The sequence below is a fragment of the Haemaphysalis longicornis genome, unplaced genomic scaffold, assembly GCF_048455015.1.
Source record: "Haemaphysalis longicornis isolate Haplotype H1 unplaced genomic scaffold, Haemaphysalis longicornis Haplotype H1 scaffold_7, whole genome shotgun sequence".
In the NCBI taxonomy this organism is placed as follows: Eukaryota; Metazoa; Arthropoda; class Arachnida; order Ixodida; family Ixodidae; genus Haemaphysalis; species Haemaphysalis longicornis.
In genome coordinates this window covers 148,413,715-148,557,893 of record NW_027526422.1, presented here as the reverse complement: position 1 = coordinate 148,557,893, position 144,179 = coordinate 148,413,715, and the positions used below count along the sequence as shown (strand labels likewise).

The 144,179-nt window shown below is 48.5% G+C and overlaps 2 protein-coding genes and 1 pseudogene across 3 annotated transcripts; all 3 read left to right on the top strand.

Moving 5' to 3' along the window:
• Positions 1-32,946: 32,946 nt before the first annotated feature.
• Positions 32,947-86,040, top strand: LOC144145289 (endothelin-converting enzyme 2-like). 2 transcript variants are annotated; one of them, XM_077676839.1, is made up of 9 exons: positions 32,947-33,148; positions 56,861-56,993; positions 61,074-61,408; positions 63,578-63,686; positions 69,019-69,231; positions 73,267-73,416; positions 79,077-79,247; positions 80,429-80,793; positions 84,460-86,040. In XM_077676839.1, exons 2-9 carry the CDS (start codon positions 56,946-56,948, stop codon positions 85,901-85,903), a joined length of 2,835 nt encoding a protein of 944 aa, XP_077532965.1. In that variant the 5' UTR covers positions 32,947-33,148; positions 56,861-56,945; the 3' UTR covers positions 85,904-86,040. The 2 variants fall into 2 exon arrangements, with proteins under 2 accessions (XP_077532965.1, XP_077532966.1); XM_077676840.1 differs by lacking the exon at positions 69,019-69,231.
• A 26,452-nt stretch (positions 86,041-112,492) lies between these two features.
• LOC144146595 (phosphatidylcholine:ceramide cholinephosphotransferase 2 pseudogene) lies at positions 112,493-122,637 on the top strand (annotated as a pseudogene).
• Positions 122,638-135,209: 12,572 nt separating this feature from the next.
• Positions 135,210-138,000, top strand: LOC144146594 (uncharacterized). Its single transcript, XM_077678534.1, has 6 exons — positions 135,210-136,739; positions 136,848-137,009; positions 137,076-137,192; positions 137,253-137,381; positions 137,436-137,823; positions 137,936-138,000. The coding sequence occupies exons 1-6, from the start codon at positions 135,210-135,212 to the stop codon at positions 137,998-138,000; spliced, it is 2,391 nt and encodes a 796-aa protein (XP_077534660.1).
• Positions 138,001-144,179: the final 6,179 nt, after the last annotated feature.

Genomic DNA, 144,179 nt, shown 5'->3' with positions numbered 1-144,179 from the left:
GCCTGACACATGCGTTCGGTGTCTTGGGCGGGAACTGCAGGGTCCGGCCTGGGTTTTTTTTTTTTTTTTGTTTACGACACAAAATTTTTCGATCGGCAAGAGGCTAACAGTTTCACTGCAAAAAAAAAAAAAAAAACAGGCCTAAACAAATTCCATACTTTCCAAGTATAAAACATGCTAACTAAATACAAAACTGAGAATAGACAGGACGAATTATTTACGGGAAACAACGATATCAAAACATGCAACGCGGGTAGGGACGTCTATTTTATCATCATCATCATCATCACCAGCCTGTCTACGCCCACTGCAGGGCAAAGGCCTCTCCCATTATTCTCCAATTACCTCGGTCCTGTGCCAACTGTGACCAATTTATCCCCGCAAACTTTATTTAGTTTTATAGGAGGGTTTCATTTGAAGGTTTCGTTTTTAAGAATTGTAACGCAGCAGGCAACCTCGTTGGACAATTGTGCCATATTTAAAGGACGTTGCAAGAATGATTGTACCGAGAGTATGACAGCGGCTGAATGTAAGAAGTCACGTAAATGTCCAGGGCGATAATTTGTGAAACAGCGAGAAACAAGCAAAGGGGTAATTAGCCGTCTCAGAACAATTTTTTTACACTTGAGACGCATTATTAGGGTCGTCAGCAAAAAATCAAATCATTACCACAACCTTCAAATGAAGGCGCTTCTTTTAGGTTGTTCTTATACCAAGTGAGCGGTTAGATGGTGCAAGGTTCTCATCAATTTGGTGATGCCAAGTTAACCAGACTCAATATGAAACCCAAAGCACTCGCAAAAAGAAAAAAAAGACCACTGAATTGTTGTCAGCGCAGCATACTGTACTCGAAATTGTATTGTAGGGTAAACTGCTGCGTCTCCAACCGGCTGCCTGCTGTCAGCAAATACTATGTATGCACAGCTTCTAAGAACCACTGCTATCTTTATTGACCATAATTTCTAATCCACCGCGGGGAGCGAAACTATGCCTGCTCACTAGAATAACACAGCTACGCCTGCTTGTACGTCTAAACTATGTGCAGCGAAAATGCCAAAAGTAGCCGTAGCGCCCTCATACCTCATATAAAATACCATGGAAGTGCACTCCTGGCGCTCGGCCACAAAAGGAGAGGTGGACAACTTTTTTCCACCAGAAATTTGGGATAAAGTAACTTTCGAATGTTTTCCAGCGTGTAAAATGTGGAGAGGGCTTCATTGGACCCTACACAACTGTCCCTCGATGCTTTCCCTCTTTCCTTCAGGCCTTAAAGGAGCCATTCAGAGAAAACACAAGTTTGGTTCATTCGAAAGATTGCCTCGTTAGAACCATAACGACACCACTTATAACGCAAACTTCGCTCAAATAAGCTACTAAATTAGAAAAAAAGGAAATGACCATGCGACCCACCAGCTCATTTTCCGCAACAGAACCTGTGATGTCACTTGGGAATGCTCTGCGATTGGCGGAGGCCCGCAAAAGCAAACGCATGTTAGGCAGGGCATACAGTTTGCATAGCGAGCTAAATGCCCGTGAAACATACCGCACATTCTTTTTATGACAAAGAACGGTGGAGTAAACGGTTGAAGGTCCGAACGAACTCGCAAGCGTGTGCGCCAATGCGTACGCAACTAGCGCCGGCCGAGCTCGACATCTCGCCGTCGCGCAGACGAATTTTGGGGTTCGAGGCTCTTCGGGGCCAACGAACCGTTCCAGCACGCACAGCCGCGACCTTGCTTCGTATCGTAATCCCTTCACAGGAGGTTGGTCGTCATATCGCCAACCAGCAAAGGTAAAAATAGAAACGAGGGGAGTAAGGAACAGCAAGAAGCGACGAGATAGTGCCAGTCGTCGCGTAAGTTTCGAATGGTGTTGGCTTGCTGCTGTCGTTACGAGCTCGTTTCCAGTTTGCAACCACTGAAAACTGCAGTTTGTTCGAGTACTTTACAATGAAATTTCGTTGCTGCGTTTTGAAATGCCCATGTAGTACGGGCAAATCGTCGAGGGAGTGCGACATCCCCGCCGGTGAGGAGATCTCCTTTTATGTGCTGCCCAACGACGAGCCTAGGCGAAGCAAGTGGCTACGTTTTGTGAACTTTGCAAACGAAGGAGAAAGAGAGCTAAAGGAAGTACGAGTGTGCTCGCTTCATTTCTGAGGAAGTGATTACGGCAGGGACCCTTACGTTAGCTTACTCCTGGGACATGCTGGCGCTCGTCGCCGACTTCGGTAAATCGCTCTGACCTTGGGGAAAAAAATGCCGTAAACACCGCGCATTGACGCTCGTATCTTTCTGGTCGAAGCAGAGAGCTCGCGCGAACGGCTTTCCATACACGACACCGTCCAACTGGCATAAGTGATACTGCTACTGAAATTGAACTATTATTAACCGTAATCAAAATACGGCACATACGTACCAGTCTATATTCGTACGTCGCGACGGGGCTGACGAGGCAGCGGTGCCGACGGCTGGGCGTTCGTCTGTTGTGGCTATCGCGGAATGGTCGCTTTTCCGTCCACCGCGTATCCCACAACTCTTGCCGCTCGTGCACTTAGAAGCATTGAGCGTTTTTGTGGTGGGAGGTTGTTAAATGCAAGCCCGAGCTCCTCGGCGAGAGTTTTGTTCTCCGGATCAGGCGATTCCATGACTAGGGCTGCGGGTGCACTAGGTTTTACTAGTATTTTTAAAATGGCCGCCGTCTCGATCGACTCCCGCGTGTGGGTGCTATATGGAGTCGACATACTAAGTATCTGTTTCATGGACCGGCTCTATGACGCCATTGTACACGTCACGGAATGTGCAATTTTAGCGGGAGATTTAAAATTTTGGCTTAAATTGCCTTATTTCTCAGTGAATAAAGCATCATTTGCTTCCGGGAAAGCGCTTGGGGTACTATGAAACACCTAATCTTTCGAATAAAACAAACTTTTGTTTTCTCTTCATGGCTCCTTTAAAGAACTGCGAACGCTATATAGTTACCCGAAGCACAAAGCGGCCCTGCGTGAGTAGCTCGTCGCAGCAGGTGCGCCTTCTAGTTTCTGCACTAATTTATGTTTTGTGGTTCTCGTTAAAGGTGCTATCGAATACGTTTATTGCTTGCTAAAACTCAAATGAATCCGGCCAATAGCCGCAAATATAGCTCGAGTGAGGTCACTCATGCCCGCAAGCCAGGCCTAGACCGTGAAAGAAAAAAAAATGTTTCGAGCAATTCTCTGCGTTTTCTGGTGGGCGTAGAGCCACAGTGTTTGTAGTTCTTGATGAACCCGTAATCTGTGTACTGGATGCGCTTGTTGACACGCTTTCGCAACATTTAAGATTTTGAAAATAAAACGAGTAGAAAAAACTGTCGCAATGTTACTTCTAAGTCGGTATGCGACCAGGTACGGGCGAAGCATGCCAAGCGACGAATGAATATGGTGGTGGCATAGAATAGACAGCAGATTTCTTTCACAGAAAGAAGAATGCGTAACCCAGAATAGACGACGTGAGGGGGCAAAAGAAATGAAGAGCCTCTGACTTCGGCACCTCCTCCTGTATATAAACACTGTATGTTGTTTCTTCTGTGAATAATAAAGCACCATCGAATCGAATCGGAAAGCACCCATCCAAATTTTGAATGCCACCCTGAGCGTTCACCATATTGACCGGAGCAAGTCGGTGGGATCCATAAAAGCCATCTGCCCTCCTCCTCATTCTCCTGCGGTAGTAAAATACTGACAGGAAAATCGCTTGGACTGTCGGTTTGTCTGCCCAGTCACGCTTTTACGCCTATTTCGCTCGTGTAAACCCCAGCAAAATACCGCGAATACTAACAGAGTCTCACGCAAACACAGTCGGCAAAACGCGTATCCGGGAGAGTAGGAAAATATCCGCCTGCAACGCCCGCTCGAAAATGTCCCTTATTGAAGCGAGACGCTCTCAGAATGAACGCAGACCAACACTGTTTCCTCGACACCTCCTCTAGCATAGCGCGGCTTTCTACTTCTCTAGATGCAGCGCGTCCAGAACGAGCCAGGCCCAGGTTTACCAGCACAGTGGATTAACGGTGGCACGGTGCAGGACATTAGCACAAAGTGAAAGCTATGGCCCACTCTGATTTCCCCTGATGTGGCGATGTGGCCATAATCATCGCAATTGTCGCAGGCACCTGCCGAGCACCCGCTTAAAAGGGATCACCGAAGCGTGGCTAACATTAATCAAATTTGATGCTTGATATAGTTGATTGAATACGAGTGATAGAACTTATACTGGCAAATAACGTTGACAGCGCTTGTATGCCAATACTATGTAACTCTGCGTCTCGGTTCTGGTCTTGTGGCAATGCAGGTTACTGATATTTGTGTCAACCACGTGGGAAAATAATTTAGCCCATTCAAAGCAACTCTATTCCACACGGCGCACCGATCTGTTATTGAGCGTGTCGGCTGACAACCGTGAATTACGATTTCACTCGGCCAACTATCAAGACGAACGCTTTAATTCTGCGCTTAGCTGCTGCGGAAACACGTTCTGTGAAGAATGGACAGACCCAATAAGAACGAGATCACCGACTTCGCAAAGCGGACCACCCCAGGAGGTCCAAGGAGCCTGCATTCCCGTCATTTCTTCTTCGCGCATCCCGGCATTAGGTGAAAGCAACGAGAAAGAAATAAAGTCGTTAACGATGCTGGCACGCGCGATTTTTCACAATTGCGGAAGCGCCGTCTAATATATACGCACGGTTCGCATCCAGTCCGACCGCACGCTGGCAACGTATTCTACCCATTCCGCTAGAATTCACTCAAATCTTGCTTTCATCTCTTTTCTCTCCTGCTTTCTTTCCTTTTCGCTTTCTCTGTCAGCGCAAGTCGTGGCGGATGCATTTTACGAATGCGCATCGTGATGAGCGAGGTGCCGGCGGCGGCCAAGACATCTCTTCCGGCTGGGGTTCCGCACGTGAGAAGCCCGTACGTCACGGTCGAGCCGAGCGAAAGCGAGCGAAACTACGCAAACAACGAGCCAACGACCGTGTCGAATGAAATAAGCGAAAACGAACATCACCAAAGTTAACGACGAAAAAAAAAAAGAAAAAACACCAGTGAGCGTGAGGGACAAAATTAAAAAGGACAAGTAGTGACAAAGACGAAAAAAAAAAAAGAGCCCTGAAAGAAGCGCCACAGCCTCTCTGATCGCGCCCTCCCGCTGCCTGCCGATGACCCTGCGGTCAAGTGGAATGCCGGCCTTAGCGAGGGAGTCCCCTGGAAAGCGATTTGCGCCCTCCTCTCCCGCACGCCGCATAAATCACGACGCGACATATTTGGGCGCCTCGGCTGGGAGGACGATGCCGGGGCTCTCACGCTCCGCGCGGAAAAACACCAAGCGAGGCAGCTGACCGCTGAATCTTCCCGCGCGTACATCATGTAGGCCGGCTGGACTTCTTTGCGAGGCCAAGATTAACGCGCTGAAGACACTGTGTGACCATTATGTTACTGTTTAACGGGTTCCTTTGTAGCACTCCCTTCGATTCATAGCTGCAATGGGCTGCTGTTTAAATAAGTTATCGACCCCATAGATAGCTAAATATCAATCCTTTGGGGTCAGTGCTCAAGCTCTGCCTTAGAATAACTGCCTTAGAAAACTCTGTCTTAGAAGCCCTGCCATAGATACTGATATAACATAGGGCAGCATAAAATGCCTTAGAAAACTCTGTCTTAGAAGCCCTGCCATAGATACTGATATAACATAGGGCAGCATAAAATTAAGCGAAGTTTTGTGGTTAGTTTGAAAGATTGTGCCTCTTATGGATTAATGAATTCAATCTTTGACCCGCAGCAAATAGTATTACAACGGTGTCTCCGCTGGTGTATATTTGCCTAAGCTGGGGTGTATTGGTTGATTGATTGATTAATTAATTAATTAATTGATTGATTGATTGATTGATTGATTGATTGATTGATTGATTGATTGATTGATTGATTGATTGATTGATTGATTGATTGATTGATTGATTGATTGATTGATATAAGTTCCTTGGTGGCTGTGATTACTGGGATGATTTCATTCCCATGAATTCTATTTACTGTTATAAACTTTGCCGATGTTACAAACAAGCAGTAGTAAATGACGGTTCGCTAGTAATCTAGCTGGTTTAGAAAAGCTCTCTTCTATATATTCTACCCGCAATACTCAAAACTGCAAATTAAAAAGAAATGCCGAAAGAATTATGGAGAACAAATGCTGCGATACAGATTGCCGTCTTTTCAAAACAATTTTGAAGACATTACTACTATTCCTTTTAACTATATACGCAGCATCTTTATACTGAACTAATCATATTATTACAAGCATAAATATTTTCTGGTTTCTCGCTACTGTATCTCTGGGTTCATATTTTTCAAAACCCTGTTTACTGTGTGTTTCAGCACTGTTTATAGTCTCACTGTACATATTATATGAACCTTGCGTTTTTTTGTTTCCGTTGACTTTTGTTAATACTGGCCAATGCCGCTTGTCACCTGTCGCACCGGCGGGCTAAGGCTCGTAAGCTGTTCTACGGCTTTTTTTCCGGCTGCCTTTGCGTTAACGCGTTTTTTTTTTGTGCAATAATAAGTAAGTCAAATCAAATGAATAATTCGCCCTTTTAGAAAGTTTTCTCCAATACACCTCGGCGGGTATCTCCTATTGGGAGACAGGGCACGCAACACTGTATTATGCCTCAAAGTGCGCGCAAGCAGCAGAGTTGGCGCACAGATCATTCGGGATTCACCCACATAGTGCTTGCACATAACAGGCACACCATCTCATTTTGCAACAGGTTCCCTGTGAACAGTGGAACATACTGAAATAGCGTGACAAGGACAAGACTAAAGGAAGGGGACACAGAGCACCAGCGCTCATTCTACTTCTAGTCCTTACGGCGCTGTTTTAGGATGTTCTTACTGCTCCAGTATACAACGAGCCCACATTATAGTTCATTAAGTTTACGTGTGAATTTACCCTTGCCAATTCACAGTAACCTTGCCAGGTATCGCACTTGACCTAAACGCGTAGCGATCCGGCCAACAGTAAACGCAGAAGCTGCGTGCTAGGAGCTCAACTTCGAGCCATTGCAGTTGCAGGCATGGGGCCAAAGACACTGTACAGCCGCACATTTAAGCCGCGGGATATGTTCCCAGCAGTGCGGATTGCTTTATGATGGAGGCGAAACGTGTAAACGGCGTCATGTATATGCAAGCAGTGAGCATACGTCGAACACCTTAAAAATATTACCGCTGTACTTCAGGACGGTGCGCTTGAAGGCCCACGTATAGGCGAGGTGCCAAGCCAAAATTTGTTTCACTTAAGCGTCTCGTGATCTGACTGCGTTAACCTACTGCTCATGCGCAGTTCTGTCCCTGGTGCCGCTCCACAAATCACTCGACTTAACTTGGAGGACGCAGTTGCGTTGGGGTGACACCTGATGCATACTGTCGTGCTCAGCCTTACGCTCTGTCTGCAGCGGCGTGGGCGATGTGGCGCCTCAGCCCACGCAGCCGTGAGAGGCGCCCTTAATCCCCCCTGCTTGGCCGGATGGGCCTCGAGGCGCTGTCGTGGCCTGAATGCCTACCGAGGCACCATCCAGCTACTTCCTTCGTTCCGTTCACACGCCTCGTACCCGTACACCAATGCTCGGGAAAGGTGCGAATATATCAGCGTGAGCCGTTTTGTCTTACCACAATGGCGACGGGCGAAGCCATTCATTCACAAGCTCTAGTTTTGTAGCGTAAGCTACACTGGCCGAGGTTGAGCAGTTTCGTGTGGACCCTGAAGGGCCGTGCTTCAGAAGCGCGAGGAGCATTTGCGTGGTTTGGAGCATTTGCGTCGGTTGGATCGGATTGGGTTGGACATTGGATTGGATTGGATTGGATTGGATTGCTGAACCTTAGCTCACGCTACGTATACCCTGGCATAGAAGAGCTAAGCCAGTGCTAATTTTTATGGCTTACGCGTCACTTGTGACGTCATTTTTCTCTCGCGGGCCTGCAGCGTAGCAGCAAGGGTACGTTTATTTCCTCATCCGGGTCACAGCACATACTTAGTCGCAACCGTGTATTTTTTTATTCTCATTCGCTATGCTTAATACGGTAGCCTTCTCTTCACGGCGCAGACAGAACAGGGCTGGTACTTGACTGCACCCCAGGCGTTCCGAGACCAGACTAACCTCCTGGTAAAGTGTGTGTCTGTCCACACCACCCTTTGTTTACGCCTTCCGCTCGGTGCTCGGGTGTAAATCTCGTGCGATGCTGTGTGCGTCGCATGTGGTAGCGGCGGGGCGTCTGAACTGGGTCGAGACGACGTCGGTATCGAGGGAGTCTGAAGAGGGAGAACAAATCAGCGAACGGGGACAGACATTCTGCAGACTTATCTGCACGCTCGCTTGCGCAGCTCGGTCAGATTGCGCAGAGCGTCCTTTTAACTGCCCAGCGCAAAGAGGTTGTCGACAGCGCAGCACTCACCAGACTAAGCCTTGAGAGGTTTACAGATTCATTTCTTGCACAACCTAAGTGAAAGTAAAGCCTCAACGGCGTGTTTTTTCGTCGCAACCGTCGTCAAGTGTACAACTAGTGACCCATTTGAATAAAAAATTCTCGCGTTTTTTTTTATCCCGGCTTAATCGCCGAAGAAAACCCAGTATGCCTGAAAGCCAACGCTTCCATTTGCGGCAGATAGAATTTCGTACGTGGGCTGTTTTTTTACATTACTGTGCAAGCGCACGCACTTGATATGCGTCAGGGGTAGAGCTTTGCCACGTGTAAATCATGTGAGTGACACGCAGGTAGGGGTAGTGAATGTGAACACGTTGAAAAATTGTAAAAAGATCAAACCCGCCGGTTTGGGGCAAAACTCTCCAGAGTTCAGTGTTCCAATTTGGGCCTGATGTGCCGATTCCAACACTCCGTGCATGGGAGCGCCCTGGTAAACAGTACGTAGTAATGTAGCCCTCATACTGTTCTTTAGGCTGCGCCGAAATGTCGTACCCAAAAAAGTGTATTTGACATTTTGATCTTCCGACCGTCAGAGTTAGTGCCACCGCGCCTATGAGTGGCTTTCTACTCGCAAAGCCGCCTACGACAGCCAGAAGCTTGCTGCTGCTTCCGTTATTACTATTTCTGTAGTTTTTATTTAATTAACGCTGTAGCAGCCGACGGCAGTCAATCGGTAATACACACTGCTGGTCCCGTGTGCCTTCCAAGCCTTCGCCAAACTTGACGCTGTAATGTGTTCCATAGAAGATTGCCAACTTGTCCAAAAACATATCCCTCTGGGGTAAAACGCACCCGTTATTTTAGAAGATGCAGTTACGCTTAGACGTTTAGCAAACTGTAACTGTGTACGCCTACAAGCCGTTGAGGAAATAAAATTTGAAAAAAATCAAAATTAGAAATTCCCCGTCGTCCACCTGGAATTGCAAATACGATACTTTAGACTCCCCCTGAACCAGTTCAGTTGGTATCCGTAAGGTCATTCATCCCTTTGAATGTATTCTTTTTGGTTGGGTAATTTATATTAGCGGCGGTTGAATAATTCATCCTTTAAGACATTTCGCCTTTGTATTATTTCTATCAATTTGCTTTTAAATATGTGCATTTATTATTCCATTACAAGTGCCAGTTTTCCAATCTGCGTCGGTGGGGGACTAGAAAGTTATTGAGCGCTATTTTTTTGCCGTGAGTTACTAAAAACCGCAATTTGTCAAAACAATTGATTTATTTTTAGGTTTAACATGCCAACGGTACACAGGTGATGTGGCGGCCCGTAGTGGAGCGATGCGAACTAATTTTGACTACTTGTGTATCTTTAATGTGCGCCAAAATCTCGAACACACGTGCGTTTCCGCTTTTCAGCTCCACGAAAACTAAAGCGATCGCAGCATCCGGGAATTGGTCACAGTAGAAAACGTTAACACAATTCGATGATGTGATTGGTAAAGCGCTTAATATTTTTATATACGTTCTTGCTTCACTACTTCGACACGCAGTGTGAGGAAAAAGCCCATTTTGTCTCATAATTACGGAAAGGTACGCCATAAGACAGATATTGTAAATGGCGCAAGCGAAATTTCACCGTACGCCGTAACCCGCACCTTGCGACGGGTTCACGGTTCCGGCAGCCTTTGAAAGAAAGGAATCGATTTTTGTGGCAGCTCAGCCAGCGCGGCCATTGCTTGCGTCACTACGGCGCTGAAGAAACACCCCCTCTTCGTCGAATAGAGAGAGTGAGATAAAGGTGAGTGAGAGAGCGAGATGAGCGCCAATGAAGGAAAGCTAGGGGGTAGTCTGGCTAGTTGAGTGAAACAGTATTCCGCCTTCGTAGATCCATAAGCATCGAACAGGCATTCTCAGACAAGGGAAACAACTGCAGAGGTGCCTTGCGCAATTCAAACATGTCCTGGCGAAAGTATAGTACGTTGATGAAGTGACGTGCGCTGCCTCGCACTGATAGTACATATAAAACGTGCCCTCAACTCCCTTGTGAGAAGAGAGAGAGTGAAAACATTTATTACCAAGTCACCGACCTAATTTTAGTTCAGCTAAACAATGGAAGTTGAGGCATCACTGTCTTCATAGTAGACGAGAACAGATCGCGGCCACGACGATATTTCGCTCGACAAGCCAAGACGCGATAAAGATCATCGAATGATACTAAGTGCCGCGCGATGCATCTACAATAGAATCTCGATAAACGAAAATCTTTTAAACGGAATTGCCGCTTAAACGGAAACGTAGCTTGTGAGTTGGTTGCGCTTGTATTCACATAACGTTAAAAAACTTTCGGTAATCGGAACTAATATTTCCGCGTCACCATGTAAACGGAACCGAAAGTGGAACTTCTTCTCAGACCCACTGCTATGAGCATCAGCTTTTTCCGGTTCCGGCTAGTTCGTTTTTGTTTATTAGCCTCGTAAGCCCCGCCTCGTTAGTAGTAGTTAGTCTCGTTAGTTAGCACTGTTGCATCCAGTGGATCAGGGAATCATTCAAGCCCTCAAAGCCCGCTTCCGCAAGGGTCTCCTGCAGACGATGCAGGTGTGCATGAGCCAGAAGAAGGAGTACAGAAAAGACATTTTTGACGCCATTCACCTTACTGCCAAAGCCTGGAGGCCGCTGACTGCTAACACTATAGGAAATTGATTCGGGCAAGCAGGATTTTTTTCAAGTGACCAGACATCCGACTTGCAGGATTTGCGTGAATGTGACAGTGAAGATGTCATTGCGAGGCAGGAGGTACTAGTGCAGTGAGCTGTGAAAGAAAAACCACTGGGCTGTGATGCGTATGTGCTCGTCGACACGGATGTTGCGACTTGCCCTCAGAACACAGCGGAGACCATTGTTGCAATGCTGTTCGCTGAAGAGAAGGAAGACTAGGACGATCCGGAAGGTGAATCTAAAGATATACCTACCGTAGAAGATACAACACTTCAAGGAGCACAGTCAGCTGGGCACTATCTAAGAAATTGCTTTCAGAAGAAACCAGGATCTGAAAGTTTTCTCCAAAGCTTAAGTGCTATGAAATACACGATCCTGAAGATGCAGTTGCGAGGACCCAAACAAAAAAATTGATGAATTTTTTTGTACACAGTGACTAATGCTGCCAAATATACTTTGTGAATGCTGTGCCTAAACCTCTTGTAGTTCTCTGGCTTTCTGAAAAACAATCATGTACAATTACCTTCTAGTTCTTAAAGTATCGTGAAATGGTAGTAAGAATGTATACGCGCATAAATTTGCAGGACTGCACATCTCTACCAGTAAATGTCACTCCCTTTAAATGGAACTAATTTTTTCGGTCCCCTGATGTTCCGTTTATCGAGAGTCTACTGTAGCTAATTTTGCCTTACGTGAGGCATTCACCTATATAATCAGGGAATACTAGGACTCTCGCTAATAACAACGGCAACAAGGTTTACTCATATACTGGCCAGCAAACCTTGTTGCTGTCGCTTTAACCTGCGGCCGACTTCTTATTTTTATTTCCCGAGATCTTTGCTCTGGACTCCATACACACACGCACACATACAAAGAACGATGAGTCGTGGACGATCGTGGGCTGACAAACCTTTGGACTAAATAGCGGCCTCGGTCCGATGCCAACGTGCCAAACAAGACTTGCCTTCGTCAGGGCGCTTAGAAACATACATACATAATGAATGCATGCAAGCACGCATACATACATACATACATACATACATACATACATACATACATACATACATACATACATACATACATACATACATACATACATACATACAGTGTGTACGAGATTTCGGCGCACGTTAAATATCCCCAGTTGGCCAAAATTAATCCGGAGCCCTCCACTACGGCGCGCCTCATCGCCTGAGTTGCTTCGGCGCGTTAAACCCAACAATCAATCAAAATCAATCACATACATACATACATACATACATACATACATACATACATACACACACGCATACATACATACATACATACATACATACATACATACATACATACATACATACAAACCTCGGAAAGCACTGGGGAGCATGTGGTTGGTCATTGAAACAGATAAATCATTTGGAAAGAAAGAAAGTGGAGAAAAAATGCCCGCCAGGTGGGAACCGAACCAACAACCTCCAGAATACCGGTCTGGTGCGATAACCACTACGCTACCGGTGGTGCGATTTTCCCCTCCACTTTCTGGGGTATTTGTGTTTAGGTATTTTTGTTTCCTGTGCTTGGGGGTGGTAGCCAGCGCCACACGGACTACTCGGGGTGAAGGGGACCTTCTTTTTAATCCCCGGGCCGTGACTCGAGTGTCTACGACATGTCGAGAGTGGTCGACCAGCTTTGAACCCTCTTAAGCTTCCTATGGCACCAAGACTACCAGAACAGAGGCCCTCGCTATGCATGTAGCGAATCAGAATAGGAAATGAGGGGCTGGTTGAAATTTTCAACGAGCCCCTCATTACATACATACATACATACATACATACATACATACATACATACATACATACATACATACATACATACGTACAGGTCCGCGCAGAAGTAAGCGGAGCATGGGAGCGGTGGCCTGAACTGCATCGCTGCGCCGCGTATGGGCGCCGACGGGAAACATGGAGCGCCGGTCAAAGAGTGTGTTCGCACTGCCCCCGCCACCCTATCAGATATGTTTAATCGCCACTCTGCTAGCGTGTAATGTTCGGCGAGACGGTCTTCAAAAGGCAGCGCTGGGCTATAGAGGGGCGCTGGTTGCATTGGCGCTCGCACGTATCAGCGGCGACCGAATCCGCTGCTCATGAGCTGGACGAAGCTGCGCGCGCCCGCAAACTTGCCTTGTTGCGCACCGTAAAGGGCGGCATAAAATTGGAGGCGACTGCGGTTTGGCATAGCATGTCATTGTGATATAATTCATTGTAAGCCGGCAACAAAATTGCCATGTACAATATAGAAAGCCCATTAACAGACATTTTCCTTGTTTGGAAAAAAAATCTCGCTTACGAGATTTCTTCTTTAATTTTGATTTTGTCCCAAGTTATTGCAGCTGGTCAGTCCTGGTGGGTACTAAAGAAAGGAAAAGTAAGGTCCATGCGGTGGAAATTTTGTATTGGAGAACACCGTAAAGAATAGGTACAATCGTTGCCCGCTATTACAGCGGGCCCCATACGGCTGATATTTTGTTGTCGCATTAAAACCGAGGTTGTTATTTTTAACGAGCACGTTATATTATTTAAGAAAGTGCTGCAGGTTTAAATAAAACTCCGCATTGAATTGAAAGATGGCTTCACCGCATGGCCTCAATGTCTTGAAAAAAAGCGCCGTCAAGCCTCAAAATGACCGATGACGAGTTTCGTCGTCATGGCCGATGGCGACCATACCGTTAATCGGTTAATTTGGTACAAAATCTTATTATGGGTATCATCGTCAATGGGAGCGAAAGGGTTAATGCGACAATCAAATATGCGCCGTATGAGGCCCGCTGGAATAGCAGGCAACGATTGTACTTATTGTTTACGGTGTTCTCTGATACAGAATTTCTACCGCATGGACATTTTCTATTTTCCTTTCTTCAAAACATACCAGGACTGACCGGCAGCAACACCTTTGGACAAAGCCAAAATTAAAAAAGAAATCTCGTAAGCGAGATTTTTTTTCCGAATTTGGAAAATGTCTGTGAATGTGCTTTCTATATTGTACATGGCAATTTTGTTGCCGGCTTACAATTAATTATATCGCAATGACATGCTATGCCAAACCGGAGCGGCCTACAATTTTATGCCGCCCTTTACAGCGCGCAACAAGGCTTGTTTGCGGGCGGGCGCAGCTTCGGCCAGCTCATGAGCAGTGGATTCAGTCACCGCTGATGCCTGCGAGCGGAAATGCAACCAGCGCCCCTCTATAGCCCAGCGCTGCCTTTTGAAGACCGTCTCGCCGCCGAGCATGACACGCCAGCAGAGCGGCGATTAAACATATCAGATAGGGCGGTGGGGGCAGTGCGAACACACTCCTCGACCGGCGCTCCATGGTTCCCGCCTGCGCCCATACGCGGCGCGACGATGCAGTTCGGCCACCGCTCCCGTGCTCCGTTTACTTCTGCGCGGACCTGTACATGCATGCATGCATACGTACTGGTACATATGTATGTTTATATATGCATATTTTGTGTGTGTCTTGTTTGTGTGTGTCTTCTTTGTTCGTGTCTCGTGTAGAAGCATGATGGGTTACGGAGCTAAGCTCTACCTTTGTGACGAGGAGGTGTTTCCGCTCCGGCTAAGAAAACGCCGGAAGTGGGGTCACTGCCATCAAACAAACCTAACGTCATGTTAGAGCGCTTGTATTAGTTTTTTTCTTACTTCTAACATGACCCACCACCCTATTTTCCAGACACGAAGCCAAAGTTACAACAGCAGGCCTTTTGATTGACTCCACCGTGACCTCCTGCAGCCTTTAAAAGGTTAGAGGTGTGGGGGCGTGTGAGCAGTAACTTTGCGTGTGTAGACTTGCTTGTAGAACGCGGGCTTCTTCAAGAAAAAGAAAAATCTGCAAATCTGCGTTCCGGGTTGGGTCTGTGGCGCAGACGTGGAGCTAGTAGGAACGATGTATCCCGTTTGATTCCCGGGTGCGGCAACTGTTCTCATAATATAGGCGAAAAGAAAAAAACTCCGCTTCTGTACTTCTCTGCGCACGTTAGCTAAAGATGCCGAATAGTTTTATTTGACCATGAAAACATTCACTATTCAGCCCTAAACGTCCGGGTGCAGATGCGGTGGGAAAATATCAGGTTCGAATGCAATTAGAAAACGGCGCTAATTCCCCGTTATTTTGGTCCCGCCGGCAAGGATGTTATTTTAGGCACACAGATAGGTAGGAACTATTATACGTAGGTAGGTTCAACACTACTATATTTTTTTCTTCCGAGTGAAAGTATACCACACTGTGTTGAACACGGATCATAAAACACAGCCAATTTTCCTCTCAAATATTTGAGTTTAAACTATGCAAGGACAAATCCGAATATGTGCGACTGCGTAATGACAAGTGGAGAACACGCTTGTAAAGCGGTTTTGTAGTACAAAACTCAGCGAGCCAAACGCATCCTTCTGTACGTTCCCATTAGGCCAATAGAACCTGGACGCATATTTATTTTATTTATATGCGGATACCTTGCAGGCCGTTGTGTAGGGAATTGAGTAAGGGGACTAACGAAAACCTGAGTGCGCATTTTCGCGTGCAATACAAGTAACACGTTAAAGCATATAGAAATATCAGCAAAATTTAAGTTACAGGGAAGCAGGTTTACATATATATAAAAAATACGCGTTACAGATCACGAGAGAAAGAGGAAAAAAAAACAGCTCCAAGTACGCAGCAGTTTTAAAATTAAAGTATGAGGAACTAAAATGTCGCAGTAGTCATGCGGTGTAACGCTCGCAACACAAAGAAAGCTGCCATTATTTTAGTTTGTCCAACCCATTCGACGTTGGATGTACATTAGATTGGTCTGTTATTACTATCCTGTTACCACATAGGCAAATCCGTACATACGCCCGCAGAAATGACATCCGAAAGCAACTGAGTGATAGTCTCTCTGGTCACTGAGTGCCACTTTGAGAAAACCTAATGGAACGATTTTAAGAGAGGAATTTTATTGAAATGATAATGAAATTTTATTGAAACGTAAGCTGGAAGAAAGCAACGTGGCCAGACATATAATGCTGCAGCTGGAAATAACTAATGTCGATTTTGTATAGACAGGCAATTTTTCCATCTGACAAAGGCAAAATTGAGTGGCAGGGGCAGGACTGCAGTTAACCTTGACATGAGGATATTTTGAAAAGTGGTTCGACAGCATTTCATGTACCTTTCTGTCTCGCATTGTTTGAAACTGTGTATTGTTTGTTTGAATGTGTATTCTAAGAAGGATGAACATATCGAAAGGGTACGAGGCTGTCGGCCCGTATGGAGATAAGGGTAGTGGGGTGGAAGTGATACTCTGTGGGATATGTGTCTGCGAGGACTTTGGCACCCGTATTCGTGTCGCATGCTCAAATTCTTTCGCCGACTTCAGTGGATGTAAGTTATTGCATTTCCTTGTGTATTATATACGAAGGAGAGAAGAAACAAGCAGAATAGCGCCCCTGTGTGTGCCCTTAACCTCTCAAGCATGCTCGGACTAACCATAGGAAGAGTCCAGTGCTGTTTGCGCGTGAAAAAAAAACCAAGACTTCCTTCAAAGCAACGTAGTTGTGTCAGCCAGTGCGCATGGTTTTGCTTTTCAAATTTTGTGTCGCAGCTGCACAGCGGGCTGCCCTTTCGAGCTGGAGTAAAGCAACACCGGTTGTTTTCAGGTCGACGCGAACGTTTGCGTCCTTCGTGATATGTATCTTGAAGCATTTGGAGATTTTTGATACTGTCGTGTGGAAAATGTCGGAAAGACGCGCACTCACTATAAAAGCTAGCGGTTTAGTTGAGCAGTACTTTGCCACGTGAAGTTTTAAGTCACGACGCAGAAACTCTAAATAAGAACAGTTCTATGGGCGTGTGTCTGCAACAGTTCGATGGTGGTTTCGGGAGAAAAAAAACTTTTTTTTTTATATTTACGGCGGGTTGGTCCTACAGCTCGTTCTTCATGGGAGACAGGTGGGACAAAGATCGGTACTCCCGGACGAACCACAAGCTCTGAGCAAGTACAACTAGTGAACTTCTTGAAACGGGACTTCGGTTTAAAGAGGCCATGAAGACAAAATACAACATCGTTTATTCTGAAAGAGCCCAGCTTCGGTACCTTACGCAGCTCAATTCTATCCCCGAAAGAAGTATTTTAACTGAAATAACGCCAGAATTATTCAAACTTTTCAAATTTCGTGCTACAGTGACGTATTATGGGCGGACACTAAAAACATAATTTTAAGCGTGTTAACTGCACGTTAAAGTCATGCGATCAAACAGTCGTTCATGCATGCGTTTTAGCGATTCTTTAGATCGGAGGCCCCCAATGGCACAAAGATCCTTTGACGTCATAGAGAAGTTGCAGCAACATGGCCAGGGAGTCGCCACTCCTTCACATATTTTTTTTAAGATCTCTATTATTTGTTTGAAATTCGCGATGAAATTTACATCACTCTTACTGGGTTAAAAAGAAGTCTTTCTCATAAACCAAATTTGTATTTTGTATTTATGGTCCTTTACACGACTGCTTTCAGGTACCACTTTGGAAACCCGCGAAGCGCGCGCCGTCATTCAGTATAGCAGCAAGCCATACAGTTTCTTACAATATAACTTTTCCTCTTTTTTTTCCTTTCTCTTTTTTGCGCATTTCCCCTTTCCCACGTGCAGGATAGCAAACTAGGCTCTAGCCGGGTTAGCTTTCATGCATTTCTTCTACATTCTTCCTTCCTTCCTTACACTAGAGAGGTATATCGCGCTAGCATCTATGCGGCTCACATCAAGGCCGTCTGTGTCGTCATGGAACGCCATTATACATTGCGCTCGCCTTAGTTTCATCATTGGCTTGGATTGAAACGTTTTAGTGACCGCAAATTTCAACAAAGTGCCACAAAAACACGAGGAATAGTGTGCAATTATGTTAGTGGAAAATAAAAACAGGCTGTTTTAAAACTAAGTAAAAAAGAAGCAAAGCGTATTTTTGCCGGAATGGTAGCGCCTGCAATTCCGCAGGCCAAGGTTGTGGTTACGAACAAGGTTAATATTTGGGGGGGAAACTCATGAGATACTCTAACTTTATTATTTTACCATTATTGCAAATAGTAAGTTGCTTGAAGAGTTTGCAAAGTTTCTTTGGGCGCGCCTATTAAAACGTTGCCTTTGTGGTGAACCGGTGCACCGACCGCCAACTAGTTTAACAAGAAAAAAAAAACGTGGCGTTAAACAGTCGTGCACGATGACAACATAAAACGCATACAAGCGCCCGTATCTGTCGTATCCCCGTGGTCGTATCTTGTCTTCGCCGAAGTACGTTTTGTTTCTCCTTTTCGTCGGCTACAAATTTCACGGCGGCATATTACCCGCTCAGTCATGCGTCCTTCGGCTGCGGCATGAGCAACGTCAGGTGCGATCACGCACTGCCTGCTGTTTCGCCGAACATGGCAACCACAGAACAGGGAGTATTTCGGCTTTCTTGTAGCTCGTAAACGTGTTAATGCATAGTGAAGAAAGCAAACCCCCAAAACCGCTTAAGAATCCATTAGTCATGCCAAGCGAAAACCAAAAAGGGGGGTCTTCACACGAACCCCCACGACGACGTGGCTTACAAGGCGCAGTTTCCCCTGGATAGCATACTTGCTAAGAAACTCTATGGGAGCAAGCATCGCATACGCGCCTCCCGCCTGCCACAGTGGAACGAAGAAGCCCGACGCGGAAGAAGCGCCACTTTTTGCTCCTTTGTTTCGCGAGCTTCTCGCGTCTTCGCGCCGCGATGACCGCTCCGGAAAGGAGGAAACGGGGAGAGGGGGAGGCCGCCGAAGAGCGAGGCAGAATTTTCGTCATGCATCAAACCGGTGACAGGACAATACCGGAACAACGACGCATTGGTCGGGGCAGACTCGCGTTCGCCAGCTCAAGATCAACAACGAGCCGTCGCACTGCCCCGTAGCACCTGATCGCCGCAAGGAAAATTATAGACACGGTGCATCGGGACTGATGGCGAAACAAAGTGTCTGACTACGCGGCCGCGCTGAGCCCGTGTCAGTCGCATAGAACCGCCAATTACGAATCATCGAATGAGAACTGTCAGGGAGGCACCCGTCAGCGAGCGCATTACCAGTCGCGCAGCGTTACAGTATTAATGCATTATTAAGCGCCGCAGTCACCGCCTTTTGCCGATACACACGTGGTATCGGGCGCAATGTCTACACAAATATCGAGGCCGGACCGGCCGACCACTGCCACCAGAGAGAGAGAGAGAGAGAGAGAGAGAGAGAGAGAGAGAGAGGAGTGCATGTAGTCAAGAACGCGGAGGAGAGCATTGGGCGCAATGATTTGTAATTCTTTCGTGTGGAAAATTAAATATATATATTTTTAAATGAACGAATGTGCGCTAATATCTCGTCCAACGTGGGCCCCGGGATGTGGTGTTCCCTTTCACTTTCTAATGCATTGATATGATGCCGTAGCACAGCTGTGACAAGTGGGAATGGAGACGATATTCTTTTTAATACTCGGGTCATGAGTCCAGTGACGCCCATTTGTTAGGAGCTGTCGACTAGCGAGTAGCCCTCTTATGCTATACCTGTGTCACGAAGCGTGAAAGAACCGGGGCCCACTCCCGCTGTTTCGTTTAGGTATAATAGGTATTCTCGCCTTTCGTAGGCATATACGTGAGAAGAAGCTAACAGCGTATACAAGGCGAGCTTACCTTTTATAACCTCAGTGCCAGCAGTTAGTGTGTGAAGAAAAATATCTTAGAAAGAAAGCATAACCACTCTACGGAAAAAAAATTCCTCGCTGATAAATTTTTATAAACAGAATACCAGGAAGTGAGGAGAGTTTGCGCGGAAGTATACAAACCGATTAACCGCAGAAGGGTGTGTAACGACGTTACTGCCTGTACCATGCCGAAGGTAAAGCGAGCCGTAAAGAAAGCAGGGAATTCTGGGGGGGGGGGGGGGAGGAAGAAGAAAATATGAATCGCTAGACACAGCATGTGTGACCTCAGACGAGCAAGTTGGGACTGAAATGGACAACATGGAGCGAAGGATTGTGTGCCCATTTCCATGCCCGCAACACTGGACTAGGGAGTCTTGACAGGAGAAACTCGCTAGGCGAACTCGCAACGGTGACTGGATCAGGTGTGGAAGGCCGCTCAAAGAGGTAACAAGATCGGCAAATTGAAGAGGTTGTTGTTGTTGATGACGCTATTTTCCGCATTTTTATGCAATCTAAGGCTGCTGTAAAAGAATGTAAACAAGAACAACGGTAAAGATAAAAATACACAGAAGGCAAACGCTCTGTTTTTTGATCACCGGCTTCAGCTGTGACAGGTTGTAGCTCTGGCAGTGCGTTCGAGCCGGAAACCGCTGGAAGGAGCTTGCACGTCCTCCACAAACTGGTTTAACGACCTCCAAAGCTCGTTGGCGACCGCTGAAGTTGTACCCGGTTGTGGTGTAGTCCAGCTCTGAAGGGAGTTCGGTCTTATCTCACTCGGGAGTGAGGCCAGGGCCGAGCTCTGGGAGCCGAGTACAGCGGGCAGAACCACAGGAGGTGTTCCAGGTCAGCCCGGGTGCCGCATGGGCTGAACATTCCAGTGTTGGGCTGGTCCAGGGAACGGCTGCTTCCTTTGCTGCGGAAGCGCTGCAAAAGGTAGAGGGCAAGGAGGGTGACAGTCCGTACTCGCCGGAGCGTAACTTCCTGAAGCGGGTAGCAGCCTTGCGGGGAAGCAGATGGATGTGAAATGCACTCTCTGTGGATGTGCTGAAGGATGGAGGAGATAAGGCTTGCAAAGTTATTACTGCCTGCGAACTTTAAAGGTACCTCTCGCCGAGAAAAATGCAAGACTTATTAAAGTCCGCAAGAAGGCTACTGTGAATATTTTTTAAACAGTGAAGCTGTTGAGCTAACCCTAATTTTTCGTGTCCGCAGTAAAAAAATTCCAAGAAATTGTCGAGCGCCCTCATGTGAGCGCGGCGGGCCTCGCGGCGACGGCTCGGCAGTAAACAAAAATTTTAAAAATGCCGAGTGCTCAAGTGTGCGTGCCTCACTACTACCGCCGAGCGTCGTCGGCGCGTGTTTGTCGAGCCAAGCATACCCACGTCGGGAGATTGGCCAAGATTGGCAAAAAAAAGAACTACAGCGTTAACCGTAATCGGGGTAACACTTGCTCGCAACGAGAAAGACACGTAAAAGCGTACACCCCTCCAAGGTGATGTCCAATGACTATCACTTCCAAAAATATGAAGGAATCTCACACTTCTAGCAACAATGATGGAGTAAAGGTCGTTGCGGAAGCGAAGAAGGAGCAAATCGGCTGCAATCGTGGACTTAAACCATCCTGATTGTCGTGAAGGTTGCGTACAGCTTCGCTATTTTCACGTCTTACGCGTTAGTATGAGCTGCCTACGTTTTTTGAGCATTAGGGACATATCATACTTGCGTTCGGTTCAATACAAGTTGCTTAGCAAAGTAATAGTTAGCCACACAAGTGGAGCCCAAGATTTTTATCAACCGGGAGAATAATCGGGATTCGGAGAAGTTGCTGGATAACAAAACCCGTTCGTGTCATAGACGAAATAACTGAGAAATATGCGGGCCAGTACAAACCTCACTACAAAGCCTTTAGAAGTAACGATTGAGTAGAAATATAAGTCGTGGAACCTTGAGGACCTCAGGAGTTTGAGGACAAGTCGGTCCCAATTAGTTCGACGACGTGTAATTCGACTTTTGACTGCTTAACGGCCTCGCAGAAAGGTCTTTGCGACCACTGCAGAGGCAGGAACAAACGTTTCGTACAGCGTCAAAAATAATTAGTATAAATTTGCATAAATTAGCTATTAATACGACGAAAGTACTGAGTAAGTAAAGGTGGCGCCGCTTCCTGACCGTAATTAGCGCGCCGCGTACAATGAGTTCGGTCGCACCCGCCGTAATGGCACGATGACTAATTTTCCGGCTGCTACCCACGAGGTCGCTTGTACGGAACCAGGCCACTGCGGCCGGTTTTCGCACGGAGCTAAGAACAGAAGCAACAGCAAATCCTCGCGTACGCGAAGCCATGCGGACGCTGGAAAAATTCAATGCATTAGGTTAATTGGCAGCAGCCTTGCGGGTGCGGCATCGGGGCGCTAAAGAGCGCGAGTGATTTGCTTCCGTTCGCAGGAAATACTTCTTCGGTGAATAGTTAGGCGCTAGTGTTTAAGTATATCGTGACAAAAGACTGTTTAGGGTAATGCCTTTGTTATGGAGGTAGAATACCAGAGGGTCAGAAGAGAATAGGTCGGACTTCCGGTCAGAACGCAGTCCTCGGACTGCCCGCGGACTGTCCAGGAGTGGTAAATCAACGAGGTCTTGCATTGATGAGTTTCCACATACAAACCAAGCAGTGGCACTCACATTTCTCCGGAGTGATCAAACGCTATCAATGGAAACACTACAATCGGGCCGTCATCTTTATCGGCGGTAGCTTTTGCCGACGGGGGTTTCTCAGTCCATGGGATATCGCAGAGGCTGTGCGAGAAATTGCAAGTCGGCCTAGTTTCATCTGCTTTGCTTATTACATTGCCTAATACATTTACGTCAATAAAATGTCGGATTGGACTGTTATTTCTGCGCGGAAATTTTTTTGACGAGCGAAACGTATTTTTATGCTCTTTTCAAAACTGCAAGAAAGCGTGCCGTCCCTCGCAGCGAAATACGACATTCCTCCCCGAATAAAATATCGATACAACCTTCAGCAGCCCGTAGCCACATTTCTGAACGATACAGGAGTTGCAGATATTCTCATTCGTGCGTAATGTCCAAGAAATGAAGCCAAAAAGGGTCAGTTTTTAGCGTTGAAAGATGCGGCCTGACAGCCGCGACGGCTTAGACAAGACTCCTTCCTTTATCGAGCGCCTCGTCAACGTCCACCGATCGATGCGCTGGTCAGCGAGCATTCATCACTGCTCTGACAGGCATTCACGCACCCTTAAAGGTTCCCGCCCCACGACGCCGCTGTGCTGTAGTGTATATATTTGGCCTCGGACACGGCCACGCTTATAGAGGAGCCCCGGGAGCTTCCCCGTAAAGTAGCCGCCATGTACTTATCCCCACATAGGAGCAACCGGGGCAGTCTGGCCTCGCATGTAGAAGCCGGTGTTAGAAGCGTCGACAGCGACGCATCACACGCCGTGTATGGAAAGAGGTGAAGATGTAGCCGATATAGCCTAGCCAGTCAATAGCGCACACGTTCTAGAAATGAGGGCGGGTTAGAATCAGTACGCCGGGGGGCGTTGGGAATAAAGCGAAAAAGATAGTCTGTCAAGGTACGTCACGTTTGAAAGCAGATGGCGCGTGACATTTTGCTTTTATTAGCCTCTGGTCTGGTCGCGGTAGCAGCAGGGAGCAAGAATTAAACGCAACGCCAATAGAGATGTACTCAATATAAAAAATATTGACAACCTAGGAACACGCCAAACACGACTGGAGGCATAGGGCAGGATCGCCACGGCAGTTTCACTTGACGTGCTTACTACGGCGGCTGTCTGTTTCTGCTTCCCACATCCCCGAACATTCTGTCCGCACGTCGCGCCCAGTCGTCAGTAGAATAAACCGATCTACGCTTTGAAGGTACGCCGAGGGGAATCTCAATATGGGCACTTGGTTGACAGCGTAGCCTTAGATGTCATCGGAGAAATCTGTACGAGAAGCCTTGGTGGTTTCCGTCCTTCTGAGTTTCTTTCACTGCCGACTCGCTGGTGTCCGAAACTGTGATGCCTGTAAGGACTCGGTCCTTCAAAGGAAGACCACGTCGGGTTGGCTGCCTTGTTGGCCCCGAGGCTTTGACAGGCACGCCGCAATGTTCAAGGCTTTCTTCGGTTCTTTGCGGCGTGCGTCGCTTCTATTGAGAGATCACGCGCGCGGTGGACGGCCACCTCGACACAGGCTGGGAGAGCGTACGCATGTCAGTAACCTTGACAGCAGAATTGCACGAGATGCACCCGAGACTAAGTCTCTCCTGCTGCTGCTTTGATCACTTTGGCCGAGGCCTCTTTGCACCTGGTGCTGATTTAAGCAGGCGGTAATGCCCACTGATGGGGCCGAGCGCAGGTGGCTATCTTATTGACCTGCGTTCCCGCTGATGTGCGACCTCTTGGCAGCGCGAATCGTGGAAGCAGTTCTGTTATTGGCCCTCCTACGCAAGCAATGTATGCAGCTGGTCCCTCAATAAAGACGAAGATCAAATGGCTGAAACGATGACAGTTCGATCCGACAAGCTGCCACTAAAAGTTACAAAAAAAGTTTCTGTTTGTTTCTCCGCAGTGTATAAACGACAAAGCTTGAAATTCTTATAAGTGAGGAGGCTTAAACAGACGCCGTAAACCGTGTTTTCTGTCCTCCCCCCCCCCCCTCCCCCCTTCTGCCTTTGAAGCAATTCGTTGACGGTTGGGTGTGAAGGTCCTTTATAGGCGATTTGCAACAAGTTTCTGGTTTACCATTCAGCAGAACAAACATCGTGATCTTTTTGCTTGGCGGTTTATAGCTGGTCCAGGTGACTAAAATGGCTTACCTCCTAGGTCGCCCCAGTCAATTTAACTTATGTTCAGGTGGTGGTGGGGGCTAGTTGGTGCATACTAACGCCCCAAAACATGTACCTTGCTGTTCGTGAACCTGGTGGCCCACATAACTATAGCCGTGAATTTGCGGCCCCGAAATACCGCCGACTGAGGCGACATCGATCGGCCGCTTCAGTACCGTACCCCCTCAGTGGGCTCCCTCCAGTGCAGTGTACTAAATGATTACAAGGTAGGTGAGGTCCTACCGAGAAGCCTTAGGAATAACACAACCGATTAAAATAAATTCACAATGAAACGTTATTCGTAACGGTGTAAAAAAAGTGGTGTAAGGTGACCTACGGGATGCCAGTGTGCATATTGTCGCGATCCCCAGTGCCTTGCAATATTATCCATCTTGGGAATCGGCACCAGCGAGGGAGGAAGATGTCCTCCGCCAGTAGGTTGAAGCACATACGTTCGCTCGTAAAATGGGAACTCTTTATACGGATGTAGATGTGGGGAGCAGCAATCGAGGAAGGGAATAGTAGTGTCTTTTGGCTGTGCACAGAAGTAGACGATGCGCTTCGAACCCTGCCGTTTGTAGCGGATCAAACTGCTTTCCTAGGTGTTTCCTAGCAACGCGTTCTGTTGTTAGGGCGGGATTTATTCTTCCTGTGTGACCAGTCGAGAGGCTGTACACTCAGATCGAACGAGGTTGCCTAGCCCCGCCTTCCCGTCGTTTCCGCTCACGGCTTGTGTCTGTTGCTTTAATGAAAGAAACAAGAGCGAAAAGACCCAACCGATGACTGACTCTCGAACTGAAGGAACCTCAATCAACAAATACTGAGTCAGGAAGAAGATAGGCTTGAAACGCCGGCATATTCAGTTTCCAATGGTACTCGCAGTGCTGTCGCTGCTGCGCGCCTGATAATCGATCATCTTTCTACCTCTGTTTTTTATCCTCTGTTTTGTCTATCCTCTCCTCCGAGACTCAATCTTGATTCAGGTGCTCTCAACCCAAAAAGCCGTAATCGGCTCGGTCTTTCTCCTGTTTTCGTTTATTAAAACAACACACATCCACCGATAGCATGCGCTCTTCATTTACAGGCTTAATACATACGATACTCGAATCTTCAAAGCGAGGCTATATACGCTCGCAGGGAACAGTCCTCCGTGCACACAGTGTTTGCCCGATGGAGCGAATATATGCTCCGCGCCTCTTGAGCCACTGATAAAGAAGTCTTTTTTATTTTCGTAGCTTGCATATGCAAACAAAAAGGACAGGTAATTTGTGTGAAACAAGGGAAATTCATGGGTTTATGCTAATCGTGCGTATCATATACGCGTCCTCTTCTAAAAAAAGACCCTGGAGATAATTAGCGGCTCGTTTTCCGGGATGGCGAGCACATCTGTTACTGTGTTCTCCTCTATTGAGGGGGATTGAACATCCTCCAGCGACGCTTCACATACAGACGGATAAAAAAATGTGTCTCTGCAGCAAACCAGCTGTTCTCCTGCACATTTATTCGTTTCTTTTGGCGGTCTAGTAATCTGAGTTCAGTTACTACTGATTTTGTAGTGATCCCGATACCTAACCGGATGCGCCGACAGCCGAATCTGTCGTTGAGCCCACATTATAAAAAATTCCCCCGCATTTCCCCGAGGGGGAGAATGTGAAATTGCGAATGCACGGTTGTCGGCCCGCTTGCGGCGCTTGCGCTCGGCCCCCGCAGCCCACCGCCTCGCCGCCTTCTCTTCCATCTCTTCCATCGGGTTTGTAGTATCACGTGTACACCACGCAGTTATCAAGCCGCTATAACGCCGCTGAGTCGCCAACGCACGCCGCTGACGACGTAGTTTGAATGCGTTAAAGATATAAGGCGCGTTACTCACACTGGTATCAGCGTGGCGTCCGTGGCTTAGTCGGTGGAGCGTCGCGCTGCGGCCGCAAAGTCCTCGGATCGAAACCTGGCGCCGGATGCTGTTTCTTTTTTAAATATAGAGGAGCACTGCGGACGCCGACGCCGCCGCCGCCGCCACCGCCGCCGGCGGTGGATGGTTTGGGGTCGCTTATAAAGTGCATTCGCACTTAAAATCCATCTCTTACTCAAGCCTGCTTACTTACTTTGAAGGCGAATACGCCGCGATTATCAGAATTCATTGCTGCTGCATCGTGTTTCCGTCTCTTTCTTCCCTTTGGTTCCTTCTTATTTCCCCGCGAATCAATCGGGCAGTCAGACTGGGCGCAATTTCAGGCGACAGCTTCCCCACAGTAACAGCTCTCCTTCGAGTAAACCTGTTGTACACACGTGCCATCACGTTCACCTGTCACGGGGCACGCATCAGGCTAATACTTGTTCCATTCTGCCACGGTGCCGGGTTAGCGCGTGGCAACACGCTAGGCTCCGGCTCTGACACCCTGGGTTGCTGTCCCTTATGAACACTAACGGGGTTTAAGCGCGGAACCCTTTGGGGTCCTGGCTTATCGCCGCACACACAACTTTCTCGCAATCTTTTTGGCCGAAAAGGGTGTAAAAATGTTGTCCCATGGCGCACACCTTCAAAAGGTGTTTTGGTTAAAGAAGTGTCTAAGGGTAAAACAAGGTGTGCTTGTGAACACCCTAGAATGAGGGTGTGGGCACCGCAGCTTCGCGTGGCAATGTGGATCGGTTGAGCGCGCAGCATTAAAGACACATTCAACAGGCACAAGTGACACTTGGATTTCAAATGAATTGACCAAGAAAACCAACGGGATGCATTTGGAGAGCGAGTACATACCTACCTAGACATCCATCTACTCTTCCTGCTTTTATAGCCATCACAGGAAAGTCCTCTGATAGAGTCCGTGGGCTTCTCGAGAAAATTGGGTATTTTAGCGCGCTGTTTTGGTATAATGCATTTTAATGTGAACCTGTGCAAGTCAGCATGCTGATTGCACAAACTTTTGAATCGTGAGGGGGTTATTATGTCTAATGGATCATGTATTTTTTCATCATTAAATACTAAACACCTATTCCACACCTTTTCAACACCCACCAAGGAAAATGGGTGTTGTAAACACCCGCCCTCCTTGTTGGGTGTTGCAACACCCACATTTCAAGACCCTTTTTGCCACACGGGTCGGAATCTGCAAATTAGGGGGTTGGAAATTAAGAAAATGGGTGTGAAAGACATTCAACTTTCGAGGTATTTTCTGCTCTTTTAAGTGGGTGGACTTGAACATTTTCTACGAGCGGGGGGATACTTCGTATCTCACGATGTTTAAAACAATAAGAATTGAACTAATTTATTACCAGCGGAGCAGTTTACCCTTGAGCTTGGTTCGGTGGCGTCAGCAAAAAATACCAAGAAGAAAACTGCGCCCCTGTGAAGGGTGCACCCCCACAGATAGGTATTATAACAGTGAAGCCGGCTGCCGAGCCTGTTCGAGTGTGAGCACAAGGGGCGCATGCATATGCGCACCTCTTACTATAGCCTTTTTTGGCTACCAAAACGCAAAAAATGTGGTTGATCCCTCTTTTACAGGAATCAGCAAAACACGAAAGTGAAATGTGCCTTGACAGGAGCAGTTGGATGTTTATTGTGCATCGATATGAACTTGCACGTCGTTATTTATATTTCGTCTGTATGGCACCGTTGGACGCATCAACATTAGACACAGGCTTACACGCGCCGGAGCATTGCGTAAATCAGATTGAAACCCCAAGCGCTCCCAGACCGTGAGACAGTGGCGGTCCCAAGCGGGGGGGGGCGAAGGGGGTGATCGCCCTTCCCCCCCCCACAAAAAAGGTCCTCAGCTTCTTATTTTTTGTTTTTTTCGAAGCATTCCACTTGCGCGAGGTTATATCCCACTTGTGTGAGGTCGCAAGCGTGTTGCGAGCGTCAGAAATGCGGGCTCGAGTCAGCCGTAGCACCGCCTACGTGGAGTCAAAAACCACTGTGTCGCTAAGTGATTTGTGCGCAAGCGGGTTACACAACATACACGCACACGCCGGCATGGTTATCACCTCCTCCGCAGAACTGGCGCAAGGAGAGGAGCGGTTCTTATTCGCCCCACAAAAAAAAAAAAAAAAAAAATCGCCCCCCCCCCAAAAAAAAAAATTCGCCCCCCCTAAAACGAATCTCTGGGACTGCTACTGCCGTGAGAACGAAGCTGAACGGGTTGTCAGTCAATCGTTTGGTGAAGTAACGGTCCGCTACAGCAAAAGGAGCATGATGTGCGGTTCAGCAGCACTCTTGTGGGTGTGGTTGGCGAGCGACGTCCTGGTGGCGGGTAGCTTCGGCAAAGCTGCGACCACTTCGGTCCTGCTCCGTGGCGTGTACGGCAGACATTTGCTTTACGACGAGCTCAGCTTGCGGAACGCGAGATGCCACGTTCCTAGCTTGAAGAGTGAATCCGTGAACGCGTTCCGCTTCCCGCTGGCGTGAGTCTCGTCGCACCAAAGCAGTCAGGAAAGAGACATTTGCCGTTTGGCGTCGTAGCCTTTCTGCCTTAAAGCAAGAGTTTTCTTACACGTGGCCACAGTGTTATTATAACCCCGTGCACTGCCGGGGCCATCACACCCGCAGCATAGGCGGCTGATAAACACAGCAGCTTATCGAAGCACCAACAATCGGAGCTCATTAGCGTCACGACGCACTAATTCGCTTCTCGTCTCCTAGACGATAGCACCATCTGAATGCAGAGTGTTATAGGCAAGGATATAAGGCACGTTCGCAACGCTATACAGGCTTGAATTCATAGCCCAGTTATGGTGGCTAGAAGGGGCATAGCCCAGTTGGCAGAGCGTTTCACACCTCCCGTTGCAGCGAGAGTGATCGTGGGTCGAATCCTCGCGCTGCTGCGTCAATCGAACTTTTTCTGGCAATGTCATTTCCGTGATGGATATGGCGTCGGTGATGTCTTGCTTTACCCCGGCATAAAACACCTTCGAGTTAAAAGCCGGCGCAGCTTGCACTAGGGGTGCAAAGATGGAGAAAATGCGGAGCTAGGGGTCGACCGGGTTGACCTAGCTCGCTTCCCACTTCAATCCGCTGTTAGTGTGAGGGACACACTGGAACAGCCTTGTAAAATGCGGCTAAACTTGGCCTCATCCCTCAGCACTTAGCCTAGCCTAGCAAAAACATCGCAAAACCTAACAAAACTTAGCAAATTATATAGCAAAACCTAGGAAAACTTTAAAACATTGAAAAAAGTTAGGTCTACCGATGTGCCGAAACTCGCCGCCATTGCCCCCATTTTCAGAAAAACGAGGGTGTTGCAGTCGGTCAACACTTTTTTTTTTCCACACACAAAGGGGGTAAAGCTACAAGTTACGCCATTCGAACCTAAGAAAAGGAGCGCAATGGCTTCCCAGCAACCTTATTCCTCTTATACTACACATTGTTTACGCAATAAAGGTGTAAAAATCTATTGTGTAGCTCGTCCAGGGCCACCGCATCTAGCCACTGGAGTCACGACGTCACGCTCCCACACACATGATTCGAGACGACCACCGCTTCCCCTATTCGGGATCGAACCGGGGTCCCTCACGTTATGAAACCAATGTCAATCCCATTGCGCCACAGAAGCACATGTTGCTGGTATGCAGAGTGTGGGGGGTGATCTTCGCGATGTGCCGTTGCTAAGAGTCTGCCGTTGCTTGGGCGCAAATAAGTACACAGTAAGAAGATAAGGAATACATGATGAACTAACGCATTATATATTCTCACCCCAAATTAATGAAAACTCAATCCAGTGTCTCTTTATAGGCCTTTTCAGGGGCTTCGGTGTCCTCTCTTGACGACTTTCGGTATCAACGCCAGGCTGATACTAAAACTAGTCAAGAGAGCGTGCCACAGCCCCTATGGCGAAGCACTGCTCCACACTTCTAAAGCTTTCACATTGAGTTGAACTTCTTTAATTTTTTTATTTTTCTTATCTTTACAGTGATGTCCATTTTCGTACCATTCGTGTTGACGAATGACGACGGCGCATGTTTGCACATTTTTATTGGGTGACTCGGGCTTTCGCCACCAAGATGGACTACTTTGTCCTGGTACTACACAAAGCATTCATGGTTGCCTCCCAAAATCGCCGTTGACTGTACTGTTTCCGCCCTCTTTGCTATTGGTGCGTAAACAGTTTTTGGAGTAAGCGAGGTGAATAGAGCTCCACCACTTTCACGTGATTCTACGATTTTCTGTTAGATACAGGCGCTCTATGTTACCTTGCTTGAGCTTACTGGTACGTGCACCACGCCATAAATTAGTCACGACAACTACGTTTGCAATTAAAGATGGGTTTGGTCTATCACGGGTTCAGCGCACTACATTGAGTCTCCTGGGCCTTAATGTCATTTATAAGCGCTGGTTTTAAGCCGCTACACAGTCAGTGGTTGTCAGCAACGATATGACAGGCCACGCTGCCCGAGTACTGCTATTGAATAGTGCCTTCAGTCACACACAATACTGCACCAACCTAGTGCAATGCAGCGGGCGTCGCTGATTATACTCCGTAGTTCCTGGGTCTTCACTTCCACCACAAACTCATTTCGAATTTCTTCTTATCGCCGACAATTTCGCTACTTTTCGTGTGGCTGAGTGGCCTCTATGAGACCTTTTTTTATGTGATGGTCGTGGACTGCTTCCGTGGAATCCTGCTTCAGAATCATTAGCATTTTACGCACTTCACGCACGCAGACGCATCAGCTGCGGGCAGTCCAGTCCGTTTGCGGTTTCTTAAAGCAGACCTAAATTCTCATACAAGACAACTGAGGCTCTTGGTTTTCTTGAGACTAGCGGCCTGTGTAAGCCGTTGTATAACGCTTTTACGAGCAGTACATCTTAGGCCGCTTCCACTACTCCTGCCTTGCCTTTTCCCCCACTCTCTCTTTGCTACACCCATGTACTTTCTTTCCTGGTGTAAGCCAGTTGGACGCAGATTCCTCGAAAACTAGCACCTTCCCGTTAGCCTTCTTGCTTTTCATTTTCGAGCATTAACAGTGTGGTAAGCATGTGTGGTGCATACGCTCATTGATCAGCTAGCTATGGCTTCTCCACCTAGGCGTCTAAAATGCAGAATTCCACACGTATACAGTTGGAATGCTGCCTATACGGTTGGAAAAGATCGTATACGGTATCCAATGGCATACGGTTTGAAGAGATCCTATAGGCTCGCTTAGATTTCCGGCTAATAAATCTCACAGCTCGTTCCAGTGAATTGTGACAACGTTGCCAACGGTATGCCATTTACTTTTCTGTGAAAGCTGCTCTTGCGACTGTTCGCGTTGCGTAAGCGACTGGTCTGGAGGCGTTTATCTCAAGGACATTTTTCTGTCCTCTTAACGTTCAGCGTCCGGTTTCGCATGCGGCCAGTGGGCCAATGCAACGGCCGTTGCCAAAGCTGGCGTCCGTCTGCTTTAAATATTACCCACGTTCTCAGACAGCAAGCGTAGCCAGTGATCGCGGCTTGTTATGCGAAAGTGGGACTCGTGCGTGACCGTTTTCTTTTCACTTTCTTTGACGGCATCATGAGAAAGAAAAACAAGAAAAGAGACTCCTATAAGGCTCCAGAACCAGCCTGAAAGGCACACCGAGGAAAGAGAAAAAGAGACTTTCGTCTGCGCCACACGCTGCCAGACAACGGTGAAAGCAGCAGACGACGTGAAACAAAGCGGGACCTTTTCTTCTCCACAGAGCAGGGCCCGGTGCGTTGCGTAAAAGTGCGCGAAGCCGCTGCCTGGCTCGCGTGCCGAGAGTCTGGAGACACAGAGGCACACACAGAGAACCGCTGGTTGTGCGTTGCTCGCGCCAGCAGCGCACGTGGGGCGAGGGGGGCATAAATAAAAGGCGGTGGCTCGCCTCTCGCCACCTGCTCCTCGTAGCGGGGCCAGCGGCAGGCGCGAGAAGCTGTCGAAACGCGGCTGGCGAGGCAAACAAAGGCCTCCCGCGCACGCTCCGTGTCTGCCGCTCCGATCTGGAGCAGTGGAGTAGCGTGGCTGTAAGGCAAACGCCGATCGGGCTCACGATCCGCGCCCTCGGCGCCGGCAGCGGAAATCGTGACCGAACGATTGTGCTCCGATGCCACCGCGCGGCTGTTGTTTCTCTGCTGCCTCCGCTGTTGCTGGAGGGCGATAGACCGCCCTTTCCGACCGAAAGTCAATAGAAGTCGAGAGGGCCGATCAGAGGCTACGGGCCTTGGCTCTCTTCACCCGCCTCCGGCACGCCGTGGGCAGACGCCTGCAGACGATGCTGAAAGCAGACGACGCCGCTCGTCCCGATTGTTTGGCCCCGGCGGAAAACCACGCGAAAGAAAGGGAAAAGTGGAGGCCTTTTTGTTGAGCCTCTATCTTTCATCCTCGCTTTCTTCGTTTTCACCGCCGTTGTTCTGCGAACTGCCTTGAGTGACCTCGCCACGCACTGTTTACCTGACGTCGGCTGAATTGAGAGCGCACACGACGAAGAATTCAAACTGCTGGTAAGCAATGTAAAATGAAAAAAGTTGCCGCGGAGAGCGCTGAGATCTGCATTTCCGACCGGAATTACACGCTACGCGTGAACCGGATCTTGTGTTTTCGTGGAGCGTGAAGGGCCTCTCACCTGCTGCGATGTTTGCAAGAAGCTCGCTACAGGCGGACCTCACGATGTTCTTCGTAGCAGCTCTCGGTTTTTACAGCCGTTGCCGAGGCGGATCTTTGATGGTGGTTGCCGTTTAGAAGAGACATCATCCGCTTCGAACGGAAGTATATGTGAGGAGATATTTTTTCGCTGAATGTTTGGCTTTTCCTTGGCATTGATATCGTAATCCCTCACCAGTTCGTGGGGAAGGGACAAATCCTTCTGTTGATTGTGCGGTCATGATTCACGCTGTGGACGAAGGTCGGCTTCATGGACCGAAACAACATACTTCTATTTGTTCGGCGGACCATAGTCAAGCGTTTTATGGGCCCTAGTAGTTCGATTTTATGTGCGCTTTCTTTTCTGTGTCCATTTTTTCCCCTTTCATTTCTGTATTAGCACTTTAAATTTATTCAGTCCGCATATTTGGAAACTTCAAGAAGTGTCAAGTTCCGCGGGATGATGATAATATGCGCGATCTCGAAAAACCTGAAATCAGAATCCCCTAATTTTGACGTTGAGGATGCGTACTTCTGCGTTACTTTTATTTAGGGGATCATTAGGTGAAGCAGCGGCTCCGCATTGTTTCGTATGTTGGGAGCGGGCGACGCCTGCAGCGCGCCCGTGGTTGTCGATGTGTGCTACAGCAGGTACGATGTGTGCTACAGCAGGTACGCTAGTATAAAGTACAACGACCAGTGGTTAGAATACATACAGATATCAATCGCGGTTTTTCCCGTAACGTAAGCAGCTGAAATTATAAAGTAAAAAGCTGGAGAATTACGATAAATACCATTCCAGGCGGCACAGAAAGTGTGCCCCAAGACCGGCCCGTCTATGGCCGCTTTCTGGCATGTCCGGTCAGCATCCAGGTTCTGGCAGCCACTGATCATGCGTTGAACGGCCAACATTCGGCAACCAGCGCTTCGGTATTTTTCCGTCCGCCCGTGTCCGGACGCACAACGGCAGCTAACCGGCTGCCAGATACTCAGTTCTCTTACGGCTGCCGATGTTGAGAAAGAGAACGGCCGAAGTACGGCCTTAGGGCATCCGTTTTTTCTTCGGGAAGCGGTAATCGACCGAAGCACGGCAAGCGACCGGCCACAGAATATGCGTATTCTTGCGGCAGTTGGTGTTCGAAAGGAGACCGGTCGGAGCGCGGCTGCCGTACATTCGTTGTTTCAACGGTGAACGGCGCGTCCGGCGGTAGAATATTCGTTTTCTTCGGGCAACCAGTGTTATGAAGGATACCGGCCGACGTACGGCCCCAGAATATACGTTTTGCATTCGGTTAGCTGTCCTCGGCCGAATTACGGCAAGCGAATGGCCACCGAATAGTTGGCAACCGGTGTTCAAGAGGAGACAGGCCTACGTAAGGTATCTGGTTATACGTCATTTTTTCGGCAAACGGCATACAGCCGAACAACGGCACGCGCCTGCGCGCCGAGAATTCATGCACAGACGCGTTTTGAAGGAGACCGACCGGTTTTTTTCCTGGGGGCAGAAAAAGCCGTTAGGGAGCCGAACGACGGGGACGCGTTTTTCATCCGCTCCGTGTTTCTGCGTTTTAAATTAACGAACATCGTTTTTAAAACAGTAATGAGTGTTCTCGGTGAACGGGCAAGGTGCAAGGACTCACTGGACATTAGCAGCGAACCTTTTAGGCCATCGAAATGTCATTTATTGCCACAAGAAGACTGTGCCACACCGACGGGTGAGCTAAGCCTTGCCAGTCATCGCCGCTACGACGCCTCTGCCGCCGCCTTCCTCAACGCATCAGCTCGAGGCTATTCGCCCCCTCAAGAAATGGAGAGCATTGGAGACATCGACCCGGCAGAGATGTCCGATCCGAGATGGAGATGGTTCACCAGAATAACTGGCCTTCAAGGGCTTCGAGCAAGCGGCCACCACGCAGGAGCTAAAACGCCACCATGTTAAGGACTCCCCACCAAAGAAAGGCAAGTGCGAGCAAAAGCGCAAGTTATTCTGCGTACAATTAAACTGCGACAAGCAATGTTGCACTATGTTGTTGGTGATAAACGTAGAAGAGACTCGCTCGCGCATTGGTAGGATCAACGGCTCTCCAGGCGAAGCATGGCTCTCACGGAAGCACGGCTCTCCAGGAGCCACGCGAAACGGCTATCAAGCCCCTCCGGCACAGCGTCAGACTTGGCTACTGCGCAACGGACGCGACAGCTGGGCACGCGCCGGCTCCAGTGCGTCTGCCGCAGCTATGACGTCACTCCTCTGGAATGCGCAGACCGGCGAATGTGCAGACGCAATTCTCTACACACCCACCCGTACTTTAACTGGATTGGATTTACATCCCATCCAATACAATCCAAATCCAATCCAATCCAAACCAATCCAATTCAATGCAATACTCCTCGCGCTTGCGCAGGACGGCCCTTGAGGGTCCACGCGAAACTGCTCAACCTCGGCCAGTGTAGCTGACGCAACAAAATGCTCATGCGAATTGAGGAACGGAAGCTACAAATTTCAGATAACACGTTCTGTTTTAGCAATTTCTAGTGATTCCAAGAGTGATTTTTCGGTGCTTTGATGAAAGTGAGCCAGTGAATTGTTAGTGAACACGCGGATCGTTCCTTAATGAGTGGCGGCAATAGCTCCTGTCTAGCAATCGAAAACTATCTCTGCCCAATCACCACAAGTCCCATACGTTTGCGTCCGTCAAAAACTAGAGCACCAAGCACAAGGCGTCCCGCTCAGGGATCGAGTGCCTGTTTGAAGAAAATAACGTCTTCCAAAGAGGCTTGCGGGGCGGTTCTCCTTCGAAGTTCTTTAAAGGGACGGACAACCGATTTTTATCGCGAATATGTTCTCTGGCTCTTATGAGGGCCAGCGTTTTATATCGCCCGGTAAACACGAGCAATTTATGAACAAACTGGCGGAAGTAATTTTAATTGGGCAGCAAACTTTCTGAAATGAGAAGGGTGGTGGTTCGTAGTGCAGAAACTTGACACTGCAATATGTGTCCCGGCCACGTGACCTGCAACCTAGCAGGTACTGTAACCACTGGAACGTGTATTCACTGATTGAAAATCTTTACACAATTATTTGTATAAGTTTAAATTGTATATGTATTTTTAAACATCATTTTGAAAATTTTTAAGACACGCCGCCCGCCGCCGCCATGGGTTGTAAAATAGATTGGTGAATAAAAAAAGACATAAAGGAATAAAAACTTTTTCGATTTACATTTTTTAAAAATGGGGACAAGTTTTTAAATATCGCTTTTTATTTCGCATACAGGCAAAAGTAAGTTGCCGCGCTACTGTATGTTACGGCTGCCACCACTATTTTTGGGAGGACACATAGGGCTCGTAGATCGAAAAATGTCGGTTTAAAAAGTTCCGGGGTGTTATAAGCAAAACCGTTTCTCGCTAAGGAGCTTTAGGTGACGCCCTTTCGTTTAGGATAGAGGATATATACTCGACAAAAAACCCTTGTCTGTCCCTTTCAGCAAGAGTGAACGCTCCATCGCATTTTCCGGACAGTATATGAAATGATGTCTGATGTCACCTGACACACCATAGTTTGTACAGAGGGGCTAAGAGTTCAACTTCAGCTTGTGAAGCCACGAAGGAGTCTATGCTGAGTCCATCTTGATACGATACAGCAATGACGTCTCCACTCCTTCCCTTTCCTTTGGTAACGTTGGCAAGAACATCCCAAAACGCCTCGTGTGGCAACTCAAGAAAAGTGTCCTCACTGTTCACTTTCAGTGGCTACCTTCTCATTTAGGGTTTCCAGGGAACGAATCACGGCGTTCCGTCGTAGCGGCGTATCCCAGATGCATCGAAAGCCAAGCGGCCTAAATAGTCGTAAGCGCTCGAAACTCGTTAACCGCTGGCGCTTGTCATACATCTCCTCGTTGTTAAGCGCAAAGAAAACTGCGGGTACATTTTAGGCAAAATATGCGTGATTAACCGGTAGCGCCCGCGTTCGTTCAGTTAGGAACGACCGTTCGGTTGGTTTTTACGATAGTAAGCGAAAAAAGTGGCGATGCAAAGCCGGCAAGCGCGGGAGGAAAAGCGACACAAAAATAACAGTTCTCCCGCTGGCGCTGTTTAAGGCAGGGGGCGCGCGAGCACTGCGGAGACGGGAAACTTGAATTGCATTGGGTGTATAGCTGTGAACCGATAACGGCGCTACAGCCCATCATGGCGAATGACTGCTCTGCATTTACGGTAGCTTCTAAGTGGAATGGAACGGCTTTAATGTTTTTTTTTTCTATTTCCTTTCTTGATAACATTGGTAGCGTCGATCCCACCACTTATTTTCTTTTTCAGGTTCTCATTCCAGTATCGGTGCTTATGCGGCAGTCATATCGCAAGACAGACACATTACACGTAGCTGCAACTACACAACCAAACTGTTCCGCCGCAACTGCCCACACTGAGACAACGACAGCCCTCTAATCACGCGTGAGCAAGCTCGTTCACCGACGAGCAACAAGGAGTCCCGGGAAACTGACCGCGCCACGACGACGCCGCCCTGGTTCTCGATTTTATGACCGTCCACGAAGGCCGGATTGCTGGCGTCGCGTGCCTCCTACCGCTGTGAGAGAGGAATAAAAGCGCCGCTTGAAAAGGCTCGCACGTCCATAAAGGCCGGTCATTTCTTCCTCTGAGATGCTTTGAGGTCTGTTGCAGCGCGGGCACCGCGGGTAATTCCAGTGGTTAGTGGCGATGCATGCGTCGCGTGCGCTCACCTTTTATTAGCGGTCGTGGGTAGGCGTTAACGGTTTCGCAGGGTCTCGACCTGCATAGCTTGCCGCCGTTGTCCCAGAAAGGGTCTCACTGCCGGCTGTTCAACGCGAACGCCTTGGGCGTCCTCGCGCGTCTGATTCAGGTTTCCCCTGCAAGAAAGAAAATTAAGCCACTGAGTGGGTATACTTAGAAGATTGCTAAGACTTGCGTGTCTGGCGTCGAGTAATGAAGCGAAGGCCTAGACCAACGAAAAACGCAATCACAAAATTAGAGGGCCTTAGAGACAACCGGTTCATATTTTATCGTCCATTCCTTCTCAGCAGCGTTGTGGAAGACCCCGCTTTTCCCAGTTGTGGACTAGTTTACGTTCAGTTAGGCATTTCCTTGTTGCTTTCAGTTATTAATGAAGGGATGGTGGCGGCTTCTTCCGCACCAGCAGTGTTATGCCTTTTCCAACGAACGCCCTGGGCTCCACTGAAAGATATGTACCCCTCCGTACGAGTAATACCCTCTCGAGAGAATTGCTTGTGGCATCTGAACATCGCCATCACATAAATATGACTGGATACTGTGATTTTCTAGTGATGTATGTCGTGTTCCTTACACCTCGGGCCGCGGAGTCTGCATAATCTCATCCGTCACTTGACGCAGTTCATGTGTTCGATTGCACTTAACGCAGCTCTCACTTAGTTCAACCAGCAGATTTAGCTTCCTACAGCAGGCGCTTGATTCATAATAAGAGAGGCCGAACTAACGCCTTTTTTTTATTCGCGGTCTACGCCTGAAGAACAAGAAAAAAAAAACGCGTAAATGGATGCTTAAACCGCTGTGAATTCAATTCGTCGACACAAATCTCGCACGACCAGCATCGCACTGCTGGCAGATATTCCCCCCTCCCCCCCCCCCCCAAATCTCCAATCCCCAAGAAAAACCTTCTGAATGATCCCTGTAATTTTGCATTTGTTTCGTGCCTAATTACACAAATAACTTAAAGGGGTCCTGAAATACCTTCCGCCGATGCGTGGATGTACACGTAACCAAATAAAGCAATGTATTAGCTATCTCCTGCCGCAAGAATTTTGTTAAAGCGATGAGTATTAGCTGAGAAATCGTAAATCAAAAACCGCGCATTATCGTCGCGCCGCGTTTCCTCCTCCTTTCGCAATTGACGACGCGCGAGCCTTCCCTGCCATGATGCTGCGCTCTTCAGCGGTGACGTACTTCCGCTATGGCGCTCCTCAGACTGCCGTCTGCTACGGGCAAGCTTTGTTGACACCATGAATCCCGCACTCCGCTCAAGGCTCGAAAAGCGAACGAAAAATCTGGCCGCATTTGTGCGGTGGCCTGGCCTTGCCCTCTCGCGGTGTACGTTGCTGCAGTTGCTATACGTGACTTTTTATCGGCGGCGAACTCGCAGCCGCTCGGGGAGGATCGTGTGCTCGGTCCCTTTCATGCATCGCGCACTGTTTATCCCAAAAGCGCCCTATCAGATGTGGCCCCGCTGGTGCCGGGGCTTATTTTGCGGCGGTGGTAATTCCTGCCAGCGGTATCTGAAAAAGACATTTTAAACCGATACAGAACCCGTGCACAAAACTCTTCAATCATGTCACCAGTTCAGCTTGGGGCGACGCGTGGTGGAGAGCGGCAACGTTGGCAAAACATGCTCCGGCGCGGCTCTGAGCTTTCTAGCGCTGGAGCCAGCGCCATTTCTTTGACAATCCCAAACATCGGTTGCCTTGGCAACAAGGCACAAACCGCTCCAGAAGTCAGTTACGGTTGCTTGATCCCGGTTCAGCTCGGGGCCTCACCTCGCGACATGTGGGCACTGCAGGCGTACCACTCACTCCCATTGAGAAGTGCGAGATGCGTTTGGCATACAGGAGGCGTTGGTGTGTGTGTTGTGGACGCCTTTATTTCGCGATGAAATGCGACGTTGTGCTTCTGTGGGTGAATAGTGCTTCCCATGGTCTGGATTATCTTTCTCGAGCGAAGTACGACTGAACCTCGCATGGGGTATGCGCAGTGTGCTTGGCTAAAAGCCACCTCGGCTTGTGCGCCAGAGTTAAGTGACTTGCTGTTCGTCCTCGCAAACCGCGAGCGAGGTGAGTGCCGAATTTACGACGGGCTGGAGGAGGCAACCCATCGTCTGTCAATCGCGGTTCAGACTTGTAAAGCATGTTGTGACGTTGTGTTCGTTCGAAACGCATCTCTGGATTGTTTTGAAGTTTAATAAAATGTATGCGTCAAACCCGGGCATTCGGCTTAGGGCGTTCTCTGCGATTGCACGAAAGAAGTGCCACGAGGCTTCAACGCTTTCTTTATGGAACGTACTCAGGCAAGAGAATATCCATGTCGTGTTATGGCCGTGTTGCATTCAATACAAACGGTTAAGCGTTTCTTTACACTTGTTTCGTTTGTCGTAAAATGTCCAAGCACTCCGGCACTCCGCTGGCAGATCAGCCGGCGAGCCGACGCTGAGCAGACGACTCATCTCTTTGCCGGAAGTGCGTGAAAAAGCCGCCCAATAGCAGGATGTCTAGCTCATGACGAACATCTGGGAATCGATGACGTAGACATGTGAAGATGGCGGCGTCCAAAAACACGAAGGGAAGGGTGAGGAAAAAGGGACAAACTTTGCAACAAAAGTGTGAACTTTCCGCTGCGCGTAAAAGAGTAATACTTGGCACAGATGACGTTGACGACCCAATCTAACGATTGCGCTACTTCATTTAGTGAGCTCAAAACGCCTTTCAGGGCCCCTTTAATATTCCTTTCGTTATCCCTTCCTATTCATTTTGGCTCATGCTAGAACAAAAACTTTACCAAGCGACGTTTAAAACAGCCGATAAAGCTGTTTGAAAACGAATTAAATATTTACTGGTAACACGTCCGCACACAGCTGACATTACTACACAAGGAGCCTTGCATCCCTGCAATGCGTTGGCTCGGGTTGGTGGCTGAAGCGAAGAGGAAGCGATGTTTTTTTTACCAAATGATACATGTTTATTTTCTATAGAATTGTGGACAATACTGCTGTGATGAATTCTAGCGTTGGCATGAATTCGGTAGCAGTTAATACGATACACACAAGGCACAGCGGGTCGGCTTTAAAATTAGTGAAATAATGGTATCATCTTGTGTAGGGCAAGAAAAATAAAGATGGCCTAGTGTTCAAGAGCGTGTATGTCATGCGTATACCAGATGTAATTGTTTGTTTTCAGCAGTTTCTTCCAGTAACAGTATGCAAACTGAACTTCACTTCACACGACTCCAAGTCTGCTCGTTACGCGGAATCAAAATACTATTCTCCAGTGACCAGACGGTAAAAAATGATCCTGGCCTTTGGGGCAGCCCATACTGCGGATTGTGTAATACTCCTCTCCTCGGTAGGCGTGCATCACGGCCGCAAGTGCAAAACGTCCACCTAAAGCGAAACGGAAAGCTTGCCTAATAACCAGCAAAGAACGCTAGGGCTACACCTGGAGCTGCGGTATGTGTTCTTCCCCTCTTTCCTGCAAACCTTTTGTAGTCGTTTGCAACACAACCGTAGACGCCGCAGTTTCCGTAGCATCGAAGATGTCAGCGCATTCTAACAGGTTCAAGCAAACCAAAATACCACGCAACGTCCCCATTTTTTCGTTCTTGATTGTAAAACCGATGCAAAACTCTGTCTTCCATGAACCCATACACTCGGAACTGAGGTCTTTAAACCTCTGGACACCCGTGTTATGGCTAGCTGATTACACCACTGATAGATGGACGTCGTACACGTCAACACACAGCTTCCAAAACACCGCTACTCAGAATGACCCGAGGTGTTCCCCAGGGCGCTCTCTTAAGCCCGACACATTTAATGGGCAGCATTCTCGAGCTATTATTCATATTTGTGTCCATAGTCCATGTGATCTCTAATGCGAGCTCACCGCGCTACAGTACAAAGTAAAAAAAATAAAGATTAAGGGTCTTCGGTATTTCACATCTTGACATATTACTCCCTATGCATTCCCAGCAATGCACTTGAGCATTCGAGCGGCTTTGAAGGGGATCGGTATGTAGCAGAGAAGCCCCTATACGGTGACCTGATCTTCTAGTACTTGGCTCTCTTTATTGCTTTTTTGCACTGCCGTGAAGCTTACCTTACCATTACTTGCATTTCGGCGCGTTGGTTTGTTTTTTATAATGGACGGCAAAAGTGACAGAGACCACAAGCACACACAGAACTATTGATTTCTCGCAACTGTTTTTGCTTCTTCAGCAAACATCGAACTACATACAGGGTGATCAAAGTTAAGTCGACAGGTTTTTTAAAAAATAGGTGCTTAGATTTACGGGAAGACCACCTCTACAGTGAGGTTTAAGCGCCCAGGGGGACACCTCATTAGGAGGTAATTATTGATGTAGGTGGTTTAATTAACTAAAATTGATTAATTAACTTTTTAGTGGCTGCAGTAACCAGACATGTTTGTATTGAAAAGTTAGGCGCAATCATGTTTCTACGCAGTTTCAATTGACAGAATTCTTCTAGCGCATCCGTAGTCCGAGATATCAAATGGCGAAGTTTAATTGCCGTTCGCATGATTACGCATGCTAGAAGTCAAGACCAGCGCATAGCTCCTCCCTTTTGTTCTGTGGTTCGATAGCGGTTCCGAGTAGTGCAGATTGCGGTAACGCCAGCCGAGAATGAATGGGTGCCAGTTATCACTTTTTCCTGCGCCTCCACCCCTTTGTCGAACTGAACACCGCACACAGCAGGCACGTTACAGAAGGGAGGAGCTTTGCGCCGTTGCAGACTGTCTTGCATGCGTAATCATGCGAACGGCAATTACTCTTCACCGTTTTATATCTCGAACTACGGAAGCGCTAGAAGAATTCCGCCAATTGAAACTGCGTAGAAACATGATTGCGTCTAACTTTCTAATACAAACATGCCTGGTTAATGCAGCCACTAAAAAGTTAATTAATCAATTTTAGTTAATTAAGTCACCTACATCAATAATTACCTCCTATTTATATGTACCCCTGGGCGCATAACCTCACTGTAGAGGTCTTCTTCGCGGAAATCTAAGCGCCTATTTTTAAGAATACCTGTCGACTTAACTTTGATCACCCTGTATAAAACATTTCACAATCAGATTATTACAAAAAATAATAAAAAAGCGGCGCGGTTGCACGTAAGTGTAGTGATGCGTCGCTGACTGTTATCACCGTTTTTTATAATACTGTACGCATCCAAAGAACACAGTTGCGAGACATCGCTAGTCCTGTCTTTGCGTGCATCATCTGTCGAATATTTTAGCACTTTTTCAGTCTTTTAAACAGGACCTGCTTGGCAGAAACATCAAAATGCTTTAAAGTGGGCTTTTTTTGCTCTGCACAACTGTTGAGCAGTAAAATCTGTACATAAGGTTCCTGAACAGCAGCGAAGGCTCCTTCGTCCTGCGGTGCACACGAACAGGGTGATGATAATAATAACGGGGCTTTCTTAATCACTACACTATAAGGAGGGCTTAGGCTTGCTCGTAATTGTATTTAATAATCTCTGATGACGAATAAAAAAACACTTTATGACTCCAAAAAAGGTACTGTTTGTAACAATCTAATTTTATATGAAGTGCAGAGCCCTCTAGTGGCCCCCTCTGTCGTCGTAGCTGGTTTGCTTTCACAATCTGAAGTGACTGCCGGAATCAGTTGGGCAGCGTGATAACGGGCCCAAGTAGAGCCCCACAGCGTTGCGGCGTAACTGACCCAAACAGAGGCTTCGAAAAACAAAGCTGTTTATATAGTCATAACCGTTCGAAACTCGTAAACTGCTGGCGCTTGTCATACCTTTCCCCGTTGTTTAGCGCAAAGAAAAGTGCAAGTACACTTGAGGCAAAATATGTGTATATAACAGCAGCCCCTGCATTTATTCAGTTAGGAACGCCCGTTGAGTTGGTCTTTACGATAGTTAGCGATAAAAGTGGCCGCCAAAAACAACGCGGTACAAACTGCGCAGAAAGGCGCCGGAACACCTGAGATCCCGCTCGTGTTGTTCCACACAGGGGGCACGCGAGCAATGCGAAGGCGGGAAATTTGAATTGTATTGGAACAAACCTCCATTCAATTCATCGAGAGGGGAGTGAGACAGGGAGGCGAAGAACGTGGTGGGTGGTATCAGTGAGTGGATAACGGGGCCACAGCCCATTATGGCGAATCACTACTGTACACTTCCGACAGCTTTCACATTGCGTGGAACGGCTTTAATTTTTGTTTGCTAAGCTTTTCCTGCGAAATGAAGAAGTTGGCAAGTTCGCTGGACATTGCTTTTTTATATCCGTAATGTCCTCTCGTGAGATAATGGCAATTCATGTAAGAATCATGGGACTCATGAAACATAATCGGATGAGGGTTTGTCAAAGCATACTGAAGGTATAGGCAGCCCTTACCTAGACCAATTGGCACATAAAACTGGCAAGTAAAAATATAGTTGGTTCCACTTATAAGACAACATCTTTAAGTGCGGTCAAAAAAGTTTCCGATGACGTCAGATCGTTTTAGTGGCCTTCACAGAGACACGTGCCGATTAGAACGCAAAAAGATCATCACTATCTTAACGCGCGAATAAAACTTTTCCTCTACTCTTTCCAAATTACAAAATACTTTGTCGTAATCATACCATCCCCAACCGCACAGTTATCCCACACGAAAAGGCGTTATTTATTACTCAACTTTCCGCGCTAACTAGCCATGGAAAAAGCTGGAAGACGTAAGTCGTACTAGGCGTTAGGGCTGTTTTATGTTCTCCTTTTTCGTCCCTCTCATATTAGCGTCGATCCATATAACTTGAAACGATGTAACCAAGTAGTTCATAAGCGTGTCCGATTACTTTTCACATCAGCCTTTAAGCGGCGCCAAGTTTCGTATTCGCATGGCCTAGCACAAGGGGGAAATATATTGAAACGCCGAGCTTATGACCATGGCGCATCCAAGGGGGACAATTGCCCTGGTCCCGAAGCTCCCCCCTTTCCTGCTTGCGTTATGCATATGTATATTTCCTAGCGCAAAACGCAAAAAAGGACTAGAACTTAGGAGAATAATGCGGACGGAACCGATGCGTGCTCTGAAGACAAGGATGCCTTGATGACTTGTGTCCTGTGACCTCCCAAAATTGTGCCGGCCCTAATACGGACAATTTCATTTCGCTGTTTTATGTCTCCCATCTACTGCCGTTAGTTTTTAGAATCAGTCGTGTATCCAAAGCGAGGCCGTATGCACTGGTACTCGCATAGCTACCGTTTTAAGTGACTTCATCCTCTGTTGACCAGTGAACCTTGAAGCTAGCGCCGCTCCCGTCCGCATTCTTCTCCTTGTTCCGGCATTTTTCCTCCTGGATATACGCGCATCCCAGTCCCAACTTGCTCAACGGCCCGTCCTCTTTCAATAGAGCACCACCGCCAATTCTAAAGTGCGTTCATTCCGTCTCTCTCTTTTCCTCGCCATGCTGCCTTGTACACATAGCGCCATTGCACCCCGTCCAGGAGGTCATTGTGTATCCATCAATATCCTATGATGAACACCAAGATGGCATGATGGACAAGACGGATATGATGGACCCCCGTGATGGCTATCCTACGATGGTAGCGCCAAATGGTAACGCACGGCTGTCGGAAATCCTCTCAAATGGGCCGCTACCACGTCACCATACAGGTCCAGCGTGCAAGCTGTTAAGACCAGGAGAAGAATCAGATCAGGGTGGACGGTGAAAACTCTCGTCTGGAGCGTATACACAGTGGCACTCCACTGGCCGAGAAAACGTTCAGGATCCTCGGACGTCGCGTAATTGCCGTAATTACAGCGCGCGCCAAAGTGGCCCATTACGAGCTACGCTTAGTAGACGGAGGCGACAGCACCGGCTGCTGCTTGCATGAGCACCCATACTGCCTCCTCCTTCCCCTTACTCCTCTCTGGAAGCCTGCAGTGCGTTGCTGTCGGGGCAGAATTCACAGGGGTCAAAGTTAACGGTGCAGGCTGCTCATTGCTCGACACCGCGAGGTGCATCTCGTGTTCTGGCTAAATATAGAGAGCACAATGGGCTACTGTGTAAAGAGTGCTGCTCCACTTTGCTTTGGTTGTGCTGAGCTTTCTTTCCTATTCATGACCCGAGCTTCAAAACCGTTCAACTTGAATGCGCAACAATGACACGAATAAATTAATTGCATTCACTTGGAATGAGACGAAGAGGCAGGTAAGTGCTCCGCAATACACCCTTTGGTAAATTTTCGCCGACTACCAGTAGGGCTCGGCATTTGAATTTGCGCCTGTTTGTCTGCTCCATTCGGCGCGCAGCAATGGCTTTCCGTCGTGCCGAATTAACATTATTACCGTTGTGCACTCAACTCAATTACTCCGCCTCCTTTTTTACGTATGTGTAAACCTGAGCGGTAGCAAATGAAAGAGGACGGGTGACAAGTTCTGCTTTTTTGTTATTTTAGGTAAATGTTTTACTGTAGGAAAGTCTATTCTTATGAGGGGAATGTTCCAAAGCAAAAGCCTTAAGTGCCCCGTTCTGTGAGGAACGGCAGTTGTTGTACTCCGGCAAATAAAACGGTAACCGCTGTAACGAGTTACTTAGAAACCTGTGAGATCCGATGGAATCGGAACCCGTGTCGCCACAGTACTAGCCACTGCGTAGCCACCACAGTACTAGACGCTACCACTGCGCACCTCCGTACTTTTTTCGTTATTGCATAAAATAATACGCTTAGAGAAACCACAGTACGAGGGCACCATATTGCCAAGCACAGATGAGAATACACTCAAATTAGGGCAAGCACAAATACATCTAAATTACGGCTAACACCAACAAGCGTTCAAAAGGGAAAAGCAATCAAATAATTGATCGAAATAATTATGCACACTATGTACAAACGCCCCAGTTTCTTGGAAATCTGACTTTGTTGATCTGAGTGTCTCGGCATGCCAATAGTCTTTACACACCAATTACAACAAACGCGCCATAGGGTGGCCCACCAGGACAGTCGGATGGCTAAAATCGGATTGAGGATGGCGTGATAGCAATATGTTTTCTGATGGTTCGCTGCAAAATGTCCCTGAAAAACCCATCATCCCTGCACTCTTCAAACAGTAATTGTCTCTGGTCGGGAACAGAGGAGGGCAATCTGTTGACCAAGCTATAAAAAGACCCCAGTCTTGCATCCAAGTTTTTACAGGTAGCGTACCAGTGTCCAAATGTAATTGTTTTAGCAGGGAGCCTACCAGTGTGTTACAGTTTTTACAGGAAACGCACCTGCGTATCTGTAGGAACGCACATTTCAAACACTTTATTGACGACGTTGTGGTGTAGGCATTGGAGGCATGGCACAAGGGATGGAAAAAGGCCAAAAAGAAGCGCATCCGAAATAGACTCACTATACATTAAATATAAACTTAATGAAAACGCAAGCCTGCAAGAAGCGGAAAGTGTCAACCACTTCTCCGAGAAAACCGCTGCTCCGAGAAAACGTGCAATACGTTTTTGCAGTGCCGCTTTCAAAAACAGATTTTAGACATCTTCAATGTACTATAAGCGAGAAACAAGCTGACAAACAAGGAAATGAACATGCCCAAATACTCCCGCGCAACTAGATAGAAAACGTTATCGAAACGCACGGGCCTGGCACGAAACAAAGATGGACAGCTGCCGCCCACGCCAATCTCTCGTTTGGCGCTCACAGGGTTTGCTCCGACCAATGCAATCAGCATTCCGATATTGTAGAGGGCAAATCCTAAATACGTCAGCTCACTATTCCAATTTGTTCATGTGAAACGAGCGGGTGTCGTGCCTCATTCTCCCAACCAAAAGCCGCAGGTGTTTCCGAAGTTCAGGGCCGCACCTGTAACCTCGCAAATTCTTGGGTAGTGGCAAGAACATTCTCCATGCTTGCCTTGACACTACAAAAGAAAGCTGCGTCATCTGTATATGCCAAGACTCTCGCCTCGAACATTATTGCCCTGCATTATTAGGCGCATACATAATGGTTTCACTATAAGCCACAGTGGCGATAAAGGGCATTCTTGACTAATCGATAAAAAACGGTGAATTAGTTGGGTTAGTCGATTGTTGAGTATCACTGTTGTAGGGCCATCGGCATAACAGATTCAAATATCATCGGTAAGCCATGATGCTATGTTTCACATGCTGTAGAGCACGACGCAGGAATTGGTGACTGAGACGACCGAAAGCCTTTACGAAACATAGTTGTACTTGGACTATTTGAGCTGACGTACCAAAACACACTCAAGTGTAAACTTTACAATCTGAACGTTAGTTTGAGCATATCGCCAGCGGATGCCACATGTTTGATGGTCATCTTCTATGTGCTCAATGACATTTTGAAGAAAGTTGTGGAAAATCTATAGGAAGTAGTATATAATCTATATTACGAAAAGAAATGGGACGATATTCTTGTACTTTACCAATTTGTCAGGATCATTTTTTTTGCTACTATAACAGCGTGACCTTTGTACAGTGTGGGTGGAAGATATCCAATCTTGTAAGCGTCGCAATGAACCTGAAGGAAAAATAGAGCCAACAAAAAACAGAACGCCTGGTAAAAGTCATGAGTGAGACCATCATTAGGTCATCATTTTCCCATTTTTCCGTTCCTTTAAACTACAGTATACGTTTTCTCCTCCATCCATTTAAGTGCAGGGCTTTTACCTATCCGGAAACCGAATGCAGCATCATCTCATGGCCCATTTACATATTTGTTGTAAATCGGCTTGCTTTGTTATCTCCCGACGCCTGAGCCAGGCGTGTGACGTATCAACAACTCAGCGTCATGTCTTTCCTCGCCCTTTCTTCCTTCCCAACTCACTCTCCCTTGCTATGCTTTAAATACTGTGTTCACGGACGAATAAATGGTTCAGTCCCCAGCGCTGTCTCGTCTCTCGTCCACGCACCGTGTGTGCGCCGGCTATGTAACAGTGGCGACGAGCAAGAAAGGAACCCATGAAGTAATAGAAGAGCACGGCGAGCAAAACCACGGTACGGTCTTTCAAGAACCTGCAGCAACGACAACGGCAGCCATGGCTCACCACCATCTTCCCGAGTATGACGGCGAGAGGGACAATTGGAAAGCGTACGTCATCAAGGCAGAAGCTTATTTTGAGGCAACGGGGGTTACCGACACAGCGAAAAAAAGGGCGTTGCTCGTAGCAGCGTTAAACACGAGGACTGTGCAGATTCTGGCTGGACGAGTCGCTCCGAAGAAACCGAACAGCCTAACCTACGAAGAAGTCGTTGCAGCGCTGGATGAATATTTTGACCCGAAGCGCCACGAGATAACGGAAAGCTTCCGGTTCTTCAATCGATGTCAGCATGAATGTGAGCCTTTGCAACATTTCCTTGTCGACATCCGACGCATTGCAGACAACTGCAATTTCGGCAGCATGCTGGAACGAATGCTCCGCGACCGTATAGTCTGTGGTGTCAGATCAAAGGCTTTGCAAAAACAGCTTTTGGCAAAAGGTAACTTGACTTTGGAAGAGGCCGAAGCGATAGCATTATCAGCCGAAACGGCAGAAGATGACGCAAATAAGATATCGGGCGATACAAATACCGTACTGAAGGTTGACGCGCAGGGCGTGTTGACGAAAGAGCCTACTCTAAAATGCGGACGCTGCGGAAGTAAGAAGCATAACAGCCACGCGTGCGGCTGGGCCAAGAGTAGGTGCTATCGCTGTGGTAGGCCGGGTCATCTTGCGAAAATGTGTTCGAGCGACGCTCCGAGGAAACGCGAAACCGTGCAGACGCAAGGCATGCGGGGACGAGCACTGGCGGTGGCGGAAGACTGTGCGGAGGGGAACGTAGACGAAGCTATGCACCTCTGGACTTTGACTTCATCTCGGAAGTGGCAATTAGAGCCCCCAATTCACAGGACATTCACTTGGTGCGGCGTTGACATGCCAATGCTGATAGACACGGGGTCGCCCGTCTGCGTTGTGCCACGCGAAATTTATGAAAAGAACCGGGAGAGATGGCCGGCATTGCAACCTTCATCTATCAAGCTTTCCTGTTATCTTGGCAAACTCCCCATCCTAGGACAATTGGACATGAAAGTAGCCTACAAGGGTGCCGTAGTAGACTGCTCCTTGGTCGTATTAAATTGCCCCGGTCCTAGTCTATGCGGGCGGGACCTAATTTTTCAGCTGAGCAATGTAGGGTCACCTGTCCTTAACTTGACTGCGGAAGCCGGATCGCCAACGAGTCTGCCGGCCGTGGACGACATCGTCAGCGAGTTTCAAGACGTTTTCAGCGCGGAACTCGGCTGCATCAGCGGTCCCCCTGTGCACCTTCAACTCAAGGAAGGAGCTACACCCAAGTTCTGTAAGGCACGATCCATTCCTTTCGCTCTCCGGGATAAGGTTTCTCAAGAACTTGACAGACTGGTAGCAATTGGGGTGTTATCACCGGTAGCGCATGCGGAGTGGGCTACGCCCATTGTGCCCGTCTTAAAGAAAGATGGAACCGTTCGGATTTGCGTCGATTTCAAGATCACGTTAAATCCTGTATGCGAACTGGAGCAGTACCCATTGCCGGTGATTGACGACATGTTTGCGTGCCTAAACGGGGGAGAGTACTTCAGCACTCTCGACCTGCGTGACGCGTATAATCAAGTACCGCTTGACGAAGAATCGCAGAAGCTATGCGTAATTAACACGCATAGAGGGCTATTTTGCTTCAAGAGGCTGCCTTTTGGCATAGCGTCTGCTCCAGCCATCTTCCAACGAAAAATCGAAACAGTCCTGCAGGGGCTACCAGGCGTGCAAGCTTACCTCGATGATGTGTTGGTTGCGGAGCGACAGGGAAGCAGCGAGACCCTGCGAGCGGTACTGCAGCGTTTCCGTGAGCATGGTGTAAAACTCCGTCTAGACAAATGCAAATTTAGTCAGCCTTCAGTCACGTACTTAGGGCACCAAATCGACAAAAACGGCCTACACCCCACTGAGAAACACGTGGAAGCAATCGCCCAGGCTCCTAGCCCGACAAATGTGCAGGAACTACGCTCATTTCTGGGCATGTTGTCGTATTATTCCAAGTTCCTTCCGAATATGTCATCTTTGCTTGCACCTTTGTACCAGTTGCTTGGCAAAAATGCGCGTTGGGTCTGGGGAGAAGCTCAAGACACCGCCTTTGCCAACGCAAAGCAGTGCCTACTTGCGGCAGGGGTGCTCGTTCACTACGACCCCGCAAAGCCATTAAAACTGGAGTGCGACGCTTCTCCGCATGGCATTGGTGCCGTGCTGTTTCATACAGATGGAAAAGTGAACCGTCCCATAGGCTTCCGTTCGCGAACGCTGACCACTGCTGAGCGGAATTACTCTCAGCTAGAACGTGAGGCCTTGGCCCTTGTTTTTGGGGTGTCGAAATTTCGCGACTATCTCCTCAACAGAGATTTTACCTTGGTCACAGATCACCAGCCGCTTCTGGGCCTGCTGAAAGCAGAGAAGCCGACGCCAGCGTTGGCCGCAGCTCGAATACAGCGCTGGGCTCTCTACCTCGGCGGATTTCGCTACAAGCTTCAGTATTCGCCCGGTAAGCTGCTACTAAACGCCGACACCCTTAGCCGGCTACCGCTGCAGACTCCAGCACCACCAGCGAGAAGCGAACCCCCAGAGTATGTTTACGCTCTAGCAAGTTTCGATGATGGTACTGTGTCTGTCGAAGAACTCAAAGAGCTAACTGCGCGGGACCTTTTACTAGCGGAGGTCGTTGAGTACACCAAGAATGGCTGGCCGAAACATGTAAAGGACACAGAGCTGATGCCATTCTCGGACCGCCGGTTAGAACTATCCGTGGCTCATGGGTTGTTATACTGGGGTCATCGAGTTGTTGTTCCCACACAAGCACGAGAACGGGTGCTACATATGCTGCATGAGACACATCAAGGGTCATCGGCAATGAAGGCTGTCGCCAGATCGGCATTCTGGTGGCCGGGATTAGACCGAGAGATAGAACACCTCTCAGCGTCGTGCCACAACTGCGTGCAAAACCTGCCTATGCCAGCCTCCGCTCAACCAATGAGTTGGCCAGCCGTTAAGGAAAAATGGTCGAGGCTGCACGCCGATTTCACCGGGCCGGTCGCAGGCAGCATGATATTGGTGGTCGTGGATGCGGCCACTAAGTGGATTGAAGCCGTGCCCATGAGGCATGCAAGCACGCAGTCCACAATTGCCAGCTTACGCAGCATTTTTGCCAGATTCGGTGTTCCACGCACAATAGTTACGGACAATGGCACGCAGTTCACGAGTGAAGAATTCGCCACTTTTGCGAAGAACAATAACATCGCACACCTCCTTACGGCTGTGTATCACCCACAATCTAACGGGCTCGCTGAACGAGCTGTTCGGACGATTAAGGAAGCTTTAAAGAAGATAAGCGAAGGCACATTGGAAGAGAAATTGGTGAAAGTTCTTTTCAACTACAGGAGAACGCCGTGCCACGAGGGAAAATCCCCTTCCGAACTTCTATTCGGCTACCTGATCCGCTCTCGTTTGGACTCGTGTTTCCCACCTTTCCCAGGGTCAACCCGGGAGACGGAAGAGTGGACACTGCCGCCCGACACAGCCGTGTACGCCCGTAACTACGGCCAGGGGGAGAAATGGACACCAGGGAAAGTTCAGTCCACAACAGGGTCTCGCATGGTCATCATACAAACGCCCGCTGGGGTGGTTCGACGTCACATAGACCAAGTGCGTTCCAGGCCGAGCCCGGCATCCGCTCGGAGCGGCGTTCACCGAGACCAAGACGAGGGGAGCCCTTCGGCTGCAGCTGCGCCCACACCAACCGACAACGAAGGCGATTTGAACGAGCAGCCTGCAGACCTGGTGGCACCCGCAAAACCGTCACCGCCTATCCAGAAGGCGCAGGAACCACCGCAAGTTTTGCGACGCTCTACTCGGGAAAGAAAGCCTGTACAGCGTTTTCAATACTAAGGGAGGAGAAATGTTGTAAATCGGCTTGCTTTGTTATCTCCCGACGCCTGAGCCAGGCGTGTGACGTATCAACAACTCAGCGTCATGTCTTTCCTCGCCCTTTCTTCCTTCCCAACTCACTCTCCCTTGCTATGCTTTAAATACTGTGTTCACGGACGAATAAATGGTTCAGTCCCCAGCGCTGTCTCGTCTCTCGTCCACGCACCGTGTGTGCGCCGGCTATGTAACAATATTCCTTCTTCCAACCCACCAATACAGCACACCTAAACTTACACAACTCAACGAGAACTCATGCTGATGGTTTCTTACATCATGAGAGAAAACTAAAGTGACCCCGTTTAGTGTTTGTTTTTAACTTGTGCAAAACCCATGCAAGGTTCCTCCTGACTTCACTTCCTTACTTAAATTTTTATCTCGGCGCCTGGTTTATTTTGTTATCTCCGGACTTTATGTACCACACTCCATCGTCCAACACGATGGTGCTCTTTCAGCATCGAGGTGAAAAATAAAAAGCACCCGTGTGTTGAGATTTCGCCGCTCCTTAATCGTTCAACGGTAATCTAAATTATTCTGCAATCCTCTTCTAGAGCGCGCGCCACATATCCGAAGGGTAGCTTCAAATCGTCATCATCATCACCAGCCTATTTACACCCACTGCGGGGCAAAGGCCTCTCGAATAGACCACCGCCAATTATCTCGGTCCAGTGCTAACTGCGCCCAATTTATCCCCGCAAACTTCTTGACTTCACCTGCCCATCTAACCTTCTGCCGCCCCCTGCCACGCTTGCCTTCTCTAGGGATCAACCTTATTACCCTTAATGACCAATGGTTATCTTGCGTTCTCGCTACAAGTACTGCACACACCCATTTCTTCTTCTTACTTTCTACTAATATGTCCTAATACTTCGTGATAATATTTGGTAATAATACTAATATTTGGTGAACTTACCACGTATCTGGAAAATCTAATTATCTTGCAACATCCTTGTCAAAGGGATCAGTTTTATACCCTAGTGAGGGCGCTTGTTGCGCTTTCGTCACTACAATCGTTGGGTGCTTTGTGTTATTCCTATCCGTGCCATAACTTCTTTCTCTCATTGTGTATCTGCTTAATTGCTGCTGTTTCTCTACAAGTACCGACGAGGGAGCGGGGGGGGGGGGTGCAGATTTGTGAGTACTGGCTCATTCCTTCTTGTGATTAATCTAAAACTCATTGAGAGCATTGCTATCATTATCGCCATTATCATCGTCGTCGTCTTAAGAGGAAGAAGAAGCGCAACGAGAAGTGAAGCATAGGCCTGAAATTGACTCAGCGACTCCGACTGTGTACGTACATATCAGCATATTTTTCTCTCCCTGCAGAGTACTTCCCTTACACACTGCGTAGGCACGCTAGCAACTGAAATTAGAACGCCCGCAGGATCCTATCCTTGGTCTTAGCTTATGCGAAGTGTATCCTGCCCGCAGTTCCCTTCTAAGGATAATTGCGGAGTTCGCGCGGTGAGAAGACTCCGCCATTACAGATAAGTTTATGACCGACAAAGAGGAGTACAGTAGGATTGGCGAGAGATTGAAAGTATTGTCTGGAGTTCTCAAGCATACATTGTGCTCGGGGATTAACTGTTGTCATTGTATTTTTACTGCCGGCGTCGGAATAGGATACTGGCTCACGCTGGAGCCTGCATGTTTAATTATAAAGTTTGTGGCTTTCATTTTGTTTCACTGTTACCGTTAAGCTTACACGTCAATATTTTATAGGCGATGGCTTGGTACTGTAGCGTCTTCACATTTGGTTTTTTTTACCATTTCGATTTTTGGGAAGGCTTTTCGGTGTACCACCAACAAAACGCCTCAATTGTGTGCGCCTTGCGGTGCTCGGCGGAAAGATTTACGTGCGTAGCGATGAAGGACACCTAAATACGTCAACAATGTACTAAAAAACGGCCATTCAAAGGACTCCTTCTGTTAACTTTCTTCTTTCCGCCGTTGCCCTCCAACCCAGCGCTGTGCCTGCATCAGAACTGGCTTTTAGAGCACAGCTCTTCAGCTACCACTTTTGTAGTTTCAGAGCGTCCCTCGACGGCATTCATTAATGTAACCGAGAGAACGCGGAGGACACCGATAACAAAGCGAGGTGAAAAGCGGTGGAGGAGAGTATGGCGAAAGTAGGAGGACGAAACTGGTATGCCGCTGGTGCCGCGCGAGACGTGCTTTGTGGTGGCGACCTGCTGCGAGATAGATAACGCGAGAGAAGCGTGCGCTGTCGTGCGTTCGCCGGTGACGCCATCACTTTCCGAGACGTTGGAAGTGCTCCGTCCACCGCTGCACGTAAACGAGCTGTCCGAGCAGAGGCTCAGCAGCGGGTATGCGCAACTCCCAAGAAGACTGTGCAGTTCGCGCCGCCGACACGGGTGCTTGCCATCGCGGCCCACATGCATCAAACAGTTGCGCTCAAATTTTACGTTAGGGGGTATCGTAACCATCAGCCAATTTTAAGAGCGAATGCTCTTTATAAGCGACCCCAAACCATCCACCGCCGGCGGCGGCGGCGGCGTCGGCGGCGTCCGCAGTGCTCCTCTACATTTAAAAAAGAAACAGCATCCGGCGCCAGGTTTCGATCCGAGGACTTTGCGGCCGCAGCGCGACGCGCTACCGACTAAGCCACGGAAGCCACGCTGATATCAGTGTGAATAACGCGCCTTATATCTTTAACGCATTCAAACTACGTCGTCAGCGGCGTGCGTTGGCGACTCAGCGGCGTTATAGCGGCTTGATAACTGCGTGGTGTACACGTGATACTACAAACCCGATGGAAGAGATGGAAGAGAAGGCGGCGAGGCGGTGGGCTGCGGGGGCCGAGCGCAAGCGCCGCAAGCGGGCCGACAACCGTGCATTCGCACTTTCACATTCTCCCCCTCGGGGAAATGCGGGGGAATTTTTTACACAGTGTTGTGAACACTTCAGAACCTGGAGCGACTGGATCAGTGACCACGCCTTAGGGACAGGGCTGCTGTATGTGCCAATGTCTAGCTCGGTAGAGGATGCACCGGGCGCGACATAACAGAGAAGTCAGGTATTTATAGCCGGGTTCCGGCTCATGTATGACTATAGCCTGGTGCTTTTGAAGCGTGTCGCCTTTATCGCTTCCCAATACCTTCACAAAATTGACGGGCCAAGTACCTCAACCGATATCGATGCGCAGTGTTAGGCTGGTCGAGCTGAACAGCGTTCAACCCACCGCTATGGCCCTCGCTGTGGGGTTGTGAGATGCTAACAGACCTCAAAACGGGGTCTAAGGCATGGTTTGTACCCCCGATGAGAGCTTTTATTCGCATTACTTTCGGCTTTGACTACCATTTACCTTAGGGTTTTTTACTGTGATTTCGCGAAGGTGTGATTTAGGCGGCTGCTTTGTTGCACTGAAGTCCCAGAAACGTTATTGGTAATTTCAGGGAGCGTGGACTCTGACAGGGTGAAGACGACGTTTGCCTGGCTTCTTTCATCTCTTGGTTTCTGTGAAGTTAAAATTTCCTCGTGATAAAGGTTACGCGCAAACAAATTGGCTGTACAATTTTAGGCAGGAAACTGGCTGCCCAATAATATTTCGCTTTCAAAACAAAACATTTTCAGCCGCCGTAATCAACCGCAAACTCACACCTATCGAGCCTAACGCGATGAAAAACTTCCCAGCAAGATCATTTTGCGCAGACGTGGAGTTATAACGACCAAGTACCGCGAAACAATTGAATTTCTCCCTGCAACAGCAGTTCCTGCTCCAAATGATTCTGAAGGCATTGGCTATAGTAACAAGTGCAGTCGCTGTGAAGCTTAGACCATTTGTATGGCCTTACTTAAACACGCAGACACTCTGAAAACGTCCGAAGCCGCCCGACCCTGACGGTTGTCATTCGTGCGCTCACCCACCACGAGAACGAATCAAGATTAATCATGGCAGACAGCAAGACGGGAAAACCAGGAGTGACCGGTCAGCAAAAGGTTCGTGACATAAAGCGGAATTGGCTTTCTTCTGCTCTTTTCATTTGTGTCGTTTAACTGCTACTCGTTCGCGAGAGTTTCAATTATGTTTTCATTATTTATATATAGGGGCTGATACGCATCGCCATCCCTCAATTATTTGTTTTCTGCCCGCTAAAAAGCTGCTTATGTCGGTGCTGGAGTCTTGCATATAACGACAGTCAATGGCACTCTTATCCCTAAGAGGAACGTCGTGAGGGTCAGTTAAGAGAAACCCTGGCTCAAAAAGCTCGCTAACACCGCCAGTTCTTAGGACAAAATTCTCATTTGTGTTCCTTAACAGCGGGTAATTCGAGACAGTCGAGTACAGTAGGCAAGAAAAGCAAAGTAATTGAGCCGTACATCCCACCTTCCAGCTACATGCCACCTTCGAGAGCTAAACAAAACCGTTCTAAGGAACAGAGTTGGTTATTGTTGTACTTATACGAACCTTATATTAACGTCTATTAAAATTTTTAGTCAATAATCACACGTTCGTGCGGGTAAACACTTGGTGAAATTTCATTTCGCAATTTTTAGGGATGCACTTTCTGATTGTAACAGAGCGTCTTCGCCGCATTCAATGGTTTTCATGTCCTGCGGCTGTTAAAGGGACCCAGCAACATTCTTCTCAACTTTTTTTCTAAATTCCTAACGCTTTCAGAACGTACTCAACAAACAGAAACAGTACTTGGAATAGAGGGTCACCAGGTATCAAGCCATAATTTTTTTCTCAGTGCCCATCAGATGGCTCAGAGACATGCTCTAAAGATTTTTTTTTTCTCTGTCGACGTCTTAGCGTTCTTCAAGCGCTCGAATTACTTCATTACAGCGGTGCAGTGTGGCTGTTAGCCAGCTTTTCATCGGTTGAAGTAATTAACACATTCAAGTCACTTTAAAAACAAAGCCACGAAATGAAAGCATAAACTGACGGCGTATCTGCTGCGACGAGCAAATCACGCAATGCCGCTGAGTGCTGGCGATAACCATAGCTTTCGCAGTTCTTGCAAAGAGTGAAAGCGTTTATCAGAAGTGTTGCAGAGTGCCTGTAAGGTTATGTGTCCTTAATAGAATCACTCTTCTATCAGACTCGCAGCAGGCCATCCGACTCTTTACCCAAGGTTTTATACCCCCCAAGACCTAAAACGTATTCTACAAAGCGCTCCGACAGACCCCGTGCAACTGGCAGACCTACACTGGCAGAGGTGTTAAAGAGGCGCGAACGCACATGCTCGAGCTCTTAGTTCCCGGGCCACTGTTTCTCGTACTCCTAAACACGGCCATCCCGAGGACGAGACCTCCGAGCCTGTCCTCACTTTCAAGGAAATTACCCTTGATTACAGCCTCCTCCGCCGTAGCCTCCCACCACCACACCCACACCTATGTCCTCCTAGGCTGCCCAATCCAGGTAGGCCACGCACTTGGGTCGGCGAAGTCGAAGCTTGGTGGCGGGTGTAGTCCAGGTATTTCAGTAAATCCGGCCTCTGACTTGTTTGCCATCGCACAAAGCTAGCAGCGCCACTGAGGACCGTACTCAGCGATCCCACTTCTTACACCATGTAGCGGAATGAGTGGTGACGGCTGCTAGGCGCGCACGCACCAGTGACTGGAGCAGTGCTAGCCGAACGAATGGCGCCCACCTTTATTGACCACAATTATATATAGCAAGAATGGCATGTAGCGCCCTCTACAGATACTACAAACACACACGTTCCTTCATCGTACTCAACTAATACATACGCATCCACATCAATTCCGCACAACCCAGTGCCCCAAGTGAGGTCAGCTGGATACTCTATAGCTGGATACTCAGCTGGATACTGGGGGCTACACCACCACGCGACACAAGAGCAGACACCGAAACAATTCGGCATGTGAGCTTAGTGATTCCCATTTAAGCGATTTAAACTAGTTAGTTTAGTAAGATTGAAAATTGCGAGAAAGGATAGGGAACTTTTATAATCGCAATTTATCAGAACCAGTCGCTAGTTTCGTCATTTGTGATACCTCTTTAAACACAAGGGAATTGGTATTCGCCAATTTAGAAAACGGCGTCCCATTCCTGTGAGCAAAAGGTAGCGTTTCTCTAGCGACCAGGCATCTGTATGTTATTTGTACATTTTGTTTTCCCGCTCTGCAAACCAATACTTAACGTATGTTTGCCGTACAACCACTTAATTCAGTCGGGTCCGGTTACCTTGGATGGGCTGTCAAACACGCTAATCAAGCCGCGCAATGGACGCGACGCTGCACCAAAACAGTCCCAAAACAACCGTCGCTAAACCAGACTACAACGCCGTACCGCCGCCGCCGCCGCCTGCGAGCAGGCACTTACGCGCGGGTAAGGCTGGGTAAATCCGCCGCGCCATCTCTAGTGTGCTCCATGAATGGAACACTCCGCCCCCCTCGCTCTTGCCGCCACCGCCTCCACCATGTGGGGAGTTCGTTGTCCCGCACGCCACGAACGAACCGTCCGCTGGTAGAGCTAGCAAGCTTTGCTTTAAAAGTTCCGCCGCAAACCACGCTGCACCTGCCGGCGGATTGCGTGAACAGCCCTGACGCGTCTGTGACGTTCCAGCCTTGAGGGGCTTCTTCCTCGGGCCAGCCACGTAGCCGGAGAACCAGTCGAGCTCTGCTGCGCACACTTCACCCAATTGCTGCCCCGCGCGCGCGTAGAGGTTGCGTGCAGACATGCTCCTGAGCTGCCGACCGTCCAGCCGCTCGCTGGACGGCTGCAACGTCCCTGCAATCGCGACGCTCTCCTCGGTTTCTCTTTCAAAATAGCCGATTTTTGCTGACCGCTTGCAGCGTGCACGCGCGTATTTCAGCTGTTGTATTTTGCATCTTGCTTTCTTTTGCAGCAGACTATACGGAAATTATGTTTTCAAAATGTTGAAATTTTGAGGGCAGTTGGCCTTTAACCTCCATTGTGTTCATTTTGTTTATCATTTCGCCAGTTATGGTTGCTCCAAAGGCCCAAAGGAAACTGCACGTGTTTGTCTTGCACACAAGCCACCAGGATTAGTGCAGCCTTACGACTCGATGAGATCACAGTTTACAGTCGAGGATAAGCGCAGGGTGTAAAAGGAGAGAGACGGCCTCTTGTGTGTCTCGTTTTTATGTTTTGGGGTTGTAGCGTGTTCTGTTCATTCCAGTGTGAAACTCCAACGGAAATATGATCTCTTACTCTGTCAATACGCGAGTACTACGCAAAATAAAAGCACACCAGTAAGTTACACCAAACCTCCGCGCGGGTACCTCATTTAAAATGTCGTGAGCCCTTTGCAGCTCAGCTATTTACGCCTAGGCAACTACTTGGTTGCCTGGCCAAACGACCTGAGGGTCTGCGTGCAAAAAACCCTCTAAGGCATGGAGTGCGCATGCGCGAAAGAAACCGAATGCGAGAGGCGGTAAGATAAAGAGAACTTGAACGCCGGGTTCTCTCACGACGGAACGCGCTATGGCCACGTGTTTGTGACGCAGATGCTGAGCCACAAAGCGAAAGAGAACGCCCTCTCTGCGCATTGCGCGTTGGTACGAGGAACGACGCCGCGAGCAGCGGCGGGAGTGCAACGCCGACGCCGCGTCGCTCAGGCGGCAGTGACATTACAAGAGGGCGGCCGTGTCGCCGAATGAACCGTCGCCGTCGGGCCCATCCGTTGGCCCGGGAAGGGGAACAAATGCTGCGACGCCGAGCGCAAGCTTGAACTTCGCGTGTATGCGACCGAGCTGTAGGAGAAGAGGTCCCCAGACGCCGAGCGACAAAAGCTTAGAAGAACTTGTTGTTGGGCGAGTTGGTGCATTTTCTCAGAAGGGGTAAACTGCGCTCAGGAAGACGCTACTCAGAAAGAGGTACACAAAGACAGGCGCAGACCGAAGCGGCGTTGACCGAAGCGGCGTTGAGTCATAAAACAATTTCATTCAAAATGTGATGCGAATGTATACGTACTGTTGTAACGTTAAGTTGTGCGCACAGCTTCGCTAGTCACCCACCTTCTTAGAGTTAAATGGTCGATAAATGTTTTGTTCTTCTGTATTTCGTGGTGGTTTCGCGCCATCCAGGTGGTTGCAAGCGCGGACAAAGGGAAGAGAGATACTGCGGTGCGGGAGCACCGCCCCTCGTTTCCCGGCACGAAGGGGCAGGACAAAGCCCGCAGCCGCAGCCCTTCGAACCCTTCCTCGAGTCTGAGCGAGACCCCGACGGTTTCCGGGAACCCCAGCCACTCGAATGCCGCCAAACAACCAACCGGGCCGCCAGCCGTGGCCTCGGGCCTGCACGGAAGCCCAGGCCGGAGGGCCGAGCAGCACCACGAAGGCCCCCGGGAACCTGGGCTCGCACACGCGACAGGCAATGCTGTCCAAGGCAACCCCAAGACCTTCTCGAACACACGATTGCGGTACCGTCCTTTGCTTATGTTTTTTTCATTACTGTCAATGAAACTCCGGGTCGTCACGCCTGGTACGCAAAAGCTGGGAAACGTATCTGATAGTTGAGGTGTGTGGTCTTCATTTCAGCAGATTTCTCTCTGTTGCACCCCAGTGAAGTGATACCACTTTTGCGTGGAGGCAGTGTTTGTAGTTTGAGGAGAGATGAGAAATAGCCTGTTAGACGTACGCTAGCAAACCCCAAGCACGCTCACATAGGAGTCGTCGTGAACACATGCGTGCGGACACGAACATTGGCGTGCCTGTAGTTGTTATAATAGAGCAAACGAAATTCTCAACAAGCACGTCGAAATATGGGGAGTGAAAAGTGGAATACAGATAAAAAGGAATTTTACATCTACGCTTCGCAAGTGGACTTTCCTTCATCAGAGTGCAATACAGACTAGGTTTGACCCTGCCGCATACGACCGAAAGAGAAAGTGAAAGCGAAAAGCCGGGGGAGGGCCTCATTTTTACAATTGGGCCGTGCTCGAGGAAAACAAGAAATCACTGGAGATAAAAACCTCAGTCCCATTTCAGGGTGTGAATGTGAATGGCCTGCGGCGCTGTACAGGAATGCAACTCGGATAACGTGCCCCATGCGGTGTCTGACGTCAAGAGCCAAACAGACACACGTTGGCTATTTCCAGTTCCGTGTAGTTTACGTTTCAGTTTGTACACTGACTTGTCTTTAGCGCCATATACTGACGACGCATCGGTTGAAAGCGGAGAGAGTGCACCGAAAGTGTGAAGGGCGCATGGGTGACGCACAGGGAGTGAGTGGAGAGGGTGAGCCGCAGAAGTGTGGCGCGTGCGACGACGCAGCAATGGTGTGAGGAAAGATTGCGCATTAGTTGTTAGGCGGGCGCCAGCGATGAGCTTTCGTGAGAAGAGAGCGTATACCGTACTCTCTTTTGCTGTATCGGCTCTACGAGATTTCCGCATCCCAGAACTGCGCGCGCGTCGATCGTATGGAAACTAGCCTGTAACAGCTCCACCCCAAAATAGCGCAAAGGTACGCAAATGAGCGACTTTGACGTACGGGTCCACCTGACTCGCTGGTTGCCACATTAGGGCGCAATGGAGAGGAATGTGCGGAGGATAGCGTCAATTTTTGCATTCGGGTAGTAGTGGTGGAAGAAAAGGCAGACAAACATAAAATCAGTGAAGGACACAGAGCTTTAATTTGATGCGCGTATATTTATATACAATGAGGTGGGATTGAAAAATGTACACAAATGCACGAGAATGAAACACGGGTTTCAAGTGTGCCCACTCCTACAGGTTGCCTATTGCTGAACTCAGTAGCCAGAGGGCAGCATAATATCTGAAAAAAAGACAACACAACACACACATAATCAGTATAATTAAGAGGCGAAAAATAAAAAAAGAGAAAAAGCGAGGATAAGAAAGCACTCAACCGCACATACGGTTAAACAGATTTACCGTACTGAGTGAGAGTTCCATACTAACAACGAGAACGCATTTTTCGACCCAAAAGGATAACTTTCTCGACTATCTCGTAGGGTTAGTTTGCTAAAGCCACAGTGCTATAGGTACGCAATTCTAACACCCAAATATGCTTCTAGGTATCATCAGATTTGGTAGAATGATTTTCGGGCGAACAGTCTAAATGCGGAAATCACTATCCTGATTGGTGGCTAGATCCTGGTACATCATTTTTAAAAAGTAATGATGGGAATTTTAGTCGCGCGGTAGACATATTACTTTCTCATAACTTTAATTGATACGAAAACACATTGACTCAAACTCAGTCTTATCACATTTACGTCGTTCGAAGAGTTAGCCGTTAATGATAATCCCCTCATCCCAGTCTATTTAGGTGGCTGTAACGAGTCAAGCAGTAAGAAGATGGGTATACATTCCGCGTATCATTATTCAACACTTATTACACCGTTATTAGAGGGACAGGGAGTACTCCTGTGCCATGAAGATAAACTGTAAGCAAGCTTCTTATTTGTTTTTGTCTCTTTAGTGGTCTCTCTTTCCTTCAACAAAAATACTGCAGCCGAAATGAGTCATTCGATAAAGGAATACTTAGACTATAAACTAGGCCTAATACTTGTTCACATGGCCCAAAAAGCAGCGATTAAACTGTAAAATTATACGTTACGACCCAGGTCACACGAGTTCGATAATGTACCCCGCTGTTCCCCGCCGGCCAGCTCCAAGAGACCTTCGCCAAGCGTTTCGCCACTTCGAGCCGTCGTCAGAGATGCCGACGGCCCGGTAACGCACCTAGTTTTTTTCTCTCTCTATCTCTTCGGCTTGATCACAAAGAAAGGAGCAACACGAATAGCGTTGCATCAAGACATTTGAGATTCGCGGAGAGTGGTACTATTGCTCCGCCAAGGCCTGGATATCCATGAAGTTACAGCGCTGACAGAAAAATAAACTACACAGTTCATTGGCCTTCTTACAAGGACAAACAACGCAAAAACGAGACACTGTGAAGGATCACACACTAACGAGGATTTTACATGCGGGTTTTTTTTTTTTTTATTGTCAGTGAGCACTCCTTTTAACGGGGTGAATGCTGAAGGATGGCAATGTAATTAAGTGAATACCAAAGATCAGGTGGTGAAACAAACTACGAAGACTTGGGGTATAAAATAGTCTCGGAAAGCCCAGGAGAATAGTAGTCTTAAGTCATTTTGGGACGCCTTGATCCCGCAATGGCAACAAATGGGCTGTTAAGATGACGGCTATGGCGATGGTAAACAAATAATGTAACACACTTGTACAAGAGAGGGAAAAAAGATAAGGAGGTGTAGATCGCCCATGAATTACAAGCGGAAATCAATATAAGGCACAATACCGTTGGAGATCTTAACATGAGACTAAAATTCCCTTCTGACATAGTGAGTCCTTTTTTAAGCAGCGTGATCGAATTCATACGTACACGTACGTCCACATTTTCATCGTTATTTGGTCGAATTGGTAGGTGTTCATAACTACTAACAGCGCGAAAGACGGTACAGACAGAAGAATAACCACAGAACAGCGCGTGTCCTGTGGTTACTCTTCTGTCTGCCCCGTCTTTCGCGCTGTGGTTACCTATGAACGATTCTTCTGAGTCGTCCGGATCTTCTTTGGCCCATGTGAGCTGCACAGTGCTGGAGAATTTTCGGCCGCCGCCAAATGTGGCAACAAAGAAACGTTTCCATGTTGAAGGAGCTTCGCTAAAGGCGAAGCTGCGTGTAGAAGAACCAGAAAGACGAAGAAGGAGCCCACACCGCCAAGCAGGCCTTGTCGCACGCCTTTTAAACAGATAGAGCCGCTTGGCGGCGGTACAAACTAGGGAAGTATCGGCAGTATTAGCTGCAGAGTACAGGTGGCGCGCGAGTATTCCTTCATTGACAGCGTAACCAATTCTCGCTTGCTTGTGATTACAGCTCTCCCTCGTTAACTCGAACCCGGATGTCTCGAGATATCGGTTGTCGAAACTTTTATCCGCCGTGCATTTACCTCCCATAGCCGCCATGTATCTGTCCCCTTTTATCTTTAAACGTTTTTTCTCGGCACAACAGATATCTCGAAATGTTGACGGAGTGAACACAAGGCAAAGTCCGCTGCGGAAAGCTGATAAGGCGTCCGCTCTAACGCTTAGCTCCCCCTACGCGCCGAATGCGGTGCTGAACGGAAAATTTACAATATACAAAGCCGCTGTTCCCTTTACGGGAATGCGGTCCTACGTCTACACAATTGAGAGAGTTGTGGACGGTGCACCTGATCATGAGAACGAAGAGTAGCCTCGAGAAGTGCCTACAACGACAGAAACAACAAAAATGTTGCGCCTGCTTTGCAACAAGGTAGACTGCAGCAATGGCGACCAACAATTTATAAGGTGCATTGAACAGCTTGAAAACGCTTTTCTATGACCTGATGCGAGCGCGAAACAGGATAGCATCACGCAGGTCTTTCTTCCGATATAATAAAAGTTCGTTTTTTCTTCAAACTTTTTTGCCTTACTACGGAAGCTCCCCTATGCAGTGAGGCGTTTCTTGCCGGCATTAGCTCTTTAGTGACCTACCTACATAATTTCAGCACTTCGTTTAAATCAAAACTCCATTTGTGTCAAGATTTTCAGCGGATTTTCCGACTTCGAGTTAACGAGGGATTACTGTATATGCTCTTTCTTCATTAAAATGCTTTAGTTTCTAATTAACAGTTTTGTGTAGTGGGCGTATTAGCCCACCTTACGCCCAATTCCTGGCCACTCGCCCACGTGGGTGCGTGCCGTGTTACAACTAACATAACAAGACGCACGCTCATGTGCGCTGTGCATTTTATTTGTACTTTTCCTGCGCAGACGGTGGAACCAAGAGCTTAAACAGCTCTTCTGTTAAATATCGGGCGTAGGTTGCACTGGTAGTTCAATGCTGTAGACACCGGTTAGCTGACCGGTATTTAGCTGGTCCTGGCCTTTCGAGGTTTTGCTTAGTTTTGCGGGGTTATGCTAGGTCTTGCCAGTTTTTTTCTTTAGCCATGTAGCTGGCCTTGCCACGCAAGGGCTTCACCTTCTGCTGACGGAGTTATTACGCAGTCGTGTCGGAGTTCAAACACATTCGTTTTTCTAACACCAAAGTGTTTCATTCCCGGATACGCAAACATTCCGGCGACGTCATATCCGTTACTGAAGTGACGCCAGTACAACGAAGCAAGTGGCCCTTAATGGGTGCACCCCTGCACACAGTGTCTTCTTGCGGAGAAGCCACCTTTAGTATTGAAGTGTACATTATAATTTAGGTTGTTCGTTTTCGGGTTTTATATTTGAACACGAAGGTGTTTTATGCCCCGATGCCCCAAGATTTCACTGGCGTCATATCCGTCACGGAAATGACGCCAGTACCCCTTTTCCGAAGCGACCCGCCAGCCGGACGTCGCTCGCCAAGCACACCTACAAGACAGCCGCCGACCCGCAAATCATGCTTAGCTGCAGATTTCGCTGCACATTTCACTTTCGTGTTTTACTGATTCCTATGACATAGGAATAAACCACAGTTTCTTTTTGTGTACAGCTATGTACAACACTGCCAATCCGCACTCCCGAGAAGGAAGCCACGGATCTTCTCTGGCGTTCCCATTGGTCTGTTAGACCGGAGCTGCGCTCACGTCACGGCTTGATGGCACCAGTGGTGCTCGCCGCAGCCATGCCTAGGCTAGCGGAGCGAGCGCAAAACTATGCACAGGCGCGCCAGCGGTGTCTTGACAACGCGAGGTGACGTCATCGCTCCGCGACGTTTTTTGGTGCAATGGACGGGGAACGCTCGGCTTAAAAGGCTAGTCTCCCTTGTTAAAAGCTGCACATATTTTGTTGGCGGCCTAAAGAGGACTCACCTGATCACACTCCTATGGGACTGAATCCACGACTCACGTGCTTAGAAAGCATTGTGTACCGATACGAAACGTTTCACAGATCCATAGAAATGTTCCTAACAGCCTAGTTTGCGTCTTTTAGAAATAGATCACTTCTTTGCTGAAATAAAAATAAAAGTGAAACACAGTTTGGTTTATATAGTGTTCAATAGATGGCGCTAGCTGTCAAGCAAGCGAGAGTTTTATTTCCTTATTTCAGCACAGAAGTGAAATGTTTCTTTTTCAAACAAACTAGACTGTTAGGGACATTTTTAAGTATCTGTAAAACTTTTCGTATCCGTGAACGATGGCTTTTAAGGCTGTGAATCATGAAGAGGTAAGTTCCATATGAATTTTAACAGGCGATTATGCGGGTGCCGTCTAGTGATACCGGAGTATTGAAGAGTAGCCGGAAACGCCACGCGTCGGTGGGAGCTGACACGACTCGTCATTCCCACTGCAACAGTTACCCCTGTCCCTGCTCTATACCAGAGGGGGCGGAGTATGCCCTGTCCGCATTTTCTGACGCCCGGCTGTGCTTAACTTGTGTAGTGCAGCCACTGTATGCTGCGGGTAATTTCTGTTTTCTGCATGCTGGAATCACTTTAGTGATTTGCCACATTGTATGTTACACTCGAATGTTCATTGGTATTCAGTATTATCCTGGTTGAAACTTAAAGAACAAAACTCAAGCGATGTCACTCACGCGAGAGGCTGAAAGCACCTCGTTCCTTCGAAACCAGAAGCGAGGAATGATGTATAATTTCCGAACAGCCTAAGATAATTCTAACCGACAAATTACGATCATACCAACAATCGAGATAGACCGGTAGTGTTTGTAGTTAAATGTAGTGGCTCGAAGGAGGCCGATAATTTTCAAGGATAAAACGGCATTCAACCTGTGACAATCACGAAAACAGCCATTAAGGAAGGTGCAAGTAAATCACGAGTTTCCCTACAGTTCTTAAATGGTTCTATTGATCTGTACAAGGACGTAGGTTACGAACCAATTACTTCTGCATGAGTGGGCAATCGTGTAGTGTGCAACAGACCCGCCGCGGTTGCTCAGTGGCTAAGGCGTTGCGCTGCTGAGCACGAGGTCGGGGGTTCGATTCCCGGCCGCGGCGGCCGCTTTTCTGATGGAGGCGAAAAGCAAAAACGCCCGTGTGTACGAGATTTAGGCGCACGATAAAGATCCCCAGGTGGTCGAAATTAATCCGGAGCCCTCCACTACGGCCCGCATCATCGCCTGCGTTGCGTCGGCGCGTTAAACCCCAGAATCAATCAATTAGTGCGCAACAGAGTATGCATACTCTCCGTTTTTGTACATTTTGCATTTTATTGGCGAAGCCCCTTAGGTGCCCGGACTATTGGCGTCTAATGTCGTCGTTGTAACCGTCGTCTCATGCAGTCACGCTACTAAAATACCGGGACACTTGTTTACGCCTCACGTTGGAACACTTCGCAACGCGTACTAAGAAAACACCGGGACACTCGTTTACGTCTCTCGCATAGAGAGCTTCATGCTTCACAGACACGAGACTTTTACAGCAAAGCCGTATACCTGTACCTCCGAACAGTTTTATCTCCGTTGGAAAAAAACGCCAATGTGCCAAGAATACGATTTTACACTGCATGCGTCTAGCCTCCAAGGTTTCACATTGGTGGAGATGGCCCGAGATTATTTTTATAGTATGCATTGTTGTTCGCGTGCCATGAGTTTTTGTCGGCTGACCCATAAACCAAGTGAATCATAAACCAGCTATATCACAGATTTGGCTATAGAAAAAACAGCATCTATGTGCGAACAGAAACATTACAACCTCGTGACACTTTCAGTGAGGTCATATTACACTGTCGAATTCAACAGGAAGGCCATCCTCAGTGGTTACCGTCCGTGTGTTCACCCTTCCCTTTACCCAAAGACCGTCTCCTCCCATCTCCTGGATGTTGTCTTATGCGGTGGGCATTGTGCGACTGGTGACATGCCCCCTTCATGTCAATACCGTCCTCGCCAGTTCCAGTAAAATACTAGACCCCCGCTACTTCCCCATCCCCGGCCTCCAGACCACATCCGCTCCAGAGCGCCCGTCGATGCTATCCCATATGGACGTACTCTGCGAATATTTGGTACGGGAATTTCTGGATTTGTGGAGTGGGTAATGTTCAAGCTACACCTACAGCTAATTCCAATGGTTTACAGAGGCCTGCGAGTCCGCCGCGAAGCAACAAGGCCCCGGCCATGTCCGAAACTACCCCGGGTATTGAGCCCGCCGAGTCATCTTCCAACCAGAATGTCGCAGCCAGCGGTAGTGTCCAATCGTCGCCATCGATGGGAAATCCAAAGAAGCTCACCTTCGATGCGACAGCGAAGGAGGGCTCCCCAGCTGCTAAGCTGAAGAAGGGCACCCTGAAAGTAAGGGTTTTTGAGTAACGCGTCTCTGGCTGGCGGCGGGAATACGTGTTGGTTCGGACGCTAATTTGTTTTTACCCCTGACGTATTCCCCGTGCAGAAGCTGACTTATTCCCCGTAAAGACTTTAAATCTATGAGAGACCCTACGGTAAAAAAAAACATCAGATACGCCACTACCTCAGGTAGTGGCGTATCTGATGAGGAAGGTGCGCCACCACCTAGTGAGGCAGGTGCGCCACCGCCTCAGCAAGCGCGTGATCTCTCCTCCAACCGGCCCTTCTCCGGCGCGCAATCTGCGCACGCCGTATGGCAAGAGAGAGACTTACAATCTGTGAATACATTTATACACTGCATGCTTCGCTCCTCCTAAGGTTTCACGTTAGTGTAGATGGCCTGGGATTTTTTTGTCTGCATGACCCCTTTAATTAATTGGCTCTCGATAATGCCGATCGTTTTCTCTTAACTATGAATAGGATAAAACATGTCGAACGTTTACCATAACAAGTACTACTCGCTTTGTCGTGGTGACCTGTTATAGCTAGGGTATATAGTACTTCTAAATATTTTTCCAGATTTGAAGTGATTCAAGATCAACAAAATAACGGAAGTCTCACCTGGGATGCTATTTGTAGGAGCTTGAGAGCAACAGAATGAACATTTTTTTTCTATTTTAGCAGTGTGTTTTACCGAAGGAAATCAGGGGCGCTATTCCAGAAGGCCCGAGTTCTGCCTGCTCCTGAGTTTCCAGTGGCTCGGGTTATGAAAGTATTGATGTGGAGCATCCGATACACTTCGAGCGAAACCGGTGCAATCGCGTGCAGCACGCCTAGCATATTCATCGCGCCGTACTAGGGCCGTTTTACGTTGAGAAAGTATGGCTCGTGCTATCATCCGCTCGCTGCGCCATCTGAAACCGAGCTGCAGTACTCACATCCTACCATAAACTAGATAACCCCACTACTACTTTGAAATCCCCAATCTGGCTGTTAACCACGCTCGGCGCGGGTACAGCCACTGTAGCGCGGGGCAGTCCGTTTTTGTCGGTGTTCTTTTCTTCCACTAAATTATGTTTGCTTTGCTGTGTGGCTTGATGGTTGACCCAGTGCATCTCTACGCAAGCACTAAACAATTAAGCAAATAAGTTTATTGTAGCGATCGCCACGAGCCCTGCTCCCGACCGTCAAATTTGGCTTTTGTTTACGACTTGGTTGAGTGTGCACAGCGGGCGCTTATCAGTAATAGTCCTAATTCAGCGTGTCAAGAACGTGTTTGAGCATTGGCGAGTGCATTTTAGACGTTTAAGTTGTGTCATTTGTCATCGACTGTATTTTCACGGTGTATTCAACGGATCCCGTGGGGAAATCTTGCCACCTTCACCGCTATTATCAGTTCGGACAAGAGTGAACTCCATTACGGACCGAGCACCCCCGCGACTGCGGCACCATTGGTTGACGGTGGCCCGGGGACATCATTTTTGTTTACTGCTAAGTTCTTGTCGCTGCTAGCGAGCATTGTACGACGACTTCGTGCCTGCGACTCTACGCCATCGACAAAGTCGACGCTATAGGGGGGTTTGGTTTTGGTCGCTAAGCCGCGCCCATGAATAGGCTGGGTGTGTTTAACATAGGAACTCGGATTGCACGGCCGTGTTGAACTAGTGAGGCTCGTGACGGCCGCTGCTTTTTGGCGTACAATAAGTAATTTCTTGAGTGGGTGCCGGTTCAAGTTCTTCAACCTCAATATGCGACGTTACGCCTAACCTCCTGCGGCTAACAGCCTTAGCAGAGCAACGTCTTTCTCATCGTACTTCGAGCTGCAGGTAACGGCTGTCGGTGTTTACCCCAGGACATGATTAGGCCTATATACGTCGCGCCGTCGCACGCCGGCGTCACTTCCTCCACCTGCTGCATACAAACGTTTAGCTGCGCCGGCCTAACGAAGCAGTCGGCAAACTTCGCAGGGAAGCGTTTTAATGGTTCTACACTTCACTCGCGATCATTATCATCGTCAAATAAGGTTGGCTTTCCTGCAGTACTTTTTCGCATGCGGACATCAATAGTTAGAGGCTGGAAGCTTCGCTTTAAAATTTGCCCTGCTCCGGGATATGAACAGGGCACCACCGCTCATCCAGGAAGTCGCTCTACCAACTGAGCCAACCAAGACCCGTTTCTATAGCGCGAGAGCGAATTGATCAGCAACTCGAAGTGAACGGCAGGTGATAATGACACCACATTAAGGAAAATCCGCAAGGTGGAGTAATTTATACAATAGAAAATTAGACAGAGACCATAAATGCCGCCGTATGGATACCTTGGGGAGCTATACAGCTTTCTCAACTCCGCAGTTGAAGAAAATGTCCCGGTACAGGATTCCCGCGTTGCACTGCTCAAGGGCATCTATTGTAACCTTTCGTTACGGTCGGACTTCTTGGAATGCAGCCACGAGATATAGAGACGAGCGTGAGCTGGTTTTTAATTTTTGAGGCAAAACAATATTTTCATTGCGTATTTTCGTATTTGCTATCGCAAAAACCTATCATCTATGTGTTTTTAATAAAGGAACACTGCAAATAGGACTTATGTATTCATGTTCTGCCTCAAATATGCCTGTTTTCTTTTTGCGAAACAATGTTGAGAGGTATGAAGTGGGTTTCCATATTTCGTGGTTTCCAAACGTTTTTCCAATATCAACTGCTCGTTGGAGCATACAGCTCAACTTTTGTCCGTGCGGCTAAACCGAAAGACTGACTGACCAAAATTTTTTCGCGTTTAAGTGCCCGAAGAAAGGCCTTTTAAATACAACCGTTGTCAGTTGAGTGTATAATATCGATATTCTTCATTACTACTCACGCTATTCATTGCCTCCCGCTAACTGCCGGTGAATTTTAAAGAAAACCTTTCTAGCCCTACCAGCCAACTGTTTTTTTCGTGGCATGCGGAACAACAAATTCCCAACGCGGTGAGGTGCAGGCGGGGGCGGTGGGAGGCGGTGGAGGGTTTCACTCATGGAGCGCACTGTAGATGGCGCGGCGAGTTGACCCAGCATTCCCCGCGCGGAAGTGCCTGGTGGGCGGCGCCGGTACAGCTTTGTCGTCTGCTTTAGCGACGGTCGTTTTGGGCCTGTTTTGGTGCAGCTTCGCGTCCATTACGTGGTGCCTTCACACGAATCGATTAACTTGTTCGACAGCACCTCCAGGGTAACCCGAACCCGACGGAATTAAGCGGTCGTATGACAAACATACGTTAAGGATTGGTTTTCAGGGCGGGAAAACAAAATGTGCAAACCACATACAGACATCTGGCAGCTAGAGAAACGCTATATTTTGCGCGCTGCTTGCCATGAATGGGACTCCGTTTTCTAAATTGCTGAATACCCATTTGGTTCTGCTTTAAGAGGTAATTAAAAAGGCGAAACTAGCAACTGGTTCTGAAAAATAGCGATTATAAAAATTCCCTCAGCTTTCTCGCAATTCTCAAACTTAACAAACGAACTAGTTTAAATCGGTATGAGTGGGAATCACTAGGCTCACATGCTGAATGGTTTCGGTGTCTGTGCTTGTGACGAGCGTTGGTGTAGCCCCAAGCTAGCACATCACGATGGCTAGGTTCCACTGTCTCACGCTTCGAAAGACGCCTCTCTCCGTTTTATTTTTCCCGACTCACGGCCTGGCTACAGCGGCGCCGTCCGCCGCTCTAGACGGTCCGTGGAAAACGCTGCTTCTGCAATCTTGACGCCGCCCCCGCGAATCCCAGGAAACGACTGCGAGAATCCCTGCTTTCACTCTTTGTAGAGCTACTTGTGTGAATTCAAGTGACGTCGCATGGGCAATTATTGTGCATTGGTGTCGTTTAAAGCTTCGCTTTCCAACCACCTTCACAGCGTGAATTGGAGCCAATTTTTTTAATGGAAGGGAGAAGTGACAATCACAATAGCGTACTCGCTGCCTTCGTCAGAAAACCAAAGCAATGTAAAGCTATGATCAGACACCAGTGCTCTCAGGTCTCACAGTGTTACGGGATACATGACCTTGATTGCAGAAGCTTAAGAAAGAAGAAAAAAAGGAACGCGGGACACTGATCGCCGTGGGTGCAAGTGCGGGCTTTCTGCTGCTCCTGGCGGTCCTGGTGATCCTGGTCACACACGGCGCACTCGCCCGACGACGAACAGTAGCCACGTGCAAGACGCAGGTAAGGGTGCGCTTCAATCCCATTGTACACTGCAAGACCAGATAGCCAAACGATGGCGACAACTGAGTGGGCGAAGCAGTCGCATTGCGCAATACTGCTGGAACAACGGTCATTCATGGGGAACAAACTTAAATCCATGCAGTACCGCTTACGGAATAAGGTGTTTACATGGTCGTTGGATTTCTCGCTGCGTCCCTACCGCCCTGCACCTGCGCCTGCCCTTTGAGAGATTGTTCGAGTAAGACAAAGTAGCGCATTATATTCACGAAAGTCTTTATTAGATGGACCCACAACTGGCAGAGTCTTGCAAACATGATGATGATTATATACAAATAAAGCTGCTGAAGTGTCACCTAACAAAATTATAAGTGATGATAATTTCATGGTAAGGTTAAAACATGTCAAATAGAGAAATAAAAAATCAACGCCCTCCCAGTCTGTGAAGAAGGATGACCAGCAAAGCTGGGCGCAATCAAAGGAGTGCACGAAACAAAACACGTTTGTTTGTAATTTGCGTTTGAGCAGACTTCCCGACCAATTTGTGAAATGAAACTTGCAAGGGCTACAGTTTTATTCTAGGGAACAAACATGGGGCTGTCCGCTTCCCTCCCGCATCGTAGGCATATTATTGTGTGTGTAACACCACAACCCAAACCGCTCGACAATGGAGGACAACAGGTAGATTGCATTGGGCGGTCAGGTGTCCTCGTTTATGTCTTCCACCAGCACAACGGTAATGTCATCGATGAGGGCATGAAGCCTAGCTGCGCGTGCGCGCCCCCCTCCCCCGCCACGGTGGCTCAGTGGCTAAGGCGTTGCGCTGCTGAGCCCGAGGACACGGGTTCGATTCGCAGCCGCGGCGGCAGTTTTTCTTATGGAGGCGAAAAGCAAAGACGCCCGTGCGTACGAGATTCAGGCGCGCGTTAAAGATCCCTAGGTGGTCAAAATCAATCTGGAGCCTTCCACTACGGCGCGCCTCATCGCCTGCGTTGTGGCGGCACGATTTTCGCGGACAAACTACCGGTACCCGGAAACCGCGAAAGACAGGAGCACACAATTACCCGGATTAGTGGAAAACTCCCTCGAGGAATCGCTAGTGCCGCTGGTCGGGGCACGCCGGAAGCACGGGCTGCGGAACAGGGTGTCACGGGAGGGGCCAGTGCCGCCGCCTCCTTGATAGGTTTGCTTTGTCTCAGACAGTCGGAGCCCAGCAAGCCGCTCCTTCGGGTGAGCGGCAACCCCATTGCAGGGACAAGAAAATTTGTCAGTTGGCACTGTCTGACGTTCTCCTTGAGGTCAGAGATCAGGCCTGAAGAGGAGTCAGACATCTTCGGATCCGAATAAAGCTCGCTGCCCCATTCTATTTCTATTCCTCATAACCCATTCCCTCGTCCTTTTTTTCCTTTTTCTTCATCCGAACCCTTTGCGCTGCGTCCTGGAGAAAGTCGCGGGGGTCCCAATTCGGGCCCGTACTCTTGGCTGTGGGTCACTCAGTAGCTTTTCTCCTTTAGTATATCTCCACCCTTGGGTGGTCGAAATTACACTTGCCATTTGGCCGAGTGATTTATTTCATGATTTGGTGTAACCGGTTGCCCTTCATGGGGTGCCGGTCGAGACATCTGATTTGTATTGTTTTGTCTCATTTATTCAATGTTCTTCTTGCGAGCTAACGACACGCGCTCGTACCTTAGCGCGTTAAAGGTGCTACTGTTGATTACGGCTCTAGCGCCGTTATCATTCGAGTCTGCAACTTGTGAAAGAGACGTCGGCGCGCTGGCGAGGAGGAGCGAACAAATGGTGCCGAGTAAACGGCTCCCAGGAATGCAAGCTGGGGGTGAATTTAGCCATACACAGCTTCGCTGTAAAAATATAATGTTTCTATTATTTTCCTTTTTTGTTTAAAGTGGTTTCCTGGCTGATAGTTTCTGAACGCGTGGTTGAGCAGTTTTCTGACGAAACACATAGACATCTTCGGTTCGGCGATAGCGACGTTCCATATCGGGAGAAACTCTGAACTAGAGAGACCTGTTCCAAAATTATAGAAGAGCCGATACATTGTTTCAAGAATTTTTCGCTTTGCCGCGGGAAACAAACGTCTGCACTGAAAACATTCTTCAGACGTGTTTAACGATGCTTACGGTTTTGCTGGCAAGTCTCCGTACTTGGACGGCTAAGCTGGCAGCACTGATGAAGGCGAGAAATGAACAGCTCAGACGCTGGGGCAAATCTCGTATCGGTGCGGAGAAAAAGCAACTATCGATGGCGCAGGATTGTTCATGCTGAAAGACCATGTAGATTGGGAGTAATCACTAGTCTGTTCTCATGCGCTCATTATCATCATCATCATCATCATCATCATCCTCACCAGCCTATATACACCCACCGCAGGGCAAAGGCTTCTCCCATTATTCTCCAATTACCCCGGTCCTGTGCTAACTGCGACCAATTGATCCCCGCAAACTTCTTGATCTCCTCTGCCCATGTAACTTTCAGCCGCCCCCTGCCACGCTTGCCTTCTCTAGGATCGGCTCTGTCTCCCTCAATGACCAACGGTTATCTCGCCTCTGCATTACATGCTCTGCCCACGCCCATTTCTTCTTAATTTCTACTGTTATGCCCTTAACACGCGTTTGTTGCCTGCCCACTCCGCTCTATTCATGTCCCTTAATGTTACACCTGTCATCTTCCGTTGCATTGCTCGCTGAGTCGTCCTCAAATTAAGTTGAACTCTTTTAGTGAGCCTACAAGTTTCTGCCCCATAGTTGCGAACCGATAAGATGCAGCTGTCATACACTTTCTTCTTCAGTGACAAGGTTAGGCTGCAATTCATTATCCGAGAATGCCAGCCGAATGCAGTCCACAGCATTTTTATCCTTCTGATTATCTCTGCCTCTTCATTGGGATCCGGGTCACAACTTGGCCTAAGTAGATATATTAACTTAGTCTATTGCACGTCAACTTTACAGTTTCCCCGGCCTTCAGGGTAAATAAATGGCGAGCAAGGACGTAGAAGATCGTGTAGCGGAGAAGTCAAAGTTATGCACAAAACGGCGGAGGTATGAAGAGAAGACAAGGAAGCGGTGGATGATCTTTTGTTGCCCTCGCAGAAAGATGACATGAGTAATGTTCCTATGGTGGATCCGAATGCCTTGTTTTTTTATGATATAACAAAAGGACTGTTTTTTTTTAATTATTGATAAGCAGAAACCACAATGTGGCAAAGGCAAAGGGCCTCTGTAATAGCCACCTGACCTTCCTACTCTTGCTCGCAAAATGAGGTTTTTTTTTTGTGTTCAGCTGTTGACGAGCGTTCACAGGCATACGAGTGGTTCATCCAAGCGCTGCAGGTGCTGAGAAACAGTTGACAAGAGGGTATAGATATCATCCAAAGATTACAAATATGTTTTCTACTGAAACCCGCGTGCAGAAGCGTGTACTATCCAGTCAAATGTAGCTTGAACGTTACACATTCATAACGGCATGATGTTGAATTCGTACATATCGTACGGCATGCAACCAGCCGCGGTGGCTCTGTGCATATGGCGTTGTGCTGCTATGCTCAACGACACGGTTTGATCCCGGCCCCGATGGCTGCTTTCCTGGCTGAGGCAAAAAGCGAAATATCCGTGCATCGAGATTTCGACGTGCGTTAAATATCTCCAGGTTGTCAGAAATAATCCGGAGCCTTCCAGGACGGGTGCTCCATAGCCGAAATGTAGCTTCTACGCATTGAAACGCACAAATCAATCAATCAATCAATCAATCAATCAATCAATCAATCAATCAATCAATCAATCAATCAATCAATCAATCAATCAATCAATCAATCAATCAGCTTACTTTGAATATGCGAAGAAAAAGCTTGGCTTAGTCTGGTTGAGTCTTCGTTTCGCTTGGTTAACCTTTGATTTAGATGTATTGCTGACCACGTCTCAAAGCCGTTCAGTTCCGTGCATAGCTCACAGAAGGAGACCGGGTGAAAGCGGTGTTCATTCATGGCGGACGCACCGTTCCTTTTCTCCAGGTGCCAGACGAGTCGTGTTGGCCGAAACGACCCGGCGCCGCTTGCATGGGAGGCTGTGGGGGGGGGGGGGGGGGGGGGGGGTCGGTTGCCTCGCCGCAGCGGGGGTGGCGAGCGCTGTCGGCGCCCGCAGGCGCCAACAGCGGGCCCGCTGAATCACACAATGCGCTTTGAGGGGTGTGTCGCCGGGGGTGTGTCTCCCGTCAAAATGTGACCTTGCGCATACTCCACGAAATCGCTGGACGAACGTAGTAAAGCTTTAATTTAAAATTTACTAGCAGAAGGAGGAATGATGTTTGTCCTCCTCCTAGCTAATCTTCCGTTCGGGCGACGCCACACAGTAGTACCGGCAATGGCGTATGCGAAGGTTGTCCGTGTATGATGCGTAACAGCAGGTGCTTGATCTCACATTTCCGAGAAGCAGTCGAAGAAAATTTTCGGTTTTAGAACACAACAAGAAAGCCTCTTCACTCCGCGAAGTGACATCGGGGCTGATGCATGTGACGGGCAAAGCGGAAATGGAAATCGGAGAACAAGTCGAAAGCGAAGCCAGTAGAAGTTTACTCCAGTCCTCTGAACAGTGGAGACCGCTTTGATATTTTGGTTTAGTAGTACTGGCTTGTGGCTTGTGTGTGCCGCTGCGAAGGCTGCCAACCCATGGTATAGGCGTACGATACACATAGCGATCATCACTCCTTTGGGCAGATAGAAAGCGCAATGAGCAACTTATCCCGCAACTGATTTTGTCCTCGCGAACCACGACAGACGTTTCCACTCCTACCTGATAGTTTTTATGAGATGAATACCTAATCAAAACGTTTTTCGCGAAGAACATCAGGCATGTAACGAACACCTGAAACTTGTGTCATTCGATGACAGAAAATGACAGGAAATGGTGAAGAGAGCAAGTCAAACCCGAAATTAGGGGACGGGGCAAAACTAACATTGCACGCCAGACAATATGATGAAGGTTTTGGAGGACCCCGTGGGGTGCAGATTTCCCTGAAAGATAAATCAGGAAGCTACTGGCACCACTCAGGATGGGGTCAGAGTTGGTACTTTTTATCTTGTGGAGTCGGGAACACAAGCCTCCATGTGTGAGTGGAATACTGGCTTTCTTGACTGTCTACCCGTATTTCTGTCTTCAATTCAAACGTTCCATCGGGGTCCGGGCTAAGGGTCGAAACGTTAGAATAAATGTTATGCTTTTCGCTATGTCTACTAAATCGTATACTTAACAATATGACCAGGAACCTTTTTAAAGCAAAGCTTTCTAGCTCTACCAGCCAACGGTTCTTTCGTGGCGTGCGGGACAACAATCTCCCAACGCGGTGGAGGCGGCGGCGGGTGGGAAGGGGTGGGGCGGAGGGTTTCACAACGGATCGCACTGTACACGGCACGGCGAATTTACCCAGCGTTCCCCGCGCGGAAGTGCTTGCTCGCCGGCGTGTTTTTCTTTCTTTATTTCTCACGTAATTAATAAAGAAATAATAGTGTAACGTCACAAACGGTAAAAAATATTCTAACCATTCCCCTATGCCTTCTTTGGCGTTGTAGACTGCCGGCATTTCTTTCTGTATATATATATATATATATGTGTGTTGGTATATGACTAATTTGGTTTGTATTTTTTGCACAGGGCTGCCTCCAGCACGCCAGCGATATCCGCACGGCGCTTAACCCGGAGGTCAACCCTTGCAACAATTTCTACCAGTTTGCCTGCGGAAACTGGGAGCTCTTGCGAGTCTCCTCTTTCGCAAACAACCTGCGATCCAGAACGTCCACGTGTATACTCGACAACCTGAAACAGGTGATCTTGAAATACTTCATCTTTTTATTTTGAAAGTTGCGGAAACTGAGTGAATTACCCACACCAAGACTCAAAGTTTTACAGCCACTTTATTTCATCGTTATCTGCTGCCGACTCCATTCGAACAATGCCTGCTCATTTGCAACGTACCTGTCTTTTCGATATCAGCTATCAGCCCCGCCTATCAGCCCCGCTATCAGCCCCGCCTACACTACTGCTCTCTGAAGTTTGCTCTTTAAGGGACAGTAAATATATAACTACCTTTACATTTCATGACTGTACTTGGGAATGCTATGGCCATCTTCCCTGTTTTACCGGCAGATTTGGAAAATTATAGACGATCGGACTTTCAATTTGGATTTCCTGTGACTGGTTCCTGTTCTGATTAATCTGGTCCACCTCCACTTTGATTACTTCGGCTTTGTTATTTCTTTCAAGGGTAAGCGTTTTGTACGTGACAGTTTAGCTACATATTCGGAATCATAAATGGCGATTAACGCACTCTTAGCCGCATCCTCCTATGGCATGGTTGCCATAGCTACTCTGTTCGGGCATAAGTTAAGTACTGCAATAGCTCGTGTGGCGTACAACTACGCCGGAGAGACGCACCTGTGACATCAACGCGCAAGCTTTTTGAAGAAAGCAATGCGCTTGATGCGTGACATCATCGGCTTCTCTGCCCGAGATAGTTTGTTGTCACTGCAGTAAAATGTAGGTAGGCTAGCTCCGCAAAGCCATGCAATTTGGGCCAGGTCTGGTAATTCTGTAATGCGCCTAGGCTTATTCCTACTGGGTCCATTACAGATCTCAAAGAGATCTCTAATGGACCCTGTGTATCGCAATCAACATGAAATCAACAGGAGGACGATGACTGTCGTATTTTCCGTTCTCGTTGCTGAACCGTGCTTTCGGTATCATTTCGTCTGTTCTGCTTCGTTTCAGGTTATTCTGATTATGAGCGGGCTCTAGCTTGCCGTGAACGTGTGGCTGAATGCGACGTAATTCGCAAACTTTGGCGAGTCATGCCTGACCACCTGTCGCTAAGCTTTACGAATAAAAGAAACAAAACTGGCCAATCCGCGCTCAGCTTTACCCTTCCTCCTAAGCTCCACCAGAAATCCTTAAGGCTTTATGTAAATTCGTGCTACCGCCTGCATCTAACTGACATGGTCTGCGCTCAGCAACAGGATACGGCTGGCGATGGCACTGGCGACTGGGTGACAGCCTTCTACACGAGCTGTGTGGAGCCCAACGCGGACAGCCTGGGTCCCGGACTGCGTCGCTTCGTGGCCTGGAAGCATAGCTTGGGCCTCCTCTGGCCCGAGAAGCCGCAGACGCCCATGCCCCACCCGCTCGACGTGCTCCTGAACCTGGCCTTCACGTGGAACATCAACGTGCTCTTTGCGACGCACATCATTGCGGACCATCGGCGGAGCGGGTCGAAAACGCTGCTTCTGACCAAGGGAACCTCGGATGCTGGACGAGTACACCGCGTGGACGAACTTGGCAACCTTAGCTTCAATGACTACGTCGCTGCCCATTTGAGGTACGCGTCAGCAGACCGATGTCCTTCATGTGACCCTGCTAAGCTTTTACCGGTTCATGGAAAATTAGGTTCTACCTTTACTCGGCATCCCGATCGAGTGATCTTTTTTAATGAATCGAAGAGAAAGTTGTGCAGATCTGAATAAAAATGTCTGAATAAAAATGTTCCGCACCGACTTCCGCCAACCTTCACTTCTGTTCTTCCGTATTACATGGCCACTTGTAACCAGCTGCCTCAGACTAATCCCTTTTCTATGTCAGCCTTTTATAGCGTATACACTTCTGCAGCTTGCTGCATATAGCGATAGTAGTATACCGGATCGGCATAGCACTATCCATAGCCAATCTCTGTAAAATGGCTTTCTTAGTGCTTTTTTTCAATTTCGCGAAACGCAAGCAATGAAAAATGAAACAATGTCACCCTTGATGTCCGCGTCAAGAAGTCATCAAAACGTACAATTGCTGACATGTGCGTTCTTTTCTTGCGATACACACTATGTCAAATATTAATGAGGCTGAACAGCTCACTGACTGAATGAGGAAAATAAAGCTAACAGCCGGCGGTTTAACAGATTGGCATAGGAGAAAATACTTGCCATTTAGGCTGCGTTTCAATTCACGGACAGCTGTGTAGAGTGCTTACGAAGCAGCCTAATAGATTTCTAAAGAAAGAAGAATTGGAACGGCGCAGCCGTCACGACAGCAATCCCAACGCAGACCATACAGTTTCTCACTAATGATATTGGGAAACTCTATGGGTGCGTTCCAATTTACCGTTTAGACAGCTTCGTTGCCGTCTTCGCGGAGAGTACGCCATGTTAAGCCCCGTTCCAATTCGAACGAAGCAGTCAACGAAGACTGCTTCGAAGAGACAACATCGAAGTCAGCAACGATGCAGGCTACCTTCCTGTCTAAACTAATAAGTGACGCCAGCGCCAGCTTTTTGCGTAATAATGTTAAAACAAAAGCCCTTGTTCTTTTATTTAAATATTTAGTATAATTTACTACTGATGAAAATGACTTTGTTCAATTTTTAAATTACGTAACGTTTGTAATAACAACGCTAATATTACTTACAAAACTTGCGGCTTGCGCAACTCAACATGTCTGCTACGACGCTGTCGTCTGCGCTGGTGTTGCGTTTGCGACCGCGACGCGGTTCCAATTTTGTTCCTTTAGACGTCTAGTTAGACTTCTTCGTAGACTGTCTACCAAGCTGTCCGCGAATTGGAACGCAGCCTATGACGCAAACGACAACATGGTATCAGACATGTTGAGAAACACAAGCCGCAGGTTTCGTATACCGCTATTATTACAAACATTACGTTATTTTAAAATTAAACAGTGACATCATCACCAGTAGCAAATTATACTATTTAAGTAAGAGAACAAGTTAGTTTGCAACAACATTAATGCGCGAAAAGGTGGCGCTGTCGTCACTTATTATTTTAGACAGGAAGGTAGCCTGCATCGTTGCTGACTTCGATACTGTCGTCTCGAAGCAGTTTTCATTGACTGCTTAGTTTGGCTTAACATGGCGGACTGTCCGCGAAGACGGCAACGAAGCCGTATAAAGGGTGAGTTGTAACGCACTCTTATTTCCGTGAAATTTAGCAAAGGTTTATTCTTTTACCCTTGGTGATTAAGTGGTATCCAGCTTCTTCGCTACGAACCACCCGCAATTCGTATGTTGAGGGGGTGCGGACGGCAGTTATATATAAGTAAACTAGGGAAATGCCGTCGCGATAGCCAAGCCATCCCCCTGTCGTTGACATCACGGTGATTAGCTATTGGCTAATACCTTCAGCCCAATGAAAGCCATCTCGAAACTACGCTTGCATACGCAGTTTCTTCTTTGCTCCACAGCACACTTGCATACCGTGTCTAGTTTTGATGTGACCTGAAGATCAAATGCAGCCTCTTAAGCCTCCTACTGTCATTAGTACAAGAATGTGTGGCAGTGAAAAATGGGAGGGGTCGCTTGCAGGCTGTTTTGTATGCGACAATAAGCTACCTGGCACAAATCAAGGTATTTCTAGACGTACACGTTGGCTCCCCCCTCGTTGGTTATGAAAGAAAATAGTGAAGGTGAGGACCTAAAAGCCACCGCTCGAGCTTGGGGCTGTTGATCAGCAGTCACCGCCCCACATTTCCAGAAGCGCAGGTGACTAAAACTGCTGCGTATCCCTAAGGTCAACGGGTGCTGCAGGCGGGGGATCACACTTGCCGCATAGCTGTATACCTGGAGGCTAAAACAGCTTCACCCCTAAACATAACATAGCAAACATAACAAAAAAGTACTTCGTCATTTGGGAGGAGGGATTGCTTGCATTTTTTTACTATTTAAGAAACCAAAGTACATCACTTCAAAATGCCGCTAAATGACAAGGCAAGTGCGAAGTAGTGAACAGAATTGGCGGAGTTTTCAATTTTTGAAACAACAGTCCTACCCTTTAAATGAATTAGCGATTAGACGCTCTCACAAGAGGAAGCCATAGGCGCGGGTCCAACCGCCTCATATCCCTGTGGGCCACGATTAGTTCGGTCGGTGGCCGAAGCGTGGCTAGTGAAGCTTCCGTGGACACCGCGAAACCACACGTGGCACTCGTTTGACCTCCAGAGGACGTTTCGCTTACTTGAAGGTCACAGGGACGCTACCAGGCGAGTCCAGCGTTTTTTACTGGGTGTAGCAAGCTTCAGCTAAACACTAACCCTTCTCCCCCAAACACACACGTAGTGTATTTTAAGTCAAGACTGAATGCGGCATGTGCTCGGGAAAGAGAACGAATCAAGATACGGGACACGCAAATACTTCAGGTGTGGAAGGCGGAAAGTAAGTAACAAAAGAATAAACCACAGAAAAATAAAGAACAAACAAAGGAACAGGATAGAAAGTAAGGGACAAAGTTCAGTCATACCGAGTGCAGATGGACAGTCACGGACAAATAAACCGCGAGAGCGAAAATATGAACCAGAACACACAAATTTCCCGATTTATTTGCATGCAAGTCAGAATTACGCGTGGGTTAGTTAAACAATTTTCGGAAGTCTGGCTTTTCAAATTTAACAAAAGCGCTATTAGGGAACCACAATGGGCAGCATTTTTCGATTTTTATTCTTCTGCTTGACATCATCATGTTCGCACATCATTTGCCTATGACAGTACATCGTTGTCAGGTACGTCAGAGTCAGGTCGATGCGGTAGACCATACGACGTAGTACTCAGCACTTGTCAAGAGTAAACATAGCAGATCGGCAATACAGCGGTTGTGTGGCATAGGTTAGGGGTTCTGCAGATACAATAAGTGGTGAATTGCTAGTCCCAGTGAGGGCCTTGGCTAGACCACGGCATGTCGGGAGGGCTAAGCCCTTCAGTAACAGTGGCTTTGGCTTGTAAAATTATAATTTAGACATTTGAACTGACAAAACGTTTGATTAACTTCGAGGTAAACTTACGGATATTCACGATGCAAGGTAATATGTGTAGAAACGTTTCCAGTCCAAACTTCCTAGTGCATCAAAAATGTTCCCATTGCTCGACGGATCCGCAGCTCAAAGTTCGCACTGTTAGAGAAAGATTCAGTTTTATTACACTTTTTTCGATATGGGGAAGGAGCAAATGCAAGTACAAGGTGTGCGTAATGTACTTTTCAAACTCCCCGTGCAGGGCGCTGAATGCCTCTCCAGCTGGAGCAAACCTGCAGGAGCTAAAGGAGACTGAGTCTGCCATCTACGCTGTGTCCCACCTAGTCGACATGGCGCCGGTCCACACCCAAGTGTGGTTTCCCCTGAACGCCATCAACGCCTACATGCCCTCCATGGGAGGTGACCTCTGGCACGAGCTGATTGCCAAGCATGTTGCCAGCAGTGGCCTCCGGATTGATGTAAACAATACGGTAGTCATCGCGCAGAGTAGCTGGCTGCTCACCGCGCTTAACGAGCTATTCCAAAGGTTCGCCTCGAGGCCCGAAAAGCTACTTGAAGGCATCGCGTGGATATTCGTACAAATGTTTCTATGGGCCGTGAGCGGACAGCCCCAACTAAGGTTTCACCCGGCCATTAAGGATGCGAAACAACACGCATGTCTGCAGCTCGTCGAATCGCGGCTCGGTGTGCGTGCCGCAGCTGCATACTTGCGCTACCACTTCAGCGATTCGGCACGAGCTGAGTACACCAACTTCATCCATGAACTGGCGCAAACGTTGCAGTCTAGTCTCAGTAAGTTGTCGTGGACTGATGACAAACGTTTGGGCGAAGCCCAGTTGAAGCTGTCCAACGTGACAGTCGACATGTTCCCTCCAGACGAGTTCTTCAACACCGGCGCACTTCAAACTCTGTACGGTAGCTTCGAGGAAGAAGCCAAGAAATTGGGAAAGCTCGCCGCCTTCATTGACTACTTTTTATTGTACTCGGAGACCCTTCGAAGCTACCTGGGAAGTGACCTGTACGAAAGTGTCTACCGCAGGCGACTCACCGACGCGCAGAGGCCATTGACCGAGTACGTGTACTTCTTGAATTCACTCCAGGTTTCCATGTTGGCGCTTCAGGCGCCGCTCTACTCTCGGGACGGAACGTTCGCCATGAATTTTGGCGGCCTCGGCTCGTACTTGACGCGCGAGCTAAGTCGTACCTTCGACACTGCTGGCACAACCGTGGATTCACAAGGCCATGCTTTCTCTTGGTGGGGCCCAACGAAGTCCTCCGAATACCAGACAAAACTTAATTGCAGACTCGACAACGCCGAGCCTAGCCCCCGAAGTCGTCGTCGCTTGGACGGTGGTGGAGCCCCGCACGAGCCGATCGGAATGTTCCCTCACGTTACAGGACTGGAGGCCGCGTTTCGCGCATACCGGCAAGCCATCGAGAAGGACGTGCTGTACATGAGTGACGTAGTCTACCTTCCCTACCTAGAGCACCTAACCGACAACCAGATCTTCTTCATTACCTACTGTCACGTGATGTGCGTGCCGAATGGAACCGTCCACGCTGACAGGCGCTGCAACCTGCCCCTCCGGAACTTCAAGCCCTTCGCAGAGGCCTTCGACTGCCCCATGGGCTCGCCAATGAACCCGGAACAGAAGTGTAGCTTTTTCGAAACTGACTGGATGTGAAAAAAGCTTTTACGGTGTGTGAGTCTTAATGTTATATAGACTATATTTCAGATTATTTAGTTAAGAATAAGCACTGAACAGCTTTTACATGAAGTTTTACTCGTGTAGATGTGGCATCACTCAAAGTGTGCCTCAAAGTTATGTAGACAATAAAATAGCCATATAGTTTATGAAAAGCAGCGACAAGATTTTTCAAAAAGAAGTGCCCGCGTATTTGGTGTTCGTTGAAAATTCCGTCAAAAGGCGATAGCTCAATGGCCGCCCCTGCCACGTAACTGCCTTATCTCTCTTCCCCCTCTCACACCCTTCCTCTCCCGACCCACTACTCCTACGATAAACATAGTGGGGATTTGCTCAAGCCAATTCAATTTTCCGGCGTTGGAACCATATATTGCAACTATTCCTTACCGCTTTACTTGGAATATCACCTCGCCACAAGTTCTTGGCTCGAGCGCTGGGTATTTTTGGTTTTTACAGATCAAAGTTTCGTTTTTAATGCGCATTTATTTCCTATCGCACATATATGGCGCACATCTATTTCAAAGTAAAATAACAGTGCCTAGTAGCAAGTACGTATTAATGTTTTGCCCCAAATAGGCTTAACGTTTACTTTTTGCAAGACAGGGGCAGGTATATAGTGTGGTAAGAGTGGTTTATCCAACGCAATCTTCCCGTTTACGGGTTCTTTTATCTCTTGACAGGGTGTGATAATCGAGCGACAGACAGACAGACAGACAGACAGGCAGACAGACAGACAGACAGACAGACAGACAGACAGACGGACAAGTAGGCAGGCAAGCAGGCACGCACGCACGCACGCACGCACGCACGCACGCACGCTCAAGCAGGCAGGAAGGGCAAACGTTATTGGTTTAAGTATCCCAAAATATACTATCGTCTTTAAATAGGCTTAATCGTGTAGATATAGCAACTTTCCAAACTGCAATACTATAAATGCCAGGATGAAATACTCACGGATGGCGTGCACGCCGTGTATTTCTTCAGATATTTGTTGGACTGGCATCTGCTTATTACATCACGTAAATTTGCTCGATAGAAGAGTTCGGCAGGTGAACGTCGGTATCCGCGGCCAGCAAGTATTAACTTTGTACGGAAAATTTGCGACCGTATGACGAGGCACATTTAGATGCACACATCCTCTCAAAACTATACTGCACGATATTCCGTTTTGCTTTGGTCTTCGCAACTTCCTTGCTTCAACCTTTCGTTCTACTGCAGTCAACAAACAAAAGGTATTTCTTTTTGGCCAGCCTGTAGGACGGAATAGTTGTTTATGGCGCTTTGGAATAGTTGTTTATGGCGCTTTTATTGTAGCGGTTTCGGCATACCACCCCTAGGTACTTCCTTACACATTTTTTAAAATCTATAGCCCCGTTCCACACCAAAAGCTTTTGTATTACCTACTTCCATCACTTCGCCCACTTTTACCAGCAATTTCACCGGTGGCGCAAGAAGCTACGGAGGACGTCTTAATGATTTCGAAAAATGAAATTCAGTTGTAAGAATTCTTCTGATGGTAGAGAAAAAACACATGGACGGGAACTTTGTGTTTTGTTTTCTCTCTTACATGCTGTTTCCTTCCCACTGGTTTTCGCTTTCCATAAATGCTGAATCAACAGGCCCAGCTATCTACTTTCGTCAATGTCCTAATGGACCACGCTAGGCTTAGTCGTGACCACGTTTTTCTGCCACCCCTTTTATTGAAATACTTTTTCCGGCACTGTTACAAAAGTATTTGATTTAACAGCGGGAACAACAAGTACGCTTCAGCAAATGCTTAACAAATATTCACTGGTGGTGCGCACATAGCATAATTGAACGCAAAGCTTATCTTGGGTACATTTGAGACAGCCCATCATTACCTAAACGAACACTGCAGCGTTCTGCTTTAAAAAGAATTGATTTCGAATTAGATTTGCCGAAGATAAGTTTACAAGCCCAGTTTAAAGCGAGGTCGAAAACAAACGGAATAAAGGTAGAATGAAAAGTTGGCTGCATATCTGTTTGCTCCGCTGCAAATGCAGTCCTAGGACAATGCAGTCCCGTACCACTCTTGGCGTATAACGCTCTCTCCTCTTCTCTCGTACCGCACACCAAACTCTTCCCTTCTCCACTCGTTGCTATAAGGTTTATTACTGCGCCGATTTTTCTTATTTCGATTTTTTCTGCGTTCGCACGGCTGGCGAACCATTTGTTGGGACCCGTGTTTCTCTTCGGATTGGCGTATTTCGAGCTGTTTTATACCCAACCGTATTTCGAGCTTGTATTTTATACCCAACCTCTCTCTGATTCAGTTTCTAACGCGTTTTTCTTACTTGCTACCTTAAAAACGACTCAAACGAACACTCTTAGTCTGAAGAACAATGCGTATTTAGGTCATGCCTGCAATTTGCCTGACGTTTCTTCTGCGCTGAATAACGTGGACATATATGAGTCATCCAAGCAGTTGTAGTGGTTGGGAACGGTCTTGTTTACATATATAAACCCCGTGTTCGTTGTGCTGCTTTGTGTTCCGGGAGGCGCATAGGCTTTTCTGAGTGAGCACAGACAAGTGAGCACAGAGCACAGGCAATGAGCACAGACAAGGCTGCACAAGCGCATCATCGCGCGCTCAACGCGTTCCGGTTACTTTCAAACTGGCAATGGAGATGCCATGGGCCAACCTGTGGTAACATATAAAGCTCTCCCACAGCGTGACGAAAGGGCATTATGATTAGCCAACCAGTGAAAGCAGTGAAAAACTGCAATAAAACTAGAAAAGCGCCTTTTGATGACGTGGCGCCCTCGGTGGCGTTACCTGGCTTGTCAACTCACATATTCACACAACACTGTTGTTTTGAAATGAATCCCAATTGGAAGAATTGACTGTATTCGTGAACCTGTTCGAAAATTTACTGCTCACAGTTATTCAGCAGTCTTCAGCTAGAAAGACCGTCACCACAACAGGGAATGAAGTTACCCGGGTTTCCTGTGCGACCCCGACTGGTTCTAATTGTGTGGCCGGTTATTCATTCGCGCACACCACAATCGAGGTCACGCCAGAAGAGAAAGGGTGCGCAATGAGCTTATGGCGGGCCAACGAGGCTCCTTCACCTAGCCGATGTAACACCGTCCTGGCCCGTTCTCCGAAGCCTTTACGAGGTGCCACGATAGCACGCTAAACTGCACGTTTTCCGCTCACGTATCAAAGCGCATGGGGGCGTAAACACGAATGCATTTACTGTAGGAAGGTTTCTTGGGCTTTCGTACGAGAAGACAGCTGAGGAGCATATGTGTTTACGGCGAATGGGCTTTTCTGCCACGTAGGAGGCGTTGGACGAGAAAAGTCGGCGGCGCGAAATAACGCACCCGGAACCGCCGACTACTCAACGCAACACCGGAGCGCTTTGTGCCGCCGGAGCTAGCTGCTTTACGGTGGCCGTTCGTTATGCGTTAATTGAACGAGCAGTAGGAAGTAATGGTGCTCGGGCCCCATACAATGAAATGAGTGAGCGCTCCAATTTTTCTGCGGTCCACCATTTACTTGTAATGTACAAAAAACTTTGCAATGACTAATAGTGTCAACAATTCTGTCCATCGCCGTAATTGCGCGGTTCTAACGTCGTACCCCCGACTGTAACGCTCAAGTAAATTGACAGATAAAAATACGAAAGTATAATTTGACCGCGATTCTGCTCCAAAAATGTGAAAGGCAAGGCATCCCGTTCCTGGCAGAAGACATTTTATTTGTCTCACGCGACTGTAGGAGGAAAACTTTTTCGTCCTTCCCGAACTTGGTTTTCCAGCTCCTGCTGGCAATGAAACTAAAGCGGAGAACACTGGACGCTGATTTCTGTTTTGAGCCCGATTGTAATGTGTACGCATATTTTAGGTCTACTTTTAGCAAAACAAGGCGCCCGTTGTATCGTACAAATATGGTACATTGAATCATGGCAAAATTTTGTGCCCAAATTCTGGCTCGTGCACACGCAAAATGAGCGCTTTAATGTGGAGACACCTTTCTTAAGTAAACCATGATCCACACCTGACGTGTTTGTATGCGTTCATGTATTCCCGGCTTCATGATGAGCAGTGGCTATTCTGAAACTGTTCGTCGTTATAGCAGTATGAAGTAGCCGATGCAGGAAGCCTGAGTCCGGTATTCGCTTGGCCGTGACACGCTGAAGCAGATCCCGCCGGGTCCCGAAGCTTTGGGATCACCGGCGCTGCCTTCAGAGAGTCACCTAAGGTGAAGGCACGACTGTTGTGATGAGAGATGGAAAATTTGAGGCGTGGTGCGATAAGTAATAACGATGTGGGAGGAAACGTAATTGAAAGTGGTGGAGATAGCGGAGATAAATTAGGGAGAGCTGCGTGCAGTGAACATAACGAAGTTTTGAAGTTAGGCTAGTTGGTTCCGCATAACATGACGAAAAACGGCGTTGAAGAAAGGACCAAGGAAAAAGTACGCAAAAACGAACGCTAACAACTAAGATCTTCTTTATTGCACCATGGAACATAAAAAAGTATAGTGAAGTCACATATACGTCAGTGAAGAAAACATACGCATTAAAAACACATAAAAATCCCGATATGCAAGTGTGGCCGCTGAGTCATCGTTCCTGCAAAGTGCTCATCTAGGTAGCAAGTTCTTTTATGCAATGGGCTACTGAAGGTGTGCTCACACAATCTATGCCACGCTTGGCTGTCGCCCACGCCTCGAAACTTCCGTTTACGGGTGTGTCGCAATACTTTTTCAGCACCTTCGCGTTTTGTACCCGCGTTATTTGCAAAGGCGATGACTCAGCGTCTGCACTTGCCTTTTGGACATTTGTTTGTGGCTTCAATATGTGTGTTTTATTCGCTGACGTATACGTGACTTCACTCCACATTTTTCCGTTATATTGCCAGGTTCTATATAGACGAGTTCAGTTGCTAGTCAGTGCTTGTGCTTGTGTACTCCATTTTGGTACTACTTTAGGCACTGTTGTTCGTCATATTATGAAGTGAATCCAGTTTGTCGACATAAATTTGTCGTGCTGCCGGAATCGCAATGCTCGGCCATACCCCACCACTTTAACCATAGTGATTGTCCGATGATCACCGCGCATCCAGGTATCACAGTGTGTTAAGTGAACACGTGCAATCTCTCACGTGGTAGCAGTTTGTCGTTGCCCATACTTGACCACGGTACCTGGCTACGTCCAGTTGCACATAGGGGCGATTTCACCGATTTTAGACACACCACCAACAATAATAGAATCGCATTGAGATAGATAATCATTCACTACATACAAAGCATTCTTTCTTCCACAACATGAATTCTTCGCAAGCTTCATGACTTCGCCACAGAGTCAGGGTATTTGTAAGCCTTACCGGAAAGCAGATAAGGAAGGTTTCCAGCGGCTGACTTTACCTTCCACACGTGCGGAACCCTAACGAAAGATGTGAAACCTCCGCCCTCGACATTTGTAATGATGTCACGCGCTGTATAAAAAGGAAGACCTCTCCGGCCAAATCCCCACCTGCAGGGAGCTATTTAGTGTACCCATGTGCCTCCAGTAGATTTTTTCCGCGGCGCGAGAGGGCTTCTCAGGCAAGTCAACTTTCAGGAATACACACGCAAGCGCTTCTTTGCACCAAGAAGCGCGAAGATAACGCTGCCACACAAGAACGAAAGCTGCCCACCGCACGCGAATGAGGAGACCTTTTAATGGTACAAGAACAGAATGAAATTCTTCACCAGCGTCGATGCCATCGACAAAGAGCAGCGGGCGGCTCTAGTGGCCACGTAAACCTACGCGATGACGGACCGCCACCTCAAGGCGAACTTCGTATAGACCTGTTAGACACCTGGTGTAGCGCTGGTGACAGGCTATGGCTCCCCATGACACCCACTGAATCCATTGTTAGAATTTAGAAGTGTCATTCTAGTACCAAATCGAAAAAGCTTCGCATTATGTTGCACTCGATTGCAGTTCCGGCTGCCTTAATGTTCACAGGTAGCACCACAGGATGCGCACTGCGACGTTGACTCTGGTTACTTTAACTGCCCATATAATACTTTTACTTGCATTTACACAAGAAGGTTGCTCTTGGAAAAGTAATTTTCGTGAAAGGATGTTTGCCAGCGATGAAAGTAACCGAAATTTGAGGCTGCATTCTTAACTTCTGGTAACGTAAATACGCACACGTCCCGAACGGGCGTGTGTCTTTCCAGGCGACGTTAGTTTTATCTTCCGATGTGGTGTTCGGCGAACTACTTCTACGTACAGGAGTTAGAATCAGAACACAGCACACCAACTGAAACTTGAGACGCCGGTCAACATTAGCGTAATTTGATACGAATTAGCTAGCCTCGTACACGCCAAACTTCTTTGCACCCTTATCACCTAAAAAAGGTGTGGTATAGGTGTCGTAGGCGTGTTGAGAGGTCATTAGAGCATTTTTATTGGGTTCCAACAGCCAATTTGTAGGTTTACATGCTATTTGTGTTGCTAAAAAGGTGATAATCAACTGCAACAGCCTCAGTTTTCTGTAAGATGCTAAAACGGTGTGAAATTGGTGTTTATAATTTGATTGCAACTATGATCATTAAGGCCATATGCCTAGTTTTGTACATTCCAACTTCACTGATTATGTAAGAGGAGGAAGTCCATTGCTGTACGCGCTCTTTTCGAAGCAAAACGCACCTTCATATTTGGATACAATTACTGTTATAGCTTGAACAGTTGCTACACAATAATGAAACAGCCTACCAATCAGGGGGAGTCCCCGAAAATTCTATTCTCGCTAGTACTGATGATGATGATGATGATGAATAAATCTTTATTTCTCAAGCTGGTGCAGATGTTAGGGCACCCGCCCGGTGGAGGGCTTCCCTATTCTGGGATACCCTGAGCTCAGCTGGGTGTCCAGGCCCTCTTCACCACTTCAAGCTGGACCCCAAGGTCCGGGCTCGTCAGGCTGTTCACCCACGGCTTGTAGGAGGGGGAGGTTATTGGGTCAAGGCCTGGGGTCTTCTGGCACTCCCAAATCTGGTGGTACAGTGTACCGGGCGTTGGACAGAAATTGCAGGTAGACGGGTATTGGGTGGGGTAAATCGCATGGAGTAGGGTTCTGTGGGGGTACGTATTTGTGTGTAGTCTTCGAAGGGTGGTGGCTTCTGCTCTTGTTAATTGGGAGTGCGGAGTCGGGAAGGTTCTTGGGCCTTGACGGTAGTAAATGAGGATGTCAGCATACCTGACAAGCGATTCTGTTTTGGGGGCCGCAAGCGGTATTTGTCCCTCTATGGTAATGGCCCGGTGTATAAGCGCGCGGGCAGCGGCGTGAGCCGCGTCATTACCTTCGAGAGATTCGTGTCCAGGTATCCAGATGAGCCGCGTTTCAGGTATGTGGGCAGTGTTCTTAAGAATTTGAAGTGCCGTTTTGCTGATGCGGACTCGTTGGTAACTGCGGCACGCCGCCTGCGAATCTGTCAGAATTGTAATTGCATCTTTTCCCATCCTGATGGCCAGGGCATGGAACTAAAGAATTATGTCATGAGTCAATCCGTATGATACCACGCTTCTTGCATATTGCATACACAGTTTACTCCTATCAATACGAATAACTTTCGTTTGAAATGTATAGAATAACAATGCCCTGAATTCATACACTAAACTCTCTGCGTACTATAATTCCCTCCAAAGGCTGGAAAAAATGTCGCAAAGATGTAACACCTTTTTTTCTTGTTGCTGCCCCAACAGCCTTTTGCCCATTCTCTGGGTAGACCCCAATGCTGTAATATGATGTTACTAGGGTTACTAGGGTTCATAGGATTAAGGTGTTATTAGGTGTTACTAGTCATTAACACGTTATTAGGGTGGTGGGAGGTTGGTACACATTTTTTCTTTGTATTATAATGCCATTTTTATAATAACGGGCGTAATTGCACCTACTGAACACCCTCAATTTTTGTTTGGTGTTGACAGGGTGTGAAATGGTTGTTCACGTACTTGCAAATAAACGCATGTACCAATCGTATTGCTTTAAGCACCCTGAGTTACGAAACATCCCGCGCTCGTAGAAACGGTTGAATTCCCCTACCGTAGCCCATCATTTCGAAGCAGTACGGCTCCTTACACATCTGTATGAAATTATGTTTACGATGCACCATGTTTACGATGCACCATATGTTTACGATGGAAATATACAATGCACCAATCAGTGCTAGTAGTCTGAACGTTTGTTTCTTCTTAGTTCCAATGAGATGAAAATTGTCTTAAATCCGCTAGAATAACGCCATAATTGACCGCCTATTACTTTTTGCTCGCATTATTAAAATAGAATTTCTTAAAGGTATTTAAAAATTAGTACTCTTTTATTACGCACACTAAACTTCTTGCATTCTGATCCTCTCCAAAATATTCGAAAACTGTGGCGAGCTGCTCACATCTGTGTTTTTTTTTTGTGCCAACACCATTGTACACACAGGAAATGGTGATGATATAAGGAATGTTTGTTAGCTAAGAAAATTCTGGGACTTACTGAATATCATTTCCCACTCCTACTCGCAATTAAAACGTCCTTGTAAATGCGCATTTTGACTTGCATATGTCGACATTAAATTGCATAATTCCAACCTTAGCGCTAAAATGTTTTTGTTTATTTATTTATTTATTTATTTATTAGATACTGCAGGCCCAATTAAGGTCCAAGCAGGAGGGGCATAACAACGAGGTGTACGTGAAAACACATATCAGCAAACAGTTTTTTGGATGGCATCAAGGTTTTCAACGTTTGAGGGTGAAAGCTGGTTCCACTGTGCTATGGTTCGAGCGAAAAAAGGAGTATTTGAAGAAGTTAGTTCTGGCATAGTAGGGGGTAAGTGATTGGAGGTGCCTATTTCTTGATAACCGGGCTGTGGATGGCTTGATGTAAGAGTCAGGTTGCAGGGACAATTTAGGGTTTTTTAGTAGAAACAGGAATTTTAGCCGTAACATTTTTCTTCGAATTTGCAGCGTAGGAATTCCATGTTTCTTCAACAAGTGGGTAGGAGAGTCAGCTGCACGATACTTCGAGAATATAAATCGGACAGCTTTACGTTGTGTCATTCCAGGGGCATCGATGTTAATTTTTGTGTAAGGGTCCCGTACCGAACACGCATACTCTAATTCTGCCCTTTTTATGGAAGTGTAAGCGAGGAGCTTAACGTTAGCAGGAGCATGGCGCAGTTTATGTCTAAAAAAACAGAATTTACGAAACGTGGATGACCAAATATTTTTAACGTGTTTATTCCAACTAGGTTTATTGGTTTAGGTTACACCTAAGTATTTACATTCGTTAACTTCTTAAAGGGGATGAGCAGGGAGATGGTATGGACAGGAAAGGCTATTTCTTTAGTTAGTAATTGTCACGAAAATAGTTTTACCTGGGTAAGGCTGCACCCGGCATTCATTTCACCATGCAATAATGCTATGCAAGGAGGAGTTAAGCAGTCGTTGGTCATCATGGTCAGAAATTTATTTATACAAAACACAATCATCAGCAAATAGCCTAATTTGCACAGAATCCGGAATAACGTTATGAAGGTCATTTATATAAATTTTCAAAAGTACGCCACCTACCACGCTTCCCTGGGGAACTCCGGAGGTGATGTATGACCATCAATGCTCACAAATTGAACGCGGTTAGACATATGCAAAAGCCTAGTTAATAATTAAAAGCCAATAGATTCGAGCTTATAGATAGTTTTACGTGTGGGACGAGATCAAAGACCTGACAAAGATCAATAAAAATAACGTCAATTTGACGCGACTTATCAAGGACCTGGGCAAAGCTATGAACCACTGATGTTAACTGAGTGACCGTAGAAAAGCCTTTGCAAAATCCATGTTGCCATGTTCGTTTCGCTATTATATATGCTACAAGCCTACTTACCCTAGCGGTTGACTTTCTCCTTCTGGCTATAAAAGCAAGAACAGTAGACATATTCGAAAGGTAAGTAAGTTTATGCTCGCCCCGGGCACCCTGTTGGTTTTCTTGGTCAACTCATTTGTGGTCGATGTGTGACTTCTACGTTTTTATGTAACTCTATGCGGTGCTGCGCACTCCGCCGATCCACATTACCACGCGTAGCTTCGCTGCCCACACCCTTATTTTAGGGTGTTATGCAGCCTCCTACCATTAGTCTGGGCTGCCCCCAACACTCTTTTTTTTTCTCCTAACAGCTTTTTTAGCCAAAACACCTTTATAATATATGTGCCATTGGACAAGCTTTTGCACCCTTTTTGTCCAATAAGAGTATCAAAACGTTCGGTGTGTAGAATCTTCAAGGATCTTCTTCTCACCACCGAAGCAGTAACATCGATCTTGCTATTGTATTTGTAACCCGGTAAGAATAATATAAAACTACATTCAGGCCACCACTTTGCTTTGCCACCAATCACAAATGTCGAAAGCACGTGACACTGGCAGGCCTGCATTTGTTATAAAATTCCCATTCTAATCGGCATGGGCCTGGCTCTACGGTCCTGCCCACCACTACTTACCTAATTACATCAAGGCGGTAACCTGGATTCCGTCTCCCAGATTCCTCTTCCATTCGGAAGGCCTGAAGCCATGATATAAACGCCTTCCCAAGAACAATAACACTTCTGTCACGGCGCTCCGAATACAGCTTAAGGTTTTATCAGCTTTGAGCCCACTAGACTACCAGTCACGCGCCAGTTCTTTTTTTTGTTGTTGTTGTTGTTTTTCCGTTGCGGAGCCCTGTGATTGCGGTGGGGGCGTGGTGTATACGCCATGGCACTACTGCAATCGCTTAAATCTAGGCTGTATAATGTGACTGCCACATACTCGATGGATGGTACGCCCGGTGGAAGTCACTGCAGTAGAAGCAGCCATGAAGTGAATACAAGTATATCACTGGTGGCATGGCCTCATTATCGATCATTGTGCACGTTGCGAAGCACCGGGTGCGCGCAACAAGTAGCGCGTAAAGCCTACCCCGCTCTTTTATCCGGTAATCGGCCGTCGTAAGGCGTGTGCCACACTGGTGGCCCGTCATTAGCGTGAATGGAACGTCGGCGCCGGCCCCAATGTGCGCAGTCTGCTGCGTGATCTACTCGCCGGGCCTCCCATTTACGCCGCGCTTGAGACGCACGCCGGGTAATTCCCTTAATGGTCCCGCGCCTGCTTCTTCCGCAGAGTACTCTTTCGTGACTTAAACAAGGGCCGCAGAAGTACTCCCGTTCCTCCTTGCCCTCCATTTAGTGTCGAACAGGTTTAAAATACCAATCAAGGAACCTGGGATTAAACGTTGTAGCTTTCCTTGCATAGATTGAACAGCGCTAAGATGCGCCATAGTAGTAGAGACTATCCAACACGGGCGCTGTGTCCAGATTTGTTACTCGCAGTGCTCGTGTTTGTTACTTCTTACTGTGTCCCGTCTTAGCGCTGTTCAATTTACGCAATGTACCAGCTCGCCTAGCGACAAACTCTCCGGCCTTTTCCTTGAAAGTCTCCTGCTGAAAATGTTCACGGCCTTCTCTCTGTTTCGGCATACGTTGGACTAAACGTCCGATGCATTGGTATTGTTCGGTTTGCAACTTATTGCCGCACTTTATCTTCGAAGCTTTCCGACAACTATCACATCCCGGTATACGCTCCGGCCAGTTGTGTAACTTTGTGTCTTTTTGGCCGCTTTCCAGGGCCAGGCATCCTGCTGTGAGCTCTGAGGCCGTCGTTGCCGCTCACTGCCTGTCGCGAGTTCTTCTGGCCTAGCTTGTGCTTATCGTACAGCAATTGCAAGCCCCTGCGGCGGCGGGGTGCTGTGCATTCCCATAACGAAAACTGTATGTCTCTTAAAGCCGGCAATGCTTCTCAGTGCCCAGGGTCTTAAACAAAAGGTAGCTCTACTGCAGCGGCCGATGCGCTCCAGTATGTGAGGAACCATGTCTGGTGGTGCCTGGAAGAACAAACAGCCGCCAGACATCGCGTCCATGCGGCGCTATAAATACAGCTTTGTTTCGGGTTCTCCCGTGCGCTTAAATAGGTTGACTACTAATGTTCTCAGGTTCATGTAGGTTTATTTTAATTCACTTTCAGTTTGCTCCTACAAAATTAATTAGAGAAATAATCAAGAGTGTGCTTAGACCCTTAGTTATTTGGAAAGCAGCGCGTCCAAAGCACAATACGCTATATTTGCAGCGACTGGCACGAACACATTGGTCAGAAAAATTGCAGGCATGTGAACATACCGTTTGAAAAACTGAAAAAATGTGCACAATCAGATTGAAATTTTGCAGGGGATGAGCCGAGAAACTGCACAAAACAAAGCAAGTTGCAACGCCCCGGAGGGCACGAGCAGCAGTGCTGCGTTGCTCACGTCACCCACGTAACCATAAAAAGAATAAAAAGAGAAGGTTGTAGAGGATTTTCCTGTTCAGGCCTCCACGTGTGAGACGCCCTAGCATTACTTTGTTGCCGTAGGGCCGTTTTGAAGCAGAACTGCTGCATTCATTATCCACTGCTTTAAGCGCTCAAGACCAGCTAAGAATGAGAGACCAGAAGCAAGGGCTTTATGCCCTTCCGCATGCAGGAAACCATGAATCACATCGATGTTCTCAATCAAGTGATCGAAAAATAGGGCAGAATACACTAAACCCGTTTCGATGGCATTTATAGACTATCAGAACGCGTTTGGTTAAGTACACGTCGCAGCCGTACACGTCGGTACACGTCGCAGCATTAAAAGACCAGGGAATAGAAGAGATCTACATCAGATTTCAAGAGGACGTAAATAAAAGATGTACGGACAGGATAACACTTCGCAAGAAGAGCGAGAAATTCCCGATCCAAAAGGGGGTAATATACGGAGATACTATCTCTCCAAAACTGTGCACAACATGTCTGGAGGAGGTATTCCCAAAGCCCGACTTGGAAAACGCAGGGTTAAGAATAAACGGGGTATATTGGAGCCATTTGAGGGTTCCGGACGACATTGTCTTACTGAGTGAGACTGGAGAACACCTACAAAAATGCTTTAGGAGCTACAATAAGGAAGCACGGTCGTGTGGGTAAAAATACCTATGAATAAATCGAAATATAATGAGGCATTAACACGCTGTAAGTGACCTTTTAAGCTTAGAAAACGAAATGCTAGAACGTAACTAAAAAAGAACTAAAGAGGAGAAAATAACTACCTCTTAAAGATGGTTATTGCTGACTTCCGCCACGAGACATAAATCCGGCGCCGAATTGGTATGGGCTACGCAGCACTCGGCAAGCACTCCCAAATAAGGAAACGTAAGCTACATCTCTCACTCAAAATAAAAATATACAACCAGTGCAGACTGCCGGTGCTGATATAAGGAGCTGAAACTTGGCTGAGACTTAGGTCTGCTCAACGGGACGTGGAACCAATAATGTTAGGAATAATACTCAGGGACAGGGAACTAGCTACCTTGATGAGAGAACAAACTAGAGTAGACGATATCATAGTTCGTGTAAAGAAAAACAAATGGACTTGGGCTGGCCATGTACTAAGACTAATCGACAACCGTTGGGCAGTTAGGATAAAGAGTGGATACCAAGAGATAGGTCTAGAAGAAGGGGAAGGCCAAGAACACGGTGGAGGGATGAAACAGGGACATCTGGTGGACAACAGTGGACTGGAGCAGCGCAGTACGTGAGTGGTTGGAAGCGAATGCGAGAGGCCTTCGCCCTGCAGGGCACCTCGAAGGTTGTTTACGATGATGACGAAAAAAAAACGGCAGGAGGAGAAAGTGGAACAAATTCGAACAAAAAACAAAAATAAAATCAGATATTAATCAAGCGCTTCGGTTGGCGTACGCTACGTATAACCTTCAGATTGTTTTCTCCAAACAAGTTTTCCAGCGAAGCTGTCATGCGCGAGGTTCGGACCGAAATTGCGTGCCTCCACCGGGTAGCGTCCACAGCATCGAATGCTGTTACTCTAAAGCTAGTGTAAAATGCTCGGTAGGCCTCTCGAAAAAAACGTCCCACTGAAATTAGCCAATCAGACGAGTCTGTTGATTGCGCCATGTTTAATTTATTGTCATAAGTAGTTAGTTCCCAGTGATTTTATAAACGTTCGAGTATTCCCATCTGTTACGAATACATGGCTGTTTACAGAGGGAGTAAGGTAAGAGAACGCGGCTGTAACTCTTCTTGAATCGAAGTTATTCTGAAACAAATTATGCGAAAACTATATACAATTAATTGTAAGGAAGCTATGTGCATGTGTCTTTATTCCGTCAATATGGTAGTCACCATACATAGCTCAGCATATTCATCCACCAATGCGGCTTCGCTGATCTTCCATCTTCACAGTAATGGATTGGCTCTAAGATTTTTTTTTTAAGCTCTACGAAATGGCGAATCGTCGGAGTGGGAGCCCACGTCGAGGACGCGGAGTATTGGTGTTCATGGCAGAAAAGAAGACTATCTGCGGTCGGTATTTGTTGGGAGGCAGAGTTCTTGGACTTGTCCACTACCCCTTTTCCCCCTCCCACTGCTCCTGACTCCGAAGACTTGGGGGTTTGGCCTGCAAGGTGGAGAGGCGGCACTCACTCCTCCAGATCGTTCCCGCGTGACGTAATCATCACGGCAGACCTTTTATGAGGCACAGAGGATGGCATAAATTGAAATCAACTGTGATGCTTTCGCATTGCCACAGAAAGTAAGCGTTCGCGAGTGTCTCTACAGACAGACGGAAGAACTTTAGCAAGGTAGAAAACCTATCTAGTTGGTACAGATTCATCTTCGCAGGGCAAAAATAACGGGACAAAAGGGTGGAAAACACCCACCCGTTTGTGCTGTTTTTTTTTTCCGCCGTGAAGATGAGAGACGTCTGTTCTGCCACAGCTGCGGATATTAGCCCAGCCACGCGTTCTCCGTCGCCGTCGGGAAGCAGGGCCCCTTTTGGGCGGGGATCCGCTGCCGTCGGCCAGGTCTTCCTGTACTTGAGGGTTTGGGACCCGAAGGGCGGCCTCCCGGCGTTCCTCGCTGGTGATGGTAAGGAGGATGGGATGCGATCGTGACCTGGATAGTGGCCTGGATAGTGGATAGTGGGGATCGCAGCCAGGATAGTGCGCCTGGAGTGTCTCAAATTTCTCTTTCAAGTCAATTCTGGTAATGTTGACATGTAACGGTTGACCGAGTTGCGCTAAATTTTTAAGCTTTGAAGTTGGTCTGTTTGAGATCGTTTCGCGAGTTTTGTCACCGACACGCCTCATGTTGCACCCGCCTTCATTTGTTTATCTAGTACAATTAAATTAAAATTTCGTTGGACGACTCGACGACGCACTATTTTAGCGATTTGGCCACGCACTACGGCCTAAGTAATGTGTTAGCTGTGTATGTGTAAGGCAAGAGAGAGAGAGGAATTTTTTTGAAATGAAATAAACACAGAAAGGTCGGCCTGACGGTAGTATATCTGGCCAGCTATTCTGTGTGTGGGAAGGGAAAGTGGAGGAAAGAGTGTGGATAGAGGACGAGAGAGATGAAGATGGCGGAGAAATAAATGAAGGGCTATGTATAGAAGATGCCTATACCGATACGGTGTATGTGTTAAAGTTCAGCCGGACGGGCCTCAACTACAATATTTCTGAGAGGCCGCTGCTGCGCAGAAATGTCAGCACAGCTTTAAATGCACTGTAGGAACGCTTCGCGTCTGGCCAAGGTCCCAGCAGCACTTCCTCCGACACCACACGACAGTCCAAACGGGCCAATGTTCTCACTAATTGTTCTCGAGGTTGCGCATAGCGTGGACAGTGGCAGAGAACATGCGAAATAGTCTCTGGTACATGGCATGTCTCACAGTCGGGGTCACAAGAACTCTACGCCTCACGAGAAATGTGAGCTAAATCTCTTCATTCGTGAATAGTCATATAAATTGCAGGAGGATATACTGCACGGCTTGTTGGTACGTTTTAGCTCTCGAAAACAGCGCAGATGATGGTACTAAGCAAGAAACACATTACACCACACAAGCGGCAGAACCTGTCTTGTGTTTTTCTTTTGCTTAGTACCGTCATCTGCGCGTTTTTGGAAGCTAAAATAGTCTATAGTCCATGGCGTTTAGAGTGAACTTACTTCATTTGCGCTTTTTTTTTTGAAGGAGGGGGGGGGCGGGCGGGGCGATCGGCCGGGTTGGACAGATTGAACAGTGCGGTTTAAAGTAGCCCGGATGCAGTTGTTGATGGCGGTCAATCGGAGTTACTTTGTTTTGCTTTTCTTGTGTATGGCACCGCTCGCGACAATGCAAGAAGGAATCTTTTCCTTTATCTTTCTTTTGTTGTCCTTTAATCTTCCTTTTTTAAGTGCTTTTTAAACCCGAACTTCTTTTATTTATTTTCTTAATTAAAGCAATTAAAACTACGCTGTAATTTTCGCTTCATTGCCTGTATTATTTTACTTGTGTTAGTTTATGTACTTGTGTGACTATACCCAAGACTGCCCGTGCGCTAAGCAATGGTGACATCAGACAACCGCGCTCAAATAGCATTGTGAAAAGGTTTGGAAATTTTCAAATTCGCGGGGTTTACCGCGCCGAAGCTACACTTTGGCAATGAGGCGCGCCGTTTTGCAGAGCTACGGAGCTTCGTAGTGGAGAGCGTTTTGCACTCACCAAAAGCAGCCAGCGTGGCCGAAATCGAACCTGCGTCCTTGGGCACCGCAGCACAACGCCTTAGCCACTGAGCCACCGGGACCGATCGAAAAGGTTTTGCCTATATCTATTCAGTGTGGACGTTTGCTTTTTATGAAAGCACATATGTAGATGATGCTTCTGGTTCTTCTGACCCCGAAACCAATGCGCCACGGAAAGCGCCAAAGAAAAGTTTGTCCGAACCCCTGATGGACCACGCTACTAGCTAGAAAATCGTGCGCATCAATAATGGCTTTGGACAGTTCGCGTTATTACTGACATGCAATGATGGAGGTGGCGGATACGGACACCGCAGCAACTTTTAATGCTGAGCATTCTTTGCCGAGTACCACCACAGCCGGGACCGCGTAACGCCCTGCACTTCCACAAAAAATCGGATATCGCGAAAGTTCCACCTGTAATCGCTATAATGGCGTTAATGGAGGTAAGTGGTCGCAAGAAATTTTTAAAAACTAACAGTAAGAAAAATATTTAAAAAATTGCGGAAAGTGTCAAAACGTATAACGCATGGCATTTGCACAATAATGCAGATTTCGCGAAAGTTCAAATGTAATCGTTGTAATAACGTAAATGGAGATAATTGGTCTGACGAAATTTTGAAAAACGGAAAAATAAGAAAAATATTAAAACGTGCGGGAAATCTCAAAACATATAACGCATGCCATTTGCACAATAATGGAGATTTCGCGAAAGTTACAAATGTAATCGTTATAATAACGTAAATGGACGTAATTGGTCGGAGGAAATTTCGAAAAACTGGAAAATAACAAAAATATAAAACAAGTATGAAAAATGGCGAACCGTGTAACGCCCTGCATTTCGACAATAATGCAGATTTGGCGAAAGTTCCAAATGTAATCGTTATAAAAGCTTAAATGAAGATAATTGGTCGAACTAAATTTCGAAAAACTAAAAAATATTAAAAATATAACATAAATGCGAAAAATGGTGAACCACGTAACGCCATGCATTTCTACTTTCGTGGTTAGAAGCATATCTCTCATATCGCGAACAAGGCGTTTATATTGATGACGTAACTTCCAAATCGGCAGTAGTTCAATCTGGAGTCCCTCAAGGATCTGTGTTAGGGCCTCTTTTGTTTCTAGTTTTCATTAACGATACCGCTAGCAACATACCAGTAAAAGTTATTTGCCGATGATTGTGTGCTATACCATGAAATCTAATCTGCTAACGATCAAGAAAGTTTAAACATGTCACTGAACAATACGCAGGAATGGTGCTGAAGTGGCAAATGTCTATTAAACTAAAAAAACCGTTTCAATGACTATAACCCGTAAAAACATCCACTGAACTTTCGATATCAATTGCTATTTAGACGCAATGTCCAGTTACAAATATTTAGGTGTTGTTTTTTTAGAGATTTACGGTGGAATGAGCATACGACGTATATCACAAATAAGGCAATGAAAAATCTCGGCTATATAAGACGAACATTGGGAAATTCAACAAAGGAAGTGAAATTACTAGCCTACAAAACATACATTAGACCCGTACTAGAATATGCCGCGCCGGTATGGGACCCGTATACGCGAACGAACATCGACAAACTAGAAAGATACAGAGGAAAGCCGTCAGATTTATTTTTAATTCTTATAGCTGGCGCGTATCCCCATCGAGTCTCCTTCAGGCCGCAAACTTAGAAAAATGAGAAACGCGACGTCACCGGGACAGGCTAAAGTTGTTCTATTTAATATACCATGATAAACTTGGCATAGACAAAGCAAACTACCTCACAATGACCGATCGCCGCCCGACGCGTTCATATCACACAAAAAAACATTTCTTGTCGCACAGACATATTCCCTACCTCAGAGTACGGTCGAATGCCCTACTGTGGAAATATTCATGAAAAACATCTCTATTTAAGTAGCTGTCTCATTGGTCTCGTCTAACTTCTTCCTTAAGGGTATATTCAATGCTGCTGTGTGCTAATCGCTGCTTCTGACTTTCATGTTCTCTGTGCCGTAGTGATTTTTTGTCTGTAAACGGTGCCTTTTAAAACAGTTGTGCGCGTACGTATCGTGTTCTCTCTTGTGTAAACATTGTTGCCGTTTTTTTTTCTTTTTTTCCTCAGCGATGTGTAAAGGTTTTTCTCCGAGTACATTTTCCTTTTTTTAAGTTATTCCTTGTATAGCAATTTTTGTCATCGTGCCGTGTTTTTCTAATTCCAAATGGTTGTTTATCGGCTCACTCTTTTGCAGTGGCGCGTTAAGTGTCATGCGCGTAACATTTCTGTGCAGGTATGCGCTTCCTCTGTTGTGTTTTCTTTAATTTTTCTTTTGTTCTTTAACAAATGTTGTCAATGAGTATCGTGTTATTTTTTCTGTGTTGTATTAATATGTACCCAGTTAACTATTGCGTCCGTGTGAATGTAAACATGTAATCCCATCCTGCCCAAGGCCTGGCTCTCAGGCTGGCAGTATTCAATAAATAAATAAATAAATAAATAAATAAATAAATAAATAAATAAATATATAAATAAATAAATAATGCAGATTTCGCGAAAGTTCTAAATGTAATCCTTATAATAACGTAAATGGAGATAATTGGTCAGAGGAAATTTTGAAAACGAAAAATAACAGAAATATTTAGAAATTGAGGAAAATGGCAAAACGTATAACGACCTGCATTTCCACAATAATACAGATTTTGCGGAAGTTCCACCTATACTGCTTATACTAGCGTAAATTAAATAATTGGTAGAAATAAATTGCTAAGCACTAAAAAATAAGTAATGTATAAAACAATTACGGAAATTGGCGTACCGCTTAACGCCCTGCATTTCCGAAATAATGCAGATTTCGCGAAAGTTTCACTTCCAATCGTTATAATAGCGAAGTGGAGATAATTGGTCGGAGAGGATTTAGAAAAAGCAAAATATATGGCTGGAAAAACTCGCACTGAAGACAAGCGGCGTAAGAATGCTACGCATTCGTAGATAATTCTCTGAATTTCTGCAGAATTTTTTCTTTCTTTTTCACTGCAATGAGCTCGCGTTTGGAAGACCTTACTTTAGATAAAAATGTGAAACTCCGGCAGCACCCGTAACGTTATCCCGCGTTATAACTGCCTTTCCACCACGAATCATTGATTGCAATTGTGTAACGCTGAATAGTGGACGCCAGATCTGGCACCACGCGGAGGACGCGTACCGCCACTACGCCTAATAGGCAAGGTAAGAATCCCATGCGGTTTTGTTGGTCTGAACAGTGCAGGAATGCTGGCAGCGCACCTCTACAGTGCACGCGCGGGCGTGCGGGCACGTATGTGGTCATAAGAAGGCCTCCGATTATTTCCAAACGCACGCACATCTCCAGGACGACACATAACGCCCTTGCGACATCCTTGGAGACACTTCCAACTTTAGTCGTCATATCCAGCGTCAGTGGGCCGAGTCGGCCGACTCAAGGTTGGATGCACAACCAAGGTCGTCGAATGTGCGGTATTTGTCTCGTTCGAGGCGCTCTTCGCAGGCTTGTTCTTTTTTGCCATTTTTCATACGCTCCTCGCCTACGCCTGTGCGGGCAAGTTAAATGCGCTCGCTGGCTCGCTCGACTGATCCAAGGGTCCGCCTCCGTGGCGTCCTTGGACGATACCGTTATTCGCGCCGTAGACTCGTCGTCAAGGTGACCCAGTTGCGCCGCTGCTTCGCTGCTCCTTCGCAGCATTCCGCCCGCGGTGTTTTCCGCGGCACGCGACTTGCATACCTCCCGCCTCTTACAGTAGTATTGCACCCCCACCCCTTTCTCCGTTGGCTCGATGGCCAAAGTCGATCGGTGCCGTTCCGTGCATTCTTTTGCTGTCGGCTCTTCAACTGCCTTTGCCCGGATGCATGCGCATTGCGCACAGAGCTAATGTTCGTTCTGAAACAAGGTTATCCGGCGCTGCCACACCACCGCTTTGGTCGCTTGAAACTTCCCGAACTACGCTAATACAGAGTTGCCGGAGTACGAATAAACCTGCCAAGCAGCATGGATAGTTGCCCCCTCCATGTTCACATTCAGTGATAGCTTAAGCTTAGAGCAAAAACGAAATAAGACAATAGTTTACAGAAGCAGTTCTCATAAATCTTTTCTTATGAATGCTCCGCTTAAAACTAGCAAGGCTAGTTCATCGCCAACAGATTTCCACTGAGATTAGACATCGGATAAAACCCGCTAGCGTCAAACGCTTTCAACGCGTATAAAGGAGTACGGCTTCAGGGCGTATTGTAAATGCCCATGTGACATGACTGTACACAAACTTTGTGCGACGTGCTCTTTGTGTAAGTAGACGTTGAGAACATGAAATGCGGATCTATGGTACCATCATTCAGCCGCTTATATTTTAAAGGGAATAGTGTGAGCGACAGTAATCAAAGAAAAAGCGTGGTGGCGGATATAACTGCGCTTGCTGATTCCGTGTTCCTAATTACACCACCATCGCAGAGTATCGTCGCAAGTTGCGAAGAACACAGTTTCCAGAAAAAATCAACGGCATTTTAATTGTTCGAAGCAGGCAGGCACGTGAGGCCGTCAGTAGCAAAGGAAGCCCGTCAGTGGTCGAGCATGAAGCACAAACCTCTTCGACTAAAAGCTCTTGGCAGCCTGACAGCCAGGAAGGAAGTGTTTCTCACGAATACACTTTTTGAGGCGCTAGCCTTAAGTGCCCCTTCGTGCGAAAAACCGGAGTTGTTGCAGTGATTCTTGTCCAGTACACGAAATGGCCGCCGCTGCTGGGAGTTAGTACAGTACATCTTTGACTCCGCATGTGAATTTGTTTTAACGCTTATTACAATGAAAATACCGCGGCTCTAGGTGGCGAAACATTAAGATATGGTTAATAGTGAGTAGGGGTGGGCAATAACGGGGGGATGTGATTGGAATATGCAACTCAGGTATCCAGACTTGGCGTCGAGTTCGCTGCTCCCGCCTTACCTCAGCCCGTTGCCAGCGCTTGAACAAAAGTTAGCCTAGCGGTAGGGTCAGTGACGTCACACCGGGTGACGGACACACGTGACGGCACGCGAGTGGAACATGCGCACGCCAGTCACAGAGAACTCTGATTCTCGGGAAGATGTTGCGTGAAGTGTGGCCGGTCTGACTGTCACGGTAATTCGCGCCGACAGGAAGGAGAAACAAAAGCTCAGAAAGAGACGCAAAAACGATATAGAAGTAAAAGAACTCTTGTATTAGTATCGCTAGGGTACGCCATTAAAATTCCGCTCTTAAAGCTTGTAATCATAGTTAAAGTCCCCGAGAAATGTCCTTCATGTTTAGCCCATATGGCCGCACACAGTCACGCACGAAAATTTGAAGATGAGTTTCACTCCATTCTTTACCTGTTACACGCCACCAATCGCTTGATTGCGTTGGTTTTGGCATGGGATGGAGTGCTGCATCCATTTACGTGGACCGCACTAAAAGATCAGGAAATAGAGGTGACCTACATAAGACATCTAGAAGGCATGTATAAGGGATGCACAGGCAGGATAGCCCTCGACAAGCAAAGCGATAAATTCCCGGTAAAACAGGGAGATACCATCGCTCCAAAGCTATTGACAGAATGTCTGGAGGGGGTGTCTAGAAGGCTTGACTGGGAAAACATAGGATTAAGGATAAGCGAGGAATACGCAAGGTATCTGGGGTTTGCGGAAGATATAGTATTGCTGAGGGAGACTGCAGAACACATGCAAACAATGCTTAAGGAACTACAATAGGAGAGAACAGCCGTGTGGCTAAAAAATACGAATAAATCTAAAGTAATCGGACATAAGCATGCCAAGAACGTCGTCTTCAGCTGTGGAAACGAAACGCTTCTATCTGACAGATGGTTAGTGCTGACCCCTACCACGAGAGAGAAATGCGGAGCGGAATAGGTATAGGTTGCGGAGCGATCGACAAGCACTCCCTAATAATGTAAAGTAAGCTACCTCCGTCATTAAAAAGGAAAAAAACGTACAACCAGTGCATACTGCCGGTTATGACGTATGGGGCTGAAACCAGGTGCCTTACTAAACAACCAGAAAGCAAACTGGTCGGCTCAACGGGCCATGGAACGAATAATGTTAGGAGTAGCAGTCAGGTACACGAAATGAGCAACCTGGATCAGAGCGCATGACAGGAGCAGTTGGATGTCTGTGGGAGACGCCTTCGTCCTGTCGTGGTGGTGGTGGTGGTGGTGGTGGTGGCAGCAGCAGCAGCAGCAGCAGCAGTAGTAGTAGTAGTAGTAGTAGTAGCAGTGGTAGTACAGCAGCAGCAGTAGTCGTAGTAGTAGTGGTAGTAGAAGTAGTAGTAGTAGTAGTAGTAGTAGTACTAGTAGCAGTCGTAGTAGTAGTAGCAGTAGTAGTAGTAGCAGTAGTAGCAGTAGTAGTAGTAGTAGTAGTAGTAGTAGTAGTAGTAGCAGTAGTAGTAGTAGTAGTAGTAGTAGTAGCACCAGTAGTAGTAGTAGTAGGAGTAGTCGTAGAAGTCGTAGTAGTAGTAGCAGTAGTAGTAGCAGTAGTAGTAGTAGCAGTAGTAGTAGTAGTAGTAGTGGTAGTAGTAGTAGTAGTAGTAGTAGTAGTAGTAGTAGCAGTAGTGGTAGTAGTAGTAGTAGTAGTAGTAGCAGTAGTAGTAGTAGCAGTAGTAGTAGTAGTAGTAGTAGTAGTAGTAGCAGTAGTGGTAGTAGTAGTAGTAGTAGTATCAGTAGTAGTAGTAGTGAGCTTTATATTGTAAAAAGGGTAAAGGAAACGGGGAGAGATCAAGGGTGGGATCCAAGTTCCGGCACCCCAGGAGCTATTTAGGCAGCCGTGGCCCTCTCCTCAGCACCGCAAGCTGCTTTGCAGGTTCCGAGCTGGACAGGGCTTCCTCTCAAGACTCTAATGAAATTTTGGTGGTTATTTTAGTCGGAAGTGATTAGGGAATTCCAAACTGTATGGAATAAATCGGCCTTCCGGTGACATTGTTTGCAGCCTTCATTATATTTACCTGGGAACATAAGTGAGAGTCTGCACTTATGCGAGTAGGTGTTCGTACGTATTTCTATAAGATTTCTCGCTTCTTCAGTACTTAGGCTCGGGTGTGGCGTATGAATTGATCTTTAGTGAAGACTATACGATGTTAATTTGTCTGCGCCCTAAGATGAGGAGGGGTGGAAGTGGTGCAGCCTTCTCTAAGAGGTCGACTTTTGTGTGTCGCGAAAGGCCCGTAATGGCACGTACAGCGGCACGATGCAATACCCCCAGGTCCTTCAGATTTCGGAGGCTGTCAGTGGAAAAGCCATAGGCCATTCGGCCTATTGCAACGGCTCCATATTTTCGTGGAAAAGAGAAAATTGCGTCACCAACAGTGGCTGGACTGTGCCCCTCAAGAGAAAGCGCTCCAACAATGGGACCACCAAAACAGCCACACGCAATATCCAATGTGCCACCTGCTCTTCGGCCATGGGAACGCCCAGCACTCGGCTTAATTCGTCGCCGCCCCATAGCGCGACGTCGAAGAACTGTACGGGAGCAGTACATTGCCCAGTTGGCCCCCACGGCAAAGGCTCCGAGGAGCTAGATATCTTTACAGATGCAGCTAGTAGCGGCATGTGCGCAGCAATAGCCTGGACTTGCCCCGAAATCCGAAACATGCATTGATCTCGGCAGATAAGCAACACGTACGCCCTTACAGACGATGTTGAGCTATTTGTCCTTCTTGGAGCACTCCAACAAATTGAGGCCCCCCAGTAACCCGAATATCACCATAACCGCCTCATTACGGATTCACACGTTGCCCTACAGGAGGTATACCCATAATCCCACCGCCAGCGACATTACAAGCACAATTCAATTAATCCTTGCGCGGACAAAGCATTTATATTCGCCTGGCTTGGACACCTGGTCACACAGCTGGAGCGACTGGAAATCAGCAAGCACACAACGTTGCTAGGGAGTTCCTTTTTTCGACTCCTCCCCTGGTTACCGCGCCCGCTGAAGAAAGCTCATCTACATCTTTAGCCTGGTATCAAAGAAGGTGACAACTGCGGCAACAAAGTCAACGGCGGCTCCGAAAAGCTACCACCTTACGTTTTCTCCCTGTTTTAAGTGCAATGCACTTCTTAAGCGACCCTGAACCTGCGTCCACCGGCGATGTCCGCGCACGTGGAGATGGGCGCGCGCAGCCTGGCCGCTGACATGGCACATACCCACGTGGGGGATTGGCCAGGAATCTCCTCGTCTTCCTTGGCAACGGGGGGAGATGGGCGCGCGCTGCCTGGCCGCTGACATGGTACATACCCACGTGGGGGATTGGCCAAGAATCGGGCGTGAGAAGGGCTAATGCACGTGCTTAAAGGAGTACTGACACGAAATTTCAAAGCTGAGATCCGCTCTAGCAGTCAAGTACAACGACAACACAAATAGGTGTCTGTGAATAAATGCATATTTCTTTCTTTGTAGTTGTGTGTGTGTGTGTGTGATCTTTCTTTCGCGAACATTACCGAACCGCGCAAATTCAACTCGTGCATTCGTACTTTCACATTCTTCCCCTCGGGGAAATGCGGGGAATTTTTTATATCACTCTCTCTGCAGGACGAAATCTTTGTCAATAAACCATGCGCGGACGCCGCCTACACTCCGGACATTGTTCGCAAATGGTACCACGGAAGCACATCCCTTTCATCCGCACCTACGTGCAATTTCTGCTGTGTCGCTAATACCTTCCCGAAGTTGTTTCACCTAGTGTGGTCATGTGCGACATTCGAAAGCGGCCAAGTACAGCTGGTAGCCTATTGCGTACCACCACTAACGATTACGGAGCACCAGAAGCCCCCGCGCTCCGATGCTACTCTTCTCGAGCGCGCAGGAATTTAATCACTTGCCAGCAGTCTTTACGAAGCACTGTAGAGTGGTCTGACAGCCTTAGTACGGCCTGCAAATGGACAACACGTTGTCTTTATAGGCTACGCGAGACTTTCATTGAGACTTTCCAGTCTACTTTCCTCATCTCCCGCCAGGCTCTCAGGCCTAGTTGTAAATGAAGTAGTTCATTCATTCATATACCCCGACAGTAATGTTTGTGGTGATGATGATTATGATGATGATGACGATGATGATAATGATAACATAAAGCCACGCATAACCCTCTGAAGTGTAGACGCCCGCTGCTGCATGCAGCGTAGCCGAAGTGTGGTTGCAGGAAGTCTAACCCTGCAAATGATTCGCCTTTTTCAGCTAGAGAGCGAATTCTCACGATTAGTGTAGACCGAGGTCTACCCCTGTCGTAATAGTTTACTTAGCACATACGTTCCCAACCCTAGCCTAGCTCTGCTGACTGCGGTGATCTCGTCCACGGCCGCCATGGACATGCCCTTTCTGCTACTCGGCTAGCCATCCCTCCCTCTCCTCTTCCCATATTTTGGTCTCATGACCTTCCCGTGATTAGAAACGATTACAACTGCTTCTTCTTTATCTAATACTACTACTACAACTATAATTGCTGCTGCTACTACTACTACTATTACTTTTACTATTACTACTACTATACTACTACTACTACTACTACTACTACTACTACTACCACTACTACTACTACTACTACTACTCCTTCTTTTATTGTAGTGGCACATACCCACGGGAGGATAGGCCAGGGTTTGTGAATGTTTTTTGCTAACCGTGCGTACTTCCCAATTGTAAAAATATTCAGAGGAAGAGAGAACCTAAGCAGTTGGAGCAGACATAAAAAGAAAGCACATATTTACACATGAGTCTTCGAATGGCCGTAATGAGTTCACTAAAGGGGAAGCAAATTTCTTTCCAGGTGTAGCATCGGGTTTTCGCTGCGAAGCAGTATACCTCTAACTAGCCAAGGACATTTTCGTGTCCGCGTCGTGTCCCAGGCTACTACTGGCTACTGGTTACACATAGGCTACACTAACTACTGGCTCCACCAGGGATGGAAGCAGGGCCCCAGGAGAAGAGGAGCGAGAGCCAGTCGTCCTGCCGACTAAGCTACGACGACGAGCCTGGAGAGTGGTACGGTGCTTTTTGGAGGCGACACATTAAACAAGAGTGAGGGGAAGGCAGTGATAGAAATGACGCCATAGCCGTGCGTACGCCGCCGTCCGCCCCTAACCTTCGAAAGACGCTCCTCTCCGTTTTCTTTCCGACGATGCTCTTTCGTTCGGGTACCGCCACCGCGAATTTCAGGTAACGGCTGGCAGAATATCTGGTTTCACTCTTTGTAGAGCCACGTTCGTGAATTCAAGTGACGCCGCATGGGTAATCGTTGTGGCTTTTGTTTACAGTTTGGCAGTCCAACGACCTTCAAAGCGTGGATTTCAGCCAATTTTTTTACCTCACCATTTCGCTGGTCTACCAGCATGTGGCTGTGACTAGATTATAAAGGCTGACGCCATGTTCCATAAACTCTCTTTGGACTTTGAGTTTTAACGAGCTAACGTCTCTTAGTTGTGTCCTCCGGGGGTGTCGCCACCGCGACACTACAGTGTGAATGGTCGACACTTCTTGCTTTGAATAACAGAAGCGCGGTATTTGTTACGTGAACATTTGGTGTTGTATAAACTGGTTGCATCTTGTAACTGCCATAGTCACTATAAAACGGGGGGTTGATGCCGTTGTCCATGCGCAGATCCACATGGGCCTGGAGGCCCTCTTGTATGTCGATTGGGAGGCGTGGGTTGGTCTGCCGCACCGGGTGAATACTTCATACGCCCCAGAGGCCGGCCGTCGTAGCACGCCCACCCACATCGAGGCCAACTTGGTTGCTCATCCTCCGCGAGTAATGCACCCGCTCCCGATTCTCCAAATGTTACTGCAGGACGCACTTCTACTAAAAAAATGTTGCTTTGGCGCTCCACACGGGCCCTTTTTCCTCCATGTCGGACTGACCTTCCTGCCGGCTTAACGCACATTGAGGTGATCACGCCCCGGATAATTCTCCTGGACGTTGCACTGACACCTGTTGTTCGTGCAACAGTGACTTCTAGCCTTGCCGTGTGGTAGGTAACCTGCTCCTACTGCCCTGCTCCCGCTGCGGAACCGACATTGGACCATCTTAAGGGAACACGTCCAGGACTTCAATCAGCCTGAACCTGCCATATGTTAGCCACAGGACATCACCCAGGCAGTGCGCCCGATATTCATCGGTGTACGCACGGTCCTCTCTAAAACCATCTGTTGGACTTTCTTGCCTATGCAGTATTCTGTAGTGCCTAAGGCTGCTTGCCTCGCGTCACTTCCCTTTTTAGATGCGATACAGCTTGCGATCGAGCCTGTTCCCTCCGCCGTTGGGTGGGCGCCGTTGTCCGGCGTCCACACGCCCACTGCGCATGCCTGGCCAGGCACCGCTGATGGTGATTGTGGCAGGATGCCCCTAGGGATTGGCCAACCAAAGAATCCATCACGAAATAGCTTCGCGTTCAACCACCGTCGTCATCTTCCCGTAGGGGAACCCTGAGTAATATGCGGGGTATTCCTCCTCTCCTCTCCGACGCTCCTCTCCTCTCCGAAGCTCCTCTCCTCTCCGGGGTTGCGCAAGGAATGGCAACGCCTGCGGCTCCGCGCACGATAATGCGAAGCAGCTTAGAGTTAGAGACGCGACGGTATCCGCTGCATACTCCGCTGGGGGCGCCACTGTAGCTCCGTGGTATAAATGACGCGCGCGCGCTCTCCGCTGCCCTCATTCTCCTCCCGCAACGCGGCGATCGAACTGAAAACTAATGGGAACTGGAGTCGACCCCATGGCTGCTTCACATACTACTCAGGGTTCCCCTACGGGAAGATGTTGAAAATTTTTTTATCCTTCCTGATCCTCCGATCCCCTGTGGCAAAATGGAGCAATAAAATATAGGGGACCCATCAATCTTAATAGAGTGGATCATTTAGCTCTAGGCATTGTTGTACCACGGGTTTCAGGCAACGTTTTGATGGTTCAGTAGTGACCATGGTTCAACCGGATGGATCAGTATTGATAGTCGCGACACCGACATTGCCCAAAATCAAAAAATATAGCCTATCACGATGTATAGACGCATTGTGGGAATCTAGGCTCGAGAGACAATGACCTCCGAGCAGACAGGGGCGACCGCGGAGATCGCTAGTAGAGCAGTGCGGCCCCGGGCCGGGCTCGTGCCGGGTAGCGCGCATTTTCTCTGGCCCGGGCCGGGATCGGGCTTCAACCAAAATTTTTTCGGGCCGTGCCGGTCCGATTTGGTCCGGGCAGTTCCTGAGCCAGGGCTATCCTGTGCCGCAAATTCTAAGTTCTTCGGAAGAGAAATTTTTCTTGTTCATATTTCAGGTAAAGTGAAAACAAAAAAAAGGAAGTGCTAATTCCCTACCGCGCCGTTAAAAGATATGATAACATAACGATTGCACTTGGAAAGCCTTCACATCAATAAAAGAAACGTCTGGGTCCCATCAGCTTAGTGGGAGAGAGCGGGCCAGAAAACGAGGACACTCCAGCCACAGGCTACAACATGACTGTATTTTCTCTCTCCTTTTCAAACTAAAACAAACAGAACAAACTTGACCTGAATTTCGCAGTGTGTGCAGAGTTCGAAGAACCAATTTTCTAAACAGAGCCTGTAATTTTTTCGCGCATGAATTTTTTTAGAGCCATTACTAAAAGCAAGAAAGAACATAAGCGCGGGTAAAATCATGCTGCCAACGTAACTAGAGGGAAAGAAAAAAATCAAATGGTGAAACCGGACGCATCGTCTGATCAAATTTCAGCAAGGAAGGGAAGAGCGGAAGGAGCAATATCTGTCAAAAACTTGAAATAATAAAAAAATCCACTTACACGGAATCATTTCAGGTACCCTCGGGTGTGCCTTGATTTCGAAGACTGGCAAATGAAGTGGCAAATGACGTTACACGAATACCGAAAATACAGCTTCTAAAAGAGAATAAGTTGTAGAAAGTTCGGTCCACGTTTAAAAGAAATTTAAATCTAGTCGTATTCGGTTTGTGCTTACGCTTCATAGGTTAACAGCAAACTTCTTCAAGTTCATGATAATATTCTGTCGGACTAGCGATGATATTTAACATAACTCTAGCAGGCTCGGGCCGGACTAAGGCTCAGATTTTAAAAATTCGTCGGCTTCGGGCCGGGCTCGGGCTCCATTTTTATAAATTTCTCGGGCCTGGGCCGGGCCTGGGGCGTGTCTCTATCGGGCCGGGTCGGGCCGGTCCTAGAAATTGCGGCCCCTCTCATCGCTAGCTCCAATGGCGACTATAAGTGAAGGATGAAGCAGCTCGAGCGAGCCTCCGCGTGATGATCGGCAATGATGATGATGATGTAATCTCTGCATCGGCAATCGTGGCACATCAAGTTTCTACACGCCCCCATTTTTATACTGCCACCGAGAGCGCCCGTATGGAACCTATGTATACAGCACTGAGGCGTTCAAATGGGGCAGTGAGATATATTTCCCTTTGCTCAGAGAAGTGGCGACCTTAAAATAATTAACGTTCTAGCCACTCACGTTGGTTAAAAAAACAGGCATGCCGAATCGTGTAAGGTTCTTTTTCGCCGGCCGAAGAAGAAGAAGATGCATTCCACGTGAACCAACTGCCCCACCTTGTGGGTACGGGCCGTAAACAATAAGGGCATCATCATCATAATCATCATCATCATCATTATGTCAAAGGGTGAAGAAGAAGTTGGAATTGTGTGGAGCCCCCCCCCCCCCCCACACACCATCCGATAGCGTCCCGACGACTTAAAGGTATGATTTCACTGTGCCTCTAATTTCCCCGTTTCCTGCCCCCCTTTTCTCGCAGTTCATGGAGGCGCGGACGCCAGTGTCAACCTAACAGACGGCGGCTCGTAAAACCAAGACCGCTGAATTCACGTACTACTGCACCTGCGTGAACCGCATCGCTTAATCTGTGCGCACTTCTCCTGTTTTAAGTGGCGCCCCGCATGCCCCAGACGTCCTCTTTTTAACGCAGACTGTTTAAAATGTCAATTCAATGCCCGTCGACTAAGAAATTATCCACCCGTTCCAAGTTTTGTAGCAGTTCCGGAAACAGTACCTTGCCTCTAATTTATTACTGTTTGTTGCTGGGACTATCCATGCCCGCATAAACGCTCGGAAGAGGAGCGGACGTGGAGATCAGCAGTCATGATTCGGCTTAGTATATTATTACCTCTGCGGATGGGGAGTTCCGAAAGAGGAATTGTACTAGTGTGTATAGCGGTTGTGGTGTAAACACTGCAATGCCTTTACAACTCTTGAGAAAGAGACAGACAGAGAGAGAGAGAGAGATAAAGATAAAGGGTTGTGGAAGGCCCAGAAGGCCGCGGCGACTGGCAGGGCCCGTAAAAGGGTCAGGGGCTTGGCACAAGTCCTCCAGGTCGTGAAACATCTGCTCCCAAAGGTGCAGGGATGGAAGCACCTGCGGTGGATTCGGAGAAGGAACGGTAATAAGTGTCGAGTCCCCGCAGGCTGAACAGGACAGAGGGGCGGGTTGGGGAAGGGGGGAGGGGTTAACAACTCTAGATTCCTGTCTGAGTTTCTCAGTGTCATGATTGCCCCATAGATGTAAAAGATCTTAGGACACCTGAGAGTTTTTGAAGGGTTGTGAATGCAAAGCATGAATGAATGACGAGACGAACGCTTGAGGCGTCTCGCTTCCACGTCGCAGTGTCGAAAGGCTTTGCAATCTTGCCGCTTGAGACGCATGGTTTTACGATTCTCCCTAACGTTTTCGAATGGCTTCGATCTTTTTCGTACGCGTTGCGTCGCTGCTCGTTCTTGCCGCTGTGTCATGGGAGGGTTGACGACGACGGGTGTGAATTTCCGCTGCGTATTCTTCCCCTCCCCTCATCTGTGGGGTACTGACCTCTGCCATCTCTCGCTACTGCCGAGTTTAAGCTCGTGCTCTCGAACGCATCTTAATGGAGCCGTTTTTCGCTTGCGGACTCCGATGCCGGACGCCGGCTTCTTGAGTAGACATCCTTATCACCGTTCTACCTGTGCAAATTTACCTTTGAATTCACGGCTGCGGTGCCGTTGATGTGGCAAAACGATTTATTTTCGTAGGTGCGGTGGATTGCAAATGTAAAGCGTAGTTTACAGCGGTATATTGGCCGTTGCAAGCATACGTCAGTTTGCCGCAGCAGCGAATTCGCAGGTAAACTTGCACCTTGTGGAAGGGTTTTTAAGTGTCGGATCAGTCACGAAAATTTCCAGTAGTTGTCGGCGTCAACCCGAAAGGCACCGAAATTGCCACTGCTGCAAAAAAAAAGAAAAAAAAAACATCTCCACTAGCGTGAAACCTGCGGAGGGGCGAAGCATGCACTATAAGTGTATTCTTGGCGCCTTGGCGTTTTTGCCAACGGAGATGAAAAAGTTGGGGTAGAGCTATACAGCTTTGCTGCAAAAGACTTGTCTCTGAAACCCGAAGCTCTCTAGCGCGAAGCGTAAACGAATATCCCGGTGTTTTTTAGTACGCGCTAGGAAGCGCTCCAGCAGCGTGATGCGTCAACGAATTTCCCCGTGTTTCAGTACCGTGACTACATGAGACAACGCTTACAACGACGACATGATACGCCGACAGCCTTAGGCGCTTCACCCCTAAAAATCAAGCACATGTTCGTTCATGTGGGATCTGAACCCGGGTCGCCAGAGCAGAAATCAAGTACGTAAACCACTGAGCTAAGGCGGCATCGTGCCCCAACGAAACAAAGATTAACCTGACGCGTGCCCTGTGACAGATGAACGCGGCCGCAAGTGCGTGGAACAGGTGCGCGAGAGGAGAGTCTATAGCTGTGGCCAAGCAGCCGCGTCAGTTGAGGCCAGCATGCCTGTCCGAGTAAGTCGCATGGGAAGACGAAGAAACGAAAGCGAAGAAACATGCGTGAACCCGATGCAGCAGTGCTGACGCCTTTGATTGTCGCTGGCTTTGTCCTTCAAATCACGTAAGCATATTTAGATGCCCGAGGAATTTTTTTCCCCTCAAGCTCCCGGCATGAAACATTTAGGGAAATGAAAAGCCTTTTAAGGACCCGTTTTTTTTTTTTTTTTGTCACGCAAGCCGGACGCCGTGTTTTTCCTTCAATGGGCAACTTAAGGCTCCCGCCACCCAATTCAGAGTGTTTACACGCCGAAGGCATACCTGAACAATGAAGTGCGTCGAACATGAGGGCTCGGGAATTTTCTTCAAGGTGATTTTCTTCAACGTGCGCCGAATTATCAACACACGGGCTTTATCGTATTTTGAATTGATTCTCAACCTATCTTTTCTACCTGGTGGCGATAAAAAGCGTTATTGACTTCCCTCGTCCTTGGGCTGAAATAAATCGCGTAATAATTCTTGGCAGCGATACGTCAGGACGCTAGTGGTAAACTAAATGTGCATGACCAAGACTAGATGGCGGGACCTAAAGAAACTGCGCTAAAAACTACAGGACAGGAAGAAACGACCAACATTTGTTTCTTCCTATTCTAACGTTTTTAGCGCTGTTTTTGTAAGTAGCATCATGCACCGACTAGCCCGCCTCGGTTCACTTGTTAGGTTTGGATCCTTCCTGCAGAGATCCGCGGACGAAATCTGCAGTGGAGCTCGTTAATTCCTAGGCCGCTGAAACAGCCTCAGAGGTCCAAAGAGTGATGATACCCTTTCGTTAAGCAGGAGGAAGCTACAGCTGACCTCAATGTCTGAGAGGAGAACCAAAAGTGCAATTTGAAATAAACAAGCCCGGTAGGTAAAGGTGCTGTTTGATCCATTAATTAATCAGACTGCTTAGCCAAAACTGTGCGTCAACAAATTATTCAACCAAAGCTGCTTTGTGGCTATTTAATATACGTGTAAGCACTAGATAAATGCCTTTACAGACGACGGTCCCGAAGTCAGTCATTGTGATGACATGACTCTAAAAAGTCAACGACTGTAAAACGGGCTGTTCGCTTTTCTTCATTCACGATGTGGTTGTTTGCTCAGCTTCCCTTTATGCACCTGGCAACGAGGTGGCGCGTTTACGGTGAGCGTGCGAAGGATCCACTTAAGGATATGCAACTTCTTTGCATCTAGATAAGATGAAGAGAAGGCAAACTGGGTCATAGAATACCACCGCAAAATAGCAGTAGTAGTGGAGACGTTGTTCGGAGAGCGATAAGAAGATTTGCCCAAGTAGCAAGATGTACGTGACAAGGCTGGGGAAGCGAGGCAGGACTCGCCGCAAACAGTGAGAATGCATCGGGGGAGTGGTAAGTGGGATGAGTTAAATATCTACTCCTCGCTATAGATTGCTTAGACTTTACACTGTACCAGTAGTAAAGTCTCATCTCTCCAAGCCTAGCTTTCACAAACTATATCCTGCTGTTTTTGTGGCAGATTTAGTTCTAACACAAATGAACCTTGTTTGGGTTCCCCAGGTCCTGCCAAGCTACCCGCTTTTCTTCATCTATAGACAATTATATATTATTTTCTGTACCCTCCAGCATCTCCCAGGCTTTCGTCCAACCGGCTTCTGCTGGCCGGCTTTATGCCCGCACTTCAAAGGGCCAAGTTTGCGGGATTGTGTTGCAAAGCTTCTGTGCACTTCCAGGGCTATGTGCGTACGCTGATTTAAAGAGTACGACTTAGGTACAGCCATAATACAAAACCGTCAATTGAAACCTTTTATATCTTTCCCCATCAAACAATAAGTGAGCGCAAAACCATGCACAGCATTCTATGTCCGACAGCTGCAGTTCTCCCACACCCCGTTTGTAATTCCCGCCCGTGTGAATCCCTTTTTCAAGGCTACTTCAAATTTGCACTAACTCCAGAACTCCCGCACAGCAAGCAAGACCCATCCACGTTCACGCACGCAGAACGTAATCTCGTTAGTGGCCTCAATGCAACATTGGCACATAGTAGAGAGTTTCAGCGTGGCGGCTAGCGTACGCTACGCTAGCGGCGGGTATCGGAACGCAACTGCGCATGTATGCGTGTTCACGGCGGGTACTTGGGGCACCGAAAGGTGGACACCGGAGCGACTCCGCACATGCCCAGTCAGGTCCCGGTACCTACCGCAGGTAGTGTAGCATCGGCTAGCAGCTAAAATAACTCCCTGTGATATACCGGAAGTGCAGCACCGAAGTCGCTAAACATTATTAATGATGCACTTCCAGAAGCAACGCTCTCCTCTGTCGAAATACATTTTTATTTCGCCATAGTTCTCAGCTACGGGTGCCGTCAAAATATAATTACCACACGGTCTCGCGAATTTACAGAAATTTCTTCCTGAAACTACCTGGCTACATTGGTATGCGTTTAAAGCAGTCCCCGTAATAGACAACGCTTTCTGGAAACCGGTTATGGCTTTTACAGAGCTAGTAAGATAAATATTTTGTCATCTTCACATATCCTTGTTCCCGTTACTTATGACGGCACCTGTACCATAGCAGCGAAAATAATGTAATATACTCGAGAAAGCAGAACGCTCCTCAAATAACGTCACACAACGAAGTCTGCATACCAGGCTACAAACGAATGCATTCTCGATAAGTCAGGATGCATCTTCGTCAGCGTCATCCTCATGCCCAAATACTCCTCATCACTGTCTCAGAAGGAGACGGAGTGTGTCCAACATCCCGCTACCCGTAAGGGAAATGAATCGACCGAGAATAGGAGCACACACAAGAAATGTCTCCTTGTGTCAAAATGAGCCATCGTGTTCCTCGCCACAGGGAACAAAGAAACTGGCAGAGGCTCGTTATCTACACAACAGACGAATACTGTTCACGCACAGGCAAAATCCCATAAATCGGCTTTTAGCTTTAACACCCCCCACTTCTTCAAATATTATGTCTTCAAGGCCCTTCCTCTTAAAATAAACTAGTGCAAGTTTTTGATATAGCGGTAAATCAGATGCGTTCAAAATTGCGGAAAAATGTAGCGCTGCCAGCTACCGAAAATTCTGCGCAGAGAATTCTTTTGCCTTTGTAGATGCCGAATTCATTTTCTGGAAAACAAAAAGCGAGCTTTTTTACGATGAGGTGCCCTTCCCTGTGTTCCCCTACCAGTGCAGACACGACGGCCACCCCCGAAGACCGCAGCGCCGAACCCCCGCTGGTCCAGGAGAAATGCAAGACCCTGGTGGCCTTTGCCTTCCTGCTGACCACCGTGATCTTCAACTTGACCTGCATAGCTGCGATTCACGAGCGCGTCCCCGACCGCGCGAAACACCCTCCACTGCCGGACATATACTTCGACATTTTCCCGCCAGTCGACTGGGCACTGCACGTGTCCGAGTACATCATCATCTTCTGCATGTGGACCACGCTGGGCCTGATGCTGGTCCACCGGTACAGATGGATTGTCATGCAACGCGTTTTCTTTATCATGGCTCTTTTATACTTCATGCGGGGCATTACAATGTCTGTCACTCAAGTCCCGATCGCAAGTACGACGTACTTCTGTTCTCCGAAAGCGAATAGCACCAACCTCCAGCTAATAGCGACGCGAGTTGCTAAGCTGTTGAGTGGCTTCGGCCTGTCCGTAAATGGCCAGCACTCGTTTTGCGGAGACTACATATTCAGCGGGCACACGTTCACTCTAACCCTGGCCTACCTTGTCTTCAGGGAGTATTCTCCGCAGCGCCTTAAATGCCTGCACTTCCTCTACTTCGTTCTGGCAGCGGTGGGTGTGTTCCTGGTGCTGCTCTCCCGTGGCCACTACACCGTGGACGTGGTGATTGCCTACTACGTGACCACAAGGGTGTTCTGGATCTACCACACATTGGCGAACAACGTGTCTCTCAGGGTTGCCTCCGAGAACAACTTCCTCGCGCGGTCGTGGTGGTTCCCGTTGTTCAGATACTTCGAGAAGAACGTGGGTGGCGTGTTGCCCCGCGAGTACGAGTGGCCGCTGCCTTGGCCCCGGAAGTGGCAGCGGAAAACTCCCACACCCTTGCACGCCACACACGGTGAGGACAATCAGCAGGGTCCCTGAGTGTGTAATTTTGTAAAGGACGACTGAGGGTAATGCTCAAGAGCCCGAACCGAGGTTCGTGTGCGAGTCTCGACCGGCCAGACAGCTACCTCCGTGCTTTGCCCACAAGGATTCTCAACGAATCACCCGGGAACTCCGACCGTGTGTGCTGCTTTGTATTGTGCGTGCCTCTTTTGACTTGTTATTTAACAGACTGTCTGATGCAACCAATGAAAACAAAGAATGAGCTCATTGTATTGCAAAATCTTACTTTCTTATTCGTGAACATTGCTTCGTTTTTACGGCTTCCCCAAATAGCCCGTTAACAACTGATCCGCATTATGTCACTTTTGCTTGTTTAGTGTCTGGTTTACATGGAAATGGCAGTGTTAATCAAACCATACCAAATCCTATCAAATCCTACTTTATTTAACGTCGTTCTCTGCGGTGTTGAGAGCACGGACGAAAATCCTTAGTATTGGTTTAACTGTGGTTCTAACTACTCAGCACTACTACTATCCAGTACGTTGCTTTGAGTCAACCTATGTTGACTGGCAAGCAGCGGGGAGAGCGGTACACCATAATAGTGCTGTCGTAAGGAAATAAAAAAACAGTATCCCTTACACGTTTCCAGGAACGAAAAATATAATTCCAAATTATTAGGTGCGGAGCATCTCATGCTTGGTACTGTGTCCCTTGCTCCCTTGTCGTTGTCGTTGTTGTCCGCCGTCCGCACCCCCACTGCGCACGCCTGGCCAGCCACCGCTGATGATTGTGGCACGATGCCCCAAGGCATTGGCCAACCAAAGAATCCATCACAAGATAGCTTCGCGTTCAACCACCGTCGTCATCCTCACGTAGGGGAACCGGTGAAGAAGAAGAAGGCGAAGAAGACAAACCTGCGAAGAGGAGGAGGAGGAGGAGGAATAACTTTATTTTACGCTGGTTAGGAAAGGGTGTAGTTTGCTTGAGGAGGGGAGGTGCCCCTATTCCAGGGCCCCAGTAGCTCTGGCTGCACTCGTGGCCCGTCGTACCAGCTGTCGCTGATCTTCCGGGTCCGAGCTGAGCAACGCAGCTTTCCACTGCTCAAGGGTTGGGTTGTGTATTCGGGGAATGTTTGGAATGTCGGGGCAGGCCCATGTAATGTGGTAAAGGGAGGCATACTGTGTTGTGCAAGAAGGGCATTTGTTCGAAGGGTGAATTGTAGTATACATGGCGTGGAGCCTTCCTAGGTGCGGGAAGGTGTTTGTTTGTAGTTGACGCCAGAATGTCGCTTCTTCTCTCGTTAAGGATTTGTGCGGAGGAGGAAAGGCTTGTCGGGTGAGTCACTGGTGCTGTAGAATTGTGTGGTATTGCAGCATTATGGGCTCCGGGTAATTATCCTCCAGTGGCGCCCGGGAGGCATGGGCTCGGGCGACAGCGTTAGCTCGCTGATTGCCACGAAGAGAGTCGTGTCCGGGAGTCCATACTATTGGCGGTGAGATCTTTGAGTGGCGCCCCCTGGCTCTGACGTCGGCTTAGGGATTCGCGCCGCTGTCGTCTGCTACACTCCGCTTGTGAGGGGCAACAGTGCCTGGGCTAAAAATCGCCCGCTTCGTTGCTGTAGTGCGTTAAAAAGCGTATTTCTAGCGACTCAGTTATTTTGCCAGCTTCTGACGCATCTGAATAATTTGAAGCTGTATCACCCACAAGTTTGCAACACACGAAGAGATAGAGAACAATTTTCTTCAGAGTATCGGTCAGAAGATCGTGTGTAACTCATCCTTTCTTGCTTATTCGCGAGGATCAGCAATCAGAGCTTCTCGATAAGTATTCAAAATGCGTAGGCTTCCCTGCAGTATTTTTGAGATGCTTCTATGAAGACTCAACAGTCTAATACTACGTACAAAGCAGCGGCCTCTACACGCTCATCGCACAGCAGGAAATAAAGCGGCTTTCTTCTGTTTCTTTCGTTGTTTTCTTGTATCGGATTAATGTTTCTTGCTTTTTTTTTCTGCCCAACGCATTAATTTTTCTGCGCCGTCACCAACTTCTTATTAGGAGGTTTCGGTATGTTTGGGAGCTTCACAAAGGTCGTGTGGATATTTCCTTCATTTTGTATGGCATACATTTCTTTCTTCACAAATTGGCTTTCATTACGGCTGCGTGCAAGAAGGTGCATATCCGCAGCGTGCTTTGTTTATTCACATGCAAATACAATGAGAAGGTTTGTGCTACGCCACCGTGATCGCGCCCTAAACAACGTGGTCCACAGTACTCTAAGGCGACTTTTGTGCACCGAATTTCTATCGTAATTATATCGTTATGATAACGAACTGACTCTCAACTCGAACAATGATGACATGATTACGGTGTTGAAGGCATGATATACTCGCTAACTAAGGTAATAAATAGTATACCTGCATATATTACAAGACTCGAAACCGAAGAATGCCAAGTAGCTAGCTCTTTATTGCTTTTAAACCCTTCTAGGCGCGAAGAACAAATCCTATTCTACTCGGGATGGCGTTCTGTGATTTGAAGAAAATTGGTTTTACTCTCTTGTCCTGGACTGAGGACCCGGCCCACTAACCAGACCGATTTAATTGTTAAACAACGTTTTCCCCCTCCTCCCCTTACTCCTCCACCTCCTCTTGAGTGCAGTTTTCCTATAACGCATATCCGAAGATCGGGAAGATATGGCTGTGCAAAATGTTCTGAAATATCCTTCCAGCTCTTACCAAACATATATGTGTTACTATAAATTTAACGAAGACGTGACTCGTTTTGCTCAATAAACCTCCTTATTGGTTAGATGCCTGGTATAGAATCAGCACGCGCGTATATACACACTCGGTTATTTGGAACTCAACCTACAGTTTCTGCAGTCTATAGTGCATGTCGGCAAACTTTCATGCATTGAGTCTTGACAACGTAAAGTGATGTGACAAAACGCGTTCAAGGGTTCGGCAAGGTTGCAAAAATGGCTTTACCTTACATATGATTACCGGGAATCGTGATGTCTTCTGCCAAAGCCGACAGCCCTGAAGGCCTAGAATTTGTTTTGGTCTTCCATTTTCGCTGTTGTCGGTTATTAGCAGCTGACTGTTCCTTTTGTTAGATTGCTTACATGAGAAGCTGACGCCTAGCTCCGAGTCTTCGCGCTCCGCACAGGACCGGCGTCGCAAGGAATGGGGTGGCGCCGGCAATGTTTCTCCCGTAGCGGTATCCAAAACTATACTTTAATTGACACCATGAGCTAGTGTATGCGATTCTAAGCCTATTATTATGATAAAAAGTACCCACACGCCAATTCTGGTGCGGACAAGCATCAGACGTTGACCGAGCGCAAAGAAACAGCAGGGAAGCGATCCTGAGTGAAGCAGACGACAAATGCGAGAATCCCTAAGCTGACGTCACGGAGGCGCGCTTCGCAGCGCTGCCTGTGTTCGCGCTCACCGCCAATTGTAACACTTGGGAGGTGTTCTGGCGCCTTACTGGCGAGAATGCGGTGCGCTATAGAAGAGACCCTGCCCCTTGCATAGCTCCGGCAGGCGGCCTGGGAGTCGGTGATGACGCGTACGTGTTTTTGGTCTGACGCGCTGGATACTATGGCCATGGCTATAGCTGCCTCTTCTGCCTCTGTTGGACTGCTTGTGTTGACGGAGGCCGAAGCTATCTCCTGCAGGTCTGGGTCGATGACGGAAATTGCCATCGAGGGCCGATGCGGATACTTGGCTGCATCCGTGAACCTCGAGTCTGGGTGACTGCCGAATCTGGACTGAATATATTTGGCTCTCGCCGATCTTCTCCCTGTATGATGCTCGGGGTGCATGTTCCGAGGTATTGGTGCCACGTTGAGTTTTCCTCTTAGCTCGAGGCGTAAAGTCTCCGTCTTCGCGGTGTGCCCTCCAGCGTTGGTTGAATATCCCAGACGACGGAGTACATGTCTGCCGGTAGGAGTGAGCGTGAGACGTTCCCGTTGGCTTATAAGGTGTGCTTCGACATGCTCCTCCACTGTGTTGTAGACGCCTAAGGAGAGGAGCTTGCCAGTTGCTGTGGTGGGTGGTAGACCGAGCGCTTGTTTGTAAGCCTTGCGGAGGACGGTATCAAGCTTGTCCTTTTCGTAATTCTTGAGCTGGAGATACGGAGCTGCGTATACGATCCGGCTGATAATTAGGGCTTGAATAAGTCTCATCACGTCTGATTCCTTGAGCCCGTGATGTCTGTTAGTAATTCGGCCAATCATTCGCATTATTTGTGCTGCTGATTGTGTGATTCGTTGGATATTGTATCCGCTCTCCCCGTTTTGCTGTATATGCAAGCCAAGGATGCGTGCTCGATCGACAATGGGAATCTCTTGCCCGTCCAAACTCAGTCTGATCTGGGGTTTCTCATATGCGAACCCTCGTCGCCGGCGTTTAACTAGAAGTAATTCTGATTTCTCCGGCGCGCATTGGAGCCCACTCGCTTGTGCGTATTGTTGCACTGTGTGTACGGCGCCTTGCAATTTTTCTTCTATCTCCCCATCCGATCCCGTGTTGGTCCAAATCGTTATATCATCGGCATAAATAGCATGATGGATGCCTTCAATCCCGTGTAGTTTCGATGGGAGCTTCATCATGGCTATATTAAATAGGGTTGGAGAAAGTACGGCGCCTTGTGGCGTGCCTTTGTTCGGGGTTCTTATGGTGTTTGTGCGGAGATCTCCGATTCCTATTGTGGCCGTTCGGTTCGTCAGAAAGGATCGGATGAAGTTGTACGTTCGTACGCCACAGTTTGTTTCCATTAAATTTTCGAGGATAGTATGATGGGCTACATTGTCAAAGGCTCCTTTCAGATCTAACGCCAAAATTGCCTTGACGCCGTGTGGAGAGGCCTGCTGGATGACTTCCTCCTTTAGTTGTAGCAGAATGTCTTGGGTTGATAGTTTCGGTCTGAAACCAAACATCGTTTCAGGAAAAAATTCGCGATCTTCCAAATATGGCTGTAGACGGTTCAGAATTACGTGCTCGAGGAGTTTTCCGAGGCACGACGTGAGAGATATCGGTCTCAAGTTGTCTAGGGTAGGAGGTTTATTCGGCTTCGGGATGAGTACTATGTGGGCGTGTTTCCAGTCTTCGGGGAGGGTGCCAGATTCCCAGTGTTTGTTGTAAAATTTCGTTAGGGCTTGAACGGAAGAGTCGTCCAGATTTCTTAGGAGTTGGTTCGTAACTTGATCTATGCCCGGAGCTGTGTTGCGGGTGAGAGCGGCAAGTGCTTGTTTGACTTCAGCTACCGTTATAGGGCGGTCTAGTAGTTCGTTCGGTTCCCCTGTGTATTCAGGGTGTGTTACATTTTGGATGTTGGAACCTATATATTTCTTAGTAATCGCATCAAGGATTTCGTCATCAGTTCCCGGGTGTTGATGCACGATGCGCTGAATGGTTTGCTGACGCGCCGAATTGCTCCTGGTCGGATCCAGCAGGTGGCGGAGCAGTGACCATGTTTTCGCTGTGCTCAATGTACCTTGCAGGCCATTGCATAGCTGCTGCCAATTTAGTCTCGTTAACTCTGCGGCATAATTTGCAGCCTCCTCGGTGATTTTGGCTATCCTCACTTTAAGCTTTCTGTTGTGCCTTTGCCGCTTCCATCTTTTGCTCAAACATCTCCTTGCATCCCACAGGTGTAGGAGGTGCGAGTCTGCCGCAGGTGCAGCTGTAGTTAGAGCAACTTCTGTGGTGCAGGTTTTTACGTCCGCGTGTATCTGGGCAATCCAATCTTGAATGGATTCTATTTCAGATGTGATGCCATTTCTGGCAGTACGGAAGGAGTGCCAATCTGTAATCTTGGTAGCCCCTATTTTCTTCTTGGTATGGGAGACGGGAAACTGGGTGGCGACAATATAATGATCACTTCCCAGTGTTTCTTCGGTATTCTTCCATTCGGCGTATTCTGTGTTCTTAATTAGAGTTAAATCAGGACACGTGTCTCTAGACACGCTATTTCCTACCCTTGTGGGGTGCTCTGGGTCTGTGAGCGTTGTAAGTCCGTGTTTTTGTATTGTCTCCCATAGGCGGGCGCCCTTGATTGTGGAGACATGGTATCCCCACGCAGGATGAGCAGCATTAAAGTCGCCCACGATGATTAGGCGGTTTCGCCCCGTTATTTTGAGTGTTCTGGCGAAAAGGTAATCGAAATAATCTTTTCTGCGGCTAGGAGGGCTGTATACATTCAAAACAAATGTGCTTAAATGACAGCGTTTTGGTGGCAATATTTCCACTATAACATGATCAACGTCAGTTCCATCTATTGCGTGCTGTATGACTGCTTGATTACGCCTGACCAACGTGGCTGTCTTGCTTTCTGGATCCGTTGTGTATGCAATGTATCCGGTTAGAGAGGGTGCAACTCCTATTTCTTGCAGAGCTATTACGTCCGGTGGTTCTTCTAGGCTTGATATAAATTGTTGCAGACCGGCCTTTTTCTTCTTGTATCCCCGACAGTTCCACTGCCAGACCTGCAGGAGAGCTTTTTTTCCCTTGCGAGAACTAGACATGTTGCGGGGTTTGTAGATTGGGGTTCAAGTCTGAAGGCGACGCTTCCGTTGTCCGATTTTTTAATTTCTTCCGCGCAGCCTCTCTATCCAGGATAGGCTGTATGTCTTCACGCAAATTCGATATGGCGAGCATGTTATCCTGCGTTGCCGTAAATAAGTCCTGCATAGCGCGCTGCGTATCCTGCATAGCGCGCTGCGTATCCTGAATGACGTTCATAATCATGTCTAGCTTCGACTGTTCTGGTTCTGACTGGCTCTCCATTTCGACTGATTCATTTCTAGATGGAGCTTGTTCAGGCGTTTGTGATGGGTGTGTAGCTTGCACTGGTTCTAGAGGCCGTGAGGGCGATAGAAGCGGCGATGTTGGGGCCACTGCTGCTAATGCTGCTCGTAGTTGACGGATTTCCTCCTGTCGCTGTCTGTCGGATTCTTGAAGCTGCCGAATTTGCGCCATAAGTTGGGCATTTACCTCGTTAGCTTTCCGCAATTCGGCGATGAATTGGTCTGCGCGCGGATGACTGCTTGCAAGATTTTGTGTGGCAGGCGGAGAGGTGGGGAGGGATTGAGCAGTGGTACTCTGAAAAAGCTGCGCTGCCCAGCTCACCTTTGGTGCTCCCGGGTCAGGCTGACGCTGGCTGCTGGCCCTGGCGCTCTCCTTGGATTGCCCCCTCTTGGCTCGGAGACCAGACCGGGAGCGGACTCGGTGTTCTGGCGGTTGGGACCGGTGTCCGGGGTCTTCTGTCCGGAGGGGCGGGAAGTCTCTGCGGCTCATTCGGCCAGATGCAGGTGGTAGTCCAGTGGTAGCCCGCGGTAGGTACGGGCGCCTCAGTCTCTGTGGGCACTCGCGCGCTGCCGTTGCGTGTTCTCCGTGGCACAGCACACATTTGGGCGCACATGGGTGGTCAGGATCGGGGTTGGCTGTTCCACATGTCAGACATTTTGCAGTGTCGGGTGTAGGGCACACATCGGCTCGATGTCCCTCTTGGAGGCAAATTCGGCAGACATGTCTTGTTGGGCGGTAGGGAGTGCATCGCATTTCGCCGTTCATGTAATACACGAAAAAGGGGAGTCGTTTTCCGGCGAAAGTGATTACTGCCGTGTACGTCTGTCCCAACATTCGGGCATAAAGAATTTCATGTCCTGGAGCTTCCAGGTTGTCCAAAATGTCGTCTGGTGTTGTTCCCGGGGGAATTCCATGCACTATCCCTTTCACTGATTCGTCCGGGGCTGCCGTGTATTCCGTGACTGCGTAGTCGGTTGCTCCGAGACGCAACGTTTGGAGTTTGGTGAGCTTGTTTGCCAGGTTCAAATCCGGAGTGCTGTAAATTATGATGTTTTGCTTCGCGTCGATGCGCAGTTTATTGTGTCGTAGGATGGTTTTGTCAAACGAATTCGATGTGTCTGCTTCGAGTCTGCTGCGAAGGCTTGTTCCAACTTGTACGGTTGTCCAATGATTGAGGTCTAAAGAGTCGCGAGGTCGAATGATCACCTTGAAGTCATTCCTCGGAAGAGGCGGCAGCCTTGGTAGATTTCTCTGATTCGTTGAAGGCGTTGTAGTCTGAGGCGGTGCCGTTGAAGTGGTAGCTAGTTGGCGTTCCTTGGCCAGTTTTCGTCGCCTGCTGCGGCTGTGTACTTCCATCCATGAGCCTTCTTCCGCTTCTGCATGTTCCTCTGGTGGCGCGAGGTCGTTTTCACGGTTTTCTTCGGTTTTAATTCCATGGCGTGCGAAGGTTCCGTTGCGAGAGGCGTCGCATGGAGGGTTTCGGGAAGAGCGTTGGCGCTTGAGCTTGCGCCTTCCTCGCCTGTCGGGTTTTCTAGTGGCATGAGCGGATCTTGGGCGGTGCGCACTCAAATTCAGTGGTAGGGCAGGGCCAGGGGGCCCGTGCCCGAGGCGAAGGCGGAGCACGAGCCCGGGGAGGCTGGCGCTCGTAGCACGTGGCGGTCGTCGCGCGTGGCGGCTGTTCTTTTCCAGGTTAGGTTTATCGAGCCCGCTTGGCGTGGTCGGGGTTTATTGAAGCGACAGCTGCTGAAAATGCCACTCACCGGCGAGAAGTTGGATATGTCCAGTGTCCACTCGTCCTTACGCTTGCAGCGGTGGCACTCTCGTGGAGATCTGTGCGTTCTAGCCACAGTTGCTGACGAAAAAAGGGGGCGTGCACGTTGCTCTCAGCTCATGCTCGGGGATGTGTCCCTCTCTCCCTTGTCGTTGTCGTTGTTGTCCGCCGTCCACACCCCCACTGCGCATGCCTGGCCAGGCACCGCTGATGATGATTGTGGCAGGATTCCCCCACGGGTTGGCCAACCAAACAATCCATTACGAGATAGCTTCGCGTTGAACCACCGTCGTCATCTTACCGTAGGGGAACCGCTGAAGAAGAAGACAAAGCTGCGAAGAGGAGGGCGTGTACGTTGCTCTCAGCCGGTGCACCAACGTCAACAACCTTTACCTCAGCAACGCTGACAGAGGCTATTCTACCACAGAGACGACAACATCGACGAGAACATGATGGACGAGTTTCGGCGCATCGAGAACCACCGCCTACTCACCGTCACACAACAGTACTTGCGTGCCTTTGCCACCGGTGTGGACCTGGACGCCGAATTCACTCTGGCGCTACTAAACACCAGATCACTCAACATAACGGCAACACAATGGAAGCACACGGGACCCCCATGATGCTTCGCATCCTCATCAGGCTTTCCCACCGGACGATGGCGTAATTTTTTTTTCATGTCCAATGGTAGTTACGTTGAATTCGTTTGTATTTTTTTAAGAGTGAAGCTGGCGAGCAAATCGTTTGTGTATGGCTTCTGCAGTTACAAAGAACCAAGACAATGCCAAGCTCTTGTGCACGCATGGCTCCAGCGCACGTTCTTCAGACTAAGCGAATTGGCAAAAAAAATTCTCCAACGCTCGCCGCGTGTTTCGAACGCGCGTTCGTCAAGCCACACATACCCACTTAGGGAGAGTGGCACCCCAACAACAACAACAAAAAAAAAACTCCAGCGTTTGCCGTAACGTGGATACACTTGCTGGGAACGGGAAAGACACGTCATAGCGTACGCCGCTCGTTCGTTCGTCCTCGTGTTGTTGTGTGCATGCACTGTGTACCGTAGAAGAGCCGCAACTTGAATGTTGAAGCTGCTGTAGGTGATCGTCGACTCTAAACGGTCCAGCCGCGTATTTCCAAACGCTTAGCTGCACATAGCACACACGTGGCATGTCTGTTTGCGCGATGGAGAACGGTAATTTACCGTAGTCATTGGCTGTGCCCCAAACCTAAAGCGACCTAAAACATACCAAGTCCCAATTATTAACAAAAACCACGCGCAGATTTTATTTTATAAAAAATTAAAGTTAGAAATAATTAGGCAATGAAAAAGAAAAAAATTACACCATCTTCCCGTGGGGAACCCTTATGAGAATGCGAAGCATCATGGGGGTTCCGTGTGGTTCCATCGCGTTGCCGTTATGTTGAGTGATCTGGTGTTTAGTAGCGCCAGAGTGAATTCCGCGTCCGGTCCACGCCGATGAAAAAGGCACGCAAGTACTGTTGTGTGACGGTGAGTAGGCAGTGGCTCTCTAGGCGCCAAAACTGGTCCATCATGTTCTTGTCGATGTTGTCGTCTCTGTGGTAGAATGCATGGAACAGTCGCCTGTTCGGTGGGCTCCGCAAATTTTTCCATTTTTGTAGCCAAAATTCAACTCGGACGTCGAAATTTTGGCGTCAGCGTCTTCGCGAAGCTCAGCGGAACACGCGGATACCACGCTTATCAAGGTGGGCACATTTTTGAGCAAGCTCTGAGTGACTGAAGATGGGGCCCCAGAGGAGTTCGAGCTAACCTTGGAACGCGCCGAGCGCCGACCATGTGCTCGGTCGACGTGGCGCCTGTTAAGGCTCTCGGAGCCTCACCGGAGCTAATTGAGGTTAGCGGAGTGGAAGTAGAAGTGACTAGCGATGACCTGCAAGTCATGGGTACCTCGTCAACCGATTTTGGAGCGGAATCGGATCGCAAACGGCGGCCGGGCCAGCTAGGCCTAGCCGCCGCGAAGAAGCGAGCGACTCAACCGGCGAGGGAGAACGGCCACGACTACAGCGGAGGTGCCTCGACGAGCGTCGGAAGCGGTCTGCGCACCGCCAACGAAGCCGGACAGGACATTTTCGGTGCGGATAGTGACTGTGATCCAGTGAGCTCGTGTGCGGGGTGGACTGTAGTGACTCCACGTCGGCGCGGGAAGAAACTTCTAGAAACGGAGGCCTCATCGCAGCGAGGATCGCCGTCTACAGGTAAGCCAGGCAGCGCAGCCTCGGCTTCGAACGCTAAAAGCAAGGAAGAGCGTCAGAAGGAGCTGAGAGCTCAGTACGTGGCTCGGGTTAACGCCAATATGGCAAAAGCGGCGAGAATGCCGACTTTCGCTAGGAAAGACGAGCACCGGGTGGTAGTTAGGCCTCGCGGGGGGCTCGCAGTAAACAACGTGAGGATGTCTGTGCTGCGCGAAGCAATCATTGCTGCAGCCAAGATACCCAGAGAGGAAGCGCAGGACGACTCGTTCGCCCCAAACGCTGCCCAAAATATTATCGTGCTTAGCACCCCGAACGAGGGAAGGTCTTTCCGCTACGGATCGATCAAGAGCATCGTCATCGGAGACCGAACGTATGAAGCGTTCGCGTATAAGAGCACCCCGGAGAACACTTCGCGAGACGTAATTAGCGGGGTAGGGCTTGACGAGACCGAGGAAGAAATCACCCGGTGCTTAGTTAACAAGCAAAATCCTACGATCATGGCGGCCCACCGACTCGGTAGAACAGAGTCGGTAGTAATCCTGTTTGACGGAGAGAAAGTTCCGTACTACGTGAAATATGGCGGCTTCGTAACGAAATGCACGCTATACAGGCAGCACCATCAGGTGTGTAGTACGTGCGGGCAAGTCGGGCACAGGAGAGATGTGTGCCCAACGCCCAACGTGAGCGTGTGCTTTGCATGCGGGCGTAAAAATCCCGACGAAGAACACGTAAATCACTGCAGGCCACGCTGCAAACTGTGTGGCGGCTCCCACGTCACAGGGGCAGGGAGCTGCATAAACAAATTCAAAGTGCCACCGCAAATAAAGAAGCGGATGGCGGCAAAACTGAAAAACGAAACTACAGAAGGCAAGATGGCGCCGAACAAGATGGCGCCGGTTTCCCGCCCGGCCATCAGACCTTCTAGAAAGAGCGATTTTCTCGCACAGAAGGTTCGAGAATCTCCTACGTCACATAAGGCGGCGAGGAGTAAAAGCAGGGATAGGCCAGAAGGGCTGACGTGGGCAGACGTCACATCCGGTAAAGAGCAGCGAAGGCGCTCGAAGTCGAGCGGAAGGTCCGCATCGCGGCGCCGCTCGGTTTCCAAGAAAAGACCGGAGTCGAAAAACAAGTCTGACGTCAGCGCCAGGCCGGCGCCGGCGAAACCCGATCCACAGAGCGTTGCCAAGACAACGGAGCGAGGGCCCGGCAAAAGCGGAGAGAGCGGCAGCGGCGAGAGCGGTTGCGGCGAACAATGCAAAGCAGAAACTCGCGAACTCAAAGCGACGGTTAGAAAGATGCAAAAGGACTTTCAAGACCTGCAGACAGTAATGGCGGCTTTACAGCTTACCATTAAGCAACAACGCGAACACATCGCCAAGCAAGACAACATCATAAAAAGGTTCCAGAATGGCGGCGGGCCCGAGCGCGGGCAGAAGCAAGAAGCCGAAGAGAAGATGGCGACGGAAGATCCCGTCGAGATGGAGGGAACAGGACCGCAGGCAGCGGGCGGCTCCAGCCAGAAAGCGACGCACACGGTTAGAGGTAGACTCCAATCCAGGGCGGCGGCCATAGCGGCGTCCAGGGGATCGAGCTGCAATCCGACGACGAGAACGTCAGCGAAAGCGAAGTCGAAGAGGCAGAAGAAGACGACGACGACGCACTATCAACGGCCACCGGATTAGAATGCAGGGAGAAAGCACCGAAACCCGTAGGGTACGCAGGCCTTAGTAATAGACTTACGAGGCTAGAACATACGTACAAGAAATGGGATAAGAATCTAGAAGCCATGGAGCAGAGGATCATCCAAAGATGCTCCCAGCTAGTGCAACAACAGATAGCTCAACAGTTCGAGCAGCTACAAAAGCAGATGCTGCAGCAATTTGCTAACATGCTACAGCAACACCGTTGCGAACCCAAACCTCAAGATGGCCAGCAACAATAAGATCAGAATATGGCACTGGAACTCAAACGGTTTCAGATGCCGCAAAGCTGTCCTACAGCAACATATCAGATCGTTGGAGCCAGCGAAAAGGCCCGACATAATAGCGATACAAGAGACTCACTTGGAGGAAACCCCGAAACTCTCGGGTTACCGGGCGCACGACTGCCCGCCCTCGGCTCGCACATGCGGGAAGGGGGCGGCGCAGGGGGTGTGTACGCTGATCCGCAAGGGGCTAGCCCATGTGAAACACCAGCAATTTCAGGGCAACTCAAGCACCGCGCTCGAAATGTGCGTAACCGAACTAGCGTTTATCGGCAAGGGAGGCAGATCGCGGGGTAGAAGGCAGAAGACGTCGACGTCGCTTCTTCTCGCCAACATCTACAGCAATCCAAGGCACAGCGGACAGAAGTTCAAGACCCTCTTCAACAAAGTCAAACACGCCACGACCAAAGCGAAGCGAGAAATGGCCAAGATGGGAGACGCCGCGGCGATAGTCTGCGGGGACTTCAATGCGCAGCACCTCGAGCTAGGATACACGGTAACCACAGCAAAAGGGAAAGACCTGTTAGAAGACGCCGCCGAAGCGGGTTTCACGCTACTAACGAACCCAGCACAGCCATCAAGAATAGGGACGTCCACTGCCCGGGATACGAACCCGGATCTTGCCTTCGCGTTGCTACCCAGCGGTGGTACCGCGAGGTGGAGAAACACCGGGATCAACCTGGGCAGCGATCACTTTATAATCGAAATAGAGATCCCGCTGGCCCACACGAACGGGGACCAGAGCAGGGACAATTTAAAGAGGCACAGACTCGTAAACTGGGACGAGTTCAGAAAGTCCGAGCTGGGCGAAATAGCCGACATAGACGAATGGTCCGCGAGGTTAAAAGAAGCCACGAACAAAGCCACGAAAGAGGTGGAAGCTACCGGAGACATCGAAACGATGGACTCGAGGCTCGCACACCTCCTCGACGCCAGACGATCGCTTCAGCGGCGATGGCGAAGACAACGACACAACAGAAAGCTTCGTAAGAAGATAGCCGAGCTGGGCCGCGAGATCGAGCGGTACAGCAAGCAACTCTGCGCCCAACAGTGGTTCGCCCTATGTAACCAGGTCGACGGACAACTACACCGCAGCGGCCCCTGGAAGATCCTCAGACAACTGATGGACGAAACCAAGAGCCACGAGTTCCAACACACCCGAATGGCGCAAATCCTCCACACCACGGCGCGCCAGATGGGGGAAGAAGAGATGCACAAACGTCTCAACGACCGTTACCTACCAGAGACCAGCAGGGAAGACCACCGAGACTACGAGGGGCGGCCCAACTCCCACTTGGACAGAGATATCGAAGAGTGGGAGGTGAGGCTCGCAACGCAGAACCTCAACTGCCGTTCGGCCGCAGGGCCGGACAAGATCTCCAACAAGACGCTCCGCAACCTGAACGACTCGGCGATTGCGGCGCTAACAAAGTACTACAACGAGTGCTGGAGGAGCGGCACTCTACCGAAAGCGTGGAGAACGTCGAAGACGATCCTGCTACCCAAACCTAACAAGCCACCGGGAATAGAGGGCCTGCGCCCCATCTCGCTCACGTCCTGCGTGGGCAAGGTGCTGGAGCACGTACTCAACACCCGGTGGAACGACTACCTGGAGCGACACGGCATCTACCCGGACTCCATGCTCGGGTTCCGGGCACGCCTGGCGACCCAGGACGCCATGTTGCTGATCCAGAGGGAGATCCTCGACCCTCCGGGCGGGCTGCCCGGGAAGGACAACCGGGCAATCCTGGGCTTGGACCTGCAGGGTGCCTTCGACAACGTGAGGCACTCGGCGATCCTGGAGCAGGTCTCCCGCCTGGGCCTGGGGGCGAGGTCCTACAACTACGTTCGAGCCTTCCTGTCGGACCGCACGGCCCGGCTGGAAGTGGGAGGCAAGAAGCTGGAGGAGCGGAAGCTGGGCAGTGTCGGGACCCCGCAGGGTTCGGTCATCTCGCCACTTCTCTTCAACATCGTCATGATCGAGGTGGCGAGGCGCCTGGAGACGCTGAACCCGGGGGTCCGACACTGCCTATACGCCGACGACGTCACCATCTGGGTCACGGGCGGCAGCAACGGGGAGATCGAGTCGAATCTCCAAGCCGCGGTGGACGCCGTGGAGTCCGCGCTCTCGAGCACGGGCCTGCGGTGCTCGCCGCAAAAATCGCAGCTTCTCATCCTGCCGCCCCCGGGGAGGCACCGGAAGGCGGCAAGCCAGGAGGCCGCAAGGAGCATCGTGGTGCGGACGAGCGACGGTGCACCGATCCCGCACGTGCCCGGGCTGAGGATCCTGGGGATGTTCGTGGACGGGGTCCAGACGAACACCACGGCTCTGAAGAACATCGTGACAAAGATCGGGATCGCCACCCGCCTCGTGAAGCGGGTGTCGACAAGACACCGAGGCATGAACGAGAGGGGGCTCCTGCGTTTGCTGCAGGCCTTCGTCGTTAGCCAAGCAACATACGCGGGAGCCTTCCACCGCTGGACCAAGGCGGAAGAAGGCAAGATCGACGCCGCCATCAGAAAGGCCTACAAGACTGCCCTGGGCCTACTACCCAGTACGAGAACGTCGGCCTTGCTGTCTCTGGGAGTACATAACACGCTCTCGGAGATCAGCGAGGCCCAACGAATATCGCAGCTGACCCGGCTGAACGGCACGACAACGGGCAGGAGAGTCCTCGACCGCGCGGGGCTCAAGCCACCGGGAGACCGAGCAAGCAGCGACGGAGTGCTAGAAGAGCAAGTCCCCCTGAGCGACGAGGCGGCGAGGGGCATCATTGTGTTCCCGCTGCCCAAGAACATGGACCCGGAGAGGGACCTGGACCGACGCAGGGCGAGGGCGGCAGCTCTGGCCAGGCAATACCAACACGACGGGGGCGCTGCGTACGTGGACGTAGCCAAGTACGCTGGAAGGAGAGACGCCTACGCGGTCGCAGTCGTCCAGGCATCTACGGGGGATCTACTCAACGCAGGCACCGTGCGGGCCAGTACGCCCGGCCAGGCAGAGGAGGCGGCGATAGGCCTGGCGATGGGGGTACCGGGCACCCGCACGGTGCTAAGTGACTCAAAGACGGCGGTAAAGAATTTCGCCAGGAGCACGGTCTGGCGGGATGCCGAGCGGCTTGTGGGGCTCGCCAGGGCCTCGCGGGCTGCAGGGAGCACCCCCGCTACCCCGACTACCGTTATCAAGTGGTTCCCCGCACACATGGGGGAGCTGCAGAGCGTCGACAACCCCAACGAGGAGGCGGACGCGGCGGCCCGTGAACTCGTCAGATGCCGGGACGCCAGCACCAGCCTCTCCGCGGATGCAGGCGAAACCAACGCCGAGGAAGACCTCGAGCCCCTGACGGACTACGGAGAGATCCTAAAGCGATTCAGGGGCGAGAGGAGGGAGTACCCGGCCCCGCACCACGAACTATCTCGTGCGGAGTCGGTGATGCTTCGTCAGATGCAAGTGGAATGCGTGCTAACCCCGGCGTTGGCGCGCCACATCTGCCCCGAGGTGTTCGCAGACCCAGTGTGTAGCGTCTGTGAAAGGGAACTAGCGACACTCGGCCACATCATGAAGTGCGGCGGTGAAGTGCGCGATGGGGACGGGCAGTCCCTGGATGCCACGTACCCCGAGCAAGTGGAACGCTGGTTGTGCTCCATAGACTCATCATCACAGAGATGGGCGATCCAGCGGCTCGAGGAGGCCCTGGCTAGGCAGAAGAGAAAGGGGACCAAGGACCCGGTTACCGGGTGCCGTGGGACCCCAGTACCGGACGCCCTGCCAGGAGCACACCCCGAGATCTAGGCCCAGTGCCCTAGGACTTTTAATAGACTAGGGCATTAGAAGGGAAGCCCCGAGCCCTGCGCGGCCGGTTGGCAACCCCACGCAGGATCTGTAAATAAAGTCTGTTCTCTCTCTCTCTCTCGCTAGCCTCCGTCAGCGTTGGTGAGGTAAAGGTTGTTGACGTTGGTGCACCGGCTGAGAGCAACGTACACGCCCTCCTCTTCGCACCTTTGTCTTCTTCTCCTTCAGCGGTTCCCCTACGGGAAGATGACGACGGTGGTTGAACGCGAAGCTATCTCGTGATGGATTCTCTGGTAGGCAAATCCCTAGGGGCATTCCGCCACAATCATCATCACCGGTGCCTGGCTAGGCATTCGCTGTGGGGGTGCGGACGGCTGACAACAACGACACGTCAAGGGAGGGAGGGACACAGCCCCGAGCATTAGCTGAGAGCAACGTGCACGCCCTCCTCTTCGCAGCTTTGTCTTCTTATTCTTCTTGTTCAGCGGTTCCTCTACGGGAAGATGACGACGGTGGTTGAACGCGAAGTTGTTTTGTGATGGATTCTTTGGTTGGCCAATCCTCAGGGGCATCCTGCTACAATCATCATCAGCGGTTCCTGGCCAGGCTTGCGCAGTGGGGGCGCGGACGGCGGACAACAACGACAACGACAAGGGAGGGAGGGACACAGCCCCGAGCAGTTAGTTTTAGATGCTCCGCATCTAAAACTAACTGACTAGCTGGGGCTCGGACCCAAACCGTAAGCGCCAGTGCGCAGCACCCTACGTCGAGGCCACAGAGCCCGTACAGTGGGCTCGTATTAGCAGGCGCTCAAAGGAATAGCGCGCAAAATGTCATCACACATGTCACGTGATTGCCCTACGCAGCGGAGCGTTTAGAAACACACGGGTCGGCCGCGGATAGTTCGCACGACCGTGAGAATCCGCGCTTCGAGAGGCTCGGTGTACAAAGAATCCGCTAAAGGCGATTAACCGCGACACACACAACGACGAGAGCACGCGATTGGTATGCTACTTATAGCGACGATGGTCGTACAGAACCGGTTTTGGCGCCGTACGCTCGTCGGAGGAGTCTCACGAAGTACGACTGGTGAGTCAGGTGCAGTGGTACTATGGTTACGACCGTCTTGCGGCAGTAGCCAATGAGAGCCCTAAGGTGTCCTCATATTTACGTCACTGTGAAAGTTTTTTCAAGGCCTCGAGGAGGCGCTAGAGGCAGTTCCGAGTATTTCGAGGGGAGCAGCGCGGGGCGCGCTCGCGCACTCACCGACACATGTTGCAAGCGGTTCCAGCAGCATGGACGAGCGGAATCGTCAGTGTTAAACCTCCCTACACCGCTTTACCGAACATATAAAATGAATGCATAACGTAATAGCTATATTAATTTTTACTTTATGTTGATCCTTGTTCTCTTTTACTGCTCGGATTTTTCTTGCACATACTTAAATAGGCCAGAGTGCGCCTAAACAGGGAGGCAACCATGGAGCAAAAACAGTGGTCGGAGACCTAGAGTTTCCTAAATAACTCTATGGTCGGAGCCACGCCGACGACGCATCGCACGCACGCATCGGACCAGGTGTTCCAAGTTCAGGCGTGCCGCTAGTCGTGGCAGCCATATTTCTGACCAGTCATGCATCGCATCCGACGGCGCCGTCGTGCATGTCTCGCGCCTAAGTCGCTCTTGCAGAGTGGCGTGCGAAAACGTCGACCGAAACCATGAGGTCACGCTTGCTTCACTCAACATAAGGTCATTGAAATGACATGCCGCCGACGTCAACCACCACAGCACAGCGATACTAAATCTCACCTTTGTCCGTGAATGATCCCCTACACCAGCTTCGACATTCATGTTTTGCGCATGAGTATAAAGGCGGCAGTTTAGCCCCAAATGTTCGTGAGCCCAAGATTTCGAGGGCTGCTAAAAAACCCTGAAATTACGTTCTCCTTAGCAATGTGGTTCCGTTGATGTCCGAAAGATCATGAAGGCTCCATTGCACTCAGGTTATACTTCAAATCATTTGGGATAATGTCGAAGTAAGTTCAAACTTCTGGACAGAATGCTTTTTCTGCAATTCACACTGCAATTAAAGGTCTTCCCAATAAATCGCCGCCTGGGCCAGACGGCATCACGAACAACATCCTCCATAACCTTGACAACAGATTGGTATAAGCCTTAACGAACTGCATGAATCATGCTGGGAATGGGGCGCTGTTCCCGCCGCATGAAAAACAACCAAAATTACTGACTTTTAACTTTAGCCCGGCAATCCCTGGCCAATCTCACTAAATTCATATGTCAGGAAATTATATGAAAACATAGTGCTCGCTCTAATCATTTCATGGAGAATCAGCTCCTTTTTCCACACAGAATGGTTGGCTTATGTCCCAAACTTTCCACGGAAGACGTCACGTTATGCCGTAAAACTCAGATAACTGATGACTGCGGCTGCTCTCCGCTAGACACCAGGGCCGTTCTTATTCTAGATTCAACGAAAGCCTTGGAGAGAGAGAGAGAGAGAGAGAGAGAGAGAGAGAGAGAGAGAGAGAGAGAGAAACGTGGAGGGCGAAGCTACCCTGGCTAACCATGCTGATCTCGGCATCGGTCAACGTGCCCATAAAAACATCAGACTGCCTTTCCGTCCGCGAGTTCTGGTTTCGCTCTTATTTAATGGAAATTCCCCCCCCTCCCTCGTGCCACTCAGAACATGCGAAGGATCGCCATCGCTATTTCCAGATGGCGCACAGAGTTTCTACACATTTCGAAGCTTCCAATTCTACTACTGACCAGAACGGCATCGTAGATTGACGTCCACTGCTCGAGCATCCTAAGGTTTCACTGCGCTTCGCTCCCGTCGCGTCTGGAGACATTTTAGCCTGAGGTGGGACTATGAAGATACTCCGAGTTCCGTGCAAGTTGCTGCATGATTTTATTACTCAGCAAATAACGGACGGTCACTGCGATCTTTCGCGCTTACTTCGCCACTTCGCGCTTACTTCGTACGCTAGCATGTCGGACAGAGGGGCCCGAATTTGCTTTGTACTGAATTGGTCCCGCCGGTATGCAGTTGAAGTTAACAAATCACTCCGCTTCCGTAACCACTTCATCCTGTCAGAGGGCCAACGTTAAAATTCACGGTGATCTAGTGCTTGAATGTTGCGCTTGTTTAGTGCACGTATACATGCAGCCCAGGGACGTTAACCACGCAACGAACTGTAGTTTATTTGTGATTCAGTTGCATAACGTGCCACTTTCGCATCCCGAAACATTTAAGAAAGTCTAAACTACATAGCGTCTGACTTTAGAGCGGACAACTTAAAAACTAGAGTTATAAAAAGCGATTGTGTTAGGAGTTGCATGGTTATTTTATTGCTTCAATGTCGGGTATCGCGCGCCGAATAAGCAGCTGCGCCATGAGGCACGCCGTAGTGCAGGGCTCCGGATTAATTTCGACCACCGGGAGATCTTTCACAAAGTGCGCCGAAATCTCTTCACACAGGCGCCTTTGCTTTTAGCCTCCATCAGAGAAGTGGCCACCGCGGCAGGGATCGAACCGGCATCCTTGGGCTCAGCAGCATATCGCCTCAGCCACTGAGCCACCGCGGTGGATTGGCTAGGGTATTCAAGCACCGCACTGGAGTCGCGTTCGCACCAGCGGAGCACCCGCTACACCCTCTAGCTAACCACCCCGGAGTGTAATGTGTCAGAGAAGAAGAGGGTTCGAGCCGGTTTTGGACGGGTTCAGCCCGTAGTTAGTCTAGTGGTAGTGTGTATTATCCAGGCAACCGCGAGAATTACCGTCAGAAATTTCTCATGGCAGTTGCCTCATTTCAAAGCACGCTACTCGGAGATTCTATGGGATAAATATTCCCAAAAAAGCCGTCTTTGCAGCTGCCACTTTAGAGCTTTGATATAGTACTTGGTTTTAAACGAGAAGGCTCACGTCCGACAGTGCGATGTTCTTTATTTAGCTTTCACAATTTTTCGATCAACATGATTTTATTAATACTTTTGTTTCTCGTGTTCTTACTTTATCAAGAGATCGACGCAGATGACTTCTAGAATGGGTTGAATTACGTTTAATATAGGTTGTGTTGTGTGTCGTTGGGCTAGGTTAGAATAGGTGCTGCAGTTGGGCTGGATTTGGTTAGGTTACGACGCGTTCGGTTAGGATATGCTAGCTTCGGTGAGGTTATGTTAGGTTACGTTGGGACTTAATATTATTCAGCAAATTGTAGGCGAGCCAGCTTTTATGGATACAGTCGAACACGGATATATCGAACACGGGTATATCGAATTATTGTCTATATCGAACTCATAAATTATCCCCTTGAAAATTCTGTGTAAAAGTATAGGAATTCGTACGTTTATATCGAACCGTATTTTTCCCGACATCGGGTATATCGAACGCCGCGGGAGCTCGTAGGTGTTCTTCGGTGGTCGCTGCACCACCGATTGAGGTTGAGGAGGATGTGGAGGAATGCGTGGGCATGGCGAAGGTCGGGTACAGGAGGCGACTCCTCGATAGGCTTTTGATGAACCTCCGCGTGGGCACCGAGCCCAAGGTTGACCTGCTGGGAGCCATACATATGATGACAAGCGCTTGGAACGGCGTGAAGAAGGAGACCGTGGCCAACTGCTTCCAGAAGGCAGGCTTTGTGACGGCCGAACTTTCCGAAGCTTGCGAAGACGGCGGCGACGACGACGACGAGTGCATGGGCGACACGTTTCGTGAGTTGTCGTCTCTTTTCCCGGCTGCTGTTCCAACCGGAGTGTCTCCCGACGACTTCGTGAGCGCTGACACCAATGTTCAGGCTGTTTCGAGCCTCGGTGACGAGGATATTGTAGCTGCGATCGCAGGAACCCAGGCCGATAGCTCGAGTGGTGAAGATCGTCCGGACGAGGAGGCGGCTACACAATCGTACTGCGCGGGTGAAGTGGCCGCTGCGTTCAGCTTGATTCGCCGTTGTTGCGGCGACATGGAAAGAACTGGGCTGTCGCACCTGGACGGCCTCGAGAAGATTGAGACCAGCGTCGTTAATTTCATTTCCAGGGCGAAGAAGCAAGCCAAGATCAGCGATTTTATTTTCACGGAAATAAAGCGTTCTGTTGCGTCGTGAG

What these genes read in the sequence shown, in the direction of transcription:
- LOC144146594 (XM_077678534.1), top strand. Translation starts at nt 135,210, where the DNA reads ATGGCCAGCAACAATAAGATCAGAATATGGCACTGGAACTCAAACGGT. An exon ending in GGAGCGGCACTCTACCGAAA is followed by an intron (nt 136,740 to 136,847) that starts GCGTGGAGAACG and finishes AAGGTGCTGGAG; the next exon opens with CACGTACTCAACACCCGGTG. An exon ending in TGCCCTGGGCCTACTACCCA is followed by an intron (nt 137,824 to 137,935) that starts GTACGAGAACGT and finishes GACAACGGGCAG; the next exon opens with GAGAGTCCTCGACCGCGCGG.
- LOC144145289 (XM_077676839.1), top strand. Translation starts at nt 56,946, where the DNA reads ATGGCAGACAGCAAGACGGGAAAACCAGGAGTGACCGGTCAGCAAAAG. An exon ending in TTCTCGAACACACGATTGCG is followed by an intron (nt 61,409 to 63,577) that starts GTACCGTCCTTT and finishes GTTACGACCCAG; the next exon opens with GTCACACGAGTTCGATAATG. An exon ending in TACGTCGCTGCCCATTTGAG is followed by an intron (nt 80,794 to 84,459) that starts GTACGCGTCAGC and finishes CTCCCCGTGCAG; the next exon opens with GGCGCTGAATGCCTCTCCAG.